Source organism: Arachis ipaensis, chromosome B9, assembly GCF_059453495.1.
Source record: "Arachis ipaensis isolate K30076 ecotype BB chromosome B9, ASM5945349v1, whole genome shotgun sequence".
Classification (NCBI taxonomy): Eukaryota; Viridiplantae; Streptophyta; class Magnoliopsida; order Fabales; family Fabaceae; genus Arachis; species Arachis ipaensis.
In genome coordinates, this window is record NC_142444.1 from 156,267,311 (window position 1) to 156,394,771 (window position 127,461).

The 127,461-nt window shown below is 34.9% G+C and overlaps 8 protein-coding genes, 2 long non-coding RNA genes and 1 pseudogene across 16 annotated transcripts; 7 read left to right on the top strand and 4 right to left on the bottom strand.

Annotated features, from left to right (window-relative positions):
- Positions 1 to 3,345: 3,345 nt before the first annotated feature.
- Positions 3,346 to 8,285, bottom strand: LOC107618176 (glycine-rich RNA-binding protein RZ1B). Of its 4 annotated transcripts, none has more exons than XM_088499581.1 (5): positions 8,120 to 8,285; positions 7,863 to 8,025; positions 5,416 to 7,264; positions 4,078 to 4,565; positions 3,346 to 3,836 (listed from the first exon to the last, which is right to left on the bottom strand). In XM_088499581.1, exons 4-5 carry the CDS (start codon positions 4,560 to 4,562, stop codon positions 3,599 to 3,601), a joined length of 723 nt encoding a protein of 240 aa, XP_088355707.1. In that variant the 5' UTR covers positions 4,563 to 4,565; positions 5,416 to 7,264; positions 7,863 to 8,025; positions 8,120 to 8,285; the 3' UTR covers positions 3,346 to 3,598. The 4 variants fall into 4 exon arrangements, with proteins under 4 accessions (XP_088355707.1, XP_088355708.1, XP_016175648.1 ...); XM_088499582.1 differs by having other exon boundaries at positions 8,097 to 8,228; XM_016320162.3 differs by lacking the exon at positions 5,416 to 7,264.
- A 1,132-nt stretch (positions 8,286 to 9,417) lies between these two features.
- On the bottom strand, positions 9,418 to 14,097 carry SPD1 (P-loop containing nucleoside triphosphate hydrolases superfamily protein). The gene is made up of 9 exons (XM_088500312.1): positions 13,255 to 14,097; positions 12,509 to 12,723; positions 12,012 to 12,162; positions 11,728 to 11,919; positions 11,425 to 11,587; positions 10,954 to 11,288; positions 10,640 to 10,816; positions 10,326 to 10,487; positions 9,418 to 10,000 (listed from the first exon to the last, which is right to left on the bottom strand). The coding sequence occupies exons 1-9, from the start codon at positions 13,750 to 13,752 to the stop codon at positions 9,695 to 9,697; spliced, it is 2,199 nt and encodes a 732-aa protein (XP_088356438.1). The 5' UTR covers positions 13,753 to 14,097; the 3' UTR covers positions 9,418 to 9,694.
- Positions 14,098 to 16,864: 2,767 nt separating this feature from the next.
- Positions 16,865 to 20,203, top strand: LOC107616183 (uncharacterized). The gene is made up of 4 exons (XM_088499424.1): positions 16,865 to 17,074; positions 17,195 to 18,130; positions 18,875 to 19,558; positions 19,664 to 20,203. Exons 1-4 carry the CDS (start codon positions 16,865 to 16,867, stop codon positions 20,201 to 20,203), a joined length of 2,370 nt encoding a protein of 789 aa, XP_088355550.1.
- A 2,352-nt stretch (positions 20,204 to 22,555) lies between these two features.
- LOC107619660 (Ribosomal protein L12/ ATP-dependent Clp protease adaptor protein ClpS family protein) lies at positions 22,556 to 24,384 on the top strand. Its single transcript, XM_016321956.3, has 3 exons — positions 22,556 to 22,711; positions 23,325 to 23,475; positions 23,908 to 24,384. Exons 1-3 carry the CDS (start codon positions 22,648 to 22,650, stop codon positions 24,167 to 24,169), a joined length of 477 nt encoding a protein of 158 aa, XP_016177442.1. The 5' UTR covers positions 22,556 to 22,647; the 3' UTR covers positions 24,170 to 24,384.
- Positions 24,385 to 24,496: 112 nt separating this feature from the next.
- Positions 24,497 to 28,930, bottom strand: LOC107618758 (GDT1-like protein 4). 2 transcript variants are annotated; one of them, XM_016320902.3, is made up of 13 exons: positions 28,604 to 28,930; positions 28,411 to 28,479; positions 27,149 to 27,208; positions 27,012 to 27,059; positions 26,702 to 26,790; positions 26,553 to 26,589; positions 26,419 to 26,466; positions 26,157 to 26,225; positions 26,023 to 26,067; positions 25,867 to 25,928; positions 25,562 to 25,634; positions 25,338 to 25,422; positions 24,497 to 24,904 (listed from the first exon to the last, which is right to left on the bottom strand). In XM_016320902.3, exons 1-12 carry the CDS (start codon positions 28,619 to 28,621, stop codon positions 25,354 to 25,356), a joined length of 687 nt encoding a protein of 228 aa, XP_016176388.1. In that variant the 5' UTR covers positions 28,622 to 28,930; the 3' UTR covers positions 24,497 to 24,904; positions 25,338 to 25,353. The 2 variants fall into 2 exon arrangements, with proteins under 2 accessions (XP_016176388.1, XP_088356064.1); XM_088499938.1 differs by lacking the exon at positions 24,497 to 24,904 and having other exon boundaries at positions 25,109 to 25,422.
- Positions 28,931 to 37,510: 8,580 nt separating this feature from the next.
- LOC107616182 (protein ASPARTIC PROTEASE IN GUARD CELL 1 pseudogene) lies at positions 37,511 to 39,113 on the top strand (annotated as a pseudogene). Its single transcript, XR_015899911.1, has one exon. The product of XR_015899911.1 is annotated as a protein ASPARTIC PROTEASE IN GUARD CELL 1 pseudogene (transcript).
- Positions 39,114 to 40,432: 1,319 nt separating this feature from the next.
- On the top strand, positions 40,433 to 50,977 carry LOC107619803 (uncharacterized). 2 transcript variants are annotated; one of them, XR_015899758.1, is made up of 2 exons: positions 40,433 to 41,245; positions 50,320 to 50,977. It is a non-coding gene; the product is annotated as an uncharacterized LOC107619803 (long non-coding RNA). The 2 variants fall into 2 exon arrangements; XR_001615803.3 differs by lacking the exon at positions 50,320 to 50,977 and adding an exon at positions 44,612 to 47,057.
- Positions 50,978 to 61,338: 10,361 nt separating this feature from the next.
- On the top strand, positions 61,339 to 77,972 carry LOC148546892 (uncharacterized). Its single transcript, XR_015899759.1, has 3 exons — positions 61,339 to 65,909; positions 67,156 to 76,942; positions 77,499 to 77,972. It is a non-coding gene; the product is annotated as an uncharacterized LOC148546892 (long non-coding RNA).
- An 11,786-nt stretch (positions 77,973 to 89,758) lies between these two features.
- Positions 89,759 to 103,847, top strand: LOC107616181 (cytochrome P450 76A2-like). The gene is made up of 2 exons (XM_088500623.1): positions 89,759 to 90,814; positions 102,960 to 103,847. Exons 1-2 carry the CDS (start codon positions 89,852 to 89,854, stop codon positions 103,584 to 103,586), a joined length of 1,590 nt encoding a protein of 529 aa, XP_088356749.1. The 5' UTR covers positions 89,759 to 89,851; the 3' UTR covers positions 103,587 to 103,847.
- Positions 103,848 to 113,640: 9,793 nt separating this feature from the next.
- On the top strand, positions 113,641 to 117,319 carry LOC107619287 (uncharacterized). The gene is made up of 7 exons (XM_016321543.3): positions 113,641 to 114,111; positions 114,490 to 114,953; positions 115,364 to 115,547; positions 115,663 to 115,887; positions 115,977 to 116,093; positions 116,299 to 116,532; positions 116,848 to 117,319. Exons 1-7 carry the CDS (start codon positions 114,046 to 114,048, stop codon positions 117,049 to 117,051), a joined length of 1,494 nt encoding a protein of 497 aa, XP_016177029.1. The 5' UTR covers positions 113,641 to 114,045; the 3' UTR covers positions 117,052 to 117,319.
- Positions 117,320 to 119,807: 2,488 nt separating this feature from the next.
- LOC148546893 (uncharacterized) lies at positions 119,808 to 123,874 on the bottom strand. The gene is made up of 3 exons (XM_088499425.1): positions 123,612 to 123,874; positions 122,876 to 123,405; positions 119,808 to 119,950 (listed from the first exon to the last, which is right to left on the bottom strand). Exons 1-3 carry the CDS (start codon positions 123,872 to 123,874, stop codon positions 119,808 to 119,810), a joined length of 936 nt encoding a protein of 311 aa, XP_088355551.1.
- Between the last annotated feature and the right edge of the window lie 3,587 nt (positions 123,875 to 127,461).

Sequence of the window (127,461 nt, forward strand, 5' to 3'; positions counted from 1 at the left end):
GTAGAATAATATTAAATCTGTTTAAAATTTTTTAAAATAAAAATAGGTGTTTGCAATGTCAAAGATTAAATTAAAATTTAATTCAAATATTAAAAATTAAAATAATACTTTATTCTTTTAGATATTTTTTATAATAATATTGTTAAGCATAATATTTTATCATATGATATTTTTTATTTCTATAATATATGATAAGAGATCACATTTCATAATATTAATTTTAAAAAATTGAAAAAAAAATATTCTATTAATTTACCAACTCAATTATATATCACCTATGGTAAGAAAACGAGCTTTAGTCAAAGTTCACCAAAATAGTCACGATGATGTTTTTCCGAAGAATGAGAGACCACAGTCACTTATCATTTGGTCACAGTTTTTAATTTATTAACCACAATTTTGAGAATTATCGGTATTACTCTTTTGTTCTTTGTGAAAATTAAGAGCGAGTAACATAGCACATCACATAGGTAACTAATAATAACTTTTGGAGATATAAAATAAAATATAGTTAAACCTATAAGTTAAGGATCGTTTTCTGTACATTTTATTAATATTGATCTTGCATTTTGCTTCCACTCACTCTTCTTCACTCTGCTTCCCTTAATCGTTATCTTCGTTAAAAATATATAAAAGAGAAGAGGCATAAGAATAAGTCAACAAGATAGTAGAGAGAATCCAGTGAAGCAAATTAGTCAACGATACTGCAGATCATCTTTTCCATTATTCATTATTCAACAAAGGCTGGCTGCAAGTAGCAGATCAAACTTCAAAGTCATACTAATAAATTCAAGTATAGTCAATTTTACGGAAAGTTAATAATTAAAAATTGTTATATAGAAATTTAGTTAAATTAATCAAATTATTTAATATCTTTTAATTATTATGAAATTAACTAAATCTAAGTTTTCATTTACTAATAATTTGCCACGTCATCATAGACTTCTGTAGCTACTTGATCCCACTTAGCATGTGTGGATTATACCGATAAAATGAAAACTCAGATGCAATTGACTTTACGTGAAGTTTATAACTGAAAGCCATTAGATAAAAATTTAGTTAAATCAGTCAAATCATTTAACTACTCTCAGTTATCAACTTCACGTGAAGTCGACTGCACCTAAATTTTTACCCAACAAACCATAGGCTTTTTAATTTTCCTTCATATCTCTATTATTTTTTCTACAATGTGTAACGAGATTTTTCCTTTTGTCTTTAGTAGTAAGAGAAAAAAAAATTGCATGAGTTTGAAATATTTTCGTAGGATGCACAACCGTCAATCTTAAGATAACGTTCGCTTTCTATCTTTAAAAAAAAAAAAAATGCATGATGAGTTTTTCAATTATTGTATCTCCATTTTTATCTCCTGTACCGCGAAGGCTAACGTGTTTAGAAAAAATAAAAAAACGTTTCAAAAATTAAAAAAATAATAAATAAAATCTTTTAAAATTTAAGTTTAAATAATTAATATAAAATATAATAAATTAAAATTAAAATTTATTTAATTAACGAAAAATATAACACTCCTCATCTAATAATGGATAGTAAAACGGGTCTTTCTTTTCATATTCATTTTTTTTTTGAAAGTATAAGGATTGACATAAAAGTAGTCCTAACCGCATATTTCTCTTCATTCACATTTTCTAGAAGCATGCAATTAATTATTTTAGAATGATTTTTTTTTTTTGGTGACTAGAATGATTTCAAGACATTGTGTATGTAAAAGAGGAGTAAAATTTTAATAATTCTCTTAAACATGATCTTAATACTAATCAATTCTTTATCTATTTAGTAATTAAAACAATATTTTGGAAGAATTATTAAAGGGTAAACTATAAAAAATATACTCAAATAATTTAAAAATATTTAACATTAAATATATATTTCTTAAAAAATGTTTTAAAGATTGAATTTTGATAAAAAAATTTTAAAGAAATTTCACGAAAAATCACCAAATTTTAACGATAAAAATATTTTATTTTTTTAATCATGCTTACAAAAAACAACATCAAAATTCAATCTCTAAAATATTTTTTGAGAATACATATTTAATGTTGGGTAGGAGTGTTCAAATCTAAACCGATCCAAATTAAACCGCTCATCCAATCCAATCCAAACCGAAAATCGATTAAAACCGCACTAATTCGGATTTGATTGGATCTTATTTTTTGCAAATCGCTGGATCGGATTGGATTTCGGATCTACTTTTCACAACCGATCCAATCCAATCCAAATCGCACAATGTGTTATAATATTATTATTTTATTATTATGTTTACAATTATACTTATAACATATTCAATTTGTTATACATTTTTATATTTTTCATGTATTATTATTATTTAATAGATGTTTGAGAAAAGGATAAATAGATCCCTGACCTTTTGCCCCGCGGACATTTTCGTCCCTGACCATTGAAAAATACTTTTAAGTCCCTGACCTTCACAAAACTTGGACGGATCAGTCCTGACGGAGGCATTTGGACGGAGGGACTGATCCGTCTAAGTTTTGTGAAGGTCAGGGACTTAAAAGTATTTTTCAATGGTCAGGGACAAAAATGTCCGCGGGACAAAAGGTCAGGGACTTATTTTTCCTTTTCTCTAAATGTTTTATGTTCAAAATGTGATTTATTTATTTATTTTAACTAACCTATAATTTTATTTCTATTATGTTATCGTTGGTTTTTTAAGATATTGTTAAGACTTAAGACTTGCTATGTCATTGTTGGTTATTTGAAATTTGATGTTGAGACTTGTTATATATATTTAATTTTTTAAATTTACAAAACCGCAAATCCAATCCAATTCAAACCGTTCGAAATTGGATGAATTTTTGACTCAAAACCGATCCAAACCGCACCGCGTACATCCCTAATGTTGGGTACTTTTGTCGTATTTTAAAATTATTTGAAGATATTTTTGTCAATAACAAAATTTGTATATTTTTGTTGATCACAATTATTCGGGTGTATTTTTTATTGTTTACCCTATTTTAAAAATAACAGCGTCTTTTTATCCAGCGTTGATCAATTTAAACAGAATGAAGAACTGTTTTACAAAATAAACACGATAATAATTTATAAATTTTCGTTGGCTTTCACTACGTCTATTAAAAAGAGAAAAAATAATAAGTGATGGCGTATTAATAGCAACCATGTTCAAGCTTTAATGAGACGTACATTTTAGTTTGAGTGGTACAAACATACATTTATAAACACAAGTGTTAAATTTCAATAAAGCAAGATGATAAGGTTGCCCTTGTTGTTTAGCAGTTAGCACATTTATAATCAATACCACAATAATTTAGCAGCCACAACAACGCACCAACACCAAGAATTTGGAAAGACGTAAAACCACCGTTCATGCTTGGTTGCATTTGAAAAGAAACCGAATAGAGTCAGGCACATGAGGGGAATATCTAAATAGGGATCTGCAGGTTCTTAATGAATAAACAAACTATCACATACCATCATAATCTATTGATTGATTAAGCTAAAATCTAGGCCTTCCTTGAAACTTCAATGTCATCTAACAACGACAACTAATTCCCTAATCATGCTCCAGCATTTGCGTTTCTCACAAGAACCCCAAAGGGCGCGATCAGTAGCGGTCAAATGACGACGGACGAGCACCCCTGCTTGGTCGATCATACGGACCAGGCCTGCCCCTATAATTCCTTCCTTCGTCACGAGCTGCTATTCCACTTCCATACCTGTCACCAACACCTCGTGGACCACCATACCGGTCATAACCTCTTTCTTTGCCATAACCATTTTGCGCGTAATCTGAGCTTCCTCCATATCGATCACTTGCAAATCGATCTCCACTAGTTGGATACCTACAGTTTTAAAGGAAAGAAATCAAGATAGAATGCATATATATACTACAACTCAAGGCTATTGCCAATGATCTAACCAAATCTCAGATTCTCGATGCAATGAAAGCCTTCGTAGTAAATGCCACATTATCAATTCAAAGACAAGGAATGCGAAATGAAATGGCAATTATTCAGTTGGTTTTACAAACTAGATCAAAAGGACCAAAGAAGTAATTTGATAATAACCATTAGCCTTATATACCTGTCACTAGTATAACGATCACGACTTCCATATTTGTAATCTCGGGAATCAAAGCGATCCCTATCCCCATAACGTCCACCATCATAGCGATCATCAAGGTATCGATCACGTTCACCACTAAGGCGATCCCCACCAGCACCTCCAAACCTAGGGCGTGAGGAAAATGAACTACCACCCCGGCCGCGGCCACCTCCTGCCAAAGGACAATCTCGGGCCCAGTGCCCTGGATGCCCACATTTGAAGCAATCATCTTGTCCAACCCTGTCCCCAACTCCATAGCTTCCTCTACCTCCTGATGAGTAGCCGCTTCTGTAACCTTGGTCTACGTCATCACCTCCCATCTTGGGCTGGGCCTTGTTTACTGAGATGATGCGGTCACCAATTTCTCGTCCGTGCATTTCCTTGATTGCATCCTCCATTCCCCTACGGTCTCCAAATGTAATGAACCCAAATCCACGTGGACGGCCTGTATCTCTTTCCATCATAATCTACAGGAAGAACCACTTGGAAACCTCATGCCAAGCAAAAGCAATATGTACAGGTAATGCTAACAAGTATTTAATGAAAGCGACTTGCAAAATGATAAAATTTAGCATATCCAGAACATGTCTAGTAGGAATGTAAGTTTATCCAGGCTTGTGCAAGTAAAATAAACACCTAGTTGATATAGACATTAGTATACAGTCCAGAATATAAAAGGCAACTCATTCAAACAGAATTCTTTAGAAAACCAGTAAAATATACCCAGACATACAAACATGAAAAGAGCACAAAAGATGGAAAAGAGTAAGTAAACAAGGAAAGGTATGTTAAAGTATACTATCAACTAATCTTCATTGGTATGGTACATTCTACAACCACCAATAATCAGCAAAATATATAGGCACATTTTCCCAAATTAATTAGCAAAATTGCCTGAAAGATGATATAAACTGTTGTACTTAATGATTGCAATTCAACAATCATGATTGAACAGTTATGCAACGTTTATATTGAAAAGTGTAGCCTTGTTGATATACATTGTTCAAGGGTGCCATCCACTAATGGCTGGTATATGCTCACAACCCGTAACAAAAGTGTCATCGACAAGGTTGATCTCAATTCAAGGCTTAAATTAGTCAATAAATGCCAAACAATTCCTCACCAACAACCAAACTTAGATGCCAAAACAAGGAATAGTCATGCAAGAAAGACAAATTGCTTCATATTTTAAGTTTTATGCATACATGAAAGGATAACATACAATTGCAGAAATAAAATTTCAATATTTTATTCATGCAATGTATTCAAACAGCATTTATTTAAAGAAAAAGAACAGGTTATAACCAGACAACTTACTTTCTCTGTCAAATTGTTAAAGCATCAGAATGTTTTTCAATAGAGCTAAGCAATTCAGAGAGATCCCAAGCCCATTTTATTACCACAAATATCTCTTACAACAACTACTTCCACAATGTGAGCTAGAATTTCAGCATATTCCATACTGGTCATGACTTCATCGACAGACATTTAAACAATCTAATTCCCCACCTCTGAATATAGCATCGGAGTTACTTGATAAAATTGCTGTATTATATTAACACTATTATTTCTCACTCAGAACTAGAAGAACTAACAATACAACAAGCAGCCACAAACGAACAGTATATCATGAAAATCAAGGTGCTATTATCTCCTCAGCAATCACCAGATCATTCTGCCACAAATCCAGTTTTACAGTGAGTATTGATATCTCTTCCAGCACAAATCTCTCACCAAAAAAGAATTCCAAATTTCTGAAAGACGACACGCAAGAAGGCTTAGCATTGACAATTTGACAGCATTCCTTATGGAGATCATGATTTCACGTTTCACTTCTTAATTGATTCAGCTAACTTCAATGATCTATCCATCTCAACAGATGCAACAAATAATCCATCTTATGCAGAATTAATGCCAAGCAACATGTAAGACAGATTCATCATATTCGGTATACCACGATTATATGCCTAGCATTCTCCCTAATTCTGCTCTTCTGCCTCTTTGTTGACTGATCCAACAAAACCAGCGTTCTAGAAGAAAAACCATTCTTATGCAGATTCGGATTCTTCAACTAAAAGTATACTGACAAAAGAAGGACCATTCAAAATCAAATAAAATTTGTCCAACCCACAGATCCTATACCAATGGAGAAAGTAAGAAAACTGAAATTCATTCATTCAACCTTCAACATTGTTAACTATAACAAGCAGATCAGCTGGTGAAATACAAAATCTTATCATGAGAGAAGCCCACTATCTGAGCAGCAATTGTCAATGATACCAATGCTCCAAATTTGAAACATTTGAGCTCTACAACACTTAAGTTCCCACAGAAACTGTAATGATGCAGAACCTTTTGGTGGCGTAAGATGATATCCACATATAGCATGTGTCACATGAGTGATACCACCAACTCGATCCAACAATTTCCAAACAACTGAGCATCAAGTTGGCTGAGAAAGTACCCTAAACCGCCAAAGATGCAACAATATTGGATTGTGGCTGAAGCAAATGTATAAGACTTCTTGAACTAACTAAACAATCACTTTAACCGATCTACTGAGCATCGTACAATCAAAATCCAACTAATGGTCCTATATACTCTGAAATGTAAAATATATTGGTTATTGCCTACTGGAGAAGGCATGATGCATTTCAAGACAGGAAAGCAGTTCTCTTTAATGTATTACTATTGGCCAAATGCCATACTTCTCTCAGTTCAATAGGCATTTATCTATAACCCATGCATAAACAAATATAACAAAGCAGACCCCAAAAAAGCATACCGAGGTATTAACTTCCTCTTGCTGTCATTCCAACCTTACCACCAAATATCTCTTGCAAATCATAACAGGTTTTACTAAGGAATACTAAGACAGCACAAACAACATCTCTCTGCCATATAGTAGACAGGTGTAACAAATTTTGATTGGCTGCCTTCCTTGAACTGAAACCCACATATCCCAAAGAAATATCAATCTCCAGCTTGGGCTCTATATTTACCACAATTTATTATTTTATCGGAAAATGAAAATGTGCTTCAGCCATGCCAAAATCAGTCTGGGAAAAAATATCTTTTTTAAAGTGTCACCTATAGCATCTCAAAGATCACAAGATTCACAACCCAAGCTCAAAGAAGACAAGGAAAAGAAGCAAAGAATCATCCTCTGAAAAAAAGGAGAGAAAAAACAAACATAGAAAGATTGAAAATTTAGTTTGCTGAGCCAAAAAATTCAATCCATAAAATACAGAACCCCCAGTCCCCATCATCAACTATTTGTGGACCTCATCAGCACAGGGCTAAACCTATCCGTGATGCTTTTATGACTTAACAGAAATCAGTACAACCAATGAAGCTTATACCATACTATGAGCTGCGATGAAATGGAATCAAACTGCAAAGGTTTTTTCCTTATATATATATATATATGCTTTTTTATCTTTAAAAAAGTAACTTGATGCAACGAAAAAGTCAAACAGGAAATTTTCGTTTGCACCTTTAATTCTGATAGCAATAGTAATAATAATTTGAAAAAAAAAAAGGAAGGGGGTGGAGAAAAATGCAAATCTGACATTTGCCCAACCAGGAAAAAAAAAATTTTTCACAATTGCTAATTACTACAGTTATAACACCACTTACTTAAGAAGATACATGCATCGAGCTCTTTTTTTCATATGTATAAATCCAAAAAAAAGAAAGCTGCACATTTTTACAGGTGAAGAAAACAAGAGATGGAAAATTGGTGAGAATAGACGAGAAGGTACCTGGCATTCGAGAATTTTGCCGTAACGGCCAAAGGCATGCTCGAGCTGACGCTCCGTTACGTCCCATGACAATCCTCCGACGAATATTCGATTCTCTTCTTTGCCCGCCATCACTGAATAACTCACTCAGTTTTCCTGAGTCTCAAACAAGCTCCCTTAATCCCTGAAGCACCGAAATCGAAAATGTCGAGAATTTAGAAATGAATGAATTGAAAAGAGGGCGAAAGGAAATACCTTGTGAACATGAAAGGGCTTACAGGCACAGAGAAAAGTGATTGGGGAAAATATTTTAGGGTTTTGGAATGAAACCCTTGAAGAAGGTTCCTGAAACTTGAAAGTGTGACGCCTTCCCTAACCACCGTTTCTGCTTCAAACTTGTACCTGCTTATTCTTAGGTCTTAGGTCTTAGCCAACATACCAAACATTTCTTATTCTTAAATTCGTTTTATTTATTAAAAAAAAAAACTCAAAAAAAATTATCTTATTATTTTCCTAAAACGGAAAAAGAAAATTAGGCATAGTTTTTTGAGTAACCTAACAAAACAATTCTATTATAAGTATACTAAAAATAATCATTAATTAATTATTTATATATAATATATATTAAAATAAAAAATATATATTAAAAATACATAAATAATGTATAAATAAGTATATGATAATTAATTTAGTAGTTAACTTTTTTAATATTTATATAATATTTATGCAAAACAAAATATACTTCTATGTTTTTTTTTTTTTACTAAGGATACCCGTCACATTAACTTAGTCTTACAAAACATTTGACACAAAATGGATTCTTGATAGATAGTATGTAATATGACAATGACTCATTAAACTTGTTTAACATCAACTATGTAATTTTGAGTTCGGTCAACTTATTAGAAATAGTCAATTTAGTTCATTCCATACTATAAGTTAAATTAACAACATCCATAACATATAAGAGCAAAATATCTATTTAAAAAATAAAAAATATCAAGCCTCTAAAAATGTGCGAGTAGATTGATGTTAATATGATAAATTGACAATTGTAGTTTTGAATTTTATTTAATCTTTTTTAATTATTTTGCAATTTTCTGTTTAATTATGAATGCTAAGTGCCAAGGCTAATAACGATTTTGTACATAGTCGGCATAATCATGTTTTTCACACTGTTTCTCTCATACATTTACATATAAGCTGATAAGCTTTTGCCCAAAAAGAAAAGGCTTCATATTTATTGGTCATGGGTCATGAGACATTAAGACAAGAAAATCAAATTTAAACAAAGAAATATCTCTCAGACCAAAAACAAAGTATATCAGCCTTAGGCAAATATGACCTGAACCTTCATACGCATCTCATAAGTTTCTTACTCCATTTATTTTGAGTGAACTCTGTGGTTACAAAAGTTAGGCAAAAACTCACTTGTTGTCTTTCATGTAAAGTTAATAGTCGAGAATTATTAGATGATAATTTAGTCAAACTTATCAAATCATCTTACGGTTCTCAAATATTAACTTCACATAAAGACAATTGCATGTGAATTTTTACCTAAAAGTTAATATCTAATATGTATGAAAGCAATTACAAATGAATTATATTGCAGGTGAAAAATACTTACAATGTTGAATTTTTTTATGAATACAAATGGGAAGAGGGGTAACATGGTGTAGGATCAAACCTATGAAATCACCATCACACACCAAATTTATGAGCAACAACAAGCTCTTTGGCTATATAAATAACTTATTTACATAATTACATGGCCACTGTACATTTTACATGTACAAACCAGGGGAGTGAAACATGTTAGAATTGGAGCAATTTAATATTTTTTCTTCTCTGAACTATTCAGGCAAAAGGGGAAGCCTAGTGACACTGGTACCCTTGCCACCACCACCACCACCAGTAGACACCGAATTAGGACTTGTTTTCTTGCGGGAAGCAGAACTGGATTTAGAAATTTTTTTTGCATTTAGCCTCATGGGAAGTATCTGCAACCTTGGGTTTTGTTCTGTACCTGACTTTTCAGCAGCCAACTGATAGCTTTCTACAAGTTCGAGCTGCCGTGCTATTATTTCTGAACGTCTAGGAAGGAGCTCCACAGGTTCCCCACCGGGTATCACAATGTATTCTATTGCAAGTCTAACCTCCTGCCATATACATATAAGTAAACGAAAATTCAAAACTAAGTCAAAAAATATACATGAAAGTATGAAGCACTAAGCCAATATTTGTTTTTTAAGTGAAACACAAAGATTGTTTGATATAATATTTGGCAAATCAGAAAGATGCCCTTTAAAGCAGAGAAAAGCTAAAACTACTGATGGGAAGCATGAATGAGAATAAGTATGTACAGAGGAGCACTGGAATTTCTCACTAAAAGGAACTAATTTAACTGCCAAGACTGTAGTGAAGAAAACATCAATTGGTCTCTAAGAAATAAGATGCTAATAAGAGAAAAGGAAAGGCTTGTACCTCCAAGGCATCAATCTCTTCCAGAGATGGTTTTCGTTTTGGTTCATCATCCTCGATTTCAATATCAAGAGCATCATTGTAAGGTTTTTTCGGTGCAGGGCCAAATGATTCTAGCCCAAGGATCATACGTACTGCTTTGACCATTTGTGCCATGGTATTAGACTGCAAGAAACAAAAACTCAGTATAAGAAGATAATGACAAACAACCACCACCAAGCCATTATAACATGATAGTGTTCTATTGTAACCAGAAGTTCATTATAACATAAAGAGAATACATCGAAGTAACAACTAAAGAGGCAACCAAAAATCACCTTAATAACAAAAATTGGTAACTTGTGGAATTTCGCTACACTACGGATCCATGGGTTTTGTCGTATCTCAGAACTGGATGCTAGAATTGCATCAGCAGCTCCAATATCATCTGTTACATCTACTAAATCTTCAAGTCCCATCACCTTTGCTACTTGCAGTAGATCAGCTTCAAGAATCTAAATGCATCCAACATGAAACAAGTGCCAGGTTAATAAGAAAGGCAGGCATCAAGAAGAGTTTGGCCAATGCATGTTTTCAAGAATGAAATCCATTCAACATGGAAAACGAGACAGGTATAAAAGCCCTTGAATACCTTGTAAGTATACACTTGAACTGGTGACCTCCTCGTAGTCACAGATCCATTAGTACTCCATTTCTTAGATCGAGAAGTAGGGCTGTCTGCTTCATTCTCATCAGACTTAAAGTCAGAACTCTCAGTATTATTTACAGATCCACTAGTGCTCCATTTCACGGACCATGTAGGAGAAAGGTCTTTATCATCCTTATCAGAATCTATTTCAGAACTTATGATACTATTCTTTGTTAAATCAAGGGTTTCTCCAAGACTTTTTTCAGGCATTGGAGCATACTGCAATAAATCTTTTGCAGAGTCATCCCATTGACGGACTTCAAATAATGGAGATTTTCCTGTTAAGGCAGGAAATTTCCTAATCAAACTTCAGTTTAAGCAACTACGAGATTACCACATCAGTTAGATATTAAGATATTCCTTTTTTTGTGGTTTTTTTTTTTTTGGGACAGGGGGGGGGGGGTTGAAAAATACCTGCCAAAATGGCATCCACAGTTGCATCTAATCTATGATGAACGCGACATTCAGTTTTAGATATCAACTCAACAGCACAAGTAAATGTAGGAGGTCCTTTCCTTTCTAGAATTGTCTTCTGCACTTTCCTTTTCTTAGCTTCTTCATCTCCAAGGGTTACACTCTGTTGATATAAATACTCAACAAACATTACTAATGTGTGTAAGCATTACACATATTCTATTTCTATATGCTTCTGAACTTTTCTTGATTCACTCTTTGAAAAAGGGAACTGATGAGAAAAAGGAAAGAGCGACTTTTCACCTCTATGCCACCAACAAGATTCTGAAGAGAAGGATTTTTTATTATGTTTTCAATTGTCATTCCATGTGCTGTTCCAACCAATTGGACTCCTCTTTGAGCAATGGTACTAGCTGCTAATGCTTCAAGCTCTGTTCCAATTTCATCAATTATAATGGTTTCAGGCATATGATTTTCAACTGCTTCAATCATAACCTGCATAGAGAAGCGTGAACAGTGTCACAGAAGTTCATTTATCAGAACTTGTTCTACAAAAATGAAACTGAGCCAACGAGATTTGTACGGACATTATGCTGCATATGTACATTTGGAACTTGCATCCTCCTTGCCCTGCCTATGCCCGCATGAGGAACATCACCATCACCTCCAATTTCATTGGATGTATCCACTATTACAACACGCTTCTTTAACTCATCTGCCAGCATCCTAGCAATCTCTCTGCACAAGCAAGCTTCTTCAGACATGCATATTAAATAACTCATCTTGACCAATATTAACATACATAAAACTTTAAAATGTTATTGTTTGGCGTGACTAAAGAAGTTATTGCATAAAATTTACACTGATGAGGAAACATGAACAATCACAGTCACAGACCATTTTGGGTAAGAGTGCTTTGCTGTTGAGGCATTTACAGAGAAACATGAAGGGAAAAAATCAACATGAGAAACTTGAAAACAAAAAACTTCACTTTTGCAGGAGCTAATAAACCACGTCCACAGTCAAAACTTCAAATAAAGACACAGAAATCCTATTCAGAATATCAAACATTGGCAAGGTTTACCTGATTAACGTAGTTTTACCCACTCCGGGAGGTCCTATGACCAATATAGAACCCCCATCCTGAACCAAATCACGTATAATTTCTGCACTACCACTCACTGCTCGACCCACCCGGCAAGTAAGGCCAATGATTTGCATTTTACGATTCCGAATCGCACTTATACGGTGTAAAGAGCTATTAATACCAGATCGGTTGTCATCAGAAAACTCACCTACCTAAACATAATGAAACATTATATCAGAAGCCATTATTCATTAACACTAAGGGAGACAAATGCTATTTCGGCAACCAGAAGTCTAGAAACTGTAACTATAAAAACCTCAGTAATCACAAGGCACAAACCTTACATGCAACTTCAACAGTTCTTGACCATGCATTATGTATAATTGTGTTAGAAATAAAGTTCCAACTTCAATTACAAAGAAGAATCTTTACACTCTCCTCACGAGTGACTATAATCTTCTATCTAGATCTTTGGATCCCACCTTACCAATCTTTTAATTGTTTTTTTTCTCCCTGGTCAAATTATTTATCACAATAACTCTTCCAAGCAACAGAAATTTGCCAATAAATAAATCACTTAGCACTGAGTGATAGCAGATAATTGGTTCGCATATTCATAATAAATTCAAAGTGGATGAATTAAAGCTTATATTTTGCAAAGGCCCCTCATGAAAATACATATAATACAAAAAATGTTCCATCGAAAATGCTCAACCAAACAAAGAACAAGCTAACTCACCCACCTTGGAAATGGCATGGCGTAAATCTTCAAGCTTTATGGGTTGTTCAGAGATAACCCAATCTCCGGAAGGGAACCTGGCGAGAGGCTTGCGACCCAGATCCATCACAACCTCTATAAGCGTCCCAATCTCCTGGTGCCGATAAAGCTCCCTCCTCATCTTCAGAGGCAACAGCTCCAAGAACATCTCAAGCTCCGTGGAGGCCTCGGGCCGCGACGTCGACGGAACGTTCTGGGAGCTGAACGGATAGCCGTTACCGGAGGAGAAACGATCGGAGGGGCGGCGAATTTCCGGGGAGGGAATCCATGAGGAGGAGGAGGAGCTGGCGGAGCGAATTGCGGAACCCGAACGACGTGTTCGACGAAATGACGAAGAGACGGTGGAGATGAGGTTTGAGCTGATGTTGAGGTAGGCAAGTGCTGAGGTTGGAAGGTGGTGACTTGTGGAGTGCCATGAACAGTGAAGATCGATCACCACATAATGCGAATTCAGTGCTCTCATTCTGTTATGTTAGTTTCTTTTTCTGTGTTTTTTGGTTTGAGATGTGTGTTGATGAGTTAAAGAAGAAAGAAGAAGAAGAAGAAGAAGAGAAAAAGAAGATTCCGAGGTATCTTCTATTTACTATTGAGATTGGAGGGAAGGAAGGGACAAGTAACTGTTGGAGACCGTTAAAAGGTTTGGTGATTGATTTGTGAGACCAGAGAAATAAGAATCAACGTAGTTAGTTGCTTACGAACCACACGTTGTTTTTTGGTGAGAGAGAGCTTACGTTCACGCCTTCTTCCAAATTAATCAAAGGCTTGTTCCATTCAACTTTTCTTTCTTTTTTCTTTTTTTTTTCTTTCCTTATTTTAGGGGGGTTTCATGTGCTTTGTCTAAATTCATGGCAATTTTTGTTCAGAGATCCCACGTGCTAAATAATCCATTTTTTTTACTTAGGTAATAGAAGATACTAGGGAAGGAAAATGAGTTTTTTTTTTTTTTTTATGTAACAAAATGATGAACAAATTGTACTATTGAAATAAATATCAAATATGTTATTAGGTTAGCCACCAAGTCGTGGTTTGTGTATTTTTTTGTGAAATAGTTGTAACTTGTATTTATATCTTTATACATTAAATGTGAATGAAAATAGAGCAACTCATTTTGGACAGTTAGACGTTCGATTTTCATATGAATAGATTGCTTTTGTGATTGCATGTCCCTTTCCACCATTATTAAGCTCAATATGATGTTATGATTGGTTACACGATTCCAAGTGAGCAGCCGAAGTGGATTCAACATCTTGAATAGTTGTACTTGTACAATTGTGGTTTCTTACTTCCATAGTTCCATTTCATTAATCAAAGAACTCGTACCAAAGACACAAGTTAAGTAATACGACAATATGTATTATAGACTCAACTTATGAACCAAATATGCTTCTAGACACTATACTGTCTTAAACGAATATTTAAAATCAGATAATTCCCAAATCCCTATTTAGCAAATCTTATGAGTTATGATAAGAGTTTTTATTCAGTATTTGGTCTTTGCCAAAGTTTCGAATTCGGGTACAACATACTAAGATTTAGTTTGGTAAAATTTTTATTTTTTGAAAGTAGCTTATAAAAACTAACTTTTAAAAGATAATTTTTTAAAAATTGTAGCATTTATATTTAGTAAATCAAATTAAAAATAACTTTAAATAAACACACACAACAATAATTACAGTTAGTAAAATAACTTTTAAAATTTAAAAATACTATAATAGACATAAATGCAAGCATTAAATTTAAAAATTAGTTAATATATGAGGTTATATTAAACTTTTAAATTTTAAAAAAATACAAGCCAACTTTAAAAAGTTTTATCTTAGATACTTTCAAAAGTACCCTAATCTTTTAAAAACTGCAAACACAAGCACATGATTTTTTTTTATTTACCAAACATAAAATGAGGAGTTTTAGTTTTTAAAAAGCACAAGCACCTCTTCGAAAAATTTTACCAAACCAAGCCGAATAACAAGCACCTAAAGTTTGGTTTGGTAAAATTTTTCGGGGAGGTGCTTGTACTTTTTAAAATTTCAAGCTCTTCATTTTGCATTTGATAAATAAAAAAGAACCAGGCAAAGGATTCGATGGTCCTAGAATGTTTGGACCATTAAATGGTCCCATAACAAAACATATTTTTTAAATTTTTTAATAACTACTAAATAGTCCTTATTTAATTTTAATTATAAATTAATCCTTTAATAACTCCATTAAATAGTCCTTTAAAAAATAATAACCGTTAAATAGTCTTTATATTATTTAATTATAAAATTTATTTTTTATTTTATAAATTATTGTTTTATTATTCATCTATCTGTTTATTAATAATAAATAAATATTTTGCCATCTTAATCGATCATAATTTTATCATTGATCCGTTACATACGTATTGGATTGAAAATCATGTTTGTTAGAAATTCAATCAATTGGATGCACAAATCAATTGATTGAAATTCAGGTTTTCCAAACTTCAATCGATTGGAATTGATACACGTTGAATTTTGCAAGGCATGTGGGTTTTTCTTATTCAATCGATTGGTCATATTACCCAATCGATTTAAGTCTTCAAAGCAATATAGATTTTCACAATTCAATTGATTGGTTGTGTTACCCAATTGATTGAATTATGGAATGCGTTTTATGTTACGCTTCTCTAAATTTTTCTGCTCGTGATTATAAATTATTATTTTATTATTCATCTATTTTATCTTTAAAATTCTATCTTCAATTTTTAAATTTTTATTTTGATTTAGATACTCTAATTTTATCTTTTCTTTAATATTAAGATTATAAATTGGTGAATAATCTATCAACAATTACTCAATCCTACCATTAGAATCATTTATCAATCTGATTGATTATCAATTTTTTATTGTTTTTGTTCATTGTTTATCCATATACTAATATCCAATTTTTCTTTATTATTTATCCATCTCTTTAATATCCAATATTTGTTCATCATTAATTGATAATCACGGTTGGCGATAGAGATCCAATCGATTTTTTCACTATAGTGTTTAGAAAATAATCCATTGTTTTGATTACAAAATCGAGATTAATCTTTAATTTTGGAATTCTTTGTTTCGATTCTTTATTCATGCAATTGATTGTGTAATGAAAAATATTTTTTTTATGTTTTAGTAATGGATTTTTTTCTGAAATAAAATAAAAAAATTATTATTTTTCAAAACCCAATTTTTCAACTTTAATTTTTTTAAATACGATTTTTTTTATGCAGAGCAAGGTGAACTTCACTTCAAATTCTAAAAAAAATGGTTAACTCAAATTATTAATCTTCATAGTAGACAATAGCAACTATTATAGGAGTACACAATGTTGAGATTTCTTATGCTTAATTATAGAAATTCTGTAACTTATTTTTAGGGATTTCTTTTTGCAAATATGGAAGCTATAAATTAGGATACTAAATTATAGTGTTAGTAGCTAAACGATGGGGCCTAGAATAGTAAATATTTTTTCTATATATGTGTACATATACGTTGAAATAGCTAGATAGAATACAATTGATTTTCTTCTCACAAAATAAACTTGGTACCAGAGCCCAGGTTACGTCTAGTACAATGGGCAAGTCAGAGTCTGACCCCTCTGAACCCTCTGGCACTAAGACTGCTCCCATCATTATTCAATTTGAAAATTCATCTTTCAATGCTGGAATTATCCTCAATGAAACGAACTATGATATTTGGTGTCAGATGATGGAGATGCATATTGCTGAGAAGGAGAAACTCTATTTTATTCGTGGTATAACAGCATCACCGACCGAAAAAGATGCAAGTTACGACAAGTGGTACACAGACAACCAAAGAATCAAGAGATGGCTATTGATGTCCATGTCTCCGGAAATCATGAAGTGATATATCCGACTTCCTACTGCTTGTGAAATTTGGAAGGCTTTATCAAAAGCTTTCTATGATGGGGCCGATGAACTACAAGTTTTCACCTTGAATCAGAGGGTTTTCTCTGCCAAACAAGATGGCAGAACACTTTCTATCTATTATGGTGAATTAATCGAAATTTTTGGTGAGTTAGATCATCGCAATAAGGTGAGTATAGAATGTGAGAAAGATGTAGAACTGTATCGCAAATTCATTGAGAGACAAAGGGTGCATATCTTTCTTGCTGGTTTGGATTGTGAGTTTGATCAGATTCGTGGTGATATTTTGAGAAAAGATCCAATCCCTGAGTTAGAAGAATGCTACTCACTGGTTCGTCGTGAGTCTGTGCGGCTTGCAACAATGAAAGAAGAACTTGTGAAGCCTGAAACTTCAGCCCTTGTTAGCCGGAACCGATCCACTCAACACAAATCCAATCCCAATCAGCAAGATCGAACAGGTTCCAATCATTATAAATCTACTGCTAGTGCTAACAAATCTACTTATAGATGTGCCCATTGTGATCAATCTGGCCATACCAAAAGTCGTTGTTTTGAACTTGTGGGATATCCGGACTGGTGGGATCATAATCGTGATCCACGAAAGAAGAATTCACACAAGAACTCCACTTCTGCAGTTGTAGAATCAAAGGCAGAACAAGATATTGAGGAAAAAGGCCCGGCTTTGGTAGCAACAGCAGGTAATGGAGGTAAAGTTTTAAATATTTGCGCACCTGTTTCTAATAGTACATGGATAATTGACTCTGGTACTTCGGATCACATGACCTTTGATTCTAGACAGGTTCCATCCCTTAAACCTTCCTCACGAAAATTTGTCTCTACTGCTAATGGTACCTCAGCTCTTGTTATAGGAGAAGGATCCATGTCTCTTAATGATACTTTGAATTTGGATTTTGTTTTAGTTGTTCCATCCTTGGATTATAACATTTTGTCAGTATCTCAAATCACCTCTGCTTTATTTTGTGTTGTAATTTTTTAGCCTGAATTTTGTGTGTTTAAGGACATCCAAACAAGGCAGACGATTGGTTGTGGTGTTAAGAGAGGGAATCTATATTACTTAGACATGGAGTCAAAGAGTTTGAATCAACTATGTCAAGCATTGACAATGGACAATGATGAAGCAACAAAAAGAAAATCTGATATCTGATTATGGCATCGACGTTTGGGATATGCCTCATTTGGTTATCTTAAAAAATTATTTTCTAGTTTATTTGCAAAATTTGATATTTCTAGTTTTCGTTGTGATACTTGTGAATATGCAAAAAGCCATCGTGCTTCATTTCCTTTGAGTTTGAATAAAAGTTTAATTCCTTTTATGGTTATACATTCTGATGTTTGGGGTCCATCCAAAGTAGCTACCTTGGGTAGAGCACGCTGGTATGTCATTTTTATTGATGATTGTACAAGGATGACTTGGGTGTGTTTGATGAAATCCAAAAGTGAGGTAAATATGTTGTTCCAAAAATTTCACAAAATGATTTGTACTCAATACAATGCAAAGGTTAAGGTTCTACGAAGTGACAATGGAGGTGAATATTTGAGTTATAGTTTTTAACAGTATTTGGAAGCACAAGGAATCATTCATCAAACTACTTGTCCTGAAATACCCCAACAAAATTGGGTGGCTGAGAGAAAAAACCGTCACTTATTGAAAGTTGTTCGTGCATTATTGATATAGGCTCATATGCCATTGTGTTATTGGGGTGAAGCACTTACATCTGCAACATATTTAATTAATCGAATTCTCTCCAGTACCATTGATTTCAAGACACCATACCAAGCTCTTACTGAAGCTCTTACTGAAGCTCCTACCACAACAAACTTAGCTCCTCATGTCTTTGGTTGTGTAACATTTGTACATCTCCATAAACACCAGCGCAACAAATTGAGTCCTCGTGCATTGCGATGTATTTTTGTGGGATATGCTACTTATCAGAAAGGGTATCGATGTTATCACCCTCCGACACAAAGAATGTTTATTACATTGGATGTCATCTTTCATGAAGACACAATGTATTTTTCCCTTCAGCCTGAACTTCAGGGGGAGTACCAAGAGGAAGTTTTGACTTTAGATCTTCAAATACCAAAAGAAGTAGAACTCTCTACTAGAGAGGAGGTTGCTGAACTTAATGCCCAAGATATGGATGACTTGAACTTGGGTAATGGTGAGCACGTAGAAAGGGAAGTATCAAGTCCATCATCAGCATCCGAATCCCTCGAACCACAAGAAACCAATACACCAAACAACCATTCGTCAGCTGAGGATGCTCCTGATATGGATGAACCATCTAGAAAACAACTACCACCACGTCACCCCAGAGGTATCCCTAAACCCACATATGAACCTGAGATTTTTAGTAAGGTCAAATATCTTATGAGTCATTATGTGTCTAACCACCGCTTGTCTGAATCAAATTGATTATTTGTAAATCAATTATCTACTGTATCTATTCCTAACAGTGTGCAGGAAGCCTTAGCCGACCCGAGATGGAAGGCAGTTATGAATGAGGAGATGGAATCCTTGAAAAAAAATGAGACTTGGGAGCTTGTTGATTGTCCTCCCAGAAAGAAAACAGTCGGATGCAGATGGGTTTATACAGTGAAGTACAAAGCAGATGGTACAGTCGAACGCTTTAAAGCGAGACTAGTGGCTAAAAGGCACACTCAGGTCTATGGAATTGATTATACAGAAACATTTGCACCTGTAGCCAAAATCAACACAATTCGAGTATTGTTGTCTTTAGCTTCGAATTTGAACTGGCTATTACAACAGTTTGATGTGAAGAATGTCTTTCTACATGGAGAGTTGTCTGAAGAAGTCTACATGAACCTTCCACCAGGATGCATGATACCAGAAAAACACGCTCAAAAGGTGTGCAGATTAAAAAAGTCGTTGTATGGGCTTAAGCAATCTCCAAAGGCATGGTTTGGAAGATTCACCAAATCCATGAAGACTTTCGGCTACAATCAAAGCAATACAGATCATACTTTGTTCTTGAAGAAATAAAATGGTAAGATAACTGCACTTATTATTTACGTAGATGACATGGTGGTAACGGAAAATAATCTTGAAGAAAGAAAGGCATTACAAAGTTACTTGTTTAAAGAATTTGAAATGAAAGACCTCGGCCCTTTAAAATTCTTCCTTGGCATCGAAGTGTCTAGATCCATCAAAGATATTTTTCTATCTCAAAGAAAATATAATTTAGACTTGTTACAAGAAACTGGCATGTCAGCCTGTCAGCCAGCTGATACACCAATGGAAGAAGGATTGAAGTTATCAGTTGAATCAAATCAAGTGCCAGTCGATAAAGGGCGATACCAGAGATTGGTTGGAAGGTTAATGTACTTGGCACACACAAGGTCAGATCTTGCATATGCATTGAGTGTTGTGAGCTAGTTTATGCATAATCCTGGAGAACAACATATGAATGCAGTGGTACGTATTTTGAGATATCTGAAATCTTTTCCAGGAAAAGAAATCTTGTTCACTAAAAATGCACATTGTCAAAATACGGATGCGTATACAGATGCTGATTGGGCTGGGACAATAGATGATCGACGTTCAACTTCTGGTTATTTCACCTTTGTAGGAGGTAATCTTGTTTTCTGGAGAAGGAAGAAGTAGAATGTTGTAGTACGTTCAAATGCAGAGGCTGAATTTAGAGGAATGGCACTTGGACTATGCGAAACACTATGGCCTCTTGATGGATTTGGATTTTCCCCCCAAGCAACCAATTCAATTGTATTGTGACAACAAGGCTGCATGTGATATTGCTCATAATCCAGTCCAACACGATCGTACGAAGCATGTGGAAGTAGGTAGATTTTTCATTAAGGAGAAACTAGATACGAAGATTCCGGAGTTACCTAAAATTCGATCAGAAGATCAACTGGCAGATATCCTCACAAAAGCAGTTTCAAGTCAAGTTTTTTCAAAATTCTGAAGCAAGTTGGGCATGTGTGATATCAATGCACCAACTTGAGCGGGAGTATTGAGATTTCTTATGCTTAATTATAGGAATTCTGTAACTTATTTTTAGGGATATCTTTTTGTAAATATGGAAGCTATAAATTAGGATACTAAATTATAGTGTTAGTAGCTAAACGATAGGGTCTAGAATAGTAAACATTTTTTCTATATATGTGTACATATACGTTGAAATAGCTAGAGAGAATACAATTGATTTTCTTCTCACAAAATAAACTCACAAGAGTACACATGAATAAGTCTTATTTTTATTGAAAAAATAATATTTTTTAATTTATAATGAAAAAAATTCTTGTTAAATAGTATCTATGTATTTCTCAAATTGCTTTGATGATTTCAATCGATTGGGTAATACGGCCAATCGATTGAATAAAGAAACTCCACATGTCTGGAAAATTCAATCGATTGTGTATAATTCCAATCGATTGAATTTTTAACAAACACGATTTTTCCAATCCAATATGTATGTAACCGATCAATGATAAAATTACGATCGATTAAGATTGTAAAATATTTATTACGATTAATGGAATATCTAATTTGTTATTGTTTTAGTTTTTTATTATTAATAAATATGATAGATAAATAATAAAATAATAATTTATAAAATAACAATAGATTTTATAATTAAATAATATATAAAAGATTAATTTGTAATTAAAATTAAATAAGGACTATTTAACAGTTGTTAAAAAACTTAAAAAACTTAAAAAACATATTTTATTATGGGACTATTTATTGGTCCAAACGTTCTGGGACCATCAAATTCGGTGACAAAAGACCATGTGTTTGTACTTGCAGCTTTTAAAAGATGAAAGTATCTAAGATAGAGCTTTTTAAAGTTGGCTTGTGTTTTTTAAAATTTAAAAGTCTAATATAATCTAATAGGTTAACTAATTTTTAAATTTAGTATTTCCATTTATGTCTATTATAGTATTTTTAAATTTTAAAAACTATTTTACCAAACATAATTATTATTGCTGTGTTTATTAAAAGCTATCTTTAATGTTATTTATCAAACATAATTGCTATAACTTTTAAAAAATTATCTTTTAAAAATTAGTTTTTATAAACTATTTGAAAAATAAAAATTTTACTAAACTAAGCATAAAGCCTCAGCGAGTTAAGATTTTTCTTTTGTGCTCCCATTTTTGGTGATGTTGTGGTTTAGTTTAGTAATATAGATAATAATAGAATATAGTGAGATGAAGCCCATTCAGCCCATTATGATGTTTTTGGACAGTATTTAGCCCATTTCTCTAAAGGACTAGTGTGGGCTTAACCCAAAGGGCCCAACCCACGAAGGCTGTAATCAAAATATGCAAAACGAGTTTCATAATTTCATTCATAAATACACGTCATTTGCATCAGGCTTCTTCCTTCACTCGCATTACACACTTTCTGTGCAAGAAGAAAAAAGAGTGTTTCTTGAAAGAGCAGAGCAGAGCAGAAAGAGAGAAATGGAGAGTGCGATACGTGGGAGATTCGCTCTTTCTCCCAACGGTATCTCCAACCCTAAACCAGGTACTTACCTAATTCACTTTTCATAATATTTCGATTCCAAGATTCTCCATATTCAATTAATTAATTCCCACCTAAACCTACTCATCTCTTCACCTGATTTCAAGCCCCAATTTTCATTTCTTGTTGAATTTGATGCATATACCTTTGAGTTTTGACGTTATTAGGTTATTATCACGTGATATTTTAATTCTCGTCTTCTGCAATGTTATAGTTATATACCTGCATTCTCTTCTTTCGTTCGTTCTTTCTTTTTTTATAAATTTTCTTCTGTTGAATCAATTGCCTGGTCCGAATTGTTCTCTTCTTAGAAGAATTTCACCAGCTGCTATTCATCATCTATCTTTGGAATTTTATCCTTTTTTTCTTGAAAAGGAAAGAAAAAAATTGATAATCTATACACAAGTTTACGGCGAAGCCTGTAATATTCATTATCCAGTGGTTCTTGCAATGCCTATTATTTGTATCTGAAAACTATGTTTTGAGATGCTTGATGTGTTGCCATGTGTAGGGTTCGCGGTGAAAGCAAATATCCTTGGTTAATCTTCATGCAATGTGTATCTATATGGTTGAGTGCTTCATATTATAGTTGTTTTTAATGATTTGCTTATTGCAGGAGACAGATATTCACTTTGTAGAGGACCATGCTCCAATCTTTGCATCCCCACAGCTGCAATAACTACAAGACCGGGCAAAGGTGCAGGGCTGCTGGAAAAGCAAGTAATTGAAAAAGTCACTCCTGGCCGTGAATCTGAATTTGATTTGAGGTTAGAACTAATCTTGATTCTCGATCTTCAAGCTGAACTTTTCCAATTGGGTATTGTAATTGTGTGGCTAGATTCAATTTTACGGAGATTCCCACTACAATGTCTTTGAATAAAAGATACTGGTGAGAGGAATCTTGTCAATGGTGTCCATATTATTGATATTGCTGGTATAAGTATCTTGTGGGAAAATGGAGATGGTATTGCATTGAATAACAATGATTTGTTTTTACTTCAAAGTCTTTGCATTGTAATTCTGAAGTAATCAAGTAAATAAATGGATGTTTATGCATTAACCTCCTTAATGAAAGGGAATTAGGAGATCCATTAGAGTTTGTATTTTTTATGCACTGTTGTTCAGTTCCTTTTTTTTTTTCAGAATAAAATGTGACATGGGTTGAAAAGGTTAAATTCTGGACTTTCTAAAATGTGCAGGAAATCGCGAAAATCAGCGCCACCATATCGCGTAATATTGCACAATGACAACTTCAATAAACGGGAATATGTGGTCCAAGTACTGATGAAGGTTATTCCTGGGATGACCATTGTCAATGCTGTTAATATCATGCAAGAAGCGCACTGCAACGGGTTGTCAGTGGTTATCATCTGTTCCCAAGCTGATGCTGAAGAATACTGCATGCAACTGAGAGGAAATGGGCTACTGAGTTCAATTGAGCCTGCAGGCGGAGGGTGCTGAACTGCTGATGCAGCATTCAATACGAAGCAATATTGGAGTTGATGCTATTGAAAGGCGAAATTAGAAACGTTTGGTTGTGTACATAGGATAACGTCATGAAGCTTTTGAGTAACGCAAGAAAAAGGCAAATGTATAATAGTTGTTGTTGGTCTTACGATTTTGACGAGATAGTTGTGATTTTGAATAAATAAATAATAGCACTACTTTTGTATCAACTCTGGTGTTTATGATCTTGTTTGATTTGCTTTTGATATCAGCTTGACCGCCTTAACGAATTGAATCTCTACCAGTCATTAATTATTAAAGCCAAAAAAAAAAAAAGACAACCATCAGGAAAACAATGACCATTGATGCCGCTATTCCATGTGAACTATATATATAACGAAACAGAACGAATTGAAAAAATTACATTCTGAAAAATGAAATAAACATTAAATATTGATTTTTGTCCACTTTTTTAAGTCATTAAAAACATGTGGATTTTAAGCTTGTCATGGTTGAAAATTTGAAATTTTGGCGGTTCAACCAACACTTGTTACAAAAGAGGTTGCCATGATATCAACGACTAATTTTCAGTCAAGTTACATCACTAAGACGACTTCCACCCTACTGCACTCGTAAGTAAATCTCCCCTTGCAAGAAGGAATTCTTGTCAAACCTTGTCACACACGTTGAGTTGATGACAGTACCAATCTCAACTTCTTTTAGCTACAACGAAGGAAAGCCTTTTCATCCCTATAATCCGACGCAAACATGGACATAAAAAGTCACTACCGAAGATTACAAGCAAGCTTGTCTTTATCCCTCCTTCTCTATGTTTTATTACTTCCTCCAAACCAGGAGGAAGCTTCACGGCTTATGGTATATTTTTTCCAAAAGCATTGAAAATTTACATATGCATGAAACAGGACAAAGATAGAAATATGAATTGTTTCTAGATGTAAAAAATCCACTTAATTTGACTTTATATGATGAATTTGGTGTAGGTACTAAAATGATCTGTTTATTGAGTCATGAAATCTTTGAAAGGGTGAAACTGGAAATAATGAAAGCATTCACCCCAGTTGGATGAGGCATGAACTCAGCTATTTGGCAGCCAACCCATCGTGCTAAAGAAGCTAGTTTGCTAAAATCCCACATACATTAAGAACAATCAACAATCACTAACCAATGGGAAGCCTTCATTATTCCACTGGAGAGAGGAATGATTGGATACCAAAAACAATGAAAAGCAATCCACCTGATAGTGCAACCTGAAAAGTATTGAAGTACAACATTTAGATAACATGCACACACAACTTAATGCTACACCAGCAGTGTGGTAAATCAGAATTACACATTACAACCTAATCTCTACAAGCTAAGTAGATAAAAAGGAACAGAAACTAATACCATTTTTTCTGATATTTGAGATGCTAAACTCTTTCCTCCGATGACAGCAGCAGTAGTGCATAGTGCTTGTCCCCTGAGGGAAAAATTGAAAAATTTCAATTATCCTAAGAAATTTTAGGTTCACAGGTATGGAACACATTACTTAAATAAATATAATTGCACAAATCATGTCTATGCAGAATTCCAGCATAATATTCAGAAAACATATCCCATCATGGGAGACCGAAGGAAAAATTAATCAAAATCTTCAAAGAAATAGGTTGATACTAAATTACAGACAGAAAAAATTAAGAGTACAAACTTACAAAATCCCTCCAAGAACGACACCAAATGGGTTCTCATCCGCAGCCAAACCAATTGTAGCCAGCTGAAACAGAACAAAGTTATGGCTAGTGAAGAATAAAGCAGTGTCTAAGAATGGAGCATATGCAAGGGAAAAAATGTTCTATAACTACACTCACCTGGCTCTTGTCACCCCACTCCCCAAAGAAATTGATAGAAAATGCCTACAAAATGGAGTTGATAAAGTGGATCTGATTAACCATAGCTTAATTTTTTTAGTAAATACTGTTCAGTTATAATACAAATATGTTACCTTCAGAAAAATAGGGGACAAAAACTGAGATAAAAAAGGGCGTTGCTGCTTTTTCAAGTCATCATCAACCTAGGAGTTAGAATCACACAATGTATATACAGTTTTAGAACATCAAATACACAGCACCAGAGAATTCTATTTTGAATATATTCTTACAATCAATTATTTCCTGGAATTAAGGAGGAAAATTCTTAATCCATTCAAAATCATATCCATGCATCCAAGCAAGAAAAAATATATCAGATAGACATTTTATTTTTACCTTACTGCTATCTTTCTTAACTCCATTGTTAGCCTTCCAATCTTTGTCCTGGTAATAAAGGGAGCTCAATCAACTGTCAAGAAGGAAAAATAATTAACTTGAAAGAAGAAACCAAACAGAAGCGAAAAACAAACCAATTCTGCTTCTACTTCAGCCAATTCTTCAGCATCCCTGCTCGGTGAAATCATGATGCACGAGTGAAAAAAAAGAACTTCTATTCAGTTACAAGTTGATGTTCATTACAAAATAATCAGTAATTTACTGGCAAAGAATGAACAATCACCCGTCTCCAAATATAGCATCTTTCAAGGACCAAATTCCAAACCCAAAGAATAAAAATGTTGTAATGTGATGACTCCATTTACGTGAAATCTGCAAAATTACAGGAAGATCAGCACCCCAGAAAACTAAAAATAAATAAAATGAGTGTGTAATTTAATCAAACAATTGCTGGATCTCAAATACAGTTGGCCATAATATCTCAATATATGCAACATATTGACTAATAGAAGGATAGCACCTACTAATGATTCTAAGAAGAAACAGATAATGATGAGAATTGTGAAGTTCCACAACTAGCAAATAATGCTTACCAGATTTGGAGCAGCCCAACCAACTAGGGCAGAGAGAATAGTCATGACCTAGAATTTTCAAGGAACTATGAGACTTAAAATAAAAATAGATCAAAATAACAATAAAGCTGATAAAAGGAAGAAGACTAGATTCTTACAATCAAAGCCGATAGGCAACCCAATAAGACAAGGCGCCGGGGGTGTCGCATAGCCAGGATCTTGAAACAAACATCATGAAATCAAACATCAGGCTTTTGCTTTCTACTCAAAGTAATAAAGAAAGACAAATATTAAAGCCCTCTATTCTTGCCATAAACTATTCAATGAAGTAACAAGTAATGTTGCTCATTCAAATACTTCTATCAAACATATTTGGTGTTAATAGAGCAATGGGAAATTTTTTTATGTAAAAGCAACTGAATAATGATGACCAAATTGAAAAACAAATTCATTCAAAAACACACAAACTTGAACACTCATACTGTTCACTGATAAAATAGTTTCAAACCATGACACATCACACAACAAAAATTTCCCCAAAGAAACAAACAAATTGTATCTGAGGTAGTTCCAATCAAGAACACTACTCTGATAGGTCAGACAAGTGGCCCACAGAATGCAAGGCTTTAATTTGGAGTGCCTACCTAGCTCTAGTGAGTAAATCCTTAAATTAGTCTCTTAGGTTTGCGTTTGTTTACAGGCACGAGACATTGAAGCAGGGAAACAAAATTATGTTTGACAGATAAAATATGGATAGAAACATTGTGTCTAGAGACACTGAATTAGTATATTTTGTGTCCTTCTTGATAGGAAAGACACAGAGACACAACTTATTTTTCATTATTTTTATCAAATTTTCATAATTATATTTTTTATCATTATATTTTCTTAAACTTTTTTTATGAAAAAAAAATGAAAATAAATTAGATGTTCATAATTTATTATAGTTTATCACCAAACAAAATATAAGAACACTAATTTTTGTATCTCCATCATTTGTGTCTTGTTCTCAAAACTGAAGGCAGCATTAAATCTTTTGTTTCCGTCAAATCCCCCCTCCCCCCAACCAACCAACCAACCAATTAACTAAAGTGCATCTTTTTAGTCCTAACTAATTTTTTATCTTAAAATTTCAGAAACCAATTTGAGTATTTGCTACTCTAAATATCCACACATAAGAATGAATATATTAATTGGAGTAAGTCAAGTGCCGATACTGTGAATATATGATTTAGGAAATGCAAAAAAGGAAAAGACACGAAAAAAGGAGGTGAATCCAGTAGCTAAAGATTCAAAACTTTTTTTAACTAAAGTCTAAAACGTTTAGATTGCAGCTTAGAAGTAAACGAAAACAAACATAGAGGATCACTAATGAAGAATAAAAATGGCGAAGAATAAGTAACCATGAAGAGAAACATACCGCAGCTGCAAAGAAGGTTTTATCACCGATCTCAGAGAGCACGGTCATGGCCAGCGACTTGGTAAAACCCTGATTGATGAAAATGAATAACAGGATTGGCATCAGTTGACAAACAATGAGCAAATCCAAAAAAAAGAAAATTAAAATTGAGCAAATAATGAAAATAAATAAATGAAATTGAAATCTGTAGTACCTGAGCGATTGAAGTCATATTGGGGGAAGAATGAAGAAGAAGTGGGAAAAGAGAAGATAAAGCAGATGTGAGTGTGGGATTCGGAAAAATAGGTCCTTGGTTTCGCTTGTTATGTTACGTTATGTTAGTTGTTACCTAAAACAAGTGAGAGGCGAAGGTTGAAAGAGGAGAGAAGAGACAACGCGCGTGTAAAGTGCGTGCGTGCGAATTATTTTACTATTTTCTTATTCGCAAGCTTTGGCATTCAATTCTCTTCCTTTCCCGGGAATCGGAATCTCTCCCCACTATTATTTTGATTATTTGATTCGTGAAAACAAGAAAGCGTTCAAATATTTTTTTGTGCGCTATATTGTTATAGGTAAAAATTTTAAAGTAAACATCCAATTTGATTTTTGTCAGAAAAAAAATTTAATTTTTAATTTTTTTATTTTGAAATAATATGATCATTTTATTAAAAAATTTATTAAATAATAATAAAAATTAATTTTGTAGAAAGTTTTATTTGTATTTTGTATTTTGTGTGAATTTTAAACTTTTACAAATTATTAATAAGTTTATTTAAAAAAAAAATTTACTGTCGGTAGTTAAGTGAAAAAAATTTATTGATAAAAATGATGCTATAAAAAAAAATTGTAGTACAAATATCTTTTAAAAAAAAAAATAACATCGAATAAGAAATAAAAGAAGAGAACTTTAATGTTGATAATATTGATATTGGTGATAATGACAATAGAAAAAATAATGATGATGATAATAAAGCAATAAAAATAATAGAGGTATGAGTCATAATAATGAATATGAAGAAGATAGTGGTAGTAGTGGTAGTAATTGATTATATTGTTAAAAAAAATTTGTGGAGGTTTAACACCTCACAAAATACAAATAAAACTCTCACAAAACTAATTTTTGTTATTATTTAACGAATTTTTAATTGAGTGATCACATTATCCCAAAAAAAAGTTAAGAATCGAAGTGTCCATTTTTTGGACAAAGATCGCTTTGTCCTTCGTGAAAATGGACAAGACTATGTTGGGTGTTTACTCAAAAACTTATGTGTTATATATAGAAGTTTGTATTTTATACCAATAAATATATACAATATATAAATTTTAGTGTTGTTTATATCTGGCCCAAAACATAAGTCAGGTCCAAAAACACATAAAAGTCCAAATAACATCTACTATGTAACCGACCTCTTGAGAGATTGGACAGAACACTACAAGGTAATAACTCCTCTCTAAAGGAGTTATAACTAATCCCAAATATCTCTCACTTATTTCTAGAAAAGGAATTTCAGCAACCCTTATATCAAAGGACGATTATTCACCACCAGAAGTGAAAGTATGATTATTGGTTCATCACCTATAAATATACTGACACCTTCAGGTATACTTAAGTTCCAATACACTTAAATCTGCTAAGATCCTTACTGATTTAAGTATCGGAGTGTTTTGCAGATACCACTCCCATCTTTTCACAAACAACTTGGATGACGGTGTTAAGTTTAAGTCGAAAATCACCCCCTTGAAAGCTTGGACCTTACGTGTAGACCAGATATAATCTCATTTTAGGTATCTTTCGAAATAAGTGTATAGTATAAAAATTTTAGTACATAATATAAAAATTTTTAAAAAATTATATATTTAAAATATTAACTCATTAAATTAACAAAATATATTTTCAATAAAAATTTGTGTGTTATGTGTAAAAATTTATATGTTATATCAATAAATTTATATTATGGATAAAATTTTGTGTTGTGTTTCGAAAAATTATGTGCTATATACTTATATTACTACATTTTTATGCTCACCAATAAAAAATTATGTTCTACATACAAATGAGAAATAATAACGTATGCACGTGCTTTTTTATGCTGATCTTTACACTAATTTAATTAAATTTAGTTGCAAAAACTTTTATATATATAGCATCACTCACCAAAAAATAAAAAATATACATTTATATCGCCTTTTTACTTTTGGATTATTGTCTTTTTATGAACAACAATAACTGTCTAAAAGGTGAGTGAAGTTTTTTCGGCTAAGATTTTTGTTAATGAATATTTTAAAAACTTTTTAAGAATGAAAAAATAAAAAAGTTTTAAAGTTTTTATGAATTTAATATTATGCAACATTAAAAGGCTACTATCATATGTTAAGATACGCATGCCGAATATTTCTTATATTTTAATCACAGAGGATAACAACATTGATTCTTGATTCGTAGTGGGTGGAGGGGTAGGAGCAGTAGTTTTCAAGCTACCAAATTGAATTGATTACCAAAAAAAAATAAAAAATACAAAATTTAAATTTTTAATGTATTCACGATCATCTTAACATATATTTTAAACACATATATTAACTAAATTTTCATAAATAAATAAATAAAACTATTACTATTTGCAAGTTATCGTATTTGTAATTTTGTACCGTTAAAACTGTTTAACTTTTCCCTTAATAATGGAGCAAACCATATTATATTTGACTTTAAAACAATAAAAATGCAACAACCATGTACGACCATTTGTAACCTTTCCATGGAAATAACGCATTGGTATAAAACTTTTAAATACGAATTTGTTTTGGCTCGTTGTGGACGTCAGAGAAGGGTAACATTGTAAAAATAAAAAGTATGAATATATAATTGCAAATATCAGTTAGACAAGGCTACAAGCAATTGTTCATAAACAATCATCGAATTACTTGAAAACTGGGACTGCACTTTTGGGATAAGACACCTACTTTGTTAGCTAGTAATTTTAACGCAACAAATTGTGCTTGATCTTTGATGGCATAATGGCGACAAATATTATTACTATAAGAGTTGGTTTTTAAAGAAGTAAAACGTTGATCACGGAATAAAATATGCTACATTTTTATATGTGAGAATCCACCTCCAATCACATGGTTAGACAGTAGACACACAAGTTTTTTTGTTGTATAGATAAACTATCAAAATAAATTTTAAAAGACCTTCGTGTTTACAAACAGATCTTAAAATATTAAAATACAAAAGATAATTAAAATTAACAAAATCATCTGGACGGCAATTTAAAATTTAAAATTCAGATATGACTGCAACATTTGTTTATCGTCTCACTACTTATGTTAACTCTCCTGAACAGAGATGGCAACGGTGCAGGATAGGAGAGAGGAATGCTTTCCTATTTTTTGTCTCTGTCGCTAGATGTGTTTCCTATTTTCGTCTCCAACTTATGCTGTAAGGGAATATTGCCTCATTTCTATTTTTTGCAGGGCTCACTTTTTATCTCTTTGATAGTTCTAACTGAAAATTAATTTTCATAGAAATAAGAATGTAAGTATTCATTCTATACAAAACAATAAGATTTTATACATAAATACTAAACAGCAGACAACAACTTCTTTTGAACTAACACAGTAGGGGGACGTGACGACAAGGCAGAGCACAAAGTAGTGAACGAGGTCGGAGGCGGGCAGCGAAGAGGAGAATGGATACAACGGTGGAGTTGCAAAGAGAAAAATAGACGCACCTTTAAAGAGGAGAAAGAACGTCAAGAACAAAGAGAATAGCGTGGTGAGGGGTGACGCAATGAGAAGGGAGAGTAGCGAAGGAGTGGTTGCAGAGAGGTTGGATAGAGTATGGATAACACTAGAGATCTATGAATTGAAGAAGGATTATGTAAATGATGATTAGGAATTTAGAGTTTCTCTAAATAGATATAGCATGTGAAATGACAAAAACATATATGAAAAATAAACTATTAAAAACAATTAAGTAAATTTATAAATTTCGGAAATTACCGGAGATCTCTCCTAGGATCCCCACATCCAGGGACGGACTAAGGGGGGCAAGTAGTGGACTTGGCTCCCCCAACAAATTTTAAAAACTCATATACTATTATAATAAATGTATTGTATAGAGTAAAATTTAATAGTGTAGTAATAATAAAAAAAGTTACTATTCTTTATGTATTATGATTTAAATTTCTCTACACATATTTATATTATTTGTATTTTTTATTTAATTTAGAGTTTTTTTTACATTTCTTTTTTAAGATTAATTTTAACATTTATAATTATATAAAAAATATTTTAATATTATTTATGATAATATTTTTTTTCTTCTAATTTTATTTAGTTGTTTCTTTTTTATTATTTTTTAATTAATTTTTACCCCTATTATTATATAAAAATACTTTAATATATTTTAAATTCATGTAACAAAATTGTTAGTGCAATTAACTTATATTATTTTATGTTATATTTTTTAGGTTTAATTACTCTGTTGATCCCTATAGTTTTGCGAAATTTTCAATTAGGTCCTTATATTTTTTTTTCTTTTTAATTGGGTCTCTGCACCAATTTTTTTTCAATTAGGTCCCTCTTGGCAGTAATTGGCTTAATTTTATAGGGATCTAACTAAAAAAAAAATTTGGTGTAAGGACCCAAATAAAAGAAAAAAAAATTGTATGGACCCAATTAAAAAAAAAATTGGTGCCAGGACTCAATTAAAAGGAAAAAAAAGTATAGAGACCTAATTAAAAATTTTGCAAAACTATAGGGATCAATAGAATAATTAAAATATTTTTTAATGATATAAAACATAAAAATAACTTATTGTCACATAAATACTTAATAAAGTAAATTAATTAACAAAATATTTAAAAATATATAATTTTATATTTTATTAAATATAAAACCATAAAAAATTATCAAAAAATTATAAAAAGCGAGATAATTCTTTTATTTGATAAGTATTTATTAATTTTTTAATTAAAAAATCAATTATAATTATATCTATTATTAAATATATAGCATTATATTTAATTATACAAGATTTTAATTTTTGGCCCCTCCACTCTTAGATTTCTAGATCCGTCCCTGCCTGCATCTATCTCGAGAAAATTTTGCTTCCCGCCCTTGTCTCCACAAAAATTTTTTCTCACAATCAGATCCACATTCTAGACAGTTTTCGCAAAAATCCTCGCACTCGAAGAGTTTTGTCATCCCTATCCCTAAACAATTCCTGCTAAGGAAAAGATGTGAGTTGATTGTGTTTGGCAAATTTTTTTGTCATTTCAATCCTTTTAAATATGTTGGGTTGGGCCAGCGATTGTTCTTATTGGGTCATGCCTTTGGAACAACTGAAATTGCAAACACAAGAAATTATAACATGGGTCCAAAAATACAAGGACCGAAGGATGTGACCCGCCCTCAAGAGTCAGGTGCTCAACGCCTGAGCCAATCCAAATCATTATGTCAACAACGAAAAGATGGTGGATTATAGCATGCACTGGCCTAATTGAGGAGAAGGATGCACCTTCTTCTTTCTGCATTGGTGTCCAGCTTGAAGGAGTGCCACACGTAGATGAGGTACGGTGACGTAGCATGTGTCAGGTACAATGTTCACCGGTGAAGGGGGAGTAGTTAATGGGTGGAGTTTGAATTTGGCCCCATTGGGGGCTAGTTTGTAAATGGCAAAAAATCTTGGGGTGAGGCTGAAACCGATTTTTTGGTGGCTGGCGAGTTGTTTGATCTAGTTGGGGCTTATATTGTGTTAAAACCAGTAGCACAGTAACAGCATGAGTTCGACTTTTTCAATACTTCCGTTCGCCTCTATTTTGATCGAGATCAGTGCATAGGCATATTGGAATTGCAGCAGAGGAACTGAAGTGCTGCTTTTTATTTTAATTGAGTTAGGTGAGAGAAGTGATAGAAAGATTAGTCTCATGGTTTGTTTGTTACTAGATCCTTGTGAGTTTGAGTCGGGTTTATCTGGCCCTTACCAATTACCATGTACAAAAAGAATTCCCAATCCGACTTGGATCTACCGGAGGAAGGGTCAGAAGCACCGGAAAGGACAGTGGCTCATCAACTTGAGCAAATTGAGGAGGAAGATAGGACGCATTCTCATTACATGGGGAACAACTCAGGTCTGAGTTGGTCTGGGTCACAGTGAAATTTGGAGATACCTCTGACAATAACGACTTTGTGTGGTCATTGAGGCGGAGGAGCCAGCAACTGCAGATGGTGGAGATTCAGCCACCATAGAATGTAAGGGTGAGCCTCTGAAGCTGGTGATCTAATGGGTTTAGGAGTGGTGTGTTTTTAGGTTGGGTCTTCTTTACCCAGTCCCAGCTCGGAAAAAAACCCCAAGTCCAGGAGAGAGAGAGCGTTTGTTGTGATGGCGGTTAATTCGTTTTGAGTAATTAATTCAAATCAGTTCTAAAGATTTTAATAGTTTCAAATAAAATTAATACACAGATTTAATTTTAAGATTTTATTATGGTAGATAAATTATTTTTTAGTTTATTTTTTAGTGGAGTAATGATCTAAATTAATTTTCAATGATTTTAAAAGTGAACATTTTAGGATGTGTTTAAGAAACGCATTGGGAAAGAGAAAAGCACATTTGAGTTTTTTAAACGCTTTATCTTTATGTTTAACAACATTTTATTTCTCTGAACGCAGAAGTGATTAATTGATGTCTCTTATTAATTATAAAATTAATTAATAAGATCTATTTAAATATCTAAATTAAGATGATAAGATAATATAAAAAATATTTAAATTGATGTCTCTTTTAGTAATTTTTCATCTAAAAATAATTTTGAATAGTATAATCCAAATAATATTTATTTTACTATAAGTCATTTTGATATAAAGATTGTCAAACATAAATCATGTTAACACAAACTTACTTTTTATCAAAATTAATTTTATACAAACTCCTATTTGATTATACTTATGGCATGTTTCGATAGATTCATAAATAACTTGTTTTAACTTTTAACTTATGAAATATATAATATTAATGTCTGGTACAATTTTTAAAATCAAATTGTAACTTTCTAAAAAGTTATTTAAGTGTTTATGGAAAAGTTAAAAAAATAAATTCTCTCATAATAAATTTATTTTTTATCACATTTCTTTTAAATTAAGTACTTTTAGAACTAAAAAACCAAATACAAAATAACTTATTTATAAACTACTTTTAATATAAACATTTTTTGTTTTGAGCTATTTTTTCAAAAAGAGCTTAATTAAGCTATTGTTATTGTTGTTGTGTTGTCTTCTTCTTCTTCTTCTTCTTCTTCTTCTTCTTCTTATTATTGTTGTTGTTGTTGTTGTTGTTGTTGTTGTTGTTGTTGTTGTTGTTGTTGTTGTTGTTGCTAGATTTAAAATTGTGTATATAGTGAAGATGGTTTAATAATATTTTTTTTGAAAAAATACCAGATTAGAAATCAAATAGGTTTAACTTAACTTTAAAAATTAATATGATTATAATATCTACTAATATTTTTTTCTAATAAATACTTGAAGAATTTAGTAAGTCATGTTGAAGAATTTAGTAAGTCATATAATTTGGATTAGAACAATTTTTAAAAATGATGTTTTTCTTCTAAAGATTTAACTGGATAGGACTAATTTGAATATGTGACATGTAATTCGACCTAAGAACTACTTTTAAATCTTATTAGAAAACTAAATCAATTTTTGCACTTAATCTCTTGATTAATTAATTGACGACTAATTAATGCTTGAAAAACTGAGAAATCAAGAAATTGAAAATCAATTACTAAAGATTTGTCGCAAAGAATTTTTACAAACTTCAAGATAAGTAAACGAGGTTTAATTTATCTAAAAGAATAAACATCCAAAACCCTTAATTCTCACCATCATTGTCTTCTCTTAAATCAACATTCAAGCTCTCTGTCTGTAAGCATTCAAGCATTTAAGTTTTAAAGCTCTCAATCTTGCCATCTTCAATCCAGGTTCTTTTAATTTAATCAGACATTTAATCTGATATTTGCTTGCTCAATCTTTTAATCTTTGTAAAAAAAATATTCACTCACCGTAGTATTATTTGAGTGATTCAATGCACTTATCGATATCCGTAAACTTTAATTTCCACTCATCAATATGTACCATTCTGACGAAATCCGATTCTATCGTTACGAAAGACTGAATCCTTAATCCTATTCTCAACCTGTACTAGTGAAGTCTTGTGCAATATTTTTCATCAAAAACAAATGAAATTATATCTTTTTGATAATGTATAATGGCATTAATTTTTGTACATGTATAATTGTAATTGATTATTCTTTTATTTTTATAAGTAAATAATAAATCATAAATTAAAGGGACTGATAAAAATAAATACTCCACCTATAAATTACTCGAAGCCACCTATATAAAATGAAATAATTTTTTTCATTGTTTAAAAAATTATTTTCATTAGATATTTTTTATTCCCACGTCTTGCCTTTAATACATTGTGGTTGCAGGTTTGGGATCCGATCCATATTAGTGGTGGATTGATTTTAAAGTTTTTAGTTTTCAATGTTTTTAATTTTTGTAATTTTAGTTTTTAGTTTTTATTTTGTCTTAAATATTTTTTATTTTTAATTTTTGTTATTGGAAGCAAACACGTTGAATCATTGGCTAGTAAGGCCCATGTGTCCAAAATGGGGCAATTATAAAAATATTATTTTTATTATAGGCCATTGAATAATTTAAGATTAATCAAATGGTTCTTTTAAAAATTATAAAAAACTGGACAGCAAAACATTTACTTGTGTCAGAGGTGAGAGATACATCCTTCTCCTCATCTTGACAGGTGCATATGCTATAACTCACCCGAAAAGATTAGATCCAAAAATGGCAGCAAAATGTAATGATAACACCCACGAGTTCAAACTTCAGACACAATCCCACTTTCAAGGCATGCCTAAATGGGTCACAGACCAGATAATCATACCTCTTAACTCTTCTTTAACAAGTCTAAGTTGGTCAACCAAAACCAAAAACAAGTACTAGAGGCTCTCACTAGTCACTACCCAGCTCCTTTCTGCTTTCCCAAAGAAGAAAAAGATTACTATTTACTACAACCAACTTAATGAAAAAGAAAGCAAGATAAAAATGCGAAGTTCATGAATCATGAGACTAGTAGTAAATTAATTACCGAAGCAAAGAGAGCTAAGCAGCAATAATGATAAACTATGGCAATGGCCAAGCTTGCCATATACAGCAATAATAATACCATTTTCTTACGTGAAATCATGCCTCTGCTGCTGCCCTATACATACTCTTCACACCATGCACTCTCATTTCAGGTTCCAATGGCTCCTCTGTTTTCCGTCATCGTCCTCTTCATCATCATCATCTGTGATTCCCCGTTGGCACACTCTCGCACCACACCCCATCACATACCTAAAACCACGTTCCTCGATGTCACTGCCTCCATTCAAAAAACCCTTCAAGTTCTCGACTTCAACCACCACAAACAACAAGAGCAACTCAGTTCTACGCCATCATCAAAGCTCTCTCTGCATCTTCATTCTCGAGTATCACTTCAGAAGCCAACACACCACGACTACAAGTCCCTCACTTTATCCCGACTCGAGCGCGACTCAGCCCGAGTCACGACCCTCCTAACTCGTTCACAATCCTTCAGCGTCTCGGAACTTGAGGGACCCATCGTCTCCGGAACTAGTCAGGGAAGCGGCGAGTACTTCTCCCGAGTCGGAATCGGCGAGCCACCGAATCCTGTCTACATGGTCCTCGACACTGGCAGTGACATCAGCTGGGTGCAATGCTCACCCTGCTCCGGTTGCTACCGCCAATCCGACCCGATATTCGACCCGAACTCATCGTCTTCCTTTCACCCACTCTCCTGCGACTCAACTCACTGTCAATTGCTCGACGAATCTCAGTGTCTCAACAGCAACTGCCTCTACGAGGTCTCCTATGGCGATGGTTCCTATACCGTCGGTGAATTCGTCACCGAAACCATCACCATTGGCCAAAGCTCCGTCACAAACATCGCCATCGGCTGCGGCCACAACAACCAAGGCTTGTTCATCGGAGCAGCAGGGTTGCTCGGACTCGGCGGCGGAACCTTATCTTTTCCGGCTCAGCTGAATTCGACGTCGTTTTCATACTGCCTCGTGGATCGCGACTCTGACAAGGTCTCTACTCTCGAGTTTGACTCGCCGTTTCCTAGGAATGCCGTCACCGCGCCGCTACGCCGCAACTCGGAGTTCGAGACATTCTACTACGTAGGGCTCCAAGGGATCGGTGTAGGAGGCGAGCTGCTTCCGATTCCAGAATCGTTATTTGCGGCGGATCCGGCGGGGGGTATCGGAGGGGTGATCGTTGATTCGGGGACGGCGGTGACGCGGTTACGGAGGGAGGTGTATGAGTGGCTGAGAAGGGCGTTTTTAAGTGGGACTCAGGGGTTGGCGATGGCGAGAGGGATGTCGTTGTTTGACACGTGCTACGACATGTCGTCGATGGGCAGTGTGGAGGTTCCGACGGTGTCGTTTCATTTTGAAGGTGGGATGGTCTTGACCTTGGATGCTAACACTTACCTGATACCGGTTGACTCCGTTGGCACCTTCTGCTTTGCGTTCGCTCCCACGAACTCGCCCCTGTCCATCATTGGGAATGTTCAGCAGCAGGGGACACGTGTCAGTTTCGATCTCGCTAATTCCCTCGTTGGCTTCTCTGCTAACAGTTGCTGATGAGTGATGAGTCATCAACCGATGATTTTTTTATTTTAGATTATTAATTTAACTAATATATGCTATTCGAGAACATGATAAATTTATTATTATGGAATAATTTTAATTTTTTTAATAAATATAAAATAAATGTATTAAAATTTTATTTTTTTCATTTTAAAAAAATTAAATTTATAATTCTAATATGTCTCCTTATAACTATAGTCGTTAGAATATCAATTTAATTAAATAAAATAGGCAAAGAAAATTGGGTTAGAATAAAAGAGAATAATTGAGTAAAAATATTTAATTCGATGCCTCTAATTATTAATCCTCACATTGATTTTTAAACAGAAACAGTATGAGACATTATGTTATCAAACAGACAATTGAACCAAACATTAATTTTAGAGATATTTAACTTAAAACAAGTAGCAGCAATAATCTAAAAAGTAATCACACCGGAAGAAGATGAGATTACCTGGCTAAGCACCAAGATTGGGTCGTACATTGTTGCTACGGACTATAAAATTGCTTTTAACTTTTTTTCACCCACCTATTGAGTTCTTGTGTGAGAAACATAAAGAAGGAGTTATGGTCTATAATCTGGGAGTTGAAGTATCAGCCAAAGATTATTTTTTTTTTTATGAAATGTCATACATGAAGGCTTACTAGTGAAGAGGAGATTGCACAATAAAGATTCACTCGGTTAGTCCCACATGTTCCCACTGCGACAATCATGAGGAATTTGTCTTTCATTGCCTATGAGACTGGTCGTTCGCCATCGATTACTGGAAGCCTGAAAAATCGACGAATTGTCTTCGCCTCCATCCGAAAAAGAACCTTAGAAATGGTGGAAAAAATTAATAGAGTTGCTAAAACAAAGCTTAGATGCAAAACAAAGGTTAATTGAAGCACTAAATCTTACTCGACTCATCTGAAAAGTGCGAAATGAGGTCATCTTTTATATTTTACATATTTAATTTATCTTTTTAATTTTATGTAAAATTTTGATTTTTTTTTTTTTTGATTACTTACGTATCTCTTAACTCGACAGGTTAAGGACAAATTCGTTGCGGATCTGAGCTCTCATTTAAGGGTCTATCGCTAGTCAATGGGTTGCTGTATGTACAAGGCGGAATTCGAACTACTGACACTTGTTTAAGCAGATGAGTGAGCTGATCACTCGACCAATCAAAGTTGGTTTGATTTTCTCTTTCTTTTTTTGGTTTTCAAATGGAGCCTAAGGCCCAAAAAAAAACTAAGCAATTATAGTATGGGGTAATAAGATCCCTCTTGCATCATTAACCAAAAACTGTCCCACTTCTCTAGGAAAGTTATCTAAAAAGTAAACATCTATGGGATACTTAGTACTTTCTTTAGATAGCCAATCATCTACTTGGTTTCTTTCGCTATAGATATGTGAAAGTCTTATCTGCCTATTATCTTCAAACAGAGCTTCTATGCTTCTAACAAGAGGATTTGTTTGCTGTTTTCGTCACTTCTTCTTCCTTAGCACTTGCCAAACCGACCTTAAATCTGTTTCCACTGCTATCCTTTTAAACCCCAAGTCTTTCGCCAATTTTATGCTTTGATAGACTCCACATAACTCATCTTCAAAAGTAGAGCAATGTCCAATGTTCATAATGAACCCAGCTATCCACCTTCCCTCTTCATTTCTAACCACGCCACTGCATCCGACATCTCTAGAGTTGCCAACAGAAGTTTCATCCGTATTAACTTTGACCCATCCCTTCGGGAGAGGCGTTCAGGCTATAAGGATCTCCGTTATTCTTCTTTACTTCCTAAAAAAATTTTATTTTTATCAAATGCCTTTTCATTCTCAACAACATATTGCCTAATAAAAGTCACTGGATCTTGCGGACGCTTATCAGGATAGGTGAAGATTTCTTGATTACGCCACTTCCATAGCTACCAGCAAGCGATGACGAAGATTGAGGTCCAGTCATGCTGGTTTTGGTCCCCTAACTCAGTGGACAGATTCCATCTTAGCCAGTATTTGAATAGAGCTCTAAAGAATTCTTGAATCTTGGAGGGATCAAGGAGCTGTGTCCAAACTCGGGACGTTACAGGGCAGTCTCTAAGAACGTGGATTATGGTTTCAGGGGTTCCGTGACACCGGTGACAATCAGGTGAGCTTCCAAAGATCCTTCTTCTTCTATCTATTGTCATGAATCTTTTATGTGTGATTTGCCAAAGAAAATATTTTATCCTTTGTGGTCCTTTCCAAGACCAAATTAGGTTCCAAACTTCATATTGTGTGTTGTCCTGGGGGATTAGATAATAGTAGGCACTGCGAACAGAAAAATTACCATCATAAGTGAGCGTCCACATTATGGAATCACTTCCCCTTTTATCTCTTGGGGGAGGGGGGGCTGCATGTATTTTCTTTAGAAGTGTTTCTGGCAGCCATTTTCTTAGTCTCTGTATGTTTCAGGTGCCTTCCCTAGTAATTAATTCTCTGACTCTCATATCTTTCTGAATAGAATCCTGATTCAGAATTTCAATTAGAGGGGGTTCTCCTCTGATCCACACGTCTTTCCAGAATCTTATGGTTCTTCCATCTTCTAGAGAAAAACTTATATTTTTTTTGACATCTTCTGCAATCTTAACCAAGCTCCTCTAAAATTATGAATCAATAGAAGGGCTTCTCATTTCATAGATTAAATTTAGCTTCCTTCCATACTTACTATACAAGACATTTGTCCATATACTATCTTGCTCATTGAACAGCCTCCACACAACTTTCATGAGGAAAGCCTGATTCATTTTCACAATTCGTTTAAATCCAAGTCCCCCCTCTCCTTTGGCTCTTCATGTAGTATCCCACTTTATCATATGTATTTTTCTTGAGTTACCTTTCTCTCCCCATATAAATTTCTTCTGTAGTTTCTCTATATCAGTGCAGACCCCTTTAGGAATTTGCATATGCATCATATCAAAGTTCAAAGACGGGGCTATTACTGACTGTGCTAGGGTGACTCATCCTGCAAAGGACAGACAAGAAGCCTTCCAGCCACTTAACTTCTTCTTCACTCTTTCCAGTGTACCTTTAAAGTTGTCCTTTCCCTTTCTGTCATTTGTAATCATGGCACCCAAATATCTCCCAAGGTATGGCACCTCTTTATATCCACTCTTCTGGACTATTTTTTTCTCTGAGGTTCTGTTCCATGTTCTTAGAAAACAATATAGACGTTTTTAACGCATTTATCCCTAGCATCGATACATCACAAAATACTGCTAAAGTTTCATTGATCACTTCCATTTGTGCCTCCGAAACTTTAGCAAAAATAAGAAGGTCGTCGGCGAAAAGTAGGTGGGCTATGGTGGTTCATCCCTTCCAGCAACCATAGGTTTCTAGCTTCTTTCAATAACTCTATCCTTTATAAGATGGGAGAGCTTGTCCATAGCAATCACAAATAAGTAAGGAGATATGGGGTCTCCTTGCCTCACTCCTCGTGTTGGCTGGAACTCTTCCGATTTGCATACATTCCAGAGGACTTTAAAGGAGACAGTTGAGACACAGTTCATGATAATTCTCTTAGCATGTCCTCCCACCCCAAACTCCAAAAGCTTCTTAATAAATTTCCATCCTAGTCTGTCATAAGCCTTTTCAAAATTTATCTTGATGGCCATAAACTTTCTCTTCCCCTTCATCTTCTTTATGTCACGTGTCATCTCCTTAGCAATGATAATGTTGTCTTCCAGGTACAATACTAGACTGGTAAGGAGCTATTCTATCAACAAGCTTCGGTTTGGTTATAGCCACCAAAATCTTTGTGATACATTTATATACCACATTACATAGTGTAATAGGGCAAAATTGAGTGATAAAGTTTGGCTGTTCCAATTTGGGTATAAGGGCTAAGAGAGTTTGGTTAGTGTCTCTGATTTCTTCTGGATTTCTCTACAAAAACTCAACGTATTTGCAAAAATTCTCCTTAACCGTATCCCAATACTCCTTGAAAAAGAATGCTGAAAATCCATCTTCCTTAGGTGCTTTAAACGATCCAATGTGAAACAGAGCCTGCTGAATTTCAGTCTCCAAAGGAGTTTTTTGAAGGGAGTTGTCATCAATCACCTCTAGAGGAGGGTATATGGTTCGCGTAAATAAAGCAGGAGTGTCATCTATATCATCTAGGTATAAATCTTTGTAGAACTCCACTGCTGTTTTTTGTAACTCACTCATGTCCTTACACCAGTTCCCCTCTCTGTCTCGTAGCTTTAGCATTCTGTTTTTGCTCCTTCTAATCATAGTCTTCGTGTGAAAAAATCTCGTATTTCGGTTCGCATCAACAACAAATTGCTGCCTTGATTAATGCATCCACATAATTTTCTCTTGATTCAGAATCTCTTCTAATTCTGCTAAGAGCTCCTTTTCTAATCTCTGAAGAAAACTGTTTCTTCCTTATGCGTCATTCCTTTGAATACCTTCCAGCCGGTTCAAAAAGCTTCTTTTCTTTCTAAGAACATGACCAAAGATCTATTTGTTCCAAATTTTAAGTTTTTGGGTGAGAGTTTTCAAGTTATGATAAAAATGGTTATTTTGGTTCCAACTCCTTTAAATGAACTCACTAAATTCCGGATGTGTAGCCCATATGACTTCAAAATGAAAAAGGTTTCTCCCCCCTATCAATTCGATTCGGTCTTAAAACTGCCAATAAAGGGTGATGGTCTGAATACACCCTTGGAAGGATTTTCACTCTAGCATCACCAAATTTTGTTATTCACTCTGCATTAGCTAAAGCTCTATCCAACCTTTTGAAGACTCTATCCAATCCTTCCCTTTGCCTCTTTTCAGGTATACTTCGATCCCACAAAGCCAATATCAATGAGTTTGCATTTGTTTATCCATTCTCTAAACTTTTGACAAGCATAATCATCAATTCTGATCCCTCCCTTCTTTTCTCCCATTTTAGCAATTTCATTAAAATCTCCCAATAGCATCTAAGGATCCTGAATCTCATCAGCTATTTTTTAATTTTGTCAAAAAACTCCTTTATGATTCTCTCATGGGGGCTGGTATAGACAGTCGTTAGATTCTATTTTCTAACTCCGGTGTTTGTTAATCTAAGTGAATGTATTGGTGAAATAGTTCTATGGGCTGTATTTTAAAATGGGGGTTATTCCATAACACCCAGATGCCCTCTGAAAAACCCATAGCCTCCTCTACAATATAAAACTGAAAACCAATGAATTTAGTTACCTCCTGAGTTTTTCTACTTTTGCACCTTGTCTCAAAAAGCAGAACAATGTCTGGCTTCTTCTGCTATCAAATTTCCTTTAGAGTGCGAATTGTGGCTACATTCACTACCCTTCTAATGTTCCAGACTAGAATAATCATTATATTTATAAGGATGGGGTATCTTCCCAGAGAAGCATCCTTCCAAGGAGGTATCCAGACGGAAAGCCTGTTTACAAGCATTTCATTTCATCCCCCTGAAGGGGAGATTCTTCCATATTGTCATTAGCTAATACTAATATTTCTTTCTCTACAGGTATTATGGCATTGATGGGGTCACTAAAGTTTATTGAAATAAATTCTGCGTTAAAATTGGGGGGCTTAGGATCATGTGGTTTTTCCATCATAATCACCTATTTTCCAGTATTTGAAACTTCTACGGATTGGTTTGGGCTGTGGGCTTCAGATTCAGCCCAATTCTCCTGGAAATAGTTTAGGGGGCTGTTAAATATCATGCTGGTTGTTAATAAGTGGTCTTTGTGTGTGTTTAGGTTTGGGCCAATCTGTGTGACTTGGTTTTAGGTTTCTCTTTGTGGTTTCTGTTTTAGATTTGTGGTTACATTTGTGTTTACATCTTTGGCTTTTGGGTTATCGTTGTTAGTGTGGGCTTGTTTGGAGCTGGCTTTGGTCAGGGGATGTTGGGTTTGGTCTTTATTCTGTTTGTTAACTCTAGTTAATTTGGGTTGGGATGCTTTGTCATTTCCTCTTTTATCATTAGTGGCCTCAGCTTCTGACACCTCATGATTAGGTAATTCTTATACCTTCTCATTTTCAATATGCAAAATTTCGAATCGAGATGCATGTCTCCCTGTACCCACATTCCTTCCTTTTTAATTCTTATCATCACCTTTACTCGCACCTACTCCAATTTTCACTCCTTTCTTTCCACGTGTATTACGTTGTACAAGCATATATGGTCCAAAATTGTCGTTGGAAGCTTCCATGACTTTTTGTTGTAATTCATTTTCTACCCTCTCCTTCAACATATGATCCATCTCATTTTCCTTTCTCCCTCTCTGCCTGAGCTTGCTCTACTGCATTTTTGCTTTGTTGTTTTCTGGACAGTTAGCTTTCTCGTGCCTAATTTTATCGCATTGGAAGCAAACTTGATGAATTTCTTCATATACAATTTTGTGCACTTGTCCATTTATAAGGTATTGGGATACCAGGGGCTTGTCCAGTTCTACCTCCACACACAAACGTGCAAACTTTTCTCTTGTGATCTCAACTATATTAGTGTCAAGTTTAATGGTTCTTCCCACAATCCCACTAATCTTCTGTAAAATGGCTCTATGATAATATTCAATAGGCAATTTTGGCAGTCAAATCTAGACTGCTATCTTATCAATTACTGCCGTGGTAGGATTGAAATTCGGTTTCCATAGCCGAATAGTAAGGTAGTGATCCAATACCTTCCATGGCCCCTCCATCAAAGCGTAGTCCAGATCACTAGAATTATGGAATTTTATTAAGAAAAAATTATTTCCTAGATCAATAACATTTATACTCCCCATATTATCCCACATAGCCTCCAAACGCCTTTTGAGAGTAATGAGAGAGATCTTCCTCCCCAAGATCTTGACAATGATGGTCTTCCATCAATCTTTTCGTAATTCCCTCTGCACTCCTTCACTAATGACTAAGTTGTATAATCCATTTGGCAACTTCTTTATGAGAATATCCAAGTCATCATCACTTTCATCAGCTTTCATATCATCCTGCATGACTGTCTCCTCCTCCTTGTGCTTCTGAGACGCCTCTCCCTCTTGGTATGCCTGGTTTCCTTTTTTTTACCATTGAGGCAAAAGAAAATCTTTTTAGTTGCTATTTTACTAACACCTATCTCCTCCACAGCAGCCAACTCATGGATAGTGGGCTCCTCCATTAAGTTCCTTGTGTCATCCACCATCCAGTCTTCAACTCTAGCTGGATTGGCTTCCTTGTCGAGAATTCGTCCCCTTGAGTTGCAATTTTGCTCTTTTTCAGCTCCTTTTTGGAAGTCTCTTCATCTTTTTTGGGTGTGTTTTTCGGCGTATAAGATCTAGATGCCCCACCTCTCACAAATCCATCTTTCATGGTGGTAGTCTCTAAAGGAGACTTAACAAAAAATTCAGCAAGACGTAAAATATGAAAATCTTAGCAAACTGTATTTCTCTGCGACCTAGGGTATGGTGGTTAGTCTTCTTTGAACATAGCCAATTTTCTTTCTTTGTTCACCACACAAGATAGAAAAATCCCTTTTATATTAATCTAGCCATAAAAGACCCACACTTATTAAATAATCATAAGTCATGACCAATGAAATATTGGGCTGTCCCAAACTCCTAAGAGGCCTGCTACACATACAAGTCTTTTTGGCTTACAAGTCTTACAAGTTGGCACAAGCCCAACAAAAAACAAGCATTACACTCCCACATTCAAGAGTAAATAAACGCACGTTATTCAACCACTTCCTGTTTCCAAAGCGCGTTACTCACCATGCATTATAAACGACTCTTCTTCTTCTTCCTCCATGAAAACGAGTTTCTTGCCAAATTTGAAGATAATGGAACTTTAGAAATACACCCAAACGATTACAGAAATACACTCAAACGATTACAGAAATACACCCAAAGGATTACAGAAATACACCCAAACGTTTACAGGAATTCACCCAAACGATTATAGAAATACACCCAAAGAATTACAGAAATACACCCAAAGGATTACAAAAACTACACCCAAAGAATTTAAGAAATACACCCAAAATTCGTTGAAGTACACCTTATGATCTTACTGGCGTTTAAACGCCAGTAAGGAGCATCTGTCTGGCGTTCAACGCCAGAACAGAGCATGTTTCTGGCGTTGAACGCCAGAAACAAGCAGCATCCTGGCGTTCAGACGCCAGAAATGCACACTGAGGAAGAGCTGGCGCTGAACGCCAGAAACAAGCATCTGGCTGGCGTTCAACGCTAGAATTGCATGCAAAGGCATTTTACATGCCTAATTGGTGCAGGGATGCAATTCCTTGACACCTCAGGATCTGTGGACCCCACAGGATCATCTCAGCATCTGTGGGCCCCACAGGATCCCCACCTACCACCACTCACTCTCTTCCCTCTTCTCAATGTTCATCCTCTCTTCCCAGTAAACACTCTTTCCCAAAACTCTTCACCAATCACCTCAATCTCTCTTCCCTATCACCACTTCACCACTCACATCCATCCACTCTTCCCCATAAATCTACCTCATAAACCCCACCTACCTTCAAAATTCAAAATCAATTTCCCACCCAAAACCCACCCTTATGGCCGAACCTTACCCCCTCCCTTCCCTATATAAAGCCCTCCATTCTTCTTCATTTTCACACAAAACAACCCCCTCTCCCCCTTCTTGGCCGAAACACATCTCTCTCTCCCTCTCCTCCATTTCTTCTTCTTCTTCATCTATTCTTTCTTCTCTTGCTCGAGGGCGAGCAATATTCTAAGTTTGGTGTGGTAAAAGCATAAGCTTTTTGTTTTCCATTACCATTGATGGCACCCAAGACCGGAGAACCCTCTAGAAAAGGGAAAGGGAAGACAAAAGCTTCCACCTTCGAGTCATGGGAGATGGAAAGATTCATCTCCAAAGCTCATCAAGACCACTTCTATGATGTTGTGGCCAAGAAGAAGGTGATCCCCGAGGTCCCTTTCAAGCTCAAGAGAGAAATGAGTATCCGGAGATCCGACATGAAATCCAAAGAAGAGGTTGGGAAGTTCTAACAAATCCCATCCAACAAGTCGGCATCCTAATGGTTCAAGAGTTCTATGCTAATGCATGGATCACTAGGAACCATGATCAAAGTAAGAACTCGAACCCAAAGAATTATCTCACCATGGTTTGGGGGAAATACTTAGATTTTAGTCCGGAAAACGTGAGGTTGGCGTTTAACTTGCCCATGATGCAAGGAGATGCACGCCCCTACACTAGAAGGGTCAACTTTAATCAAAGGTTGGACCAAGTCCTCATGGACATATGTGTGGAAGGAGCTCAATGGAAGATTGACTCCAAAGGCAAGCCGGTTCAACTAAGAAGACTGGACCTCAAGCCTGTGGCTAGAGGATGGTTGGAGTTCATCCAACGCTCCATCATCCCCACTAGCAACCGATCTGAAGTTACTGTGGATCGGGCCATCATGATTCATAGCATCATGATTGGTGAGGAAGTAGAAGTTCATGAAGTCATCTCCCTTGAACTCTACAAAATAGCCGAAAAGTCCTCTCCCTTGGCAAGGCTAGCTTTTCCTCATCTTATTTGCCATCTATGTTACTCAGCTGGAGCTTTCATAGAAGGAGACATTCCCATTGAGGAAGAGAAGCCCATCACTAAGAAAAGGATGGAGCAAACAAGAGAGCCCACTCATGGAGCTCAAGACACACGTGAGGAAGCTCACCATCAAGAAATCCCTGAGATACCTCAAGGGATGCACTTTCCTCCACAGAATTTTTGGGAGCAAATCAACACCTCCCTAGGAGAATTAAGTTCCAACATGGGACAATTAAGGGTGGAACATCAAGAGCACTCCATCATCCTTCATGAAATTAGAGAAGATCAAAAAGCAATGAGGGAGGAGCAACAAAGACAAGGAAGAGACATAGAAGAGCTCAAGGACATCATTGGTTCCTCAAGAAGGAAACGCCACCATCACTAAGGTGGACTCATTCCTTGTTCTTACATTCTCTGTTTTTCATTTTTCTTTATGTTAAGTGCTTATCTAAGTTTGTGTCTTATTACATGATCATTAGTATTTAGTAACTATGTCTTAAAGTTATGAATGTCCTATGAATCCATCACCTCTCTTAAATGAAAAATGTTTTAATTCAAAGGAACAAGAAGTACATGAGTTTCGAATTTATCCTTGAACTTAGTTTAATTATATTGATGTGGTGACAATGCTTCTTGTTTTCTGAATGAATGCTTGAACAGTGCATATGTCTTTTGAAGTTGTTGTTCGTGAATGTTAAATATGTTGGCTCTTGAAAGAATGATGACAAGGAGACATGTTATTTGATAATCTGAAAAATCATAAAAATGATTCTTGAAGCAAGAAAAAGTAGTGAATACAAAAGCTTGCAGAAAAAAAAATAGAAAAAAATAGCGAAAAAAAATAGAAAATAGAAAAAGCAAGCAGAAAAAGCCAAAAGCTCTTAAAACTAAAAGGCAAGAGTAAAAAAAGCCAATAGCCCTTAAAACCAAAAGGCAAGGATAATAAAAAGGATCCCAAGGCTTTGAGCATCAGTGGATAGGAGGGCCTAAAGGAATAAAATCCTGGCCTAAGCGGCTAAACCAAGCTGTCCCTCACCATGTGCTTGTGGCGTGAAGGTGTCAAGTGAAAACTTGAGACTGAGCGGTTAAAGTCAAGGTCCAAAAGCAAAAGAAGAGTGTGCTTAAGAACCCTGGACACCTCTAATTGGGGACTTTAGCAAAGTTGAGTCCCAATCTGAAAAGGTTCACCCAATTATGTGTCTGTGGCATTTATGTATCCGGTGGTAATACTGGAAAACAAAGTGCTTAGGGCCACGGCCAAGACTCATAAAATAGCTGTGTTCAAGAATCAACATACTGAACAAGGAGAATCAATAACGCTATCTGAACTCTGAAATTCCTATAGATGCCAATCATTCTGAACCTCAATGGATAAAGTGAGATGCCAAAACTATTCAAGAGGCAAAAAGCTACAAGTCCCGCTCATCTGATTAAAGCTATGTTTCATTGATAGTTTGGAATTTATAGTATATTCTCTTATTTTTATCCTATTTAATTTTCAGTTGCTTGGGAACAAGCAACAATTTAAGTTTGGTGTTGTGATGAGCGGATAATTTATACGCTTTTTGGCATTATTTTTAGTAGAATCTAGTTACTTTTAGGGATGTTTTCATTAGTTTTTATGTTAAATTCACATTTCTGGACTTTACTATGAGTTTGTGTGTTTTTTTGTGATTTCAGGTATTTTCTGGCTGAAATTGAGGGACTTGAGCAAAAATCAGATTCAGAGGTTGAAGAAGGACTGCTGATGCTGTTGGATTCTGACCTCCCTGCACTCAAAGTGGATTTTCTGGAGCTACATAACTCAAAATGGCGCGCTTCAAATTGCGTTGGAAAGTAGACATCCAGGGCTTTCTAGCAATATATAATAGTTTATACTTTGGCCAAGTTTAGACGACACAAAAGGGCGTTGAACGCCAGTTCTACGCTGCAGTATGGAGTTAAACGCCAGAAATACGTTACAAGCCAGAGTTGAACGCCAGAAATACGTTACAAACTGGCGTTCAACTCTAAGAATGACCTCTCCACGTGTAAACTTCAAGCTCAGTCCAAGAACACACCAAGTGGGCCCCGGAAGTGGATTTATGCATCAATTACTTACTTCTGTAAACCCTAGTAACTAGTTTAGTATAAATAGGACTTTTTACTATTGTATTTTCATCTTAGGAACATCTTGTGACGTTTAGTTCTTAGATCATGGGGGCTGGCCATTCGGCCATGCCTGAACCTTTCACTTATGTATTTTTCAACGGTAGAGTTTCTGCACTCCATAGATTAAGGTGTGAAGCTCTGCTGTTCCTCATGAATTAATGCAAAGTACTACTGTTTTTCTATTCAATTCAACTTATTCCGCTTCTAAGATATTCATTCGCACTTCAACATGAATGTGATGAACGTGACAATCATCATCATTCCCCCACGAACGCGTGCCTGACAACCACTTCCGTTCCACCTTAGATTGGATGATTATCTCTTGGATCTCTTAATCAGAATCTTCGTGGTATAAGCTAGATTGATGGCGGCATTCATGAGAATCCGGAAAGTCTAAACCTTGTCTGTGGTATTCCGAGTAGGATTCTGGGATTGAATGACTGTGACGAACTTCAAACTCGCGAGTGCTGGGCGTAGTGACAGACGCAAAAGGAGGGTGAATCCTATTCCAGTATGATCGAGAACCTCAGATGATTAGCCGTACTGTGACAGAGCATTTGGACCATTTTCACAAGAGGATAGGATGTAGCCATTGACCACGGTGATGCCTCCAGATGATTAGCCATGCAGTGACAGCGCATCGGACCATTTTCACAGAGAGGATGAAAAGTAGCCATTGACAATGGTGATGTCCTTACATAAAGCCAGCCATAGAAAGGAGTAGGACTGATTGGATGAAGACAACAGGAAAGCAGAAGTTCAGAGGGACGAAAGCATCTCTATACGTTTATCTGAAATTCTCACCAATGATATACATAAGTATTTCTATCTTTATTTTCTATCTACTTATTATTTATTTTCGAAAACTCCATAATCAATTATTATCCGCCTGACTGAGATTTACAAGATGACCATAGCTTGCTTCATGCCAACAATCTCCGTGGGATCGACCCTTACTCACGTAAGGTTTTATTACTTGAACGACCCAGTGCACTTGCTGGTTAGTTATGCGAAGTTGTGAAGTTATGTTTGAACCATGGTTCTGTGCATCCGTTTTTGGTGCCATTGCCAGGAAAAGAACGAAAAAATAATTTTACAACCTAACCTGAGTAACAATTTCGCATACCATTTATCTATATAACATATGTATTTATAGCTTATATAAATTTCGGTATGAATACTCAGCTTGTCCCAAGTATAGGTTCATGAAGTCTATACCGAAATAGTTTAACTTTTCATATTATACCTAACCCTAGGCGCAACTCAAATACTAATTATGTTGCTCCTAGTTTTCTCACTAATCACCATTTATTTCTGTCATTGCAACTTTACCGACTTTTTTTTCAATTTTTATATTTTCTTCAACTTTTTATCTTTCCTTTATCTTTGTCTCACTAACATGTTATTACCACTCCCTAAGTGTTTATTTTTTCCAGCTGCCTAAGAACACAAATTCATATCTTGAATTTCATCAAATTTTCACCAAAATTTCATCAAGAATCACTCATATAAACAATCAATTTCAAACATAACCAAACAATACAACAATCATACAACTCAAACACAATTAATCAGGATTCATTTCACCAAAACCTACCTTGATTTGCTGCCTCAAATTCGATAATGCGTCTAGGTATTCCTAGAGCACTTTTTCCTCCTAAAACATATTAAGAAAAACTTTAAAACTCTAAACCATCAACTAAACGAAACTTTAGCAGTAGCTTAGGAAGGATATCCTCACCTTAAAATTGCTGGAAATTGAAGATCTTTGGCCTACAAGTCAAGCTAAGCAAGGGATCTATGGTAGAACATCAAGAAAACACATGTTTATACATGTGTTCTTGAAAAACGAATTCAAAGGGGAAGGGAACAGCCATCTCACCTTATTTTCAGCCTTGATTACTCATGTGATTGTGAAGAGAAAGAAAAGAGGATCATTTTGGTTGGATTAAAATTTTGATATGAGTTTTAGTTTAAAAGAAATCAAGCTTTGAAGATTAAGAACCAAGAACTTTTCTCTCTCTTCTCTCCTCCAAATTTTCGGCCACAAAGGGGAAATGAGATAGCCTTGGAGGGCTTGGGGTGTAGGGAGAGTTGTGATTTGCTTCCTTCGAGATGGATTAAAATAATTTTAAAATATTTCTGGTATATAATTACTAAAACTAGATGTATCAGAACACATGTAAAAACACATCTAGAAATGCTTTTATGAGCTACTAGAATAAATGACACTAGTAACATCTAAGACTAGTCCATTAATTCTCGTGGGAATGATAACCCACTCACTGTGGTATTACTTGATATGATACGATTTGGTGCACTTGCCAAGTTGTGGTTTCGCAAAAATTCCGCATCAAAACTTTAAGATTTTTTTTAATTATATTATACTCATTATTTTTACATGAGTAAGAAATAACAACCAACCTTTTTCTAAAGTCTCAAAGTTACTTTTACCAATAATTATTATTACTTGTATAAAATATAAATAAACTAAAACCAATTACCACAAAATAATATATTTTATTAAATACACAATGTTAATAACAAATATACAATATTTACCAAATATAATAACATTTTATCTCAAAATAATCATGGATGAGAATAAAAGACTTTCCAAATTGCAAAGTATTACATTGGCAATTCCTCAAATAACTAATGCAGAACTACCCTCATATAGAATAAGAGTTCCAATTTGAATTACATCGCAGACTTCCCAGTGCCAAGTAGCTAAGCAATTAGATTATTCACCTGCCATAACAGAAGAAGAAATAACAAAGAAACACATTTAGACAGTAAGGCAATATTACTATAATCAACATTAATCATTTCTATGTTTGGTTCATAGGCAAGAACTTCCATGATACATTATCCAAGTTATATATATACACATGTTGCTTCAAATTATCAAAAATTACACTACAAGAGAAACACTAAATACTGTCGGATTTACTGATGGACGTTAGCAGTAGGATTACCGGCGATTTTACCGGTAGATTTGGCAATAAATTCGCCAGAAAAAAGTTACCAGAGGATTCGATTTTAAATAGTAAATCTTCCAGTAATATATAGAGGGGAAAAAAAAGGAAAATCGGTGCGAGCATTACCAATGGAATTACCAAACCCGCCGGTAAAGCTCAATTAATGGAACGCTGCACTTTGGTCAGGTGCAATACATTGTCGTTGGATTTATCTGCCGGTAAATTTGACGGTAAAAAAGAAATTAACGGACCATTACGTTTTGGTTGCACGCAATGCATTACGGTCGGATTTATCCATTGGTAAATCTGACAATAAATTTTCCTGAAATTAGAATCATGCACTCTCTCTTTTCATTTTGAAAGACCACTATCTCTTTGGTGCACAAAATTGACTCCGTAATATCCGCACAGATATATCGGCAAGTGCACCGGGTTGTCCAAGTAATACCTCAGGTGAGTGAGGGTCAACCCCACGGAGATTGTTGGTTTGAAAAAGCAACGGCTACCTTGTTGATCTTTGTCAGCGGATAGAAAATATAGTTGTTATGGAAAAACGCATAAAAATAGAATAAATAAAGTGTTACTGGATTGGTGTGAAATCAATGATGAGAGAACGGTTGAGGCTTCGAAGATGCTTCCTCCTCCTGGATCAACTTTTCTCACTGTCTACTTCAACTTCTGATGATTCATTCCATGGCAGGCTGTAAGTGATTAACGCCAGGTTAGTGGTCATTAGTCTCCTCTGCTTCAGGTCAAACGCCAGGTCAGTGGTCATCCAATCTGAACGGGGGTGAAGCTTTAGCAATCCATTCCCTTGGTGATCCTACAGAAAATGCGACATACAAGGTCGGATCTTCTGGATCAGAGAATGCTGCTTCACAATTCTAGCCTATACCACAAAGGCGCTATTTGCTCCGTACCTCGTTGAACAAATGTCTCCAAGTCTCCAATGAAGTCGTGGATTAGCCGTCTAAGAGATATATAATCAAGCTTGTGGTTCAGTACTATCTTGTCAAGGACTCACAAGAACCCGTATAGAATATGGATGACGGTGAAGTTACACTCCCAATTCATTAGGATGAAGAACAAAGATACATCTTAGAATAGAATCAAGCATAGATTGAAATAGAATAGTGATATTATTAATCCATAAGAATCAGTAGAGCTCCTAACCTTAACCTAGGAGGTTAGTGACTCACAGCTTATAGAAAAGTAATGAAATGTTTGAATCAGAAAAGATGAGGTAGAAGATCCTAAATATGGTTGATCTTCTCCTATATATACTAATCTAATAACTAAGAAGTACAAAAATATGATAAACTAGGTTGATAGTGCGAAAATCCACTTCTGGGGCCCACTTAGTGAGTGTTTGGGTTGAGCTAGGGATGACTCCATGAGCTAGTACCCTTCTTGGGCATTGAACGCCAGCTTTGGACTCCTTTTTGGGCGTTGGACGCTAGCTGCTCCCTTTTGGGCGTCCAATGCCAGGAAGAGGGTGAAGTGCTGGCGTTGAACGCAAGCTTTGGACATTTATTTCCAGAGCAAAGTATGGACTATTATATATTGCTGGAAAGCCCTGAATCTTAGATTTCCAATGCCGTTGAGAGTGCGCTATTTAAATTTAAGTAGCTCCAAAAATACTCCTTCAAGTGCACAGAGGTCAGAATCCGACAACATCTGCAGTCCTTTCTCTTTCTCTGACTCAGACTTCTCCAAAGCTCCTCAATTTCAGCCAAAAATTACCTAAAATCATCATAAAATACACAAACTCAAAGTTGAATCCAAAAATGTGAATTTTGCACTAAAACCAATGAAAACATAATAAAACTTAAACAAAACATAATAAAAATTATATGAAAATGATGCCAAAAAGCGTATAAAATATCCGCTCATCAGAACACCAAACTTAAACTGTTGCTTGTCCCCAAGCAACCAAAAACAAAGTAGGATTAAAAAGAAGAGAAGGATACAATTAATCTCAAAGTTTTCAATGAAGCTCAGCTTCAATTAGATGAGCGGGACTAGTGGTTATTCAGTTCTGAATAGTTTTGGCATCTCACTTTCCTTTGATGCTCAGAATAATTGGCATCTTTAGGAACTCAGAATCTAGATGATACTCTTGATTCTCCTAGTTTAGTTCTTTTTTATTCCTGAACACAACTTCTTTTGAGTCTTGGTCGTGACCCTATGCGCTTTGTTTTACAGTATTACCACTGGATACATAAATGCCACAGACATTTAACTGGATGAACCCTTTCGGATTGTGATTTAGCTTTGCTAGAATCCTCAACCAGTGGTGTCCAGAGTTCTTAAGCACACTCTTTTGCTTTGGATCACGACTTTAACTGCTCAGTCTCAAGCTTTTCACTTGACACCTTCATACCACAAGCATATAGTTAAGGAAGGAGTTCATTTGAACTGTTAGGCCAAGATTTTGTTTCTTTTAGGCCCTCCTAACGATTGATGCTCATAGCCTTGGATCCTTGCTCTTGCCTTTTGGTTTAAAGAGTTATAGGCTTTGTCTTTTTCTTTTGCTTTTTTTTTTCGAATTTTTCTTTTTCTTTTTCTTTTTCTTTCTTTTTCTTTCTTATTGTTGCTTTTTCTTGCTTCAATAATCAGTTTTTGGATTTTTCAGATTACCAATAATACTTCTCCTTTTCATCATTATTTCAAGAACCAACATTCTTAACTCCAACATCAAACATGCACTGTTTATTCATGCATTCAGAAAGTAAAAGCAGTGCCACCACATCAAATAATTTAACTATTCTTATTATATAACTCAAAATTTATGCATCTTTACTGCTCCTAAAAAAATCAAAATTTTATTCAAGTTCAATGAGATGATAAGAGGAACATTTTATACCTTTATTGGAAAAAGAAAAGGAAAACAAAAACTTAAAGGAACAGCTTTGGGTTAGCTACTACCCTCCTATTAAAGGAATCTGGATCATCCCTTTGTGGGGTAATTTAAAGATCTCTCTCACCTTGGTGCGAAAATTATGGAACCCTTGTCCATCTTTCTTTTGCTTATCTATCATCCATAGATTTGCATAGAATTTATGGACCATTGTTATTCCAACATTGGTCACAGGGTTGGCTAGGGTCTTCCAGCATCTCTTTCGAATCTACTTTCGGATCTTAGGGTACTCCTCTTTTTTTAAATCGAATCTGGCCTCTGGGATCACTGTCCTCTTGCTTATTATTTTGTAATAATTTTCTTCATGCTGCTTAGCGTAGAATCTGAAAGGTTTGAAAACAGCTGTTGAGTCATCTTCTTTCTTGCTTCTTGGAGTGGGTTTACCACTTTTTGGAGCCTTGAAATTCGAATGGATGAGAGAGCAAGGCTCTTTCTACACCAAACTTAAAAGGTTTGCTTGTCCTCGAGCAAAAAGAAGTAAAGAAGACGAAGAAGAGGAGAAGGATTCGAATGGAGTGTGGATGAGAGAATGTGTGGTGCGAATAGTATATATAGGGAGGGGTAGGGTGGGTTTTCGAAATTAAAAAGATAAAAGATAAAGAAGATGTGATTCATACTTTGGTACAGGATAGAAAAATATCAGTTTTAAAATTGAGTAAATCTTTAAAGATATGAAAAGGATACAAAAGATAAGATAGAAAGTATGAAGGGTAATGATGTGTGAATAATTTATACCCTTTTTGGCATTGTTTTTACATAGTTTTTAGTATGTTTTAGTAACTTTTTATTATATTTTTCTTAGTTTTTATTCAAAAATCATATTTCTGGACTTTACTATGAGTTTGTGTGTTTTTCTGTGATTTTGGGTATTTTCTGGCTGAAATTGAGGGATCTGAGCAAAAATCTGATTCAGAGGCTTAAAAAGGACTGCAGATGCTGTTAGATTCTAACCCTCCTGCACTCGAAGTGGATTTTCTGGAGCTACAAAGACCCAATTGGCGCACTCTTAATCGCGTTGAAAAGTAGACATCTTGGGCTTTCCAGCAATATATAATAGTCTATACTTTGCCCGAGATTTGATGGCCCAAACTGGCGCTAAAATCCAGCCAAAAACTTTCTGGCGTAAAACGCCAGAACTGACCCCAAAACTGGAGTTAAACGCCCAAACTGGCACCTAAGCTGGCGTTTAACTACAAGAACAGCCTATGCACGTGAAAGCTTCAATGCTCAGCCCAGCACACACCAAGTGGGCCCCGGAAGTAAATTTCTGCACTATCTGCACTTAGTTACTTACTTTCTGTAAACCCTAGTAACTAGTTTAATATAAATAGCACTTTTTACTATTGTATTCGCATGCTATCATATACTATCATACCTTGGACATAGAGGCTGGCCTCACGGCCATGCCTAAACCTTTCACTCTTATGTATTTTTTACGATGGAGTTTCTACACCTCATAGATTAAGGTGCGGAGCTCTGCTGTTCTTCATGAATCAATGCAAATACTATTGTTTTTCTCTCAATTCACTCTTATTGATTTTCTGGAGCTACAAAGACCCAATTGGCGCACTCTTAATCGCGTTGAAAAGTAGACATCTTGGGCTTTCCAGCAATATATAATAGTCTATACTTTGCCCGAGATTTGATGGCCCAAACTGGCGCTAAAATCCAGCCAAAAACTTTCTGGCGTAAAACGCCAGAACTGACCCCAAAACTGGAGTTAAACGCCCAAACTGGCACCTAAGCTGGCGTTTAACTACAAGAACAGCCTATGCACGTGAAAGCTTCAATGCTCAGCCCAGCACACACCAAGTGGGCCCCGGAAGTAAATTTCTGCACTATCTGCACTTAGTTACTTACTTTCTGTAAACCCTAGTAACTAGTTTAATATAAATAGCACTTTTTACTATTGTATTCGCATGCTATCATATACTATCATACCTTGGACATAGAGGCTGGCCTCACGGCCATGCCTAAACCTTTCACTCTTATGTATTTTTTACGATGGAGTTTCTACACCTCATAGATTAAGGTGCGGAGCTCTGCTGTTCTTCATGAATCAATGCAAATACTATTGTTTTTCTCTCAATTCACGCCTACTTCTTCTCCAAGATATACTCTTGTACTTAATTCAGTTAAGTCAGAATGAAGGGGTGACCCATCACAATCACCCACTATCTTCGTTACTCGCTTAGCCAAGATCTGCGTGCCTACAACCACAAGCGGTCTACATGATGTTCAACGTAGTCATTGGACGACAGCCGGAGTATATTCCCTTGGGTTTCTAATCCACGGACCGAGTCCGGAGGTTAGAACCTTCGTGGTATAGGCTAGAACCATTGGCAGCATTCCTGAGATCCGAAAAGTCTAAACCTTGTCTGTGGTATTCCGAGTAGGATCTAGGATGGGATGACTGTGAAGAGCTTCAAACTTGCGAATGTTGGTCGCAGTGACAGTGTGCAAAAGGATAGAGAGATCCTATTTCGACGCTGGCGGGAACCGACAGATGATTAGCCGTGCAGTAGCTGTACATGGTATTTTTCATCCGAGACGAGTAATCCGACAGTTGATTAGCCGTGTAGAGATCTTACCTGGTATTTTTCATCCGATAGGATCATACAGCTTGCCATGGAAGGGAGCACACATGATTGGAAGAAGGCAGTAGGAAAGCAGAGGTTCCGAAGTAACAAAGCATCTCCAAACGCTTATCTAAAATTCCCACCAATGAATTACATAAATAACTTTATTTTATTTTATGTTTTATTTATCTTTTAATTATCAAAACCTCATAACCATTTGAATCTGCCTGACTGAGATTTACAAGATGACCATAGCTTGCTTCAAGCCAACAATCTCCGTGGGATCGACCCTTACTCACGTAAGGTATTACTTGGACGACCCAGTGCACTTGCTGGTTAGTTGTGCGGAGTTGTGAAAAGTGTGAATCACAATTTCGTGCACCAATTTTTTTCGTGCCGTTGCCGGGGATTGTTCGAGTTTGGACAACTGACGGTTCATCTTGTTGCTTAGATTAGGTAATTTTATTTTATGTTTAAGCTTTTTATTTTTTTATTTTTATTTCGAAAAAAAAATACAAAAAAAAATAAAATATGTGTTTTCGAAAAATTCATTCAAAAATTTTTAAAAATGAATTCTAGAGCTTCATGAGATATGTTGAAACCTGGCTGGCTGTTAAGCCATGTCTAATCTTTTGGACTGAGGTTTCCACTTTCCATTGTAGAAAGGACATGCTTGTATGTGTTATGTTAAAGCTTGGCTGGCTATTTGGCCATGTCTAATTCTTTTGGACCAGAGCTTTAGAATAACATTGCATGAGCCTTTGGATTCTCAATTAAAATTCTGTGCTGAAGCTTGGCTGGCCACTTGGCCAAGTCTAATCTTTTGGACCGAAGCTTTAGACTAACATTACTGGAATCCTGGAATTCTTATTAAAAATTTTGAATTTCTTTAATTTCTTCTTCGAAAATAATTTTCGAAAAATATACACAAATTTAATAAAACTATAAAAACAAAAAATTTTGTGTTTCTTGTTTGAGTCTAGTGTCAAATTTTAAGTTTGCTGTCAATTGCATGTTTTATCTTCTCAAAATTTTCGAAAATTCATGCATGTGTTCTTTCTTGATCTTCAAGTTGTTCTTGATGATTTTCCTTGTTTGATCTTTAATTTGTCTTATTTTGTGTCTTTTCTTGTTTTTCATATGCATTTTCGAATTCATAGTGTCTAAACATTAAAAATTTCTAAGTTTGGTGTCTTGCATGTGTTTCTTTTCTTAAAAATTTTCAAAAATATGTTCTTGATGTTCATCATAATCTTCAATGTGTTCTTGGTGTTCATCTTGATATTCAAAGTATTCTTGCATGCATTATTTGTTTTTATCTTAAATTCTCGTGTCTTGTGTCATTTTGTTGTTTTTCTCCCTCTTCATTAAATCAAAAAAAAAATATCTTTCCCTTATTTTACTAATAAATTTCGAAATTTTGGTTTAATTTGGTCAAAATTTTTTTTTTAGTTGTTTCTTATTAGTCAAGTCAAAATTTCAATTTAAAAATTTTATCTTTTCAAGCCTTTTTCAAAATCAAATCTTTTTTCATTTTTCTTTCATGTTTTTCGAAAATTCTCCAAAATTAATTTTCAAAATGTTTTTCTTACTTTTATTTCATATTTTTGAAATTATTGCTAACATTTAATGTTTTGATTCAAAAATTTTAAGTTGTTACTTGCCTATTAAGAAAGGTTCAATCTTTAATCTTATTAGTCAAGTCATCAACTTTAATTTCAAAAATCAAATCTTTTTAATTTCCTTTTCAAATCTTTTTCAAAATTTAATTTTAAAATCCTTTTCTAACTTCTTATCTTTTCAAAATTGATTTTCAAATCTTTTTCAATTAACCACTTGACATGTTTGTTTAATTTTAAAAAGTTTACTATTTCTTATCTTTTTCAAAACCACCTAACTACTTTTCTCTCTCTCTAATTTTCGAAAACCAACTAACAACTTTTTCAAAAATCTTTTTAATTAATTAATTTATTTAGTTTTCAAATTACTTTTATTTCTCTTCTTAAATTTCGAATTCTAACTTCTAATTAAAATAAAAACAAAAATATTTTTCTTTTCTTTTTAATTAATATTCGAATACTCTCTCTCTCTCTCATCTCTTTCTATTTATTTTATTTATTTACTAACACTTCTCTTCTTCTTATAATTCGAACCCTCTTTCTCTCTCTGTGTTTGAATTCTTCTCATTCTACCACTACCTCATTCTTCTATTCTTCTACTCACATAAAGGAATCTCTATACTGTGACATAGAGGATTTCTCTTCTTTTCTGTTCTTTTCTTTTTCATATGAGTAGGAACAAGGATAAGAACATTGATGTTGAAGCTGATCCTGAACCTGAAAAGACTCTGAAGAGGAAGCTAAGAGAAGCTAAAGCACAACACTTTGGAGAGGACCTTACAGAAATTTTCGAAAAAGAAGAAGACATGGCCGAACCCAATAACAATGGTGGAGATGCCAGGAAGATGCTTGGTGACTTTACTGCACCAACTTCTGACTTCTATGGAAGAAGCATCTCAATTCCTGCAATTGGAGTAAACAACTTTGAGCTTAAGCCTCAATTAGTTTCTCTAATGCAGCGGAATTGCATGTTTCATGGACTTCCATTGGAAGATCCTCATCAGTTTTTAGCTGAATTCTTGTAAATCTGTGACACTGTTAAGACTAATGGGATTAATCCTGAGGTCTACTGACTTATGCTTATCCCCTTTGCTGTAAGAGACAGAGCTAGGATATGGTTGGACTCACAACCTAAAGAATTCCTGAACTCTTGGGAAAAGTTGGTCAATGCTTTCTTGGCTAAATTCTTTCCACCTCAAAAGTTGAGCAAGCTCAGAGTGGAAGTCCAAACCTTCAGACAAAAGGAAGGTGAATCCCTCTATGAAGCTGGGGAAAGATACAAGCAATTGATCAGAAGGTGTCATTTTGACATGCTTTCAGAATGGAGCATCCTATGTATATTCTATGATGGTCTGTCTGAATTATCCAAGATGTCTTTGGATCACTCTGCTGGTGGATCTCTTCATCTGAAGAAGACGCCTGCAGAAGCCCAGGAACTCATTGAGATGGTTACAAATAACCAGTTCATGTACACTTCTGAAAGAAATTCTATGAATAATGGGACAACTCAGAAAAAAAGAGTTATTGAGATTGATACTCTGAATGCCATATTGGCTCAGACCAAAATATTGACTCAGCAAGTCAATATGATTTCTCAGAATCTGACTGGAATGCAAGCTACATCTGGCAGTACTAAAGAAGCCTCCTCTGAAGAAGAAACTTATGACCCTGAGAATCCTGGAATGGAAGAAGTGAATTACATGGGAGAATCCATTGGAAACACTTACAATCCTTCATGGAGGAATCATCTAATTTCTCATGGAAGGATCAGCAGAAGCCTCAACAAGGCTTCAATAATAATAATGGTGGGAGAAATAGGTTTGGCAATAGCAAGCCTTTTCCATCATCTTCTCAGCAACGGACAGAGAATTCTAAGCAGAACCTCTTTGACTTAGCAACCATAGTCTCTGATCTATCTAAGACCACTATCAGTTTCATGACTGAAACAAGGTCCTCCATCAGAAATTTGGAGGCACAGGTGGGTCAGCTGAGTAAAAGAGTTACTGAAATCCCTCCTAGTACTCTCCCAAGCAATACAGAAGAGAATCCAAAGAGAGAGTGCAAGGCCATCAATATGTCCACAATGGCCGAACCTGTAGAGGAGGGAAAGGTAGTGATTTCCAGTGAGGAAGACCTCAATGGACGTCCACTGACCACCAAGGAGTTCCCTAATGAGGAACCACAGGAATCTAAGGCTCATAAAGAGACCATCGAGATTCCACTGAACTTACTGTTGTCATTCATGAGCTCTGATGAGTATTCTTCCTCTGAAGAGGATGAAGATATTATTGAAGAGTAAGTTGCTCAATATCTAAAAGCAATCATGAAGCTGAATGCCAAGTTATTTGGTAATGAGACTTGGGAGGATGAACCTCCATTGCTCATCAATGCACTGAATGCCTTGGTTCAACTGAAATTACCTCAGAAGAAACCGGATCCTGGAAAGTTCTTAATCCCCTGTACCATAGGCACCATAACCTTTGAGAAGGCTCTATGTGACCTGGGGTCAGGAATAAACCTCATACCACTCTCTGTAATGGAAAAACTAGGGGTCTTTGAGGTACAAGCTGCAAGAATCTCACTAGAATTGGCAGACAAATCAAGGAAACAGGCTTATGGACTTGTAGAGGATGTCTTAGTGAAGGTTGAAGGCCTGTACATCCCTGCTGATTTCATAATCCTAGACCTGGGAAGGATGAGGATGAATTCATTATCCTTGGAAGACCCTTCCTAGCCACAACAAGAGCTGTGATTGATGTGGACAGAGGAGAGTTAGTTCTTGAATTGAATGAGGACTACCTTGTGTTTAAAGCTCAAGGATCTTCTTCTGTAACCATGGAGAGGAAGCATGAAAAGCTTCTCTCAATACAGAGTCAAACAGAGCCCCCACACTCAACTTCTAAGTTTGGTGTTGGGAGGCCACCATTAAGCTCTGAATCTCTGTGAAGCTCTCTAAGAGCTCACTATCAAGCTATTGACATTAAAGAAGCGCTTATTGGGAAGCAACCCAATGTTATTTAATTTTATTTATTTTGTTTTCCATTGTCATGTTATGTTTTCTTTAGGTGGATGATCATGTGAAGTCATAAAAACAGCTGCAGAATTAAAGCAGAATAAAAAACAACATCAAAAATAGCATACCCTGGAGGACAGGCTTACTGGCATTTAAACGCCAGTAAAGATAGCATAATGGGCGTTTAACACCCAGTCTGGCAGCATTCTGGGTGTTAAACGCCAGAATTGGCAGACATACTGGCGTTTAACGCCAGAAAAGGGTGTCTGATGGGCGTTAAACGCCAGAAAAGGGCATCAGCCTGGCGTTTAACGCCAGAAAAGGTAGCAGAGTTGGCGTTAAACGCCAAAAATGGCACACAGAGGGCGTTTAAATGCCAGAAAGGTGCAGGGAGCAGAATTCCTTGACACCTCAAGATCTGTGGACCCCACAGGATCCCCACTTACCCCACCTCTTCTTCTCTTCTCTTCACACCTCTCCATAATACTCTTCCCCAAATACCCTTGACCAATCCCATCAATACCTCTTCCCCAAATACCATTCACCTATCAAATCCTATCCTCTTCCCCATAATCTCTTCACCATTCAAATTCAAACCAATTCCGTCCCAAACCCAACCCCTCATACACGACTTCCCTCTCTCTCTTACCCTATAAATACCCCTCCTTACCACTTTCAATTTCACACAGCTTACACACTTACACCCCCTTGGCCGAATCTACTCCTCCCCTCCATCTCCTCCATTTCTTCTTCTTCTCCTCATTTCTTCCTTTTTTTTCTCAAGGACGAGCAAACCTTCTAAGTTTAGTGTGGAAAAAGCTCTGCTTTTTGTTTTTCCATAACCATTAATGGCACCTAAGGTCAGAGAAACCTCTAGAAAGAGGAAAAGGAAGGTAATTGCTTCCACCTCTGAGTCATAAGAGATGGAGAGATTCATTTTAAAAGTGCATCAAGACCACTTCTATGAAGTTGTAGCCAAGAAAAAGGTGATCCCCGAGGTCCCCTTCATGCTTAAAAAGAGTGAATATCCAGAGATTCGACGTGGGATTCGAAGAAGAGGTTGGGAAACTCTCACCAACCCCATCCAACAAGTCAGAATCTTAATAGTTTAAGAGTTCTATGCTAATGCATTGATCACTAAGAACTATGATCAAAGTGTGAACCCGAACCCAAAGAATTAGCTCACAATGGTTCGGGAAAAATACTTGGATTTCAGTCCGAAAACTGTAAGGTTGGCATTTAACTTGCCAATAATAAGAGGAGATCCTCATCCTTTCACTAGAAGAGTCAACTTTGATCAAAGGTTGGACCAAGTCCTCATGGACATCTGTGTGGAAGGAGCTCAATGGAAGAGAGACTCAAGAGGTAAGCCAGTTCAATTGAGAAGGCCGGACCTCAAACCTGTGGCTAGGGGATGGTTAGAGTTCATCCAACGCTCTATCATTCTTACTAGCAACCGGTCTGAAGTTACTGTGGACCGGGCTATCATGATCCATAGTATAATGATTGGAGAGGTAGTAGAAGTTCATGAGATCATATCTCTAGAACTATACAAGGTGGCTGACAAGCCTTCCACTTTGGCAAGGTTAGCCTTTCCTCATCTCATCTGTCACCTATGCAATTCAGCTGGAGTTGTCATAGAGGAAGACATCCTCATTGAAGAGGACAAGCCCATCACTAAAAAGAGGATGGAGCAAACAAGAGAGCCCATTCATGGACCTCAACAAGAGCATGAGAAAATTCTTCATCATGAAATCTCTGAGATGTCTCAAGGGATGCACTTTCCTCCACATAACTATTGGGAGCAACTCAACACCTCTTTAGGAGATTTGAGTTCCAACATGGAGCAACTAAGAATGGAGCACCAAGAGCACTCCATCATCCTCCATGAAATCAGAGAGGACCAAAAGGCCATGAGAGAAGAGCAACAAAGGCAAAGAAGAGACATAGAGGAGCTCAAGCACTCCATAAGATCTTCAAGAGGAAGAACTAGCCACCATCTCTAAGGTGGGCCCATTCTTTAATTTCCTTGTTCTTATTTTTCTGTTTTTTTATTTTTATGCTTTATGTTTTGTCTATCTTTTTGTCTTTATTACATGATCATTAGTGTCTAGTGTCTATGTCTTAAAGCTATGAATGTTCCATGAATCCTTCACCTTTCTTAAATGAAAAAATGTTTTTTGAAAAAGAAAAAAAGTACATGAATTTCGAATTCTATCTTGAAAATGATCTAATTATTTTGATGTGGTGGCAATACTTTTTGTTTTCTGAATGAATGCTTGAACATTGCATATTTTTTATAGTAAAGTTTATGAATGTTAAAATTATTGGCTCTTGAAAGAATAATAAGAAAAGAGAAATGTTATTGATAATCTGAAAAATCATAAAATTGATTCTTGAAGCAAGAAAAAGCAGTGAAAAACAAAAGCTTGCGAAAAAAAAAGAAAAAAGAAAGAAAAAGAAAAAGTAAGCAGAAAAAGCCAATAGCCCTTTAAACCAAAAGGCAAGGGTAAAAAGGATCCAAGGCTTTGAGCATTAATGGATAGGAGGGCCTAAAGGAATAAAATTCTGGCCTAAGCGGCTAAACCAAGCTGTCCCTAACCATGTGCTTGTGGCATGAAGGTGTCAAGTGAAAAGCTTGAGACTGAGCGGTTAAAGTCGTGGTCCAAAGCAAAAAGAGTGTGATTAAGAGCTCTGGGCACCTCTAACTGGGTACTCTAGCAAAGCTAAGTCACAATCTGAAAAGGTTCACCCAGTTATGTGTCTGTGGCATTTATGTATCCGGTGGTAATACTGGAAAACAAAATGCTTAGGGTCACGGCCAAGACTCATAAAGTAGCTGTGTTCAAGAATCAGCATACTGAACTAGGATAATCAATAACACTATCTGAATTCTGAGTTCCTATGGTTGCCAATCATTCTGAACTTCAAAGGATAAAGTGAGATGCCAAAACTGTTCAGAAGCAAAAAAAACTACTAGTCCCGCTCATATAATTGGAACTAAGCTTCATTGATATTTGAAATTTATTGTATTTTCTCTTCTTTTTATCCTATTTTGTTTTTAGTTGCTTGGGGACAGTAACAATTTAAGTTTGGTATTGTGATGAGTGGATAATTTATACCCTTTTTGGCATTGTTTTTACATAGTTTTTAGTATGTTTTAGTCACTTTTTATTATATTTTTATTAGTTTTTATTCAAAAATCACATTTCTAGACTTTACTATGAGTTTGTGTGTTTTTCTGTGATTTCAGGTATTTTCTGGCTGAAATTGAGGGACCTGAGCAAAAATCTAATTCAGAGGCTGAAAAAGGACTGCAGATGTTGTTGGATTCTGACCCTTCTGCACTCGAAGTGGATTTTCTGGGGCTACAGATACCCAATTGGCGCGCTCTCAACCGCGTTGGAAAGTAAACATCTTGGGCTTTCCAGAAATATATAATAGTCCATACTTTGTCTGAGATTTGATGGTCCAAACTGGCACTAAATGCCAGCCAAAAACTTTCTGGCGTAAAACGCCAGAACTGGCACCAAAACTGGAGTTAAACGCCCAAACTGGCACCCAAGCTGGCGTTTAACTCCAAGAACATCCTATGCACATGAAAGCTTCAATGCTCAGCCCAAGCACACACCAAGTGGGCCCCAGAAGTGGATTTCTGCACTATCTGTACTTAGTTACTTACCTTCTGTAAACCCTAGTAACTAGTTTAATATAAATAGCACTTTTTACTATTGTATTCGCATGCTATCATATACTATCATACCTTGGACATAGATGCTGGCCTCACGGCCATCCCTAAACCTTTCACTCTTATGTATTTTCTACGGTGGAATTTTTACACCTCAGAGATTAAGGTGCGGAGCTCTGCTGTTCTTCATGAATCAATGCAAGTACTATTGTTTTTCTGGTATGGGCTAGAACCATTGGCAGCATTCCTGAGATACGAAAAGTCTAAACCTTGTCTGTGGTATTCCGAGTAGGATCTGGGAAGGAATGACTGTGAAGGGCTTCAAACTTGCGAATGTTGGGCGCAGTGATAATGTGCAAAAGGATAGAGGGATCCTATTCCAACGCTAGCGGGAACCAACAGATGATTAGCTGTGCAGTAGCTGTACATGGTATTTTTCATCCGAGACGAGTAATCTGACAGTTGATTAGCCGTGCAGAGATCGTACCTGGTATTTTTCATCCGAGAGGATTATACAGCTTGCCATGGAAGGGAGCACGCATGATTAGAAGAAGGCAATAGGAAAGCAGAGGTTCCGAAGTAACAAAGCATCTCCAAACGCTTATCTAAAATTCCCACCAATGAATTACATAAATAACTTTATTTTATTTTATGTTTTATTTATCTTTTAATTATCAAAACCTCATAACCATTTGAATCCGCCTGACTGAAATTTACAAGATGACCATAGCTTGCTTCAAGCCAACAATCTCCGTGGGATCGACCCTTACTCACGTAAGGTATTACTTGGACGACCCAGTGCACTTATTGGTCAGTTGTGCGGAGTTTTGAAAAGTGTGAATCACAATTTTGTGCACCAGGTATGAAAAAGATTTAAAAGTTTAATAAAATCTTTGAAGAGGAATTGAAAAAAATTGAAATTTGAAAAAGATTTAAAAAAGAATTGAAAAAGATTTGAAAAGATTTTAGGGAAAGAGATTGAAGATAATGGCTTAAAAGATATAATTGAAAAGATAAGATTGAAAAATATATGTTTTGAAAAAGTCAAACCTCCCCACCTTTGTTGGGCGTTGAACGCCCAGAATACCCCTATTTTGGAATTCATCACCAACCTTGTGCTTCTCCTGGGCGTTCAACGCCAACTTGCCACTCCTCTTTGGGCGTTGAACGCCTAACCTGCACTCCTTGGCTAGCGTTCAATGCCAGTTTTCTTTCTCTTTCAGGGCGTTCAATGCCCAGTCAGTGCTCCCTGGTTGGCGTTCAAGGCCAGTCTTGCTGGTCCTTTATGGCATTGAACTCCCATCCTTCCCTCTTGTCTGGCATTCAACGCCAGCAAAGGGCTTTCCCAGGGTGCTCTATTTTTAGTTCTAAACATTGTTGTCTCTGTTCTAAGAGGTACACATGATCATAAATGTTAGAAAGCAAAGTAACTATGAAAGATACATGAAATTGGAAAAAAAAAACTAGATTAATTGAAAACAATTATATGCTATTAATCTTTGGGTTGCCTCCCAACAAGCACTTCTTTACTGTCGTTTAACTGGTCTTTACTGCGCTCATGTCAGTAACAAGGGGGATTTTTCTTGCTCAACTTCACCACCCAAGTAATGTTTCACTCTCTGGCATTAACAGTAAATCTTTTAGCAGAGTGGTTACTCTAAAGTTCTATTTGACCATAAGGTGATACATTAGTGATAAGGAAAGGTCCTGTCCAATGTGACTTGAGTTTCCCAAGGAAAAGCTTCAGTCTAGAATTAAAGAGTAGAACTTTCTGTCCAGTTTCAAAGACTCTGGAAGATGTCTTTCTGTCATGCCACTTCTTGGCCCTTTCTTAATAAATCTTGCATTTTCAAATACAGCAAGTCGGAATTCATCCAACTCATTCAGTTGGAGCAACCGTTTCTCTCCTGCTGCCTTTGCAACAAGGTTTAGGAGTTTGGTTGCCCAGTAGGCCTTGTGTTCCAGCTCTACTAGTAGGTGGCATGCTTTTTCATACACCAATTGATATAGTGACGTTCCTATAGGGGTCTTGAAAGCAGTTCTGTATGCCCAGAGAGCATCATCAAGCTTTCTTTCCCAATCTTTTCTAGAGGTGCTCACTGTTCTTTCCAGGATTCTCTTCAGTTCTCTATTTAAGACTTCAGCTTGCCCATTTGTCAAAAGGTGATGTGGGGTCGCCACCTTATGGCGAACTCCATAATGGTGCAGAATAGATTCAAGCTATTTATTGCAGAAATGAGTGCCTCCATCACTGATCAGTGTCCGAGGGATACCAAACCTACTAAAGATGTTCTTCTGGACGAACTTAATCATGACTCTAGTGTCATTTGTGGGTGATGCGACTGCCTCAACCCATTTAGACATATAATGCACTGCCACGAGGATATAGGTGTTTGAGTATGAAGGTGGGAAATGTCCCATGAAGTCTATACCCCATACATCAAGCAGCTCAATCTCTAGGATTCCTTGCTGAGGCATGTCGTGACCATGAGGGAGATTTCCAGCCATTTGGCAACTATCACAGTGGCGAACAAACTCTCGGGAATCATTGAAGAGTGTGGGCCAGTAAAAACTACTTTGGAGAACCTTTGTTGCTATTCGCTCACCTCTAATGTGTCCTCCATAATCGGAGCCATGGCAGTGCCATATGATTTTATGTTCCTCTTCTTCAGACACACAACGGCGGATTATCCCATCTGAGCATCTTTTAAAGAGATATGGTTCATCCCACAAGCAGTATCTAGCATCATGAATGAGTTTTCGAGCTTGCTTCCTACTGTATTCCTTGGGGATGAACCTTATAGCCTTGTAATTCGCAATGTCTGCAAACCAAGGTGTCGTCCGAATGGCGAAGAGTTGCTTATCCGAAAATGTTTCAGATACTTTAGTAGTAGAGGGAGGAGATGTCCCTTCTACTGGTTCAATCCGAGACAAGTGGTTATCTACTTGATTTTCTGACCCTTTTTTGTCTCTGATTTCTATATCAAACTCTTGCAGGAGTAGCACCCATCTTATTAGCCTTGGCTTAGAATCCTGCTTGGTGAGTAGATATTTGTGAGCAGCATGGTCAGTGTAGATAATGACCTTAGATCCTATTAAATAAGATCTATACTTGTCAATGGTATAAACCACTGCACGCAATTCCTTCTCTGTGGTAGTATAGTTCTTCTGTGCATCATTTAGAACACGACTGGCATAATAAATAACACGCAAGAGCTTGTCATCTCTCTGTCCTAGAACTGCGCCAATGGCATGGTCACTGGCATCACACATTTGTTCGAATGGTAAGTCCTAATTGGGTGCAGAGATGACATGTGCAATGATAAACTTAGCCTTCAGAGTTTCAAAGGCATGCAAGCACTCTTGGTCAAAGACAAATGGAGTAGGTTGCTCAGGGGTTTTGCAATTTTGGAAAATTCCTTTATGAACCTCCTGTAGAACCCTGCATGTCCCAAGAAACTTCTGATTGCCTTAACATTAGTGGGTGGTGGTAATCACTCAATTACCTCCACCTTAGCTGAATCCACTTCTATTGCTTTGCTCGAAATCCGAAGCCTAAGAACAATTCCTTCAGTCACCATGAAATGGCACTTCTCCTAGTTTAAAACCAGGTTTGTCTCTTGGCATCGTTTGAGAACTAGGGCTAGATGGTCAAGGCAGGAGTCAAATGAATCCCTAAAGACGGAGAAGTCATCTATTAACACTTCAAGGAATTTCTCCACCATATCAGAGAAAATGGAGAGCATACACCTCTGAAAGATTACAGGTGCATTGCACAGGCCAAATGGCATTCACCTATAAGCAAACACACTATATGGGCATGTAAATGCTATTTTTTCTTGGTCCTGAGGATCCATTGCAATTTGATTATAGCATGAATAGCCATCCAAAAAGTAGTAAAATGCATGACCCACCAGTCTCTCTAGCATTTGATCTATAAATGGCAAAGGAAAATGATCCTTTCTGGTGGCGTTATTGAGTCTCCTATAGTCAATACACATACGTCACCCTGTAACTGTTCTTGTGGGAATCAGTTCATTCTTTTCATTATGAACCACTGTCATGCCTCCCTTTTTGGGAACAACTTGGACAGGGCTCACCCAGGGCTGTCTGAGATAGGATAAATAATCACAGCCTCCCATAATTTTATGACTTCCTTTTGCACCACTTCCTTCATGGCTGGATTCAGTCGCCTTTGTGGTTGCACCATTGGTTTGGCGTCATCTTCCAGCAGGATCTTGTGCATACATCGGATTGGGCTATTGCCCTTAAGGTCACTGTTAGTCCACCCAAGAGCTGTCTTGTGTGTCTTTAGCACTTGGATTAGTACTTTTTCTTCCTGTGGTTCTAAGGCAGAGTTATGATCACAGGATAAGTATCCCCATCTCCTAGAGATGCATATTTCAAGGATGATAGTAATGGCTTGAGCTCGAGTTTAGGAGGCTTATCTTCTTCCTTAGGAGTTCTCAAAGGCTCCTTCATTTCTTCTGGCTCCTCCAAATCAGGCTGAGCATCACAAAAGATGTTGTTCAGCTCATCTTCGAGTCTCTCAACCATGTTCATTTCTTCCACCAGGGAATCAATGATATCAATACTCATGCACTCCTCTGGGGTGTCTGGATGCTGCATAGCTTTAACAGCATTCAACACGAACTCATCCTCATTGACTCTCAGGGTTACTTCCCCTTTTTAATTGTCAATGAGGGTTTTTCCTGTAGCTAAGAAGGGTATTCTTAGAATGATGGGTGCACTCTTGTGCTCGTCTATTTCCAGTACCACAAAATCCGTGGGGAAAGCAGAGGGTCCAACCCTAACAATCATGTCCTCAATCACGCCTGATGGAAGCTTAACAGAGCCAACAGCAAGTTGAAGACATATGCGGGTCGGTTTAACTTCTTGAGTCAAACAGAGCCTCTTTATTAATGATGCAGGTATTAGGTTAATACTTGCTCCAAGATTACATAGGGCTGTCCTTGTGCAGACATCCCCTAGGGTGCATGGTATCATAAAACTCCCAGGATCTTTTAGTTTCTCCAGTAAGCTCTTTTTGATCACTGCACTGCATTCTTCAGTGAGAAGGACTGTTTCTGCCTCTCTCCAATCCTTCTTATAACTTAGGATGTCTTTCATGAACTTAGCATAAGAAGATATCTACTCAAGAGCCTCTGCAAAAGAGATATTGATCTCAAGTGTCTTGAGATAATCCGCAAAGTGGGCAAACTGTTTATCTTTTTCCACTTGACGGAGTCTCTGAGAAAATGGCATCTTGGCCCTATACTTATCAACCTTAGTTGATGTAGGTTAGATGCCTACAGAAACGGAAGGGGGGTCTTATCAACACTTACATGTGTCTGACCATCCCTGTTTGGGTGTTCAACGCCCTTGTTGAACCTTTCCTGGCATTCAATGCCAGGAATACTATCCCTTTTTGGGCGTTCAACGCCAGGAGTGCTGCCCCTTCTTGGCGTTGAACGCTAATGACATTCCTCTCTGGGCGTTCAACGCCCTCAGAGGTGTCTTGGACTGCAGTCTGGTCATCCTCTGTCAGCTTTTCTTCTCTTGGTTTCCTGTTGTTCTGAGGTTGGGTGTTTAATGTTTTTCCACTCCTCAGTTGAATAGCCTGACACTATTCTTTTATCTGTTTAGATAATTGCTGCCTAGTTTGACTCATCTGTGCTTCTACATTCCTGTTGGAGGTCTGAGTTTCTCGCAAAGCCTCTTGCAATTCCAGCAACTGCTGTGCAAGGGCGTGTAGCTGCTGAATCAATGGGCCATTCTATTCTAGAGGGTTAGACTCATTAGACACTGCTTTAACCTCTCTTTTTATGCAAGTCTCAACAACCGAGTATAGATGCTGGTTCGTGGCAACTGTCTCAATAACTTCATGAGCCTCTTCAATTGTTTTCCTCATAAGTATAGAACCACCAGCAGAGTTGTCTAGAGACATTCTAGCCATGTCTGTTAGGCCGTAACAGAAAATGTCTAATTGCACCTATTCTAAAAACATTTCTGTGGGGCATTTTCGTAGCATTCTTCCATACCTTCCCCTGGCATCATGAAGAGATTCATTATTCTCTTGCTTGAAGCCTTGGATGTCCAGGCTTAACTAGGTTAACTTCCTTGGGAGAAAGTATTGATTCAAAAACTTGTCTACTAGTTGCTTCCATGTTTTCAAGCTGGATTAGGGTTGGTTATCTAACCCCCTCTTCGCTTGGTCTCTTACAGCAAAGGGAAAGAGTAGCAGTCTGTAGACATCCTGATCCACCCCTTCAGTGTGTACTGTGTCAGCAATTTGTAAGAAATTTTCCAGAAACTCAGTAGGCTCTTCCTGTGAAAGTCCAGAGTATTGGCAGTTTTGCTGTACCAGAGTAATGAGCTGAGGGGGTTTAGCTCAAAATTACTTGCTCTAATGGGGGTATACTGATACTTCTTCCATAGAAGTCAGGAGTGGGGGCCGTATAGGACCCTAGAGTTCTTCTGAACTATTAATTCCTAATTGGGTCCATGATAAAGGATGGTAGGAGAATTAGAAATAAAATTGGAAATTAGAATTAAAATATTTTTGTTTTTATTTTATTTATTTATTTAATTCGAAAAACAAGAAGGAAATTAAAAGGGAAAATTAGAAACTATAGTTGTCTTAGCTTTTAATTAATTAGAAAGAATTGAAAATTAATTGTGATTTTTAAAAATGGTTTTCTAAAATAGAAAAGAGAGGAATTAGTTAGGAAGCTTTCGAAAAGAAAGGAAAGAGAAAGGAGATTATTAAAGAGATATCCAACTTTTAAAATTAAAATAAGATAAAACAAGTAACTAATTAAGAAAGATTTAAAAATTAGATAAGATAGGAGATTTGAAAAAGATTTGATTTTAAAAATTTTGAAATTTAAAATTGGAAAGAAAAAGTCAACAAGATAAAATAAGAATTGAAAAGATTTGAAAAAGATTTGATGTTGAATTTCGAAATTGAAGCAAGATAAGATAAAGTTTTGAAAAAAAGTTTAAAAGATAAGAAATGGTGAAGATCTGAAAAAGATTTGAAAAGATAAGATTTAAAATTTAAAATTTAAACTTTACTAACAAGAAAACACTAAATTTAAAATTTTTAAATCAAGATAAGTAAAAAGGAACAAGATTTTTGAAAATTTAACTAAAGATAGAAAAGATAATTTTTTTTGAATTAATGAAGAAAGAGAAAAACAACCAAAAGACACCAAACTTAAAACTTTTAGATCAAAACAAGAAAAGAAACAAGAACAACTTGAATACCAAGATGAACACTCAAGAACAAATTCGAAAATTTAAAGAAAATAAAGAACAGACAAAGGACACCAAACTTAGAAATTGGTATTAGACGCAAACAAAAGACAAAGAAAATATTGATTTTGAAAAAGTTTTTGAAAAAGAAAACAAAAGACACAGTTAAAGAGTTACTAAACCTTAAAGTACCTAATCTAACTAACAAGATAGTCGGTAGTTTGTCAAACTCGAACAATCCCCGGCAACGATGCCAAAAACATGGTGCACGATCCCACGGAGATTGTTGGTTTGAACAAGCAATGGCTACTTTGTATATCTTAGTCGGGCGGATAGAAAATATAGTTGTTGTGGAAAAACGCATAAAAATAGAATAAATAAAGTGTTACTGGATTGGTGTGAAATTAGTGATGAGAGAACGGTTGAGGCTTCGGAGATGCTTCCTCCTTCTGGATCAACTTTCTCACTGTCTAATTCAACTTTTGATGATTCATTCCATGGTAGGCTGTAAGTGATTAACGCCAGGTCAGTGGTCATTAATCTTCTCTGCTTCAAGTTAAACGCCAGGTCTGTGGTCATCTAATCTGAACGGGGGTGAAGCTCTAGCAGTCCATTCCCTTGGTGATCCTATTCAAAATGCCACAGACAAGGTCGGATCTTCCGGATCAAAGAATGCTGCTTTACGATTCTAGCCTATACCACAAAGGCCCTAATCGCCCTGTACCTCGGCTGAACTGATGTCTCCAAGTCCCCAACGAAGTTATGGATTAGCTGTCTAAGAGATGTATAATCAAGCTTGTGGTTCAGTACTGTCCCGTCAATGACTCGCATGAACCCATGTAGAATAGGGATAACAGTCAAGTTACACTCCCAATTCATTAGGATGAATAACGAAGATACATCTTACAATGAAATCAAGCATAGATTGAAATAGAATAGTGATATTATTAATCCATAAGAATCAGCAGAGCTCCTAACCTTAACCTAGGAGGTTAGTGACTCATAGCTTACAGAAAAGTAATGAAAGGTTCGAATGAGCAAAAATGAGGTAGAAGATCCTAAACATGGTTGATCTTCTACTATATATACTAATATAATAACTAAGAAGTACAAAAATATGATAAACTAGGTTGATAGTGCGAAAATCCACTTCTGGGGCCCACTTGGTGAGTGTTTGGGCTGAGCTAGGGGTGACTCAACGAGCTAGTATCCTTCTTGGGCATTGAACGCCAGCTTTGGAATCCTTTTTGGGTGATGGACGCCAACTGCTCCCTTTTGGTTGTCCAATGCCAGGAAGAGGGTGAAGTGCTGGCGTTGAACGCCAGCTTTAGACATTTATTTCCAGAGCATAGTATGGACTATTATATATTGCTGAAAATCCCTGGATGTTAGATTTTCAATTCTATTGAGAGCATGCCATTTAGATTTTGGTATCTCCAAAAATACTCCTTCGAGTACACAGAGGTCAGAATCCGACAGCATCTGCAGTCATTTCTCTGTCTTTGACTAAGACTCTTCCAAAGCTCCTTAATTTCAGCCAGAAATTACCTGAAATCATCATAAAACACACAAACTCAAAGTAGAATCCGAAAATGTGAATTTTGTACTAAAACCTATGAAAACATAATAACACTTAAACAAAACATAATAAAAACTATATGAAAATGATGCCGAAAAACGTATAAAATATCCGCTCATCACTCTCTCTCTCTAAACTTCGTCTCTCTCTCTCTCTCTCTCTCTCTCTCTCTCTCTCTCTGCATCTCTCCCCCCCAAAATACCTCCGGCAACCCCCCATTGCAACAGCCTCCAAAGACTGCTTGGACTCTATGCTTTGTGTTGGTCGTTCTGTCGCCGATGTTTTCATCACTCATGCCACTGTTATCGCCGCTGCTGCCATTACTCCCTGTGTCGCTGGAGCTCCCTCATTCTTCCCTCCATGTAGTTTGTCCTCCTCCCTCTCCCTATAATTTTTTTTTTGCAATTTATTTTAAAAAATCCTAATGCAGCTTGCTGGTTGGTCACCACCACTACTACTACGTCGTTCATGCTGTCACTACGCCAGAAAAGTCCTCTGTGCCACCACTATCTCCAGGTAACTCATTCACTAGTTAGTTTAGATTAGTTAAACTCTACCCTAATTTATGGTGTATGCCTCTGTTTTTGTTTTATTTTGATTTTGTTCTATTTTTATTGGATTTTAGGGTTTGTTCTAATTTTGTAATTTTTTTATTTATTCTGATTTAGATTTTAGGATTTATTCTGGGTACATTATTTTATTTTAATTTTGAAAATTCTGATTTTTGAATTTATTATTTTTTTATTTCTATTCTAGTTAGTTCTTAATTTTTTCTATTCCTGATATTTGTTCCTGTTTTAATTTGTTCTTGATTCTTGGAGAGTTTTTTAAGTTTTCCATTGTTATCCAATTATTACTTGTTGTTCTTAGTTCTTAATTTTAGTTATACTTTGTCATTGTTAGAGTTCTCTGTTATAATTTTAAAAGATTGTGATGCGTGAGCATCTTAAACCCGTTTTCTAGTTATTTTTATATTGTTTTGAGTTAGATTTTATTTACTTTTACTTAATTTTAGTGTAAAAATCACCTTTGGATGCTACTTTGAGTTTTTATTATATTTTTATAATTTTAGGTGAAATTCGGAGTAGTTTAGAGAAGCCTGGAGCAAGAAAGGAAAATGCTAGCAACACCTTCCCTAGGCGATGAACGCCCACCTAGCTTTTGGCGCCAGCAGGGGGCATAGGCTAGCAATGTTAGACTTCTCCCCTTGGCGTTCAACGCCCACTCCTGAAGTTGAACGCCAGCAGCAGCCCGTTTAACACCTCTTTAGGCCTCCAAGTGGATTCAGCACTTCTTAGTTTTATTTTATTTTCTTTTTATAATTTTTATTTACAAATAATATCTTTTAGGTTTAGCATTTATTATTAGGATAGTATTTAAAGAAAAATATCAATTAAGTTTAGGATCTTCTTCCTTCCGCACTTTTCAGAACCTTATTTTCTCTGTAAGTTTTGAGCAACTAAAGCTTCTGGTTAAGGCTAGGAGCTCTATTTATTTCTATGGATTAAGATTATTATTCTTCTATTTTAATATATGTTTGATTCAATTCTAAGGTGTTGTTTTCGTTCTTAATCTTATGAAATTGGGTGGAACGGGAGTATGACCCTTTTTCTACATGAGTTCTTGTGATTTTCGGGAAAGTTATCTCGCTTGAACTACAACTTGAGAATACACCTCCTAGACGGCTAATCACACAACCTGATGGGGATAAGCAACATCTATTCAGACGGGATTGGGGTAATTAGGGCCTTTGTGGTGTAAACTATCCTTCTAAACTTCACCCTCCAATCCGAATTGAATGACCACGGAAGTGGCGTTTGATAAAGATTAGAGGGGATTAAATCACCAAGGGATTAAGGTTTAATCACTTACAGTTTGTCATAGAATAATGAATCATTCATTGTTAAAATAGTAAGTAAGAAGTTTTAATCCGGAAAGATAAATATCTCCGAAACCTTAACTGTTTATACCTAATTCAAGTTGCTTTCTTTATTATCTTTATTTATGTGTTTTCAACAAGAATCCCTTTTACTGTTTGCCTGACTAAGTTCAACAGGATAAGCATTGCTTGCTCAGTCCGAGAATCCTTGTGAGATCGACCCTCACTCACCTAAGATATTACTTGAATGACCTAGTGCACTTATCGATTAAGTTATACGAGTTCTAATTTCGCGCACTAGATTGCAAATTGAAATGGTAGTAATGATAGGGGATCAAATAAAAGAAGCTAATGGCACATCTGGTTCCAAAAATATAGCTAAAGAATTGCCCGAAATCAAAATTAGATATGAGAAAGGCAAAACCAAATGAGAAGGTATTTAATTATTAATTATTAATTAATTATCATTCAATAGTTTTTTTCTATATAACACTACTATGTAAAATTTCTAGCTCTTTTATTCGTTGCAAAGTAAGCACATAATACTTATTAAATAAGCTATATTATATTTTTGAAAAGGAATAATAATAATAATAATAATAATAATAATAATAATAATAATAATTGAGGTGGTTGCATGTAGGATATGGAAGCAACAATAGTGAATGGTAATGGAACCAAAACTGGTCAAATAATCACTATTGCTGTTACTGATCGCGATGGACAACCAAAACAGGTGATGCCTTCTTAATATTTTAGGTTTTATTTAATTTTCTGAGATTTTTATTGTCTACAATTATTTTTTTATTTAATTAGTTAATTGTTGTTAATTTTATGAGTTAATCTTAATTTGTTAATTTTTTGAGTTAATTATTATTTTATTATATTGATTGTTGTTAGTTTTTTGAATTTGTTGTTGTTTGAATTAATTATTGAATTTAAATATTTTTGAGTTAATTATTGTATTTAAAATTATATATTGAATTTTTAAACAAATTTTATAAAAAATTTAAAATATAAGTTGGTTAAATCTGTCGGTAGTTATTACTTTAATTATTAATTAATAATATATTATTATCGGATTTACCGAGAGAATAATCCAACGGTAAAAATAATTGACAGAAATTTTTTTATGGGAATTAGCGGCGGGCAAAAAAATTTGCAAAAAAATAATTATCAGTGAGATTTATACCGTCGAAATTATTCCAATACTAAATCCGACAATAAACATATTACCGGTGGATTTTTTTGGTATATCTAACGGTATTCGACAAATTTCTTGTAGTGTTAAGATAAGAGAAGCACATAATCAAACATATATGAAACCAATAATATGGTATAAGAAATTATAAGGAAGGAAATAAATATTTGATGAGTATGAGAACTAGCTGATGTGAATTTCTTTCAAAATCACGACTTGGCAAGTACATCAAATATGGGAGTGGGTTATCGTTCCCACGAGGATTAACAGATTGAGAACACAAGAGTTAATAGATTATTCTAACTAGATAATTGCAAAGTAGGGTTTTATTAATATCAATTAGCAAAAACAGAAGATTAAATGAAGGCAATTTATAAACTGTTGAAAAAATAGTATGAATGGAATGCTAAGGTTTCGGAGATGTTTAAAACTTCAAAAAAATGCTTTTCACTATCTACCTTGATCATGCAATGATGTATCTTATGGCAAAGCCTAATTAACTAAACTCCAGTCCCTTGGTAATCTGGTTTTGCTTAACTTAACAAATCGTCAATTCCTTGATCAATCAATTATGAAAAGAGATACAGCACACATACGGATTCTTAAGCCATACAATTTTTAAGATTTAAACCTAATTGATTCAATTTCACTTATCAAGCCAAATTCAAAACATTCAGAATTGAGAAAAGAGGTTTTCAAGCTTAATTATATCAAATAGTATTTTTTAAGATGCATATAGAATTCAATTTAAATTTAGGCTATTTTCCAATAAACTTAAACTCTTGTGATGAAGAATGAAAACCAAATTCTTAACAAAACATCAATGTATAAATCAAGAATAGTAAAATAAAAACATTAATCCATGGTAATAAACAGAGCTCCTAATCTTAACAAGAAGAGATTAGTTGCTCAGGATCAAAGAAAACCTAAAATTAAAATTTTAAAATTGCTGGAAGGAGAAGCTCACGTATTTGGCTCCTTTCCTTTTTATATGTTAATCTAAAGCCTAAAATTCAAAATTCAAAACTAAATTAAATTAAAATCAAATCAAATCTAACTAATTAATGTCTTTCTTCTCAAGTTAAGTTTTAGATCCTCTCCTCATAATATTTAATCAGTGTTAGATAACATGGACTTTGTGCCTAATCCCCTCATTCAAGCTTAGAAGCTTAGTGAAGAAAGTTAAGAGGCCCTGAAAGTTAGCTGGCCCATGTGTTGGAAGCATTCGTTGAACGCATGAAGAGGAGGCTAGCTAGTGCGTTAGACGTGCTGGCAGGCATGTTGGACACAAGCTTGGAGCTGAGCCCCTGGAGGGGGATTTAGGTCGCACGTTGAACGTGCTGCTCTTCACGTTGGACATAAGCTTGGATGAAATTTCCTGAGAGCTCCACCATTGGCACGTTGGATGTGCCTCTCCTTAGGTTGAATGTGAGGAACTTCTTTAGAGGCATGTTGGACGTGCTTCTCCTTGGATTAGATGTGAGAGAGCTTCTTTACCTTGGATTGAACGTGAGGCTTGGAGTTGGCTAATGGAAGGGGACTTGAATGGCATGTTAAATGTGCAAGGGTTCATGTTGAACGTGAGTTTAATGACAAGTCTCTGGGAGTGCTTTAAATTAGTACATTGGATGTACCATGAGGCACGTTGGACATAGCAAGGGATTGTCATCTCTGGGAGCTTCTTTTGCACTACAAAAAAAAGGGCCTATGGTCACGGTAACAAAAAAAATCGTGACTATAGCTAGTGAAAAGGGTGACCATAGATCTATGGTCACGGTTTTGGATCTATGGTCACGGTTTTTTTACCTATGGTCACAGTTTCTATGGTCACAGTTACAATTTTCAAATTCTGACACTTTAGGCCACGGTTTTTAACCATGACCATAGGGCAATCTATGGTCATGCATAAAAACCGTGACTATAGCTATATCTAGGGTCACGATTTTGGCCGTGACCATAGCCTCTATGATCACCCTTCCTTAAAACTGTGACTATAGCCTTATCATTGGTCACAGTTTTGGCCGTGACCATAGAGCCTATGGTCACCCCTCCTTAAAACCGTGACCATAGCCATATCTATGGTCACAATTTTGGCCGTGACCATAGCCTCTATGGTCACAGTTTTAGCCGTGACCATAGAGTATGGTCACCCCTCCTCAAAACCGTGACCATCACGGTTTTGGCCGTGTCCATAGAGGCTATGGTCACCCCTCCTTAAAACCGTGACCATTGCCTCTATGGTCACCCTTCCTCAAAACCGTGACTATAGCCATATCTATGGTCACGGTTTTGGCCGTGACCATAGCCTCTATGGTCACCCCTCCTTAAAACCGTGACCATAGCCTTATCTATGGTCATAGTTTTTACCGTCACCATAGCTTATCTATCGTCACCCTATTTTAAAAACTGTGACCATAGCCTACTCTATTTTATGAGATCTATTTTTTTAGAGCATAATCGCATCCCAAATTTATGATAATCACAAAATAAGTCTAAAAATGAGAAATTCAAAAAAATTAGATCATAAAATTTATATTATAAGCTAGATATGTTTTTATTCATTATATGTAATACCGGGTAAAGTCTGTTTATAAAAAATACATAACACATCAAAATATTACATTTAAATAACTAAATTATGTATATATATTGCTATAGAAAATATTTTCTTCATATCATCCCCACTGTGTTCAGCACATCTCTCAATTAGCCTCAAAACAAAATTTAGCATCCCCACTGTGTTCAGCATATCCAATGCTTTCCGATGAGCACTCTGCAGTAATTATTTAGTGTTAACATTGCTAGAAACAAAATCTAAAGCAACATTTTAAATTTAGCTTTTCACCAAAGAAGAGACAGAAGCTACACTTGTTCAAAACCAACTTATTAGTCACAAATGAAATCTGCAAGAAAATGAACCATTTCTTCAAGAAGTGCTATGTAAACAACAATTTTGACAACTATATATAACTATAAAAAAAGTAAATGAGAAGTCTATTTCAAACTTGTTATGCCGTTTCATTAAACATCTTTCAAAATACCTTCAAGCATTCCCTTTGCCCTTGTATTGATGAAAGGATGGTTTCCCCAACCGCAGTAGAATTCTCCAGCTCAAGCCTTGAGTTTCGAACCGATTGCATAGCTTGTGCCCCCTTGTCAAAGATCCTCAAAACTTGGCTGGAATCCCTATTCTACCACATCAAATTAACAAAAATCAAAGCAATCATACATGCATCAAAATCAAGCAAGAACATAAAAACAGTAATAGAGAGAGTCATCAAAACCAGAGCATGATGAAGATTTTGTTGGGAAGGAGCAGCAAAATAGTATGTTAGCAGAGAAAGAAACCAAATTCCAATAGATCCAGATGGACTCAAATTGTCTTTTGGTACTATGCTGTAACAAGACTTGTTATCAATTATGATGATCATAGTCCTAAAGTACAAACATTTTTTATGTTACTTCTTAAAATTTTTGACTCCAGCAAAAGAAGATGGAGAAAGCAAAGACACAACAACGATAGTTTCAACCTCTGAAGAAGGCCGAGACCAAAAGAATTGAAAGCTGAGTTGTAAGAGCTATAATTAAGTTCATTATTAATGTTCAGCTGATGAAGAGATAGATAAACAAAAGAGGTTATTATTGTAAGAGTAAAATTTTTCATTCACAATGCTAAGTTGGAATTAACTCATATTTATAAGTATCTCACGATGTATTATTATGCCTTTGGTGAATCAAAGAAACCGCCATTGCACTAATTTGGGAAAAGAAGATGATTTAATTTGACCAATTACAAAATTAATTGAGCAAAAGAAATGTAAGCATAATTGAACAAACTACTTTTATATAAGGTATGTGAAATATATTTTACCAGGCTATGGCTGAGAGCTTCTCCCACTTCAATACCAGTCTCCTCCCATGTTTCTCTTCTCACAGCTTCCTCCAAGCTTTCTCCTACCTAAATGCAACAAGTGGATACATGCAAATTAAACTTCTACATGTGTGTACAACTGATTAAAACTATAAAAATTAGGAAATGATCCATGCAAACTTAGGCAAATTAAACATAGACTTTTTCCCTCTGAATTGCATCCATTTATTGATTGTAATTACCAACTTAATCAAGAAGAAGAAAAGAAGCAAAAAAAGTTTCATCTAACAACTTAACACAACATGCTAACAATTAAACTCGTATATTACATTAATGCTTACTTTTTAATCTATGAACATTCCTTTTGATGGAGAGTTCTGCACCCCCACCCAATGCCTTTATGAAATCCTCTCTAAACCCTGAACAAATCAAACATGTTACTCATTATTAACATACACACATTCATTGATTTTATTCTTTTTCACCTTGCACAGCATTTGGTTGATCAGGTGTGCAATTGCTTATGTCATCCCTGCAGTTTTGCCAGCTGCCGTGTGGCTCCGCTATGCCCAGTATCAAAATGTTTTTAATCTAAGTCAACATCACACAGATAATGCTGAGATCATTCAAATAAATCTTCCTACTATGATCAGCAATGTAACAGAATAATATAATACTCAAACACTTAGAGATAAAACGACAAATACCTAAAGACTAGAGTTATCAAAATTTAGGATCTGGTTGTTACAGATTATTCCATTAACCATTATATAAAACTATAGATATCACTTTCATAAAATTGACAGCAATAAGAAATTGAATACTAGGTAAAAACAAATCAGATGGTGACTAAATTTCAGATGTTCATTCAGAAAAGGAAGTAACGGCATACCTCATAAGATTGTCTAAATGGGAGCAGGACTTATAAAATTGCATGATCTAGTTATCCACAATACAGAAGAATATATCACTAGCACAAAATATAGTGTGTAAGAGATTCTTTTTTATTATTGTTATTTATATATTTTAAAAGGAAAGTGAAAAACGAATACCTGAAAAATCAAGAAACTAAGAAGTAAGAAGTTCCCCAACGAATACAAGAAGGATGGTGATGTTGGGGGTGGAATTTGCAGCAGAAACCCCCAAAGGAAAAGAGGCGGAATTTGAGGAGTAGCAGTAGCGCTGGTGGCCCTGGCAGCAAGGACGCGACACCGATTCACCTCCAGGGACGGCGAGCTCCACCGGTGGCGATTGGGTGCGGTGGCGGTGACAAAAATCGGCTCCCCTTCTCTCACGCGCTTCACTGGCTTCCGTAAATCTCTCTCAGTGTCACTTTCCCTTTCTCCTCAATTCGCGATTCCAACAACGGTGGTGGTCTCCATAGTTGTGACAACAAGGCGTGACAGTGACGGCGTGAGACAGCGCCCTGATGAGCGGATAATTTATATGCTTTTTGGCATTATTTTTACATAGTTTTCAGTATGATTTAGTTAGTTTTTTAGTATATTTTCATTAGTTTTTAATTAAAAATCACATTTCTAGACTTTACTATGAGTTTGTGTATTTTTCTGTGATTTCAGGTATTTTCTGGCTGAAATTGAGGGACCTGAGCAAAAATCAGATTCAGAGGTTGAAGAAGGACTGCAGATGCTGTTGGATTATGACCTCCCTGCACTCAAAGTGAATTTTCTGGAGCTACAGAACTCCAAATAGTGCGCTTCCAATTGCGTTGGAAGGTAGACATCCAGGGCTTTCCAGGAATATATAATAGTCCATAATTTTCCCAAGTTTAGACGACGCAAATTGGCGTTGAACGCTAGTTCCATGTTGCAGTCTGGCGTTCAGCGCCAGAAACAAGTTGCAAAGTGGAGTTCAACGCCAGAAACACGTTACAAACTGGCGTTCAACTCCAAAAATGACCTCTCCACGTGTAAACTTCATGCTCAGCCCAAGCACACACCAAGTGGGCCCCGGAAGTGGATTTCTTCAATTACTTATTTCTGTAAACCCTAGTAACTAGTTTAGTATAAATAGGACTTTTTACTATTGTATTTACATCTTCGGATCATCTTTGATTAGTTTTATGCTATCTTAGACTTTCATGGGGGCTGGCCATTCGGCCATGCCTGAACCTTATCACTTATGTATTTTCAACGGTAGAGTTTCTACACTCCATAGATTAAGGTGTGGAGCTCTGCTATTCCTCATGAATTAATACAAAGTACTACTGTTTTTCTATTCAATTCAACTTATTTCGCTTCTAAGATATCCATTCGCACCCAAGAACATGATGAATGTGATGATTATGTGACGCTCATCATCATTCTCACCTATGAACGCGTGCCTGACAAACACTTCCGTTTTACATGCAAACAAGCTAGAATGAATATCTCTTAGATATCTAATACAGAGGACCGAGTCCGAGATATTAGAGTCTTCTTGGTATAAGTTAGAACCCATGGATGGCCATTCCTGAGATCCGGAAAGTCTAAACCTTGTCTGTGGTATTCCGAGTAGGATCCGGGAAGGGATGGCTGTGACGAACTTTAAACTCGCGAGTACTAGGCGTAGTGACAGACGCAAAAGGAGGGTGAATCCTATTCCAGTATGATCGAGAACCTCCAGATGATTAGCCATGCAGTGACAGCGCATCGGACCATTTTCACAGAGAGGATGGGAAGTAGCCATTGACAACGGTGATGCCCTACATACAGCTTGCCATGGAAAGGAGTAGGAAGGATTGGATGAAGACAGTAGGAAAGCAGAGGTTCAGAGGGACGAAAGCATCTCTATACCCTTATCTGAAATTCTCACCAATGAATTACATAAGTACCACTATCCTATTTTATATTTTATTTATTTTCATCTACTATAATTTTTTAATACAATTTAATCCGCCTGACTGAGATTTACAAGGTGACCATAGCTTGCTTCAAGCCGACAATCTCCGTGGGATCGACCCTTACTCACGTAAGGTTTATTACTTGGACGACCTAGTGCACTTGCTGGTTAGTTGTACGAAGTTGTGAAACAGATATAAGATCATGAACGTGCGTATTGAGTTTTTAGCGCCGTTACCAAGGAATGGAATGATCACGATTTTGCACACCAAGTTTTTGGCGCCGTTGCCGGGGAACAATCAATTTCGAACAACAATTTCACAATTGTTTCCAGACCACAATGGTGCCAAGTTTTTAATCCGGCAACAACACCAAGTTTTTGGTGCCGTTGTCGGGGATTGTTCGAGTTTGGACAACTGACGGTTCATCTTGTTGCTCAGATTAGGTAACTTTATTTTAATTTTAACCTTTTTGATTTTATTATTCTTATTTTCGAAAAAAATTAAAAAAATATTTTCTTCTTTTTCGTTTTTCCCAATTAATTCTCGAAAAATACAAAAAAATTTACAAAATCATAAAATCAAAAATATTTTTTTTTTGTTTCTTGTTTGAGTCTTGAGTCAAGTTTTAAGTTTGGTGTCAATTGCATCTTTTTAATTTTCTAAAAATTATTTTCGAAAATTTCATGCATTGCATTCTTCATGATCTTCAAGTTGTTCTTGGCCAGTCTTCTTGTTTGATCTTCATATTTTCTTGTTTTGTGTCTTTTCTTGTTTTTCATATGCATTCTTGAATTCTTAGTGTTTAAAAATTAAAAGTTTTTAAGTTTGGTGTCTGGCATGTTTTCTTTTCTTGAAAATTTTTCAAGAATAAGTTCTTGGTGTTCATCTTGACATTCAAAGTGTTCTTGGTGTTCATCTTGACATTCATAGTGTTCTTGCATGCATCACATGTTTTAATCCAAAATTTTCATGCATTGAGTCAATTTTATGTTTTTCTCTTTCATCATTAAAAATTCAAAAATAAAAAAAAAATATCTTTCCCTTTTTCACTCATAAATTTTCGAAAATTTGAGTTGACTTTTTCAAAACTTTTTGAAATTTAGTTGTTTCTTATGAGTCAAATCAAATTTTCAATTTAAAAATCTTATCTTTTTCAAAATCTTTTTCATATATTAACGATGAACATTAATATATTTGTACGCCAGTCTTTTTCCAAGTCAATTTGTAATTTTTTTTAAATAAAAAATAAAAATATTTGATAATTAAAAAATATTAACTAAAAATAGTTAATTTTTTTTAAAGTAAATTTTGATTTTTTTCTAACATTATCGAATAAAGAAATATGCAGATATTATCGTTATATTAAAAATTTTATTTGGTCGGTTGCCCCGTTTTTCCATAAAAAGAATTAAAAATTTGTAGAATGGCAGTCACATGTCACAATCTATTTCAAATTTTCAATATCTAGAAGTGTTTGGGTATTCTCTTCTTTTTTTGTTTGTTGAGGAATTCGATATTCTCTATTTCACCAACTACTATTGGGAGGATGAGTTACTCTTATTTAATGATAATATCTTATCTTATAAATACATGCATCTTCTCAAAAGTTTTATTTTTTATCATAAAATATAAAGGAAAGATACTACTGTAAAAAATTTATAATTATTGTCATCAGTGATGGACTCAGAAAAATTTAGTTATGAAGGCAAAAAAATAAAAAAAATTAGGTATAGATATATTTTTTATGTTTTTTACAATATTCAATAAATTAAAAACTAATCTATCATAACTTTGAGTTTTATTTAAGAGGGTCAATGAATTATTACACACACGAAATGAAATTCGAACTCCCAACACTTGTTTAAGCAGACGATTAAGCTAATCACTCGACCAACCCAAATTTATTTAGACATATTTAAAATTTTAAATTAGAACTATCTATACATATTGATAAGAATTAGAAACATACACACAATCACTTATTATAGTATTTAAAATAAAAAAAAAAAGATAATTTCACTCAGTATAATATTTAAAATAATAAAAAAAATAATTTATAATGATTTTTTTTATTTTTAACATGACTAAATATTATTTTTCTATATATGTTCTTAAACAATTATTTTACTTTTTATTATCTCATATTTAATTATAAAATCTACTTATTATAGTTTTTATGGTATAAATAAAATTTCTATCCAAAATAATTACTATAATCAAGACCATTTTAATAATAAATATTAATAGAGTATATTAATATATAGATAATATATTTTTTATGTTAAATATTTTTTAAAAAGTCACTAATAATTTAAGTTGTATTTAATTAGAAAACTAAATTCTAATTTAATTATCAACTAATTAACTAATATAATAAAATTAATTATCACTATTTTTTGAATTTATTTATTTTTTATTTTTTATTTTTATACTAAATCAAATTTAACAATATAATTATTATTAAATGTTAAACTTAACAAAATATTTTTTTAACATAAAATACAAAAAAATATTTATATTTTATTTTGGATAAATATAATATAATAAAAGGCATATATATATATATAGAGGTATGTATTAGTTTTTTTTAAAAAACTCTGGAGGGAAAATACCCCCTCCTCCTTCAATGTAGGTTCGTGCCTGGTATAAAAATAAGTTTTTTTTATTATTAGATAATAAACAGTAAAATTTAATTTTAATATATTGTAAAAGTATAATTTTTTAAAAAATATAACTAAATAAATAAAGTACACTTTTAATATAAAAATTTTCATAAAAAAATATTTTTAACGCCTTTATTTAAGTAGTTACCAAATATAAATTATATATACATGTTCACTTATATTTGCCTAAAGTGAGCTTTTATATGTAAACATAGCACCACAACAATGATCATATTTTAGATTTATTATGATAAAATTCTAATAACATATAGATTTAATTTGTCAAAGTTCTAAAAAAATATATTGGATAAAAAATAAAAATATAAATAATAATAATAATAATAAGAAAAATTCTTATTTTAATTATGAACATAAAGTCATTTGCACCAAGCATAAATCTTGATAATTTATACCGATAAGTGTACTTTTCTTTATAAATTTTAACTTCTATTAATTATATTCTGTGTAAAAATATATACAATGGTATGAGAAATATCAAATAACATTTAAAATTTATGAAAATTTATACATCTGATTTATCATTAATATATTGAAATCTCAATTCATCCATTGAATTGATAGAATTTAACATTAATAAATAAATTATTTGAGCTTAGTTTAAAACAAAAAAATTTCAGTCAATAATAGTTAATTTTTTTATTTATATTTTTATTCTATATTTTAAAATTTAAATTTTAAATTTTAAATTCCAAAATTTTAATAAAAATTAAAAATAATTCTACAATAAAAAAAAGTTGGCTAATATAATATTATTTTAATTAGAAATTAATTCTCTTGATTTAACTATTAAAATTTTTTGATATAATAATTTTGAATGAGCGAATTCATTTTATAAACATTAAATCAAATAATATTATTCAAAAAATCTTGATTTTTTGTAAGTTGAAGATGATTTTTGTAAGTTTACAAATCCTATAAACTTACACTCAAATTTACAATGTAATTTGTATGAAGATGAATAAGCCATTGACAACATTGCCAAAATCTCAAGCAATCATGGACACTCCTTCATATTACCCTCTCTCACTCCTCCTACTCCTCTCCCTTCCGCCTCTTCTCACATTCTTCCTCCTCCGCCGCCGCCACTCCTCCTCCCACCGCCAGCCTCCAGGACCACCAGGATGGCCAATTTTCGGCAACTTATTCCAGCTCGGAGACATGCCACACCGCACCCTCGCAAACCTAAGCCATACCTACGGCCCCGTTGTGCGCCTCCAGCTGGGAGCCATCAACACCGTCGCCATCCTCAGCGCCAAAACCGCCACTGAGTTCTTCAAGTCCCACGACCACAACTTCGCCGACAGGACAATCATTCAAACCATGCGAGTCCACAACTACGACAAGTCCTCTTTAGCCCTTGCCCCTTACGGCCCTTACTGGCGCCTCATGCGCCGCCTCGTCACGGTGGACATGCTCGTCGCGAAACGCATCAACGACACCGCTCCCGTCCGGCGCAGGTGCGTCAACGACATGGTTTCCTGGGTAGCAAAAGAAGCTAAAAAAGTCAAAGCCGGCGAAGGTGTCCACGTGGCAAGATTCGTGTTCTTGATGTCGTTCAATCTGTTCGGGAACCTTATGCTTTCCCAAGACATGTTTGACCCGGAATCGGAAACAGGTTCGGATCTGTTTAAAGCAATCATGGGGCTTTTGGAGTGGACGGGGCACGCGAACGTGGCGGACGTGTTCCCGTGGCTTGTGTGGGTGGACCCGCAGGGGCTGCAGCGGAGGATGAAGAGGGACATGGGAAAGGCCATTGATATTGCTTCCAAGTTCGTGAAGGAGCGGTTGCAGTTGCAGCATAGTGATGATATGGCTAGAAAGGATTTCTTGGATGTGCTGCTTCAATTTCAGGGCGGTGGCGGTGAGGAGGCACGGAATATCTCCGACAAGGACCTCAACGTATTCATTTTGGTAGGTATCATAGTATTATTTTCCCCGTTGACTAACATTTCATGTGAATAATCATCTTATTTTTTTCATTTACACATTTAATCAATTTTGTGAGGAAAAATTTGATCAATAGTTTAAAAGACTAAAAATGGACGAAGAATCAAACTAGAAAAAAAAAAAAAACAAATACAAATAACTTTTCAGTCAATCTTTAATAAAATTTTATTTTTAATAGATTTTATACTGAATTTATTTGATAATTTATTTGGTGCATTCTGTAGTGTAGTGGCTTGTATATTTGGCAACTAAGGTGACCACAACGTTAAAACTAATAGGAGAGGGACGTGTGTAGTCTTTGACACTAGAAGGAGTTAAGTTGACTTTGTTAATAGCACCATAACTCAACTAAGAAGCAAGGTAAATCATTGAGAGATGACAAAGAGTTCGCGTGTAGGATTGCTTTGAATTTGGAAAAAAAAAATGAAAATTGAATCGATTAAATTTTAATTGGTTTGTGTTTTGAGGGTTATCTGAATTAAATTGTATTTGGGTTTAGATGTGAGGTTCAAACTTCTTTTGTGACAGTGTTCGATTTATATTGGTGTCGAAATACCATCGTCCAAGTTTTTCGTGAGGGAGGCGGGGGTAGTATCTGCAAGGAATTCTGATGTCTAAGTTAGCAAAGGTTCAAAGTAGGTTTTTTAATAGATTGGATTTCGATTATACTTGAGTATGTCAGTATACTTATAGTAGAAAAGATAACCACCTGTTAAAGAAGTTTCACCTTGAATGGTGGTGCCGTTCCCTTTTTTAGGAAAGTTGTTTAGATCTTCATTCTAAATGGGTAGGAGATATCTTAGGAGTTAGTTACTTATTCAAATAAGTAAGGTTGAATTGTTGAATTGTTATCATCGCGCGCGACCTCTATAAGGTCGGGTAGGAGTAAATGAGGCCACCTTCGTTGGGTGAGTTTTTATTACTTTTGGACCTGGCTTTATTTTGGGTAAGGGTATGAACAGAGCTCCTGTTTGAACCTATACTTTTATAAGGTCGAACTCGAGCATTTGTAAATTTAGCCTCCCACGTCGGGTATACTGCCTTTGGTAGGTCAGATACTCAACGTATTTTCGAAAAAATTTTGAAATATTGTGTCCCTTTATGGTACGGCATACGTTACTTTTGCAATTGTCTTCGGAACAGCGCATGTCATTAATGAGGGCGTGTAAATTTACTCTTTTGCCCTTTGTCTTATAAATACCCAAAATTTATTTCTTTCTCCTTTTTCAATTCTTCTTCTGAAACGTTTGTCCATTTTCTTTCTTTCAAAAATTTCTTCAACTTCATTTCCGCATCCCTTCTTGAATTCAAGGTTTTTTTTCGTCTTGAATAAAAATGATTTTTTCTGCGCCTTTGGAGTGAAATGTTTGTGTCTTTGTTGTTCAAGCTCTTTTTTTTATTCGCATTCCTTCAAGGTTAGAGTTTCTTATCTTTTTGAATTTCTATCTCTTTTTTCTTATTCTCTGAGTGGTGTTGTTGCTTTATTTTTTGGAGATGTTTTAAAAAAATTTTGCTTCTTTTTTTTTTATTGAATCTGGACTTTTCATTGTTACCATGAGTCTTGAGTATGGGGTTTTTGTTGTATTGCCCCTGAATGGTGTCAACTTAGCTGTTGAAGGTGGCATCATTTCTGTTTTTGGTAATGTGATTGTAGTTATTAACTGTGTGAGATGTTATACGTGTTTGTTGGGTGTGTGGGATGCTATACGTGTTTGTTGGTAAAACAAACAGCTCTTCCTTCACCCTTCCAATCCTAAGCCGAAGTCTAAAAAATAGAAGACCACCGACTCAGGGAGTGTCTATGAGCAGGGCTTTGATGCGGTGGCTTGGGCCCAAATATCACATCCTTCCAAATAGTTCTATTAGTATGGATGATGTTTTCGTGAAGAGCCACCTTCAAATACTTGCCCGAGGTGAAATTTGTGCGGCTGGGGTGTGTGCTTCATTATTGAAGGAGTTAGAGAAGAATCCCCTTGGCGCCACCCAGCAGGCTTTGGCTGACCTTCAAGCTGAGGTGGCATCCTTAAGGGAAACAAAATAGGAATTGGAGGGAGAGAAGGAGTCATTTTTGTCCGACCTTGAAAAATCTTGGGAAAGAGTAAAACAGGTGGAGGCTACCTTAGCCATAGCGGAAGACTTAAAAAAGAAGGTTGAGGAGAGTTATACCAGAGTCATCAGGGAGAAGCTTGACTTAGTAGATGAGGTCTCCAACTCTAGGGAGAAATATGCGGAGCTTGAGAAAACCATAGTCGAAGGTATGGACGAGATGGTGAAAAATCTAAAGGCTCAGTTCTGGGTTGTTGCTCCCAAGACGGACCTCTCTCTCATTAGTCCTGATAACATTGTGTTTGATGAGAAGATTGTTCCTGCACTTCAAGATGATGAAGACACTCTCATACCCGACCCGAAGACCTCAAAAGTCTGAGTTGAGGGAGCCTCTCAGAGCTTTCCCACCCGGATGGAACATGAGCTAATCTCTTCTCAGCCTAAAATTCTTTTGACTTCTTCCGTGTAACCTGAAGATATTTCCAACATGACTTCGAACAAGAAGATTCCTCCTCCTTAGTCTTTACTTTCTAAGTATTTGGATGACCCGGCCTATGGATCTTTTAATGAACAATTATTTTGTAATAGTTGTAGCTTAAACAATAAGACTTGTGGGAGAGTTGTCCAATATGCCCATAAGACTTGTGGGAGCTCGTCTACCCATGCTCCATTAGGTTGGGTGTGTTCCACCGACGTGAACTAGTGCTTGATTTTAAGGTTTGCCACTAAGCTTCTAAAGATTGAGTCGGTAAACTGAGTTCCATTATCCATGATAATGGAGTGTGAGACTCCAAATCGAGTAATAATATTCTTGTAAAGAAACTTTTAACTTCTTTAGGGTGTGATGGTTGTCAAGAGTTCTACTTCAATCCACTTGGTCAAACAATCAATCCCAACTATGAGGTACTTTACCTATTCGAGAATTGAGCTAAATATTCCCGTGCTTCTTCCAAGTATTTCTTCATGTTGAGATCTTTAACCTTCAACCCGAGTTCCTTCTTCAATATCTAAAATCACTCTTGCTCCACTTCTAGCTTTATTGGATGATCCATCTACATATAGATTCCAGGTAGTAGGACTTCCTTGGGATTCCGTGTATTTGGCCACAAAGTCGGCCAAATACTGGGATTTGATTACTGTCCGAGTTTTATACCTTAAGTCGAGCTTAGACAGTTCTATGGCCCATTATAGCATCCTTCCTACAATGTCCGTCTTCTATAGGATATGCTTCATGGATTGGTTTGTTTGGACTTTTATAGTATGAGTTTGAAAATAAGGTCGAAGCCTTCTGGAAGTGATGATAAGGGCATATGCGAACTTCTCTATGGTTTGATAGTTTAGTTCTGCTCCCTACAGAACTTTGCTAACAAAGTAGATAGGTTATTCGTGTTCGTCTTCTCAAACTAATGTTGAGGCTATAGCTCGGCTTGCAACTGCTAGGTAGAGAATGAGCAAATCCCCTAGAACAGGTTGGATAAGGATTGGAGGTTGGCTCAAACAGTATTTATTTACATTAAAATGACAATATTTTTGTGGTTTATTCAAAACGATATGAATATTATTTAAAAATTAGTTAAATTTCTTTTGCAAATATTTGTTATTAGCAAAATATAAGAATAAATCTTAGCACTCTTACTAACAAAGAATTATAATAAAATGTACAATCTACTTGATTGAAGAGTATATAAATTTAAAATTATAAGATTTTTAAATATATGTTTTAGTAATAATTTTATTTGAAAATAATTAAAGTCTATTTTATAAGTTATTTGAGAAATAACTTTTATTATAAAATTTTAAAATACTAAACATTTGAAATCATTTGTTTATATTATTCATTATTTCATAGTTAGATTTTACATCTTCAGTTATGTTCTACATAATTTGATGTCAATCCTTGTGTTATCAAAATAATCATCATGTAGGGTGTTTTCTCCTATCTTATGTAATTTTTTCCCACCTTTTGTTAAAGATATCATTAAAAACGTAACCCTTTTTTTTACATTAAAAATAGAGGTGGTGTGGTATTACGACCTCTAAAATAAAATATATACATAATAGTAGTTGAAAGAATTTAATAATTGAGGAGCCTTGAAGGAAAGTTTAAGAAAAAATCATTAAAAGAAAAGCGCAATGCTCACATAACAGAAACTTGCGTATGAAGAAAAGTAAAGGCACATATATATAACAAGAGCGGTGTGTCAAGAGATATAGAATGTCAAGCTTCGGGCTCAACATGTGAAGCCAAGGCTAGCCGGAGAATATCATATATAAATATACATCCCAAAAGTACTCAAAATACATAATATAAACTCCTAGACCTCCATCAAGCCTCTAAGAGGTACATAAGTGAAACATACACAAAGGAGAGTCTAAACATATATATATATATATACATATAGCCCAAATATCAAAATATATCAGCCCGACTTTGCCTAAAAAAGAAACTCCAGACGCCTAGTGAGGTGCCTCTCGACCTGCGTCTGAAAACAATAACATATGTATGGAATGAGAACGAAGGGTTCTAGCATGGTAATGGTGCCAACATACATAATATATGAGGCCTCGAAAAAGTCAGAGGCGATTCTAGAACTCCGACACTCAGAATTAAAACTTAGAGTTATAATTTAAAACCATGAACAAGGTAAGTTATCTAAGGCCTTTAAGTTCTAACAAAATTCTAAATTAACCCCTCATTCTTCACTTTCTTCCAACCCTCCAAACTCCAATAGAATAACTCTTGTCATTCCTCTGCCAGATAGGGGATCTCTCGGTTGCACAGACATATATTACATACAAGAAAAATACAGATAGATTACAGTTACAGCAAACAGAACATATAACAGTTAAGCATAGATTATCAAGTAGGCAAACCTAAGTAATGCAAACTCAAAAAAATAAATAAATGAACTTGATGTATGCCTATCCTATGGCTGATGAGTCTCATCTGTCAGTTATATAGTCAAACCCGACAAGTCCGGTAGTTAAACCTTGGATAGTCCGTTCGTGTGTGCATCTCTAAGAGTCTATGCATAACTTTTACAATCAATTATCAAATTTAGCTCATTGGGGAAATTTCTGGGGAGTTAAAGTGCCAGACCACATCATGCGACGTAGAGTCAATAGAGTATCGAGTCTCAACCTGGATCAAGTGGTTGGAACCCAATCCATCTACCCAGAGAAACTCATATCTCAGATAAAAAGAAGTGCACCAGCCAAATCATCATTCAAGTTCAATTATTCTTTTTCATCTTAGCCATTGTTTATCACATATTCAGTGTTTCAGCACTTCTCAATCATAATTCACCACTTCACAAATTTTCTTCACTTTCAAGTTTCCATCTTCTCAAGGTTTACCCCTTTCAGTATGATTAAAACAAAGTTTTGGGATATTAAAGAGTAAAAATAGAGGTTTAGAGGTTAGAAAATAGGTTAATGTTCACAAAAATGCATTTTCCCAAAAATAAAGGGTCTCGTATACGCGAGCTCTGTCCGCGTACGCGAGTACACTGGACAGAGGCGAATGGCCGCGTACGCATGCGATGTCTCTAGCATATGCAGGGGTGTAATTCGCTATCTCGCATACGTGACCCTTGTCCACGTACGCGAGTTCCCCAAGACAGTGGCCAATTCCCACGTACGCAGCCATATGTCCGCATATGCGGGCCCTGTATTTTCTCAAAAACCTGTTACAAATATGTAGAAACACTTTTACACACCAAACTTCCGACACACATAACTTTTTCGTAAGAAAATATTTTTAGTCTATTCTTCAAACGGTGTAAACTTCACAGACCAAATTTTCATATGAAACAAGTTTGGTGAAGTTCGAAGGTCCAGAAGTCGGGTTATGGCCTGCCAAAGTTTGATAAAAAATTGGATTTTTCATCAAAATCACAAACCTCCATTTTTATAAATTTCCATTTCAAAACCAAACATTCAAGTTCCAACTCAAACCAACCATATCCAAAACATACCTAAACACTCTTCATTTATTCCACAACATGTCAATACTCAAAATTCATACTCTTCTCCTAACAATTCAAAATCAAGCAACATAATTCATCAATATATCAACAATCATTGCTCATATTCATCATCCTCACCACAAGCATCAATCATTAATTCATTCTCAAACTAACTCAACATTGTTAATCAAGATTACTAAACATCAACATAATTGTACATTCTAACCTATCCTATGGTCATCTAACCTAATTTTTCACGAAACATTATATATTACCTACGAGAAACCGAAACCACACCTTGGTTAATTTCTCCGTAAGCCCGGAACACCACAAACACCAATGTTCCACCAACGTCCCAAACACTAAAATGCATACCAACAGCAATTCTGCCTCCAAGGTCTACAATCAAGCTTCCATAACCACTAATTTTGTCCCAACACATATAATCTAAACCAATACAAATTCATATCACACAAAATAAACTTAGGGTTCATAGTTATTAATTCACAAGAGTTAGAGGTTTCTCACCTTAACGACGGAAACTAGGACAAGGCCCGGCAAGCCCACTAAGTTAGCTTGATCCTAAACACCAAAACATCACAATTTCAATACCAAATGTCCAAATTTTTTAAATTTGGGGGAAGGAGAGGCTGCAAAAGAATTTGAGTTTTCTTTACCACAATGTTTGGTGGTTTTGTAGAGTTCGACGCAGTGATCATGTGGCCATAAGCGGTGCGAAGATCGGAGCTCCGGATTGAAAGTTATATGAGATTGAACGGAAGGTAGGGTTTGGTTTCACAAGTTTTTCTCCCTCTTGCGTATTTCAGCAGGCATGCATTTGAAGATGGGGAAGGGAGGCTGAGATCACTAAGTGTGGCTTGAATTGGGTTGGGCCTTGGGTCCAACGTGGTTCTAGTTTGACCGGTTTGGCCCGTTGGCTCAGTTTTAGGCCAAAACCCTTAAAATTGGTGTTAAAATTCGTATTTTTAATATTTCTACCCCGTTGGATTAATAAAATTTGGTTTTATAATTTCTTTGATTAATAATTAATTTATTAACTAATTATTCACTATTTATGTGGAGTTTACAAAACAGATCTAAATTAGATTCGATTTTCATTGGACAACCCGAATCCACACCCAAACACAGATAGAAGCGTCATCTTCTTTCTTGTTCAGTGAAGATTCATGGTATCCATTGCTGCCTTCTATGTCTGCTGCAAAGACCGCCTTCGATGACCACCACGCATCCCGAGTCATCGCTGCTAATCTTTGAATCAGAAATCTTCAACGCTGAAACACTACCACTTTATAACTCTTCATCATTCCTAGGAAGCTCATCTTGAATCTATCCTAAGTCACTGCATGGACTATTTCTCCACCGCGAGTGCCGCTTCCCTGCAAAATTCCAATGACTGCGAAGCTTTTTCACAAGATAAGTTTCTTCTGCCACCAAATCCGACATGCCCTGATCACCGCCTTTCATGTTCTCACATTAACACCCATTTTTTTGGGGCTAATAATGTTTCATTTTTCATGTTTTTGTCGCCCCACTCGATAGTCCTCACTATAAGACTCTATTTTTTTGCATTCACTATCTAGTCTTGTCCTCATGGTAACTATAACACCATAATATTCAAATCCTTATGCTCGAGTCATAAGTCAATCATAATAAGGTGGTACGACTCTCTAGGTGGATTTTTAATACATAGTTTACAAGTATAATTGAAAGGGGTATTAATCAAGTTATCGAGAAGCTTGAAAAGAGTAAAAATAAAATCGCGAAGTTGTATCACTCACACATCGACAACTAGAAGATAAAGCATGAAGTCGAAAGTGATACACAGATAAAGGCATAAAGGAGAGTAAGAGAAGGACAATATATAGATATATAACATAAGTAAATAGCCACTAGTCACGACCTGCGAAGTTTAGGCCGGCTAGGGTACAATATGAAAGAAGTTGACAACAGAATCTCCTAACCTCTCCCAAAAGAAACATAAAAGCCTCTACAGGCAGGTTCAAAAGAGTTTAATTCATAATATAAGCTTTTCAAAGTAAAGGTGTAGAGATTCTAGGCAAAATATAAAGTAGAGAATATAAAGATCTTTGCCATCTCTCAGATGAACCACAGCTTACTTCTGAGCACTTGGACCTGTACCTGAAAAACAAGTGATATATACAGAATGAGAACCCCGACCCATGGGTTCCCAGTTCGGTAAAAGTGCCAAATAAATACAATGCATTGTAATAAAAACTCACTAAGCATCCTAAACTTTCTTTCACCAAATATTCATCCTATCTTCTCGCTAATCCTTGAATAGGCAACTGTCATAAGGGAATGCTAAATCTAATTCATCTTCCTCATGCTTCCCAACTTTCTAACTCTTCGACAATTCACAATCAGAATTATAAATGAAACCATCCTCAGCTATTCTGTCTCAGCAATTCTATATCATTACCTCATATCCTCACCTAGAGCAACTGAAATTACTTCACTGCATCTACCCAAAGAGGTCAAATTACCTCATTCAATAATCATCATCATTATTCAATTTCATCATCAACTCATCTCATTAATAACAGCCCTCAGTGTCAACCGGCACCAGCATGAGGGATCTCTCAGTTGTACAAACACAAGCAATACAGGCAAGTAATACACAATAAGGTACAAGTAGAACAAGTAGCACATAACCAGGTAATATAGCATATATGATATAGCAATCCAAAACAACTAGGCGAACCCAAATAATTCAAACATATGAAAATAATGTATGCCTACCCTATGGCTGATGATATTATCTATCGGTTATATAGCCAACCCGACATGTCCTGGTAGCTAACCATGGACTGAAACACCCATGCGGAGCAAGTGGATTTGAGCTACAACCCCCTTACTACTACCCACTTAACCCAGAGCCAGTGGAATAACCACTACTGCGGCTACTACCCAGGCGGGTGTTTAAAAGCTCAACCTGGAGCGAGTGGAATCACCGCTACTGCCACTACTACTCAGGCATCACAATCTCTTACCTGGAGCAAGTGGGACGAACCACCATCCTTTCTTCTACCCAGGTATCTCAAGCATTGACCCGGAGCAAGCAGGACGAACCACAATCCTTGCTACTATCCAGGTACAGTCTCTTTGTTGCGACTTATTACCATTAGAGGGAATCCGTGCCGTGTCATCATTAGAGGGTATCTGTGCCCTGTCACCATTAGAGGGTATTGGTGCCCTGTCACCCTTACAACCAGAGAGACAACACCAGCATATTCACATTTAACATTTCCCATCATTATTCATTTACCACATTCATTCATTAATCATATATGCATCTCCGACATACTCATGTTCAAGCTTCTTTTCATTACTAGGCATACTATAAAGATTTAGGACTTAGAGGATGAAAATGGAGGCTTAGAAGTCTGAAATTCGGCTTTAAAAATTCAAAAATCAATTTTTGCTGAAAACAGGGTCATGCGTGCGCGTCGTCCACGCGCACACGTGGGAAGCGGAGAAAAGCAGGGACGTGTAAGTGTCACCCATGCGCACACGTGGGAAGTTGAGAGGTAGGGGGGACATGTGCACGTCAGCCACGCGTACGCATGGATGTGTTTTGTGCTCCTCGCACAAAACCAGCACGCTACCATCACAACTATCTTGAATTTATACCATGCACCTGCATCAATACAGCGATGCGTATGTGTCGGCCAGGCGTACACGTGAGAGAGTAAAAACCGTGAGTGACGCGTGCGCATCGGCCATGCGTGCGCGTCGGAGTATGTTTTACCAAAAATTTTACTAAGTCTGAAAAAGCTGCAGAATTTAATTTTCAAATCTCAAACTTCTGCCTCACATAACTTCTTCCACAAAATTCTTTTTTCAACCATTTCTGAACCGTTGGAAAGATCGTGAATAAACTTTTATAAAAATCCGGTTTTGAAGAATTTCTAACTCCGAGGACCGAGTTACGGGCCGCCGAAGTTGTTCAAAAATCAGTTTTTATGCAAAAATAGAATCACCAATTATTCCAATGTTCACAAGCCAAATTCATTTCCACTCATCCAAATGACCACAACCCAACCACATTCAGATAATTACACTCAACCAAAATCAAACCTACCTCATCTACACAATTCAATTCAATTTCGTCACCTTCCACTCCTAAATTCCTAATTTCTTATTATTCCACATTCCTCCCGTTTATTCACACACTCAATATTCAATATCCATTCAATCTCATATGACACCATACAATACACACATCACTTACCTTCCTTACCTCTTTCCGGCCTCCGGCCCAAATTCACAATTTAAATGCATATTCCACAAACCAATATTAATTATCCAATTCATCAAATTCTCAACACACCAAACATACAATTTCACACAACTCTCAACCCAATCATTAATTTATATTATATATCAACTATACATATTAGTACCAACCATTTACACAATCCAAACTTAATCCTAGGGGCATTTAGCCTAGGAATTCTCATCACACCACACGGTACTTAAATAAAACTTAAACCGTACCTCTTGGAGCCGAACCAATTGAGCCTCTTCTTTGGAAGTCTCCACCAACCTTAGCTCCAAGCCTCACCAAAGCCCCACAAGCAATGTCAATCTTTGAATTGTGCACCAAAATCACCCAATACTCTAACATAATCAATTTTCACACTTATAATCAACCTAGGGTTCATAAAAATGATAAATCACAAGGGTTGGAGGGTTTCTTACCTTAACCCATGAAATTGGTTGAAGGAACTCACCAATGGCTCATACTAGAGCACTCCTAAATAAACCAAAATCATAAAATTACTCACCACCCATAACCAAACTCGAATTTAAGTGGGAAAACGAAAACTGGGCAAAGGACAATGGAATACTCACCATAAGACTTAGATAAAATTGTAGAAGATGAGAAGAGCAACGCGTGACCACAAACGGCTCGTCAATCGGAGTTCCGGAGAGAAAGTTATGGTGGTTTGAAGTTGATGGTGGCTAGGGTTTCTCTCTTCCTCCTCTCTTCACCATTTTAGGGTGTTTCTCTCTTCAAAAAGGGGAAAATGGGTTGTTTTGTGCTGAAATGAGTTCTTATATAGTGTTCCACTTGGGCTCGGTTCACTTATTTTAGCCCGTTGGCCCAATTTTAGGTTAAAACCTTTAAGATTAGAGTTTTAAATCGTATTTTAAATATTTCTAGCTTCCCAAATTATAATTTCTCCTTTCTTAACCTTATTCACTTATAATTAATTTATTTAGCTGCAGTACCGGATATATTTCAGCCGGTATTATCAGTCAAATTTTCAATGCCCATTTTTACGCAGGAAACTATGTTTTCTGACTCAGAAAAATTCACTAAGTCCAAATATCATATTTAAATTATCAAATTCTGATTGCTAAATTTTCTAACTATATTCGCTCCTATTTAATTTATATTTTAATTAATTACAGTTTGACCGGATTTTTCAGTAACAATGAAATAGTTAAGCACCAATCACCAATGTGATTCTCTCCACTAAGTAAACAAACTTTCTTTTAAAATTTATTTGCCATGTGTCACACATCTACTAGTAGGTCAATTTTTTACCATCCTTAGCCGCTATTCTTTATGCTGCCATTAAACTGATCAATTTGTTATAATGTTGGTTAAAATTAACCCCTAGAGCATCTCCAATGCATAGTTTTAATTTCATTTTATGGTCCAACAAGATGTCACATAAGTATTTGTGGAACCATATATCATAAAATTTGATTTGAAACTCAATGTAAAATTTGCCATTCCAATGCATAGTCTCATTTTACTAACAACAATACAATAACGTTACAATGTTCATTTAATAAGAATTTAATAAAGTATACAAGTGGCATTATTTTGGTGATCTTTCTTTAAAATGATAAGGTATCTCTTTTTTTATACCAATATCATTTTAGAATTGGTATCTAAAATAAATTTTAAATAATTTCAATTACAGTAAAAGTCAAAAGTGATACCCAAAATTGATTCCATTGGAGTTGCTTTTATAATGTTATTATAGCTTAGTTGTCCAACATTATTCATAAAATTATTATTTCAAATTAAAATGTAGGAAATATTCATGGCTGGATCAGAAACTACAAGCAGCACGATAGAGTGGGCACTCACAGAGCTTCTGTGCAACCGTAATTGCTTAATGAAGGTAAAATCCGAGCTCAATAGAGTGGTTGGAACCGCAAGGGAACTCGAAGAGAGTGACATAGAAAAGCTCCCATACCTTCAAGCTGTGGTGAAAGAAACACTTCGCTTGCACCCTCCCATTCCGTTGCTTGTTCCTCGAAGGGCCATTCAGGACACAAAGTTCATGGGATACTACATACCAAAAGACACGCAGGTCTTCGTGAATGCGTGGGCCATTGGAAGGGACCCAGATGTGTGGAAAGACCCTTTGACCTTCAAGCCTGAAAGGTTTATTTTTTGTGATGGTGGGTCAAAGGTAGATTATAAAGGTCAACACTATGAGTTCATTCCATTTGGTGCTGGGAGGAGGATGTGTGCGGGGGTCCCACTAGCCCACAGGGTCCTCCACTTGGTGTTGGGGTCATTGCTACATCGCTTTGATTGGGAGCTTGATAGCCATGTCACGCCATCAACCATGGATATGAGGGACAAATTGGGAATTACAATGAGGAAGCTTGAGCCCTTGCTTGCAGTGCCGAAGCTTGTTGCTCCATCATGAGTCTAAAGGTTAATTCATCAAGACCTCAGCTGCATTTCATATCGGTTAATCTATTATATGTATGTCTTGTCACTTTCTTTAGTGTTTTTGGGTAGTGAAATATTTACATCTTCACCCTTTTAATGTATTATGTACGTGGTTTGATATGTTGGTATCTATATTAAAAAAGACACGTTATGTGTTCATCATTTCAATTCATGCAAAAACACATCAAAATGGAGAATTTAGATGGAATGAAAACTACTTGTATGAATTTTATTGAAAGTAACTACATAAATTCTGTCTATCTTTCATTTAAATATTGGGAGTTTATGAATTATGATTTATGAGGTATTGTGCGAAAGTAGTTAAATATTTATGTCATCTTCACCCTTTTAATATATTATATATGTGGTTTAATATGTTAGTATCTATGTTAAAAAAGACATTGTATGTGTTCATCATTTCAATTCAAGCATGAGTGATACGGATTTTACAACCACAAACTACCGGTAAGTGCACCGGTTCAAGTAATAAACTCACGATGAGTGAGTGTCAATCCTATGAGGATTAATGGATTAAGCAAATAATAGTCAATCGATTATTCTAGTCAAACAATCAAAATTTAGTGTGTTTAGAAAGCTTTGACATAAACAATTGATGCAGAGTGAAATCGTCGGTTTGGAATTTTCACGAAATAATCACGTTGCAAGTATAGTTCCAAACCAACAGATAACTCACAATCAAAGTTTATTTTTTTTGTCACTTAAGTCAAACCAATAAAAATACTGAGAGTATTAGATATCAGATCATCTCTCGAAAGAATTGCAGGGAAGTATGCATATTATTGGTTATGGGATTTTTTTGCAGTTTTGATAACATGAAACAAGAAATGAAAGGTGCAAGAAAGTAAAGATCAAATAAAGAAATCAAATAGTAAAAGATACTTTTGGCAATGGTTAAGATTCAAGGTTTTCAATCTAGATCATTGACCACAACATGGCAATTACAAAGAGTTAATTCTACTTAGCTATCCTTAACATCGGAGGGAGAAATCAAATGGACATAGTTGATCCGAAAACCAACTAACAACCCTAAATCGCCAATCACATTGGATATCAATGACATCAAGGCACCTAAGTCCTCAATACCAAACCAAGAGAACTAAAAATATACCATAAAACTAAGAGAGACATATCATCAAATACTTTGGTGTGCATAAAAATAAGAGCATGGTAAATTGCAAGAATAATAAATTCTAAGACTACCAATCGCAAGAAATCAACAAAAACAACTAGATTAAACCACAAAAAAACATAAAATATTAAATTGCATTAAGGAAAAGGGAATTAACAATATTGTTCATAAAACTAAAATTGACAAAATAAAGAGATTAAGAAGTAAAACTAAGAGAATTAAGACAATAGAGCAAGGAAATATAAAGAGAGTTGAACTAAAACAAGAATTAAAACTTAGATCTAAGAAATTTAACCTAAACTATCCTAAATTCTAGAGAGAAGTTAGAGCTTCTCTCTCTACAAATCTAACCTAAAACATGGCTAAAACTCAATTATAACTACTTGGTTCATCCTCCCCTCAATTCCTAGTTCAATAGCATCAGAAATGGGTTGGATTGGACCCAAAATACTCCAGAAATCACTGGGCACGTGCTCATTAAGTGAGTCACGTTTTTGATGTGCCGCGTACGCAGTCTTTGGACGCGTACGCGGGCCCCTTAACACAACGTCCACTATAGATAATTACATATCATTTTGAAGCCCATAATGTTAGCTTTCTAATACCATCAGAATGCCTCATTCGAAGCTCTAACGCTCAAGTTATGATCACTTTAGTACAAAGAGGTCAGGGCTGACAACTCTACACATCCTTCACTTTTTCATGAATTCTCCACTTTTGCATGCTTTTTCCTTACTTCTTCAATCCATACATGCCTTATAAAAATGAAATCACTTCAACAAACACATAAAGAATCAAATGGGATTAAAGTGAATTAAATCTAGCAATTTACATGCCTAAAAAGCATGATTTTACTCTAAAGCACAATTTAGGAAGAATTCACAAAACTATGCTATTTTAATAAATAAATATAGGAAAAGTTGAAAAAATCCACTCAATTTAACACGAGATAAACCATAAAATTGTGGCTTATCAACCTCCCCATACTTAAACATAGCATGTACTCATGCTAAACCAAGAAAGATATCAATACAGACTATCTATATGCACTCTATCTATATGCATGCAACTATTCTACCTAATACCATCTAACTATCTATATATATTTACTTAGTCAAAATAAATTAATTTTCAAGAATACATATATAAACAACCAATGGCTAAAACAATCATAACCAAATCCAATCCACAATTGAAATGAGTCATAGATAAGAATTTACAACTTGCAAGATGAGAAATGATCATAGGTGGAAGCATGGAATTGAGCAATCAAACCCATCACTAGATGTGTATACACTCTAGTCACTCAAGTACTTAGGATCGATCCACTCAATTCTCTTCTAATCATGCTTTTTAAGATTTGTGTTTCATCTAACAATCAACAATTATTCAATTTTATAGATACAATTATCATGAGGACTTTTCATAAGGTTTTAATGAGGTTAGGATCAAGGTAAGGATATATATGGCTAAGTGAGCTAGAATTTGAACCTTTGATCAACTTAAGCTCTCACCAAACACATATACAACTGGTGCACGAAATTGTGATCATCAATGGTGCCAACAACTTGGTACACACAATTGTAATCTCAACTCTTTATCACAACTTCACACAACTAACCAGCAAGTGCACTGGGTCATCCAAGTAATAAACCTTACGTGAGTAAGGGTCGATCCCACGGAGATTGTCGGCCTGAAGCAAGCTATGGTCACCTTGTAAATCTCATTCAGGCGGATTCAAATGGTTATGGTGAATTGATAATAAAAATATAAATAAAATATAAACTGGGATAGAGATACTTATGTAATTCATTGGTGAGAATTTCAAATAAGCGTATAGAGATGCTTTCGTTCCTCCTGAACCTCTGCTTTTCTGCTGTCTTCATCCAATCATTCCTACTCCTTTCCATGGCAAGCTTTATGTTGGGCATCACCGTTGTCAATGGCTACATCCCGTCCTCTCTGTGAAAATGGTCCAATGTGCTGTCACTGCATGGCTAATCATCTGTCGGTTCTCGATCATACTGGAATAGGATTTACTATCCTTTTGCGTCTGTCACTACGCCCAGCACTCGCGAGTTTGAAGCTCGTCACAGCCATCCCTTCCCAGATCCTACTCGGAATACCACAGACAAGGTTTAGACTTTTCAGATCTCAGGAATGGCCATCCATGGGTTCTAACTTATACCACGAAGACTCTAGTATCTCGGACTCGGTCCCCTGTATTAGATATCTAAGAGATACTCATTCTAGCTTGTTTGCATGTAGAACGGAAGTGTTTGTCAGGCACGCGTTCATAAGTGAGAATGATGATGAGCGTCACATAATCATCACATTCATCATGTTCTTGTGTGCGAATGGATATCTTAGAATAGGAATAAGTTTGAATTGAATAGAAAAACAATAGTACTTTGCATTAATCTGTGAGGAACAGCAGAGCTCCACACCTTAATCTATGGTGTGTAGAAACTCTACCGTTGAAAATATATAAGTGATAAGGTCCAGGCATGGCTGAATGGCCAGCCCCCATAAAGGTCTAAGATAGCATAAAACTGATCAAAGATGTAAATACAATAGTAAAAAGTCCTATTTATGCTAAACTAGTTACTAGGGTTTATAGAATTGAGTAAATGATGTAGAAATCCACTTTTGGGCCCACTTGGTGTGTGCTTGGCTCGAAGGCTATCATGAGGGTCCTTGAGCTCAGACCAACACCATTTGAAGAATCTAGTTACCATGTAAGAGTCCGTGGTGACCCTGACTACGAACAAATCGTCAACGACATTTGTGCTACAGGGGCTGACTGGGTAAGGAATTCCAAGAGAATGCCAAGGTTCATTAGAAGAGGAGACTTTTTCCTGGAAGCTAAGGGATGGTTTGAAATTGTAAGGAGATCCATCCTCCCTACTACAAACAATTTAGAGGTAAATATCACGAGAGCCACCATGGTGCATTGTATTATGACAGGAGGGGAAATAAGAGGCCTTAAACGTGTAGAGGCTTCTCTTGGAGTTGAACGCCAGTTTGTAACCTGTTTCTGGCGTTTAACTCCACTTTGCAACCTGTTTCTGGCGTTTAACTCCAGAATACAGCATGAAATTGGCGTTGAACGCCAGTTTTCTTCATCTAAATTCGGGCAAAGTATGGACTATTATATATTGCTGGAAAGTCTTGGATGTCTACTTTCCAACGCAATTGAGAGCGTGCCATTTGGAGTTTTGTAGCTCCAGAAAATCCACTTTGAGTGCAGGGAGGTCAGAATCCAGCAGCATCTGCGGTCCTTCTTCAACCTCTGAATCTGATTTTTGCTCAAGTCCCTCAATTTCAGCCAGAAAATATCTAAAATCACAGAAAAATATACAAACTCATATTAAAGTCCAGAAATGTGAATTTTAATTAAAAACTAATAAAAATATACTAAAAACTAACTAAATTATATTGAAAACTATGTAAAAACAATGCCAAAAAGCGTATAAATTATCCGCTCATCACAACACCAAACTTAAATTGTTGCTTGTCCCCAAGCAACTGAAAATAAAATAGGATAAAAAGAAGAGAATATACTATAAATTCCAAAATATCAATGAAACTTAGCTCCAATCAGATGAGCGGGACTTGTAGCTTTTTGCCTCTTGAATAGTTTTGGCATCTCACTTTATCCATTGAAGTTCAGAATGATTGGCATCTATAGAAACTTAGAATTCAGATAGTGTTATTGATTCTCCTAGTTCAGTATGTTGATTCTTGAACACAGTTACTTTATGAGTCTTGGTCATGGCCCTAAACACTTTGTTTTCCAGTATTACCACCGGATACATAAATGCCACAGACACATAACTGGGTGTTCAATCGATTGAGTAACAACAACAATCGATTGTTTTGAAGCATTCATTCGATTGGAAAGTATAAACAATCGATTGGTTTAAGCTTTTTACCATTCTACCTTACAACTTTCAATCGATTGTTTTGTGATATGGTGTAAACCAATCGATTGAGTTATCATTCAATCGATTGTTTTGAAAAACCAATCGATTGAATTCAAGGAAACACGATTTGGAAGCCATGGACGAACGTGAGTACATACATGTATTTACCTAAGTTATTATAACATTACAAATTTTTATAGTACTCCTAACATTTTTTAAGCCATTTTTTTTAAATTGTTTTGCATAGGATAAAATATTTTTTATAGTATAATTTAAAAAAATTTATTAAAAAAATTTATTAAAAAATATTCATGAACTATTAAAAATGGACAGAAAAGTATTGTATGGAATTCGAATTGATAGCTCATTAATATTTTAAAAGAAGTCTTGTAATTAAATATTTTGTTAGCTTTTTTTTAACGTATGAAATAAAATATACATTTTTTAATTTTTAAATTATTAATTTTTTTAATAAATTTTTTAATAAATTTTTTTTAATAAATTATTAATTTTTTAACAGCATAATTTGAATTATACCATGAATTACTGTGTGTATAATTCGAACCAAGCTGGTTCGAATTAGTGTGAATATTCTACATAGTCAATAATAATTTAGAAATGAAAGAAAATATTTTATTCCATACAAAATAATTAAAAAATATATTTTATTCTATACAAAATAATTTTAAAAAATGGCTTAAAAGATGTTATGAGTACTATAAAAGTTTGTAATATTCTAGTGATTTAGGTAAATGTATGATAAAAATATTTTTTCTTTAATTTCTAAATTATTAGTGACTATGTGGAGTATTTCTTTAATGTCTTAAGTCATTAGGACATTACAAATTTTTATAGTACTTCTAACATCTTTTAAGCCATTTTTTAAATTATTGTGCATAGAATAAAATATTTTTTTGTGGTATAATTTAAATAAATTTATTAAAAAATATTCATGATAAGTTTTTAATAAAATTATTTAAATTATATGGTGAGATATTACATGATTCGAATTACGCATAGGGAAGTTCGAATCACTCTGATTCAATTATATGGTGAGCAATTTGAATTCTATACAATACTCTTCTGCCCATTCTTGATAGCTCATGAATATTTTTTAATAAATTTATTTAAATTATACCACAAAAAAATATTTTATTCTATGTAAAATAATTTAAAAAATGGCTTAAAAAATGTTAGAAGTACTATAAAAATTTGTAATGTCCTAATGACTTAGAACATTAAAGAAATACTCCACATAGTCACTAATAATTTAGAAATTAAAGAAAAAATATTTTTATCATGTATTTACCTAAATCACTAGAATATTACAAACTTTTATAGTACTCATAAAATCTTTTAAGCCATTTTTTAAAATTATTTTGTATAGAATAAAATATATTTTTTAATTATTTTGTATGGAATAAAATATTTTCTTTCATTTCTAAATTATTATTGACTATGTAGAATATTTTATTTAAAATTTGAGTACATGCATGTATTTACCTAAGTTATTATAACATTACAAATTTTTATAGTACTCCTAACATTTTTTAAGCCATTTTTTTTAAATTGTTTTGCATAGGATAAAATATTTTTTGTAGTATAATTTAAACAAATTTATTAAAAAATATTCATGAACTATTAAAAATGGATAGAAAAGTATTGTATGGAATTCGAATTGATAGCTCATTAATATTTTAAAAGAAGTCTCGTAATTAAATATTTTGTTAGCTTTTTTTAACGTATGAAATAAAATATATTTTTTTTTATTTTTAAATTTTTAATTTTTTTAATAATTTTTTTAATAAATTATTAATTTTTTAACAGCATAATTCGAATTATACCATGAATTATAGTGTGTGTAATTTGAACCAAGCTGGTTCGAATTATGTAGAAATGGAGTTCGAACTAAGTTGGTTCAAACTACATATAAACGTACGTTGGTGGATTCATGAAGCAGTTTTCGTTTTGGCTTATTCACGTAAATTATTTTCTCCCTTGATTTATTTCTGTTTTTTGTCCTATAATTTTTATACCAAAAATTTTATACGATATTATTTAAATTTATCTGTTTAGATAAATTTTAAGATAAATCTAAAAATTGATTATAACGTGAAATATATAACTAGATGGCTATATAAATTAAGGAGACTTGCTTGCGATGTCCATTTTCATGTTTTGTGCTTCCAATAAGATGAACAAAACAAATTATTATTATTATTATTTATAAACTATCATCTATGTGGCTATGTAATGATATTCACAAATGAATTTTAGCTATATAATAATTCAAATAACATTGTTGATTAATTAAATATTTTAACTTTATATATTGATATCTTCTAAAGTCAACCAACAAATTTGTATACTAATCTTAGAGTGTGTTAAATAAAATATCTTATTAATATTGTAAAACATAAATCCCGATAATACGAGTAAAAACTGAGAGAATATTATTCTCACTATCAAAATAACAATCCATTGCGTTTGGGAATTGAGTAGTACATTTTAAGATAAATATCTAAACTTTATCTTATGTATTAGGAATCTTAGTAAAAAGTATCTAACAAAGAGAAAATGACAATTCATTGAAATTATTTATATTTTGTCTCTGGGGAGAATAAAAAAATCCGATACGGTTCTGTTAAGTAAAATACTTGCAGAGTTCAGAGTTCCAATTTTGAATTGGCTCCACAGGCACGATGACAACCTTGATTAATGATATGATATTGATAATAAGGGCAATACCATTCATTATTATGGACAAATCACACATACTGCCAAACTTTCTCATAAATTATTGGTACCAACCTAACGTATCTACTATCGTTTAACCTATAAATTAGTTCATGAGAAGAGATTTTGTGAAGAAAACTTAGGTGCAATTAACTTCACATGAAGTTATTAATTAAGAATTATTAGATAAAATTTAGTTAAATTAGTCAAATTATTTAAGATTTTTCAACTATTAATTTTACGTAAAGTTGGCTGCACCTGAATTTTCATCTTTTTTTTATGTACCAATTTTCTTAATTTTGTTTTCTTTTAATGTTTTCTATGTCTTTAATTAGGTGAATGTTTCCATCCTCTTAATAAATTACATCTGCCTATGTGTATCACTATTAATGGTTTATATATTTCATTAATGTATTTAAAAATTGATACAATTTAATGTATTTTCACCTATTTTACTGTTAATTGGTCCTGATTTAACACCATTTACTTGACAACATGTTAACATGTGTCCTACTGTCCTACTAATATCAAACTCCTCCACATGAACTATCATTTTGGGTTTAACAATATTAACAATATACATACATTATTTATCAACTTTTACAAATAAGAGTATCAAATTAAAGGAATGTCCTTCTTTATTACTACTTTTAGATAGCTCTTTTTCATTTTTTTCCCTTACAGTTTTTTTTTTTCCATAAGTCAGTATTATACAATGTTAAAAAATTGTGTTTTCATAGGAAATTATAATAAAAAATGATGGGAAATGCTCCTATAAAGACGCAGAAAACGTCTTTTTTTAAAGATATTTTTTAATAATTAAAATTTAACACATATAATCACTTAAATTATGTTATTTTTGTCAAAATTATATCAGATAAATTAATTTGACCGAAAAATAGTGAATCAAATTTTGAATCCGTCTAAATTAATATTATTTTTTATAAAAAATGACTACAATACCCCTATTATATAAAATGACTAAAATACTCTTATTATATATATATTAATTTTGAGAATTCTAAATTTTAGCCATTTTCTTCTCTATTGTTATAGGATTAGAATTTAAAGTTTTCAAAATTTATATATATATATGATAGAAATATTTTAATTGTGTTTTATAATAAGGATATTATAGTAATTTTTTATAAAAAATATTAATTTATACCTATTTAAAAATTTAATTTATTAATTTTTTGCTAAATTAATTTGTCCAGTCTAATTTTAATAAAAATAATATAATTTAATTGATTATATGTGTTAAATTTTAATTTTTAAAAAATATCTTTAAGAAAAGACATTTTTAATATCTTTATCTAAGTGATTCCCAAAAATTATTTGTCATCTAGTGATCTTTGACTATTAAATTGGCATGTGAGTTTTCACCGTAAAATACCTAATGAGTTAGGATTTGCGTTTTTAAATTTGAAAGAAAAAAAAGAAAAAGAAAAACACAGAAATTACGGAAAAAAAAAAGGTAAAACGGTGGGTGTGATTCACTTTGTATTTGAACGAGTGGTTAGAATGAGAAACGGTCAAACAATGGAGTTAACTTAGAAAAAGAATTAGCAAAAAATTAAATAGGAGTCAATTTAGAAATACATAATAAAATATCAACATATATGAACTCTAGGACACAAAAGTACATAAAATTCACCGCTTATTTCATAGAAAAACTATAGCATTTACCTTTAATTATATATTATATTCCTTAGTTGATTAGCAATATTATTTTTTAAATATATAATTAACATTAATATCTATGGGATATGAGTGTAGAAGACTCGCAAAAAATAACATTTTTCTTAAAACAATAAGAGTTTAATTTTAATGCATTATTAGTATAAAGTAGTTTTATACATGTATCTAATTACGTAACGCCACATCGATAAAAATAATTATTTTTTACATAATCGTATAAATAATCATCTAAAATAACGGATGTGATTGCACGACGATATAAAATGCTAAACTCAAATAATAATAAGGTAAACCAATGAGTAATAGCTCAAATGGCATAGTCTTCCCATACTCAATTAAGAGGTTACAGGTTCGAGTCTCATATCTTTGGTAAAATAATAATAATAATAAGGTAAAATTTTATGAATTTAAATTATATAAAAATGTTGGAAGTCAATGCATGCATATTTAGTTTGTAGTTGACAATTACAGTTAACAGAGGCAAAAACGTGACACTTGAGAAATAGTAACGTTTTGTAGTGTTATAGCAATCTCTACGCTAATGGCGGGTATCGAGTATCTACTTCACCGCGCGATTGGTCTTCAAAAGCCAAAAGCCAAAGCCACCGAAAATGACTCTTTCTCTCTTTCTCTCTGCTTCCAAACTCCCTCAACTCTTCTTCTTCCCTTCTCTCTTCCTCTTAGCCGTTAAGTTTCAGTTTTCCATTCCCACAATTTCAATCTTCTTTCCTTAAACAATTACTATTACTATTTCTACTGTTTCAAATATTCAATTCAAAACCCTAGAAACTCAACCAACCCACCCCATTGACCTTAATTCTCCCCAAAACTCTGTCGCCTTGGTCTTCACGTTTTCCCACCCGTTTACCAAATTCCCTCTATTTCTTCTAACACACTGCAATGTTTCTCCATTGCCCCTTATGATGGATTCTCCCTCTTTCTCTTCCTCCTCCTCTGAATTTGCTTCCATAGCCACCGCTGATCAGGTATCATTATCATCCCATACTAACCATTCTCTTTCTCTTCAATAACTAGCTTTTACTATTTATGTACCGCTATCAATTTACTTTATTTGATGACTTTGTTTTTCTATTTTGGCACCAAATTAGTATTTTTTCTATTTTAGGGGGTATAAAAGGAAATGCTTTTGATAAGTTTTGACTAATTCTGCTTATCTGGCACCAAATTAGTAATTACTCTCATATGGAGAAGACGAAAAGATAAATAAATTCAGTAATGATTTGATATACTTGGGTACATGTAGTGGCAAAAAGTATTATCTTTATCAACTCAATTGGATTGAAGAGTAAGTGTTAAAAAAATGAATTCGAAGTATGTGAATTCAGTTGATCTTGTTTTGACAGAATGCCGCCAGAAGTAGGAGAAGCGGTGATGGCAGTGAAGCTGCCAGTTTAGAACAATCACGGAGGCGATGGCATGATGTTTTCTGGTTTGGAGTATTTGTGGTTCATTTGGTTGCCCTTGGTTTCCTTCTGGGGGTTCTTGGCCTCAATAGGTTCAAGGAAGAGAATAGACTTAACATTGACAAGTTTACCTCCCGGTTTTCGGAGAATGAAGCTGGGTTGACCGAGACTTATTGGCCGCTTTATGCTGCTGCTGGTGGAGTTGGGACAGTTCTTGGATGGAGTTGGTTGTTGTTGTTGGGCTCAAGGGCCACTCAGATGATGAAGGTGTCCGTTCACATCCTCACCACTTATCTTGCTGTGGTTAGTGTTCTGTGTTTCTGGGCAGGCCAGATTTTTTGGGGAATCGCCTTTGCTATTGGAGCTGCCCTGCAGTTCTTGTATGTCTTAGCAGTCATAGACAGGTAAAGCGTTGACCTGGGACATTAGTATAGATAATGGTATTAGGTGAATGTTTTGTATAATCATAGATACTCTTTCATTGTTGCAATATATAGAATCTGAAATTTTAAATGACAAGTAGTTCTGAGTATGCTGGTTTATAAAAAATGCCAATGGCTTGTCCCTGTTAACACAATTTAAGTTTTTCACTGGATCATGTGGTGAAGCAGTTTTGTTTATCTTCTGCATCAATGACAAAACAGTATGACATATATTCCAGATTCATGAATTCTTGTGCACATTCGTTCCTCTTCCCTTGTCAATCCAATTTTTGCTAGCTCTCTGTAATCACAATAGTTTTATTTATTACTTTTTTTTAATTAATTTTTTTAAGCATAACTAACTGAATCTGTTATGATTGTTTTACTTCCAGACTTCCATTCACAATGTTGGTTCTGCAAAAAGCTGTGCAGATGGTATGGAATCTTCCTGAGGTTATGAGAGTGGCATACTTATTTATGGTGGTTGTGCTTTTATGGATGGCCTTATGGTCATTTGGAGCAGCTGGTGTTGTGGCTTCAAGTATCGGTGATGGTGGACGCTGGTGGCTTCTTGTGGTGAGCTGGCAAGTTTTGCTCTTCATTCTTCTGTTCTTGTTGGGATTGATTGTGGGAGCAGATTACTTAAGCTTTCCTCATCTCAGTACTGTGATCATGCTATTGACTCATGCAGGTTTTCTCTGTAAGCTTATTTTGGACGGGTGCGGTACTCTGTAATACTGTACATGTTATAGTGTCTGGGATGGTATTTCTTGTTCTTTTCCATGGTGGTAGAGAGGCGGCATCAATTCCCGATGATTCCTTAATGAAATCTCTACAGTATGCTTTAACAACATCTTTTGGCAGTATCTGTTATGGCTCACTATTTACTGCTGCTATTAGGACCTTGAGGTGGAAGGTAACCACTTTTGTTTTCTGGAACTTTCTTTTATTGGTGGTAGCTTATCTTTTCTCTCTTTCTTTTATCCACCTTTTGAATTATCTCAGATTCGTGGGTTTCGTTCAAAGATTGGCAACAATGAGTGTCTGCTGTGCTGTGTCGATTTCCTTTTCCATCTTGTGGAGACTCTTGTCCGATTTTTCAACAAGTATGCTTATGTTCAGGTACATTACTGTGTCCACCAACTCAGTCCATGTCGATAAAATTCTGTATTCGACAGAAAATGGCCTGGAATGGTCACTGCAGTTCTGTGCATGTTGAAAAAATTTGTTTTCGGCAGAAAAAGTTGTCCATTGTAACATTGGTGATTCACTTGTTTTTGTGGGAAATCTTATGCTTGAATGGTTCATGGTCGTGTGCCATAAACAGATTGCTGTGCATGGTAAAAGCTTTAACCGTTCGGCTAGAGATGCATGGGAGCTGTTCCAATCAACTGGGGTCGAAGCACTTGTGGCCTATGATTGCTCAGGTGCTGTCCTGCTAATGGGCACCGTTTTCGGCGGGCTCATAACCGGAACTTGCTCTGGTGTTTGGGCTTGGTTCAAATGGCAGGACCGAGTTATGATGATTGGGTCCACGTCCATGCTAATGGGAATGGTATTGGTGAGTTTACAATCTCTTGTTGACTTCCAAGGGATCCTTCTTGGTGAAAGCTTAATCATGACCTGAATTGCTCATAGATAATTAGATATATCCTATCTTTTACTTTGACTATGAAACATTCAAATTGTTCATTATATGTACATATAGGACAAATCTTAATGACGGCATGTCTTGCATATGATTATTTTATTTAATTTTGTTATATATTGACCGTTAGAAAAGAATCCGTCAAGGTGTACATTGTTGAATATGTGAATGTTTGGTGTATATAACAAATTATTGCATGAAAGTGTAACCTTTATTTTTTTATCCCAGGTTGGATTGGCAATGGTTGTGGTGGAAAGTGCTGTTACATCGATATATATATGCTATGCAGAAGACCCCTTATTGATACAAAGATGGGACACTGAATTTTTCAACCAGTTATCGGAGACACTGCATCAGAGGCTTCAACATAGAAGTGCTCGAGCTAGGGAAGTTTTAACCCGCTATCGTCTCGATGGAAATACTTCCATTTGACCAAACACCACATTCTCTTATATATACATACATATCCATACATGCATATATACTTCCAACAGTTTTCTTATTTTAATTCATATATAGTGATTTCATTTTCTTGGTTTCATACAAGGCAATTTCCATGGTTGCTTCCCTTTTGGTCTTTCTATATACAGGGGAATTCATAGTCAACTCTCCTTTTTTTTAGAGACTTAAAATATTCGTGTGTCTGAACTGAACCAGTATATAAATTGGAAAATGTACAGGTTTATATTCTTTCCTTTTATTTTTTATTTTTATTCTAGTACAAAAGCTTTATTTTCGGCATATACGTTACTGTGAAAATATTTTACATTAAAAGAATTTATTAATGATCAACAGTATTAGATTCACGTTTTCATGGAACACAAAAAGTGAAGGAGTGATTAAGATGGTGCTTGAAAAGGAAAATGCCATATGATTAAATAAGATATATATAATCCTTCAAAATTAAATCAACAAATACATAGTTTTTCTAAGATCATCTTGACCCCTAACTTTATTGTTATTGGTAGGAGTAATGAACCAATGAAAGGTAAGTAAATGGGTTCCTTATGCAGTGTGAAGATTTTGTTACTACATGGAAGGTTCTTTGACGTGCTCGAGATCAAAATTGATTCCATATTCCGTATATCTGTTTCAATCTTTGTACCTTTTAATATTTTGTTGTTTGGCTTTTACCCCAAGATCTGATATCTCACTGTTGCCCCTCCACTCTGCAAATTCTGTGTTTTATAGCACAGATGATAAGATTGATACGATACCTGTCTTCAACATCAATTCAATCACTCCCAACTCCCAATATATATCAAAATCAATCTATAATAATCCAAATATAACACGGAATATTGAGGATAAAAAATTTTAATACGGGGTGAATTTCGGTTAATTTTTTTGGATATTGGAAAATAACTGGTGTAATCCTTTAATATTGGAAATTATGGTGTTTTACAAAATTTTGGGGGTTATAGAATTCACAGAGTGCGAATTGTTAGATTAAAATATTTTTAATTTATAAAGACAATACACAGACTGCGTATTGTAAATACATAGACTACGTATTGTCAGTGCAATACGTATTCTGCGTATTGTGCTTGCACAGAATAGCGTCCCATAACACTGTAAAACTCTATTTTTTGTAACATTAACGTAAAACTCTATTCACTCTTCCATATTAAAATAAAAAATCCGTAAATTTCATGTATATTTTTTTTTTCTAAAATTTGGGAATGGTTTACAAATCAAGAAATCGGTCTAATTTTTGTTTACTACAATTTTTAATTTTTTGAAAGAAGAAACGTTCGGTCTGATTTCGTATTTTAATTTTTTTTACTTTTTAAAATTAAAAACCAATAGTCCGATTTGATCAAATTTAAAAACCGATGAATCCGATTTATTTTCAGCTTCAAATCAATGGGATCAATTTTTTTTTCGCTAAATTGCCAATACAAGAGTTTTCACCTCCCACTTTTTAGGGTAAAATACGGGCATAAATCAAATACATATTAATATTATGCGAAAGTTTCAAAACAAAAGATGTATATCTTTATTTATATATCTAGGTCTTTTAATATTAAATTGAATTAAACAGATTCGAATTAATAGTATTTCATATATTTATATAAATTGAATAAATTGAATTTGAATTAACTATTATTAGATTCCATTTATTACTAATAAATATAAATAAATCTGGTCATTATAAAAATTATTTTTCCAAACATTAATACAAATATGATTAATTTTAAAAATCATAATGCAAGATAGTAAAATAGGATTATTTATAAGACATCATAAAAACATAAAAATTAATTTTATTAGTTAATAGATGATAATGTTTATTAAATATAAGTCGAAAAAGAAATTTTTTATATTTAAATTAATTAAATATAATATTTAATGAAATGTGTAATATGTAGATAAATTATAAATTTAAATACACATGACACATTTCGGTATTCTGAGCAAAATATTATTAACAATACAAATTGGTTATTCAGTATTCAGGATATGCATATTTTTTCTAAACCAAATAAATCGGGTATTATATGTAATTAATTTAAGAGAAAAAGATAAATTGATTCATAATTTTTTGGTCTATGAACATTTAAGTTATTGAGAATTTAAAAATATATTTAAATTTTTAATTTATTCAAAATTTGGACACATCGATCCTTGGATCTAATTTATACAATTTTAAAAACTTTCACGTGGACATTCGTATCGGCCAGGTCAGTATAATAAGAGTCACGTTTTATTTTTTTGTTGGGTCTGACAAACTCAAATGAATAGTAGGATCAATGTGTCTAGATTTTGAGAAGGTCAGTGATTTAAATGTATTTTTAAATTTTCGAGAACTTAAATGTCTGCGAGCTAAAAAGTCAAAGACCTCTTTATCTTTTTCTCTTCATTTAAATATAAAAATTTTATTAATATAATAAAAATAATACATATTGAATTACGGTGGTGGTGTATATCTTATATATAAAAATATTTAAATTTTTTATTTAGATTTAAAAACAATAAATATAAAATTATCATATAAGAAAGATTTAAAAGAGAATAATATATACAGTGAATATATACAAAAATTATTTTTCTTATGGAAAGAGGGGTGATGTATTGGCTGGATATTGGAAAGGGATAGGTATTGCCAAAGTGTGGAGGTCACAGTCAACACGTTGGGAGCGTGATGCCTGAGCAGGTGAGCGACGTGTCAGCACCCGTTCAACACACTAGGGGTGTGCTGATGTGGCGACCGGGAACGCACTGCCAACACGTCGGGGGCGTGGTACCTTGACACCCGTGACGCGGTGCAGAGTTTCGCAGAGTTCCAAAGTTGCAGCAGCACCACGCGGGGGGCGTGTTGCAGGCCTGCCTGCATGCAGGGGACAGTCCTGATGACATGTCATCATGTCATATTTTTCAATGCTTTTTCATACAAGAATTTGATAATTAGTGTTTAAATATTGCATTCTTTTGTGCTTAAATGATATATTTTCTTGATCTTTTAATTTTATAAATTTTGTAAGAAATAAGTGGAAAAAAAAGCAAAGGAGCACAAAATCAATTCAAAAGAAAAAAAAGAAGGATTTTGGGACACACTTTAAAGTTTGAACACACTTTAAAATTTGAGCACGTTTTGAAACTTTAGACCACGCTTTTAAAAGCGTGGCCCATAACTATAGAACCTTGACATTAGCATCATGAATTATCATGCATGCATGCATTTAATTATTAATGACTGAACTAATAAAAGAATGCATGCATGAAACATTTAATTACTAATGCTAATTGAAAATGAATGCATGCATGAAAATTATTAAAGCCAATGAATTAAATGAATGAATGCTTTAACGTTAATGCATAGCATTATTAATTAAAGCCATACATTTATTTTGTAATTGGCTTTATTAATTAAAAGCCAATGAAATGTATGCATGAAGCATTGAATTATTAATGCCAATGAAATGAATGAATGAACACTAACATTAGGTAAATGACATTAATAATTAAATAGAATGAAAATATGCAATTGGCATCAGCAAAGTAAATGAATTGCATGTAACGTTCACATAAATGAACGGAGCGCTCATCAAAGGAAGGGCGCACCATGAGGAGCCACCAATGAGCGTTCAATCATTTAAGGAAGGCTATGTAGCGCTCAAAAATTGCAACGGAGCGCCCAAGAGAAGTGCTGACCAAGGGAAGCTGAATGCGCACCAAGACAAGGGAAGGTAGCGCTACGTTCACTATTTTACCTTTTACGGGCTTCCAAGCCAAGGATCAAAGAGGGAACCAAGGCAGCATGTGAGCGCTACGTTCACAATTTTCACTAAGCGCTACTTTGGGCTGAGAAAATTGCTAGCAAATGAAGCCAACAAGGCTCGAAGAGGGGAACAAAAGAAAAAGCAAGGGGCGCTACGCTGCATTAGTTAACTTAGCGCTATGAACAAGGCTAGGTTCGACGAGCCTGGGACAAGGCAAGGGAGCGCTACGTTTTCTTACTTAACCGAGCGCTCCACTGGAGCATGTCTCCAACCAAAATTGAACCAAGCAACCTTGACCCATGCCACTTGAACCAAGCCATCCGGATCCACTCCTCTTCAAATCCAAAGCAAGCAAAGTCCATTATCATCACTCAAAGGCACAAGAGATAGTTAGAATAGGAATTTCATTTAATTGTAATTTATTTTTAATTTCAATTTCATTTTAATTTTGTAAAGCCTATATAAAGGCATCAATTCCATTTCATTAAGGAGGCTGGCCCTGCTAGAGAGCAATAGGAGTAGGAGTAGAATAGAGAGCCCTTTGTTTAGATTTTCTTTTTGAACTTGAGAATTGAAAAATCAGATCTGAGTTTTCCTTTCTTTCTGTTTTATTTTTCCTTCCTCTGCAAGTTTCTCTTTCTGCAATTTCACAAATCAATTTACATTGAGCTTGATTTTAATCTTCTGTTCTCATTGCTTTCTATTTCCATTGCTTCCAATTTACTTTCATGAAATTTAAATCTTCTTGTTCCTCTGTATTTTACATTTGATGTTTGTTGAGAGCTTGATTTACATTTCCTGCAAATTTATATTTTCTGCAATTGCTCTAAGTTACTGATTTACTGCTTTCATTTAACTTTTCAGCACCCAGCTCCCTTTACATTTTGCTGCAGTTACTTTTCTTGCTCTTTAAGCTTTCATTCAATCTACATTCTGCTGATTTACATTTACTGTAATTTACATTCCTTGTTCTTTAAACTTCTGTCAATTTAATTCCTACAAGTGAGATCTGCTGGAATTTATTGTCCTTGTCATCTAAGTTTCAATGTAATTTACTTTCTGTCATTTACAATTCTCAGCAGTTTACTTTCTGTTGCTTTACTTTCATTCAATTCACCAATGTTAGCTTGACTAGACTAATCACCCACTAAAGTTGCTTGATCCATCAATTCCTGTGGGATCGACCTCACTCAAAATGAGTTATTACTACTTGATGCGACCCGGTACACTTGCCAGTGAGTTTTTGGTGTGGAATCTAATTTCCACCCATCAAGCCCCCCCACTCCGGTAACCAGCAAGCTCCCCCTCAACCTATATAAATGCACTCTTCTTCCCTCTATTGTGCATATACAACTGCTGAAGAAAATAACTGAGAGAGATACAATGGAGTGTATGAGCGTGTAGGGTTTAGTGAAGAGAGTAGTAGCAGTAGTGTTTAGTGAAGAGAGTAGTAACAGTAGTGTATAGAAGAAAAAAAAATTTAGTTTAAAGTAATTAAAAAAATGGTACGTAATTATACGGCGCCCGAAGAACATATTATCAACTATTTGGATCATCTAATTTATGTAAGTTGGCAAAAAAATTTTTACATATAAATATATATGTAATGGGAATATTATTCTGTGTATTTTATAAATATTTTAAGAATAAAACTATAATTTGTAAATTATATATAAACGTTAATATGTAATTTTTTATAATTTTTAATGTACTAATGAATAAAAAAATAAATATTTTAATTTTTTAAAAATAAATATGTGGTTGCGTATATGAATAAATGAATATTATAATAAATTAAATATGTAAATATATAAAAAATATATTGTTATTAAACATTGAAAAAATAAATAATTTGATAAATAAATAAAGATTATTAAATATTGTTATCGCTTAAATATTTTTTTGTAAGAATTAAATATTTTATTCGATAAATAAATAAATATTTTAATATTTTAATAAATAAATAAATAAGCTATGTTATGAATATTTATTAAAATATTTATAAGGATTATTATTTAATTAATGTAACATACATCTTTGTTGAAGTAGCCTAACAGGAATTTGTTGGTGTGTAAACTGGATTCGCCACAGACGTGGAATCCGATGGTCGCACCACTTGGCATATGCCTCGCCTTGCTCTTCCAACCTCTTATAGTTGATATTGTACTCTTCCACCGTTCTTGGATACCCTATGTTGACAACAAGCTTTTGCAAGTGAGGGACTTTGAATGCCCTTAGGAAGTTACTGCGAATGTGCCTTATACAAAACATCCACCATGTTCTTGGAGGTTGCCAGTCACCTCCGAAATGATTAACCACTGCCCGTATTGACTCATGCCAGTCTGAGATCATACCCACACCGTCTTTTCTAACAATATACATTCGCAGATTCCTGAGAAAGAAGTGCCACACATCAGCTGTCTCCCCTTCCACCAAGGCAAAAGCGATAGGCACAATGTTCTGGTTCCCATCTTGTGCAACAGCGACTAGAAGTGTACCTTTGTATTTTCTGTATAGGTGTGTGCCGTCAACCTGAACTAGGGGCTTGCAATGCCTGAATGCCCTAATGCATGGATTGAAACTCTAAAATACGCGATGAAGTATTTTTACACCTTGCGCCTCCTCATTCTCGTTGTATAGTGGTCGTGTTTCTATTTGGACAACTGAACTAGGCATCTTCTGCACCATGACCAAGAGCCACCATGGCAAGGCTTGGTAAGAATCCTCCAATCACCGAAAACCTTGGCTATGGACTTCTACTTTGCCAACCAAGCCTTTCGATAACTGATGGTATAGTTGAACCTTGACTGGACTTCCGCTATTATAGATTTCACCTTGATGGACGGGTCCGTCTCGACCAATGGCTTTATAGCCTCAGCAACTGTATCCGAGTCCAACTTGGAATAATCTTGTGAAATCGTTTCGATTGTGCACGTGTGCCTACCGTTGTATCTGCGTATCTCCCAACAACCTTTTTTCCGTATCAAGCTGGCGCGGATAAGCCAGTCGCACCCCGCCCGTACATCTTTCATTTTGCATAGAACGTCTGTGACTCAGACTCATACTCATCATAGTCAACTCCTCTAGATATAGTGTAACTTCTAATTGCTGCGAAAACCGACTTTCTAGAACTATATTCTATTCCAATCCGGAACTCTCCGTCCTCAGGATCAGCAACGCCTACAGAAAACCGAAATCATCGTTTATTGATCAATCCAAAGTATAAATTAACAAAAACTTATTATTTAGTCAACACATACCTATGTTTGCATATTCCGAAAACTCGGGGGCATGCATGGCGTCGAGATCCAACTCACGCATAAAAGGTGGAACGTGCATCGGTTGACTGCTCGAGGGATGAACCACTACATTATTCGTTGCTGCCTCAACTTCCACATCACCATCCTCGTCTTCGTCACCAGCTTCATAAGTGGCTTCGAAGTCCTCTTCGCTGTCACTATTCATTCCTTCGTATACTGCAGCTCTATCATCATCTATATCTAAATCATTTAAAATCACTACTGCCTTTAGGGTTTCAAACTCAACGTACAGCTCAATCTGTGGGTGCCGCATCTGATTCTGCCGGTGAATTTGAAACATATTCTGCATACTCGCTTTATCAGTGATCGGCATGATATCAAACTGTATTAGACCACCAAAAACTACAACCGGATTTCAGTACAGAATTCTGCTCACTCTCATTAACGTACTGTTCTCCATGTTTTGACAGAGGCCGTTCTGCAGCTCCATTAACGTCATGGAATAAAAACCGATTCTGGCATACAAACCTCACTTCCTCATGAGTATTACGTATTATCTCACCGTTGCGATATACCACCAAATTTGTGGTGCCCTCAATTACACTAACAACACACTCAAAGAACACTCAAAACACACTCAAATCTTATTTAGAATGCAAAAATAGTATCGAACTCTGCCTTATATAGAGGGGAGCATTTAACACGCCCCCACGTGCTGCCTGCCTCAGCCAATCACGCTTTGACACGTGTCAGCACGCCCCTGCATGCTGACTCAGCACGCCCCCCACGTATTGCCTCAGTGAACCAATCACGCTTCGCCATGTCAGCACGCCCCCTGCGTGTTGACTCAGCACGCCCCCACGTGCTGCCTCAACGAGCCAATCAAGCTTTGCCACGTCAGCACGCAGGGGGCATGCTGACTAAGCACGCCCTCCACGTGCTGCCTTGTTGGATCAACCAGACGGTGCCACGTGGCTTCCACGGCCCCCACGTGCTTCAGTAACACGCCCCCTGCGTGTTGAGCTTTCATCTGATACGTCTACCTAGGGATAATACACATAGTATTTCCATTTTCAGCCAAAACACCATCATGTATTCCATAACCAAATTATTGAGCCGAATATATATGTCATTATGCATAATCCAATTTCTACACACACCCAAAAGAATAAAAATAAAAAAATTCCAATGACGGCTATTTAGATGGTGAAAACTCAGGTACAATCACCTTCATGTGAAATTAATAGCTGAGAGCTGTTAGATGAAAATTTAATCAAATCAGTCAAATCATCTAGCGACTTTTAGTTATCAACTTCACGTGAAGTCGACTGTACCTGAGTTTTCAACTATTTAGATTTTACTTTTAAAACCAATCTTTTATTTGCTTAAAGTCATAAATGATAGCTGGCCATAGAAGTAGGCTACTTTTCACTTCTCTTGAAAATGTTAGTTTTCAGTTTGCTTTCAAAGTTAAAAAGATAAACGTGTATACAAGGAATTAGGAACAATAAAAATGACATTGTACACTTAAATTTTGCATATAAAATATTTTGTATTTATATAAAATCTTAAATAAATAAATAAGAGTAACAGTCAAATTCATAAATTACTCATTTTTTAAACTGATCTTTCAAAATCTTTTTTAATTAAGTTTGTCTCTTAAAAATTCTAAATTAATTCGTCTTTAATTTAAAATTTGTTAACATGATACGTGATATCACAAGTCACAACATATACTTAGAAGTCATAATTTATGATAAATTTATAAAATGAGATCAAATTAAAATTTAATTAAAAAAAATCTTGAGACATTAGAATTTTTTAATTTGAAATTAATTTGATCTGATATCACTAATTTAAATTTTTTTAAGGATAAATTTAATTAAAAAAATTTCGAAGATCAATTTAAAGAATAATTAATCTTTTAAAAACTAATTTGACTATTTACTCAACTAAATTATGTATGAATTATTTTATGAATAAGAGCTTATTTCGGAATATACTTTTTTTTAGTGTGTTTGAAAAAAGTTTAAAAATAAAAATAAAAACACAAAATTTTTTTTAAAGATTTTTTACTAAAAAAATATTTTTAACATAATAAATAAATAAATAATATTTTATATTATTATACTTAAAGATAATTATTAGACAAAAATATTTTTATATAAAATATTTAAATATAAAATTATTTTTTTAAATGTAAAAATATATTTTTTTAAACTCATCCAAATAAGTCTTAAAAAAAAAGGTAATGATAAGAAATAAATCAACAGGTGAAATAATGCCAAAAATGATTCAAATTAAGTACACAAAGAATCAGCAGAAAAGAGAAAATCCGTATCTCATAATACTGAGCTTTATTTATATAATTATTATTTATTTTTGTGTGTCTGTCTGACACTGTGTCTGGTCCAGTTTGCAGGCTTATAGGTGACAATAGCGTAAAATAGAAATAGAAATGCGAAGTGAATACACTCTTCTGACACATTCTGCTCCTAATTAAAAGACCTCCCCAAAACAACGCACTACTCTTCTTCTCTGCTTATGAGGTTCCTTTCAAGCAAAGCTTTTTTGCTTTAATGAACTCTACCTAGCTTAGCTACCCTCTTTCTTCAACACTATATAGCTAGATAATTTTAAGTATCATCTTCAAAATCTTAATTAATGTGTAATTTGATCGTTCTTAATTAAATTAAGCTAAACTTTCAATCGCATCAACATCCCATCCTAGAACAAGAACAACTGAATCGATATATGATAAATAAAAAGTTTATAGCCAGCTATTTTTGTCATCATCACCGATTTTATGAATAAGCTTTTACATTTTCTTAGAGAATATATGATTATGGTGGCATATAATATTGAAGTTAACGTATATGTATATCCATGTATTTCACAGACTTTTGCAGGTTGTAGAGCCAGAAACACTGAAAACCTCAGAGCTCACAGTTATATATACAAAGCCTAGAGAGAGAGAGAAAGAGTATCAATCATATACTCTATAGTACTCCGTATTTTATGCCTTGAGTTGTGTGGCCCCAACTACAATCTACCGGCTCTTTTTTTTTTTATATAGAAGTAAAAGTAGTGATATATCTTAATATTATAATTTTTGATATTTTTTAAAAGTGTAGAAGATACATAAATTGGAGAGTCAGATTTTTATATTTCAAATTTTTTAATTTTTTTTAATAGAAAATTCTTAGTCCAATTTCTGTTTTCTTACAAATCCCTCGATCTGATGTCTGTATCCTCATCAATCAGACGATCCGATTTTTAACGATTCCATATTTGAGAATAACACTTCATTAATCCACATTTTGAAAAAACACTGTTACTACTCCAATATCAAAAACAAA

What these genes read in the sequence shown, in the direction of transcription:
- LOC107618176 (XM_016320162.3), bottom strand. Translation starts at nt 7,973, where the DNA reads ATGGCGGGCAAAGAAGAGAATCGAATATTCGTCGGAGGATTGTCATGG. An exon ending in GCAAAATTCTCGAATGCCAG is followed by an intron (nt 4,566 to 7,862) that starts GTACCTTCTCGT and finishes TTCTTCCTGTAG; the next exon opens with ATTATGATGGAAAGAGATAC. An exon ending in GATCGTTATACTAGTGACAG is followed by an intron (nt 3,837 to 4,077) that starts GTATATAAGGCT and finishes TTAAAACTGTAG; the next exon opens with GTATCCAACTAGTGGAGATC.
- SPD1 (XM_088500312.1), bottom strand. Translation starts at nt 13,752, where the DNA reads ATGAGAGCACTGAATTCGCATTATGTGGTGATCGATCTTCACTGTTCA. An exon ending in TGTGGATGCCATTTTGGCAG is followed by an intron (nt 11,289 to 11,424) that starts GTATTTTTCAAC and finishes CTGCCTTAACAG; the next exon opens with GAAAATCTCCATTATTTGAA. An exon ending in AAGAGATTGATGCCTTGGAG is followed by an intron (nt 10,001 to 10,325) that starts GTACAAGCCTTT and finishes TGTATATGGCAG; the next exon opens with GAGGTTAGACTTGCAATAGA.
- LOC107616183 (XM_088499424.1), top strand. Translation starts at nt 16,865, where the DNA reads ATGGGCAAGTCAGAGTCTGACCCCTCTGAACCCTCTGGCACTAAGACT. An exon ending in CATCACCGACCGAAAAAGAT is followed by an intron (nt 17,075 to 17,194) that starts GCAAGTTACGAC and finishes GAAATTTGGAAG; the next exon opens with GCTTTATCAAAAGCTTTCTA. An exon ending in TGGATTATAACATTTTGTCA is followed by an intron (nt 18,131 to 18,874) that starts GTATCTCAAATC and finishes TTATTGATATAG; the next exon opens with GCTCATATGCCATTGTGTTA.
- LOC107619660 (XM_016321956.3), top strand. Translation starts at nt 22,648, where the DNA reads ATGGAGAGTGCGATACGTGGGAGATTCGCTCTTTCTCCCAACGGTATC. An exon ending in TATCTCCAACCCTAAACCAG is followed by an intron (nt 22,712 to 23,324) that starts GTACTTACCTAA and finishes TGCTTATTGCAG; the next exon opens with GAGACAGATATTCACTTTGT. An exon ending in GAATCTGAATTTGATTTGAG is followed by an intron (nt 23,476 to 23,907) that starts GTTAGAACTAAT and finishes TAAAATGTGCAG; the next exon opens with GAAATCGCGAAAATCAGCGC.
- LOC107618758 (XM_016320902.3), bottom strand. An exon ending in AGTGGGGTGACAAGAGCCAG is followed by an intron (nt 25,929 to 26,022) that starts GTGAGTGTAGTT and finishes GTTCTGTTTCAG; the next exon opens with CTGGCTACAATTGGTTTGGC. An exon ending in CTCAAATATCAGAAAAAATG is followed by an intron (nt 25,423 to 25,561) that starts GTATTAGTTTCT and finishes AATACTTTTCAG; the next exon opens with GTTGCACTATCAGGTGGATT.
- LOC107616181 (XM_088500623.1), top strand. Translation starts at nt 89,852, where the DNA reads ATGAAGATGAATAAGCCATTGACAACATTGCCAAAATCTCAAGCAATC. An exon ending in ACCTCAACGTATTCATTTTG is followed by an intron (nt 90,815 to 102,959) that starts GTAGGTATCATA and finishes ATTAAAATGTAG; the next exon opens with GAAATATTCATGGCTGGATC.
- LOC107619287 (XM_016321543.3), top strand. Translation starts at nt 114,046, where the DNA reads ATGATGGATTCTCCCTCTTTCTCTTCCTCCTCCTCTGAATTTGCTTCC. An exon ending in CCATAGCCACCGCTGATCAG is followed by an intron (nt 114,112 to 114,489) that starts GTATCATTATCA and finishes TTGTTTTGACAG; the next exon opens with AATGCCGCCAGAAGTAGGAG. An exon ending in TGCTAATGGGAATGGTATTG is followed by an intron (nt 116,533 to 116,847) that starts GTGAGTTTACAA and finishes TTTTTATCCCAG; the next exon opens with GTTGGATTGGCAATGGTTGT.
- LOC148546893 (XM_088499425.1), bottom strand. Translation starts at nt 123,874, where the DNA reads ATGAAAGATGTACGGGCGGGGTGCGACTGGCTTATCCGCGCCAGCTTG. An exon ending in ATCAGTTATCGAAAGGCTTG is followed by an intron (nt 123,406 to 123,611) that starts GTTGGCAAAGTA and finishes TCCATGCATTAG; the next exon opens with GGCATTCAGGCATTGCAAGC. An exon ending in TAGGCTACTTCAACAAAGAT is followed by an intron (nt 119,951 to 122,875) that starts GTATGTTACATT and finishes CCCTGCATGCAG; the next exon opens with GCAGGCCTGCAACACGCCCC.